Genomic DNA, 101361 nt, shown 5'->3' with positions numbered 1-101361 from the left:
TGTGGAGAAAAAAGGGAAAGGAATATAATGAAACTATTGGGGTACAACTTTCTCATTTAGGTAGCCTTATGTATTTTCCATACATAAGAGACAAAGAAACAAAACAGAAGGTGTTTGGGGTAAGGCACCTGCTGTGAGAAAGGTCTGTGGGTTCACCTCCCACAGAACTGAAGTGTGGCAGTGGGAGGCAGGAAGGAAGAAGGTCCAGAGGATCTTGAAGTATATTTGGGTGTTATCTGAAGTATCTTTTCAGCCAGTACGCAATCTCAGTCCTGAACACAGCATACTGTACAAGTGACAGTAAAGAAGTGACAAGCCAAGGACAGCATGTTACCTGGGAGTGGGAATTGCAGTCTTGTTGCTTAGATGGACTTTGAAAGCACTGGTTGCCTGCAGGGCATTAAAACATCTTTTCCTTCTAAAGCTCTGCGTCAGAAATTATCAGTGTTTGAGAAATGTGACGGAGGTGGCTTGCACATTCCTCCTTGCAACATGGCAAGCCCAGGGAGAGAGCACAGTTTTGTTTGTTTATTTTTCTGAGACATTTCCAGCATTGCTTGTACTCTGGGATAAGGAAAGACGAGAGTACACAGAAAGGGGAGATTGTGTCACCAGATCCTAAGACAGGAGTGAAAACTCCCAGATTTCTTTGGCTGTATCATAGTTGACTGCAGTTTCTTTGAAAGTGGTTGGCTTATGTTACAGAGACTCTAGTCCAGGCTGTGAGTTTCCACTGAATAGGCACCGATTAAATTCCAAAGGCTCTTGTAGATGTTTGAAAAGGTTATCTCTGCATGCAGAACCTCATACTGCTGGGGTCCCCCTCATAGCAGGGATTGCCAGCCCTTGATTTACCCATATGTAGCTAAGCCTTTACATGAGAGAACAAATGTTGTACTGGTTAAATGTTTCTTTAGAGTAACTGAGCTAACAATCTGGCTTAGGTTTTTTACCATGTATTAAGTTACTAAAAACTAATTTTGTAAGCAAACAACTCTTGTTTTGACTCAGTTTTACTTCAGAATAATCTGTCTGGGTGTATTCTTTGCTTATATTGATACTCAAATATTGAATTTCACCCATGTTTTACACCATAGGTGTAAAAGGAAATATAAGGAAATATATTTCCTTATATAAGGAAATGTAAGGCTATTGTAATTTAAAAAGCCAGAGGCTACTGATAAGCCTGGTATTAAAAGGAATAAAAATCCAGTGGCGATCAGTTATAATATATTTTATTTAATCTTGGTTGGAGTGTGGGAACCATCTCTGCTTGCTCATGTGTCATGGTGAGTGCCTTAATTGCTCCTCTTTTTATCCTTTGATGCCAAAGCTGAGGAAAATATCTTTGGTTTATTTTTGTCACGTATCTAGTAATTGGAAGTGAATCAAGTTTTGAAAGAAGCATTTCATTTTCTTGCGTATATTCAGGATGAGATGAAACAAAGTGAATTTTGTTGCGGCTTTCTAAGGCAGTGGGAAATCACAGAGTTGTTGTGTTCATTTCAGTATCAGTTGCGTGGCTTGCTTCAACACCAAAAACTCAGAATATGCTTTGAGGCACTGTGCTATTGCTTTAGTTGTGTTCTGCAAAGTACATGCCCTCATGCCTTTCACTATCCAGGGAAGAAGTTGTTTTTTGGGGGACGAGTGTGTATGAATATGCTGGGAAACAGCATCCATTCTGGTTAGTGTCTGGCCAAAGTGCTCTGTATTTTTAGGCAAGGTGTGCTTGGATTGCCCAGTCTCTGGGCTGGCAGATGCGTGCTACCCTCCCAGATGACTCTTCTCCCCTAGAGGGGTTAACAGGCGGCTCTGCTCTCAAGTGCCATGACAGAGGCTGCTCCTGCCTCTCCCTGCGTCAGCAGAGCAGGGCTGCAGTGTGTAGCTGCTCAAAGGCTGCTGCTGCTTACACGGTGCTCAAACACGCAGGAATGGCATGAGACTGTGTCAGGGGAGGTTTAGGTTGGATGTTAGAAAAAGGTTCTTCCCCCAGAGGGTGGCTCGGCACTGGAACAGGCTCCCCAGGGCTGTGGCTGCCGCACCAGCCTGACAGAGCTCAAGGAGCTTTTGGGCAATGCTGTCAGGCACATGGAGTGACTCCTGGGACGTCCTGTGCAGGGCCAGGAGTTGGACTCAGCGATCCTTGAGGGTCCCTTCCAGCTGAGCATATTCAGTGGTTATATATGTGCAAAGATATGCCTGCCTGTAGCTATAAAACCCTAAAATAGAATATGTAATGTCTTGCCTTTCTCAGTCACTCATTTCTGTGGGGTACTTACTGTTACAGTATCCACATACAATTGCCTTCATGGAACCAAGATGCATTGGGGTAAACTGCTGCTTTGGGGCTCCTTGTGTGAAAACCTCCATTTATTATTCCATAGCACTTCACACCTGCATGCACAAGTGTGCTTTCCATTTCTCCAGAGGCTGGTCCTGGGTGGTTTTGGCTGCAGCCCTGGCATGCCGTACTTTTATGTGTTTCCTCTCAGCATTTCCATGCAAACTGGGGGTTTCAACCTCCAGCCATGTAGGAAATACGACCAGTTATGGTAATTGTCTGATGGAAGTTGGTGTAAATGGCTTGCTTGCCATCCCACAGGTACTTTGTAGTGAAGCCTCCTGGCATACTAATGCAGCAAGCAATTACTTGAATCTTAAAATCATCTTTCTTTTCCCACTTCTGACTCATACAGAAGGCAGCTTCTGCAACAGAGTGGAAAGGGACAAGCAGACAGTAGAGTCTCCTTTGCCACCTGACTCTGCCTTCCTCCCCATGCAGACCTATCTCATATGCAGAATGAGGCAGAGCCCCCAGGGGAAAAACAGCATCTAATCACAGCACTGCAAGCAGAGCGCTTATGCACGCAGGTGCTGGTGCGAGGTCACACAGCCTCCAATTTGCGTTCTATTTCTGAAGCCTGGAGTACTCAAATGACATTTTTCCTTCCCTCGTTCCCTCCTGCTCCCAAGCCGTGTTTATTATATATCTAACTGCTCAAGGCCTGATGATTCTGTCATCTTTATTCATAAGTTGGTGAGAAGAAAAGATAGAAGCTAGACCTAAGCTACAGTCAGTATTTTATTAGCTTACAAACTCTGCTTACAAGGGAGGCTTGCGAGTGACCATTGCTAGAGGGTGAAAAGCCTTTTGGCCAAACACAAGCAAGTGCAAGTCCTGAGCTGCAGCTCTCCAGGTGATAACTTGCTGTTTGTCAGAACATAATACTTGTTAAGTCCCTTCTATCTTTCCTTATTATCCTGTTGAGATAAAGCTGAAGTTTTATGTAAATAAGTCTAAGAGGGAAAGGATTTAAAAGAAAAGTCTTAGTGTTTAAATCTGTAAGAATTTTACCACTGTGTGTGATGCATGTAATTAAAAAAACTATAACACTAAGCCATGTAGTGTAATAGATGGATATAAGAGTGGGGGTTGCTCCACAACCTAAGAAGGATGGGGCTTGTCTTACACAAACTAGAGTGTCCCCTGCACCATCACCTCCCCCGAGTTCTTCCATTTCTCACAACTTCAGGTTGAAAGTAATTAGAGGAGAGATAGAAGGAATGGTCCTAATCTTTGGGAACTATTTTCCATTCACTGAAGTGTGATAACAATTTTAGATCGGGTAGCTGAAGTCTGGCATTAGTCTCTGTCTGTTGTTCTGTGATAACATTTTCCTGGGTTTCTCCCAGACTCATTAAACACCATCAGTCCCAGGAAAATCTAACAGGGACATGTATTCAGATGAGAGCTCTGCTGGGCTGAAATATTAAACTATGAACATTCATAGCACTGATAGAAACTGTCAATTTTTTGTTGGATAGCTGCACTCATGTTTCACAGCTCAGGGATTACATGGGCTACTGATGCCAGCTGGGCTTTGGTAAGTTCTGGGCTCAGGCATCTAGGTCAAACCTGTTTTACTGCTGTCTAAAATAGTTGCTTTCCACTGTTGATGCATATGGCCAGCTTCCCTTTCATTCAGTAAAGTACTGTGTAGCAATTAAAAATACCACAATAGCTTTAGGCTTTTTCTTGGTCTCTGCATATTATTCTTCTATGCAAAGGTCTCTGTAACCTCTTTAGGGCTTTCTGGGGAAGGAGGTGAGATTTCTTTTATAGGTGTGCAGTCTAAACTGCCATATGAATATTTAGTGTATATATAAACACCACTATTTACCATAAAGAGCTCAACAACTAAAGTAGTAGTTGCTGCATGCCCTTTTGAGGTAATCTTTGCTGCTTGGCTCAGTTCTTTAGAGTACAAGCATTCTTCCTTCTTTGCAATGTTTTTGTGTCCATAAAGGGCAAGAAAGGATAAGAAAGGATGTGTTTATTTTTACCCATTTAGAAAGGGATAAAGCTTATATCAGATCTGGGACTTGAGTTCAGCACTTGAGTAGCAACACTTACAAAGGCTGATCAAGACAAGTGAAATTGGATTTTGTTATCTTGTGTTAAAGGCTCTGGCATGCTCATATCTTTAAAGCATTAAAAGCTAAATGTCCTCAGATTCAATATCCTTTAGGCAGGAGAAATGCTAATGTGAATGTTAGCTACAAGCCTATTTTGCTATGAAACTCCATGAACTCGTTGAAAATGTTTTTGCAACATCTTAAAACTATTAATACCTTGACTAAAAATTTTATTTGGAGATATTACTGCACCTTGATGATGCATTTTTAATAACCCTGCCTAGGAAAGAGAATATTGGCTGGTTTATACAGACTCAAGTGGGTCGATAAGTGTGTAACAGATGCATGTGACATGTTGGAAAACCACTTACAGAACAATAGCCAAGGTCACTCCTTGTCGTGTCTGCAGCGTGTGGCAGAACTGCAGAGCCAGAACTCCCTCTCCTGCCCTTCCAGACAGGAGAAATGTGAACTCCTCTTCACAGAGCCATGCATAAATGGATTGCCTTCAGAAGAGGAGGACTCGGTGGCAGGAGCTGGTTACTATGGCTATATGCATTGCTCACTCTAAATGGAGGAACCAAGCCAACAATCACTGTATACATTAGCTATATTTGTATATGAAGGAAGCTCATAGCCAGCAGCTGTGTGAAGGTGTCGTGATGAAAATCCAACTTGGCTCATGCCAGTCAAGGACTTGGTGACTTTCACGCCTTTAAAGCAGCGCAGACTGAAAGCAGCAAAATCTAAGCAACGTGGGATCAGGTCCTTTGTCCTCCTTAAGCCTTTGTTTTGCTCTACAGAAAAGTTTCTTCTTTTCTGTGCCCCTAGTGATCATAGAACAGCCCAGGTAGGAAGGGAGCTGGGAAGATCATCTAGTCCACCGTCATGGGAAAGGGAGCCCAGGTGGAATTGTACAGCACCTGGTCCAATCACATCCTACAGCTTTCCAGCAATGGGGACTCTCCTCTGTCTCTGGGGTGGAAATGGCAAGTCATGATTCTGGCTTGGAAATTATGGAGGTGCTAGCAAGCCTGGGCTCTGAGATACAGGATATGACAAAAACAACTCCTAACTGTGTTGGTTTCATAGTCCAGCCTGCAGCCAGCTACTTGTTGGGCTGTCATTGGAGCCATTTCCCCTTTGTCAAATGACATTAGAAATCATCAGTGAAGACAAAAGTAGCTGTGGGTAGTGAGACATCTGTAGCACAACCACTTATTTTTGTTGCTTACAAATTTAAAGTCCTTTGCCTTTCCTTTTTGAAACTACCCACTGAAGCTAGAGTTTCTGTGGGATACCTAGCAAATTTTGTTGCAGGGTGGCTGTCAGAGTGGGCCATTGGTTTTTCCCTTTATCCAGTGCTGCATAAAGAGGTAAGTATTTGATAAGTGAGGGGTTAAGCCAAGGCTGTTACCACCAAAGTCTTCCTGAAACTCTCGTTTCTGTCTCCAGCACACAGATTTTCATGCAAGTGGGAGCAGTGGACTTGGGAATGCTCAGGAGGTGATTTATAGCACACAGCCCACGCCAATGGAGCACTTCTATTACCTGCTGTCACTTGTAATTCCACTGTTAAGGCTGAAGAGGGTTTTGCACTTCAAACAGGGGCTGGATCTTTAATCCCAATGGAAAATAGAGCATATTTGCTGCAGATGTAAAAGCTTGCATTTTAAAAATGAATTAGGTTGTTGCAATCTACAAATATTTTAATTAGCCTGAGTTCAAATTAATTAAAAACTGTCATGTAAAGAATTAAGCGCTTGCAGGTTTTACAGAGTTTTGAACGATTTTAATGGAATAAAAAAGACACTTGGAACTTTCCATATAATTAAAAATAATTGAAATCTTCTGCCTGCATGTATATTAATAAATCAGCTAATAATTAAGCTAAGTTATTAGCAGTGGCTGTATTTAATGTTACATCCAGAGTATAGCCTAAAAAAATTTTAACTAGTTCCACCATGAAACTGGAAAAAATGCAATTTACCATCATTCTTCTGCAGTGCCTGGGATGTCACTCATGGGAGAGACAGAGAACACACAGACTTTCACTGGTGGATTAGCTGTGTCACTTAGCTTTAGTCTTGAAAGGTTAAATGGCTTAATGGTTGAATGGCTTGCATGTTTCTGCTTGAAATGTCCCCCATGCCACTGAGACCTTGTCTGCTGCTGGGAACAAGGGAGAACCCCAAAGAACGTTTGTTGCTGGTAGGATCCCTCCAGCATTTCTTTGTATGTGTTCTCCCTTTAGTGAAAAAAATGCCCTAACCGATATTAAAAGCCAAATCTGTGTGGGATGGGCTGCTTTGTGTGAGGCTTCAGTCAGGCAAACCAGGTGCCAGCCCCTTCAGAGTTTGGTGGCTGCTGGTTGTCTTATGCTTCTCCAGTGGCTCTGCCCTTAAAATAGCACTCTGCTCCTCCAGAAGGACAGAAATCTTGTACAGGAGCCCCAGCTGGTGCCTCTCATTCAGTCTCCACAAAGACATTTTGAAATAGGAACTTCCTGAAAGGGAGGAAAAAAAAGCCAGATAAAATGAATGAATGCTAGTGTTATTGATTAGTCATTCAATAAATCCAGAAAGGTGGAATCAGCTCTAAAAAGTCTCATAGGACTACAAACAGATCCCTTAGTCACGATCTGTCCTCATCTGTGCCACAACATGAAGACTTTTTGAAGACTGTAGCTGCATGTTTCTTATTTCAATTCAGTTGGGTTCCTTTTGATCTCATCTCTTAATTTCCTGGATTAGTGATGCTTGGTTGGAGGCCATTGGAGGCAACATCATTGTCATATTCCTAACTGTTATTCTGTCCTTAATATTTTACTTCAAGCTGAGTACATAAATGCTGGGTTGGATTTACTTAGACTGGCTGATCAGAAATACCATTGGTGGGGGAGGATGGTATATATCCTCTCTGTATTTGCATTTTTCATATTAATGATCTTCTTCTAGGGACTCTGATCCTTTATGGCTGGGAAGATATTCTCTTAGCAAGTACTGAATTCCTTTTTTTGATATTTGAGATCTCCAAAGAAACTGATAAACATGGCAAGTTCTGAATCTTGTTAATTATGTCAGTGTTTACTATCTTTTGTCAGGTTGCAGCAGCAACCAAGGTGAAGTGTCCACACTTGTTTCATTGAGGGGTTTCTGGGGGGAGGAATGGGATATCTTTGAAGACATTAATGAATAAAGGAGGAGTAAGATTGAAACAAATCTCTGCTAGCTGTTCTTTTTTGCCCATATCTGGTTGTCTTGGTTTGTAAAAGTGGAGCCACAAGCAATGAGGTCTGTTCTGCCATGTGCCTTCCCCCAAGTCCAAGAAGAGAAAGGTGTGAAGGGAGACCACACGGCACCTCCTAGAGCATCCTGTCCTTAGGTGAGGGCAGGGAGGGGAAGGAGGTGATGCTGAGGAAAACCCAATGCTCTGAATTTGCTCAGGTATGTCTGAGTGGCTGGTTGGGATTCCCTTGGAATGCCCCCACGCAGAGCAGCCGTGGGGCTGGCCCCCCGTGCCCCCCCCCCCCCCCCCACACACACACAGACGTGCTCCCCGTGCTGGGCTCCTTGCTGCTGGACGGGACAGTGGGACACAGACAGGAACCCCATCCAGCCAGGGAGCACAGGGCCAAAATTCCTTTCTATTGCTAATACCTCTGCACTTCTGATGCTGATAACAGCGGTAGGAGACACTTACAGGAGATAACAGGATTATGGCAGGCATTGCTGAGTCCCAGAGCTTGGCTGTTGTGAAGGCACTCAGGCTGCTCTTTTTTCCATGTCATGGCTTTATCAGTGATTCAGGGTCAGGGGTGTGGAGTTCATCTCAGCAGAGCCCCATGTGATGTGTCACACATTGTTACTGCCAACAAACAGGCTGAGGTATCAGGAATGGGGAGAGTGTGGAAGGTTCTGTTTCATTTGTCCTTTTGGACCTCCTCCCATAAGCTTCATACTTTTCTTTAAACTGTCATTAAAACACATCTTGAATCTGTAGTCTGAAAGACTGTGTCTCCTTTCTGGTTAGGGAAATATTTGGGTTTGAACTTTGAACTTCATGCATATGCTATGAAAAAAATCAGTAAGACCTGTCTGCATTGCCTGAGTATGGGACAGAATGGTGCCCACTACTTAAATGTCATTTGGTGTATTATTTCTGGGGAATGTGTCTATACATCTGCTTTCTGATTAGTTCTCTTGTTGAAATAAATTCTGCTCATTGGTGTCATACTTTAATGGGCATGCTTTTTACCTGACAAGGTACAGACATCCTGTGTGGCAGTAGAAAACTGTAAGCAGTTCAGGTGTATTCAGGATAGTTTTCTACTTGTTGCAAATAGTTAAAACCCAAGTCTGTGTGTCCAGTAAAGAGTGAGCCAAATCTTCCTTCAGTGTAACTGGAAGTATAAAGGGCATTGCTATTGCCTTTGAATGTATCTGCCTGCACTGTGAAAAGCAGTGCCAATTAGTGCATTGCTCCTTAAACGTGTGGGACCTAAAATCTGCTCCTCTCATTCTTCATTCAGAATAAACTGCTTGGGTGACAAACAACTTGCCATTCACTTTTACACAGGTAAAATTCCTACTTTTAAACCCAAGTAAGTGTGACAAAGATGACCCACGTGGTGAGAAGCCTGTCTGCCCATGGAGAAGGGTAGGGCTTGCTCCAAGGGCACTGTCAAATTCTTACAGCCCTATTGCCTGTGCTCTGCTCCTGGTCCAACAGCATGACCATGAACACACTGCCTAGTCCTTCTTTGAAGGCAATCTTCTTGTAACTCCACAGAGAGAAATAGTGGGAATTTAATGCCTCATTATTTACATGGATGTAGCCCTTCCTTTGCCTCAGTTTCCCTTTCCTAGAAAGATGACAGCAATTCCGGCATCACACCATTTATTTAATTTGATTTTTCTTCTCATCATGATGTCTTGCATATCTTGAATTATGAAGGTGTGTCAGTAATGGATAAAGGTAGGCCTCCAGGCCATGCTGGCAATCCAATGGAAATCGCCTGAACTTTAAATCTGCAGTTCCTTCTCTGTGGTTCTGGTGCACATTTGGGTGATGACAACAAGGGAGATTTTTCTGCTCTGGAAAATTCCTGTTCATCAACTGCAGTACAAGAAGAACCAGAGAGGCTACCAGGACCATATTGCTCGACAGGCAAGAGGCAGAATGATCCAACTCAAAAAATACAGCTTCCTTTTCTTTTCTCTTTTTTTTTCTTATTTTTATATAGCATATTTTCCTCCTGCTGTAAGTTTGGATCCTCAGAAAAACATCAGGTTGATTTTTAAAACATGATATAGGTTTTTCTATAGCTATATAAACAAAAATGTTATTTTGTTGCCCTTGTTGCAGGAGTTATTGTTTGGATCTCACTCTCTCCTCTAGCAGAAGCAAGGCACAGCCACCAGACCTGCAGAAGGGCATCTGGAAAGGTGAGATGGAATGACAGTGTACACCCACAGAGTGGTAAACAGACTTTAAACCAAGGTTGTTCCCAAATTCTCTGCTGGTGGAGAGATGTGAATAGATGAACCTGCTGGTGAGAAGCTGCTGTGGGACATGCTGCATAGATCCAAACCCAAGGTTTTCTGTTGGGTGAGTTTTGATGAAAATGAGTCACTCACCTGGGTTGGTGATCTTGCCAAATGAGTTCTTCAGTGCTTTCATGCTGCTGAGCTACTGGTATTTAAAGTGAAGCTTCAGAGGGGCCCAGTAAGGCAGGGAATGTATTCCATTCCTGTTCAGCACTTTTACAGCAATCTAGCTTTGCATCATCATACTGGATATGTTAATATTTTCTTTCCCTTTTCTTTTCTAGACCATTGGGTGAGACTGAAATGTGTATAACTACGTTCCTAGCAGATACTTTGGCTTTGTGCAAGAAGCCTCAAGTATATGATCTGATATTATTTTGTTCCACCTCCTTCATTATTTTTTTTCCTGTAAGGACAAAGTGCATATTTCAGTTACAAAAAAAAAAAAAAAAAAAAAAAAAAAAAGATAAAGAAAAATATATTTGAAATCAACTCAAGTCAATTCTGATCCAGTGTGACTCTGAAGAGAATTGTGCCTGTAGCCTCACTGGAGATCTCAGCTGCTGTTGTGCTTTTTATCACTGTTGTGACAAAATTGGTTGTCCTCTTCAAAGGCGATGCCGGGCTGCTCTTGTGATGGTGTCTCCATGCGTCTTGGTCTCGGTAGGTGGTGCAGCCTTTCTCCAGTGGCATCCATAGGTTCCTCTGGGTGGTCCAGCACAGCCTTTTCTCACCATCCCTCTCTCCTGTAACTCCTGTCATCTCATCACTCCTGGCTCTGCCCTTCTGGAACAGCTCCCCCCTTTCCCACCTCGCCCCGTTGTGCCTCTCCAGAAATTACCCTGGTGTCAGACACGATGTGCTCGTCACACCAATGGGAGCCCTGCCCTGTGCAGAGGAGAGGCTGAGCCCGGTGTGCTGGGGGGTTTGCTGGGGGCAGGATTTCAGCTCCAGCATCGGGGAGCACAGCAGGGGGATCTGCCCCGGCTCAGCTGTGGTACAGCAGCTCTGCAGGGTCAGTTCTGCAGGTCTCCAAGGAAGAGGCTGTTTCATCTGGTACTGAGCTCTAAGTGTGGAACATCACAGCTGGGAGGGGAGAGGTTTAGAAAATGAACTTGTTTTCACATTTATAAGTCTATATATATATATATGTATAGATATTTATAGACATACACACAGATGTATAAATATATATGCGTGTTTCTCCTATATATACACTCAAATGCTCACACTAGCCAGTCATATTGCTGATGGAGAGAAGGATGTCATGTCCATTTTTGGAGGTGTTTAAATTCAACTGACAAAAAGTGTCAAATCATTAGGCCATGTGAAAAGCACAGACTTGTGTTTTTTCAGGCAGAAGGTAATACTCCTGGAAATAGATTTTCTTTAAAAACTGGCCTTAATATTTCAAGAAGCTTTGCTGACTGAATTTTCAGCAAAGGAGACCAGCCCAGTGTATTTGGAAAGAAATAATGTTTTGTTGTTCCTTACAGAATGTAAATGCTGAAAAACTCACACAGTCTCCTTCCTGCAGTGTTCTTCTGCTAAATTAACATCATGCCAATCACATTGGGTTTATTCCATCAGCACTTGCAAAGTTAATAAAGTATCCCCATGACAATTGTTTCACCAATTAAACTGTCTCTGCGTATTTTAGTGTAGCTTGTAGTTGGCATAAGGTAAACAAAAGATGGCAAACAATCCTTGACTGAAAGTCGAGTTATGACTCATAGAGTTACAGCAGCGAAAAACTGAAAAATCACAAAACCTCCTGTGCATGAATATTTTACTTCTTTCCCCTTCAGCTCACCTAAAAAATAAGCTTCCACAGCAGCAAAACCAGAAAATCAGCAACTACCCCTATCCATACCTGAAGGGCAGGCTCTGAATCCTTGAAGCTGAAATATAAAAAATCCAAAAAACGGCAAGTTGTCTTGCAGGAGCTTGGCACCAGGAGCTAGAATATGTTGTGTCTGAAGACCTAGGAGTATTTTAGGACAGCGCTGCCTATTGAAATGGAAATGCGATTTTCAGGCTGCTTGAGCAGACAGAGTGCATCATAGTCAGAGGCTGAAGTAGGCTAATGAAGTGCCCTGTCTTTGAAGTCAGATTGCGTAATACAAACCCCAGAGAGACGCTTAGAAGATTTCTTTTTTGCCTTGCATTGATCAAGACTAAAATACTTCTGCTATTAGCTTCAGAAAGGTTTAATGGAATTGGTGGTGGGACTACAGAAATTCCAATGACATGCTATGCAAACAAAGGCTTCGTTAATGAATACTCAAAAGATTAACCTGAACTGCCTACATGCATTATTAGTGCTTTTAACCCCCTGCCTTCCCCTGGTGGTCATGGATAATGCAGAGTAGTTTAAGGTGAGATGGGGGAGGGCAACCCAAAACTCACTAATGGCAATTAGGCTATGTGATAGTTGGGAAAAGGAGGCACTGCAATTCTCAAAACATGCCATTAATCTCTGACCTGATGGGCAGGGTGAGATGCTCAAGATCATTGGAGTTGGAAAACTTCCAGCAGAGCGCATTGGTGGAGTGCGGGATGCGGTCAAATTTGGAGAAAGAAGAGTGACGAGGCACACGACAAAAGCCTTCTTTCCCTCCCCCGGTACATCCTCAGAGCCAAAGAACTGAGACCATTTATTGAACTAGGTTCCCTTTTCATCCTTTTATTTTTCTTATGGCTGTGAGTGAGTCTGAGATTGATTTATCAGTGCTGTTAATCTGCTCTCAAAAGGCTGTCAGCCTCACTCCCAGAAGCCAAGCTCTCCCATTAAAAACCTGACCTCTTTAAACGTCCTTAAGATACCGTAATGATTGAATGTCAGCAGGGGAGAGGCAGCAGTGACAGCTCTGAAATGTTTATTGTCCCAGGCCGGACTAGGAGGGGAGCATGCTGCTGCAGCCTGGAGCACTGAGCCTGGCATGGGATCAGGGGCTGAGAAATGACGCTGCCAAGCTGGGAAGATCAGAACACTCCTGTGGTTTAAAGGGTTAATGCTCTGAAGTCCCTGCTGACCCCATGCTGCTCAAAACAGGGAGAGGTGTCAGGGGTTTGCATGTTGATAGCAATAGATCACAGATTACAGTGGCTTAAATGCCACTTAAAACATTTTTGGTGGCTTAGGAATTATTTCACAAGTCATATTTGTATGAAAGCAGATGCTTTCCATAGAGAGACTTAAATTTCCGTTCTACTGTCACACCACACAGTAGCTGTCAGCAAAGAATTAATTGAGGAAAAATATTTAAAATTATGTTGCTTCCTTAAAAAGAAAGGAAGGTAAAGATATGTTCCTGATACCTCTTCAGGCTACTGGTACATGTGTCCATGGCCAAGCACAGGCACTGCAGCAGGGGGAGCACAAAGGCTGGCACAGACCTGAAAAATCTCCGGTCTAATAATGGGAATCTTAGCTGTCTTGAACATACTTTCAATGTACTGTTCAGTGCCAATTTTTTCATCCTTAAGAGATGTAGCATAGTGCAACTATTTTTAAATCTAAGTTTCTCTCCCCCTTCAATTTTGCTTTGTGCCATCAGTGGCTTGAGGAATTAAAACATAATTCTTCACAAGACAAAATAAATCACTTGTACAGAGTGGGCCTGGCTTTGCTCCGGAATAAGATGTTAGCACCTTTTGTCTCCTGAAACTATTCCCAGATGGATGAACTTCCTCATCCAACTAAGTCATTTTGGTTCTTTCCCATTTGTTTTTTAAATAGAAGCTGCAACAGCAGCATGGACCAGTGACCAAAAAAAGCCCCTGAGGAAAACAATAGGTTCTCACTCTTTTTAGCTGCATCTTGTAGAGTGATGGTCTTTCTGCTTTTTTTATAGAGCAACCCAGAGGATCCTGACTGCAAAGATGTTTTCTCCAAGCATCTGTCTCTTAAACTGGTGTCCTTCTCTCTCACTGATCTTGCTTTTCATGAGTGCCAGGTTATTACAGTAAACATTTCATTAAGAGTAGTCTAAAGGCCAGCTTTTGTCAAAACCCAGCTGGCTGGTTGATCTTTTTGTCTAAGAAAATAGAGAGGGTTCATAACTGAGCTTTTTACAGAACCAATATGTCAACTTTTCTATATTAGACCACAATATTGACACTATCTTCTGTCTAGAGCTGATAAATGTTATTGCATTCCTTTCCAATATGTAATGTTATTAAAAATAGTTTAGTCACAAGAGCTCCTTATCAAAGACCCTTGTTTCCCTAGAAACAGTGACCAGCATTAACCTTTCTAAAAGTAGCCCCTGCAAAAGACAAAGTCTTTGGTTGTCCCTGTTACAAATTTAATCTAGGGAAAATGTGTTGCAATGTCTGTTTCATATTAAGAGAAAGCAAATAAACTCCAGAAAGGCAGGATTAATGTGCAGCATCCATTCACATCAGGCTAGCAAAGAAAATAAATTGATTGTGTTTGAACCAGTTATCTGTGTCCCTTTCTAAGCAGCACAAGCATTGAAATTGCTTTAGAATTAGCTATGGAAAAAGTTGTTTGCAACCCCAAAAAAGAAAAGAGAGGCGTGGGAGCAAGATTGTAGTGTTCATGCAGGACTGATGAAAGCTGAATATTTGAAGAACAGAGAAGATGTAAGTGATAACAGCGTATTTGTAAGAAGATGGCTTCTTCTAAGCAATGTAGGTGGTAAATGAGAATATTGTGTTTGGAAGTAAAGCTCCTGGCTATGTAAGAGAGGAGCAAGAGGGAGAGAGTGTCAGCATTTTGTATCCTCATGGCTTGAAATAATCATATTCTCAGTCACCTCAGCAGATTAACAATGTCCATAAAGCTTGGTGATGCTTGTGATTTACCTTGTTTCCAATTATGTGATCAGAAGCATCTGCTTGAGTTTACACAACCACTCACTGTTCACCTCAGCAGCCAAAATCACCACCTCTCTATTCTTTTTTTGCCAGATATAAAGCAAAAAGATGGTGATTGAGGTCTGACACACATCTGTGCTGCAGGGCACCAAACACCTCTAAAGCAGCAGGCTAGGTGGCAGTTCTGGTGTGAGTGTGACAGCCAGTCAAGGTCTAGAATGTGACACAAGCTGCTTGTGTTCAGCTGGAGAGCAAGTTCCTTTCACAGACGAATCCAGCCAGACCAGGACGGAAAGCTCCATCCCTAGCTCTTATCCCTGTCTCTGCTCCCAGCAGAGCACTCTTTTCTCCAGTCTGTCTGGAGGTGAGCTTGTCTCTAGCACAGCAGTAGTGATTCTCTATCTCTTGGTTGCATTCCCCAAATGCTAAAAATACCAAGTTACCAAAGTGCTCAAATCCTCAGAGCTGCCACATCAGTCTCCTGTCTTTGAGCCTATCACTTCCAGAAATTCCTGTTTCTTACAAACCAACTTTGTCTGTACAACCTGTCCCTGTCCAGTCATCAGCATAACAGCTTTAAAAATAGCAGACTCACTATGCAGACATTTTCCTTCTTGCCTGGTCACAAACCAAGCCACTTGTTCCTGTGGGTATCTAGGAATTCAATGAAGTTGTGGATAAGCTCCCTCCTTGCTTCCTTGGAATTGAGTTTTGTAGAGCACAAATATATTGTCTTCCCTTGTGGCCAACAAGCATTATTCACAGTATTTATTTTCCTTTCTGCTTTTATATTCAGCTTATGCTAGAACCAAAGGAAACCTATATATCTACCTGTGCTGGTAAAAGCAAATCAGTCTGGCAGTGTCAGTTGTTTTGTTATTTATGGGTTGCAATGAAATGAGACCTGAGTTACTCGTGGTGCTTGTTTCACGGGAAAAATGAGTTTACAATAAAAAGGCCAGACATTGCCTAAATTGGGACTCATAAATTAGTTTCCTGAAGCAAAGGGCTCACTAAAATTGATGCTTACTTTGTTCTTTATCTGTGATTCACTTTCTGGGCAGACTCAATACATTCTTAGATTTCTTTCCTGTCTTGACTTGTTCATAAACTGGGGAACACCTGTGTATTCCAAACCTGAGCCTGTAGTCTTGGTTTTAAAATTCCTGGGGCCCAAAAAGGGGTTTTAAAGCCCTTGGCTGGGATGCGAGAGCCCACTTCCTATCCCTGTTGCTTGAAGGGAATTTGGCTCACATAACCAAATTCCCTTAATAATAACTTATTCCTGGTGCAAAAAGCTTTGATTTTCATATTCCAGAGGAGTCATGTCTGAATAGTCTTAATTTACACACACACCCACCCACACCCACACACCCACGAACCCACGGTAATTAAGTTCTGAAGCACTTGGAAAAGCAATTCTTGCCCTAGTGAAAACACAGAAGCAGGAAAGGCTTCTTCCATGAAGTCATGGAGCAAGAATGAAAGCATGGCGAGGCGTGGTGAGACCAAGAGTGCCATTCCTCACTGACATTCCTGCCCCCTTTGTCGGGGCACAGCCACACGTGTCCCCTCCCTGGGCATTCATTGTCTCCTCAGCTGGGATCCAGCAGACAAATATAGGCATGGGGGAAAACTGCAGATGCCTTTAAACAGTTATCAGCAGTGACCTTGAGATAGGGGCATATAAAGCCTGGACCAGGCAGAGCCGTGACACTTTCTGTGTGCTCTCCAGGGTGAGTACCAACCTCTCTCACTTTTAAGTGTGGGTGCCGTGCTCTAATACTGTACTGTGGGTTTGATATGATTAAGGTTTTCATGTGGCTTAAAGTTTTAGCAGTAGGATCAGTAAATATCTAGCCTGTGATTGTCACTGTAGGATGCTGATCGAATGGTAGAGTAGCAAATACATATTTTTTCTCTAACATCAGTGCATTCATTTATCCAGCCAGAATAACCACTTAGGGAAGTGTCAGGTCCCCTGTAATTATGCATCTGAGTGAAATGATTAGCCAGTGCCTGCAAGTCATCTTTTTGCCTTCTCTATCATCTGCGAGAGATGATGGTTTATTCGCAATTTGCAATTTTAAGCAGCTTGCTGGTCCGAGGCATTCTTTAATCCAGCCTGAGTTACAGCCCTTGGAGCATTACTGGGCTCCCTTTCCTGGCCAGGCAGTGCCACCGCAGTGGCAAAGACAAAGTCCCTTTTTTCCAAGCCTGGATGCACCATCAAATTGTTGGTCCTGGGCATGCCACTTCACTCTATGTAACAGTATAGGCTTTCCACAGGGAGCAGGCATTTTCAAGGATCTCTTACAGCTGATATACAAGGGCTGGCTCTTTCTGTTGTTGGCTACAACAGGTTGAAAGGGAACACCTTTAGCTTTAGCCTTCTCTTTCCCAACTATTCTGCATAATCTTGCATCCATAACAAAACAAAATTTTCCACTTCTTGTATTTGCTGATGGAATTGCCTCAATGAATTCTCTGCACCCCAGGGTGTGCACAGCCTGGGCTCCAGCCTCTGCTGTAACTCCAAACACCTGGGCTGCTGAAGGAAAAGGATTCTCTCCCAGCTGCCAGAATGCTGCTTTACACCATAACACACTCGCTGTAGGGTCCACCCTGAACATGAGGGGGGAAAAAGGAAGAGATAAGGAGGTGATAGCTGAGGAACTGTCCCTAGGAGGTCTGCAAATGGAGCCAGGTTGCACAAAAGTGATTCAGAGCACTTTAGTGTATTCTAGGACTTGTGGGGACCTGCCTTGGGTACTAGAGATTAACACTGGAGGGCCCCTCTGGCATTTGCACATTTAATGTGAAATTACACTTATGTGCTCTAATGATGTTCTGTTTAAATGTCTGAACTGATGTGATTTCATTGCTCCACTAGAGATGAGACACACTTAGGGAGAGAGAGTCTCTGCCATTAAGTTGGGTCTCCAGCTGGGAATTTTAGCCAGTTCAGATGGTGTTAAATAACTGATGATTCTTGTGCTTATGTATGTGATTAATCTTTGAAAAGATTAAGGTTTAACAAATTACTTAAAAATCTAGAAAAAAATAGGCTAGTTCTGAGAAAGAAAATTTTTGCTCTACAGCAACAAGGCAGAAGGTATCAAGCTTTTACTGCAGCATTGGGAGAGGGCTGGATGTAATGCTTTGGCAACTCTGCTGTCTAGGGCTTTATGTTCCCTTGGAGGAACATGTTGAAAAAAAATCTGCCTTGGTTGACAAGGAGTTTTTATCTCTACCAGAATTTTGTTAGAAATAAATTGAATTAAATTTTGAAAGACTACAGTGTCTGTCTTGATAGGGGTCTTGAAAATTTATCCAGCTGGCCTGGATATTGCACAGTAAATAAAATAAGGGAAGAAATAAACCTGAGGGTCACTTATGCAGCTTTAAGTAGTAGTCAAATGGCGTCCTGACTTTAAAAACCCAAACAAACAAAAATCCCTGAAATGCTAAAATTGTGTGTGTACACCTTGTAGCAGTGCAACTTCTTTTAGACAAGGGCTGGGAAACACGCTGAGTAATTTATGTGTGTGTAAGTATTTATGTCTAAGTCTGTAAAAAAATCTCAAAAAATAAACAAAAAAAGAAACCCATCATATCTGTGTGATGATTTTAGAGAGTACAAAACAAATTAATTACTTGGCTGTACAAACGCAGCAAATTAGTCTCACTGAGACCCATGTCCCCTGCCCTCTCTTTCATGAAAAAAGACTCCTAAACACTGTGCCCTTGTCATTTGAGATAACAAGGGTAGGTATTAAGCTGGACTGATAAGCTCAAAGCAATCTGAAAACATATGAAGCCCTTGCACCAATTCTTCAGATGCACTTGCCCTAAGCCATGCCCTACTGCAGGGAGATGCCCAGCCTGGTGAATTCAGAGGGAGCAGCACCAGCACAGGACCTCCCAGAGCCCTGTTAGTCCTGTTCTTATTGCCATGCTAATTCCTGAACCGGAGAATTGCAGGGAGCAGAGCTGTTTCCAGCTGCAGTGCTGACTTTCTGCAGTCAGAGCGTGGGCATGCATCCCTGCAGCTTGGCAGCAGTGAAGTCTTGCTCCTTGTTTCCCAGAAAACACTGCCTGAGATGGTGCTTTGATCGGCAGAGGGCACAGCCCCAGGGAGACCTGCGGGAGAATGTACCTTTGCTCCAGGCCATTTTGAAAGGGGCCAGAGGAGGCCCTGCTAAGTGGTTTTTAAAATCACAGCTTCAAGTGGTCCCTCCTGCTCTTAAGCACCATATGTGCCACAAAGAAGAGACAAAATCTTCCTGTGAAGATAACTGCTACCAGTGTTGAGGTTTAGAAGCCTTCAAGACCTGTCTGACTTTCAATAAACGGAGGCAAGGAAGGGTTTCACTAAAAGTGCAGTCTAGTCCCAAATCTGTGTTAGGCATTTGTGTTTAACATTAATCATCCCTTTGATCAGCCACCTGCCATGTTATGCTGAGCTTTTTATATTGCCTGACATTGTTCACGGAAGAGATGATTGTTTTGTTTGTTCACGGAATAGATGATTGTTTTGTTTTTTCCCCCTCTTTCTTTGGTAGACTGGGTACCTTTCTTTTTCCTCTGTGAGCTTGTGCCACCTTGACCCCTTGCCAAGATGATGGTCGATATGTCAGAGTTTGGGGAGGCTGCTCCCTACCTCCGAAAGAGTGAGAAGGAGCTGATGAAGGCTCAGACCGTGGCCTTCGATGGTGAGTTGCTGATTCACACCCTTTGTGCTGCCAGGGGCTAGTTCACAGGGGTAAGGGTTACATATGAATGGAGTCAAAGAAATGCAGAGCAAAGCAGGATGCAAAGCCTCCGTTGTCACTGCTGTGCTGCTCATGTTGGTTCAACCAAATTTGGGTTCCTTTATTCTGCAAAGCTATTAAAAACTCCCAGACAGTAAAAATTAAAAACAATCTATGACAAGTAAGTGTTTATCTGGATTTAGAAGCAAGGTGTATTGGTACTGCTCTGCTAAAAGGGGAATAACCTCTCTGTCAGGTTTAGAGAAAAACAACAGACATTGATGTTTCTGTGGCCTGACTAGATGTCTTATTTGCTTTGCAGCTTGTATAATAATGTGATGTTAGCTTTTAGTTCCCCATAATTTATTTTTCATTGAACAAGTTTCTATGAGCCCTGAGGTTCAGTAGTAAGTGTGAATTCATCAACTGCCTCCTTTCACTATTCACAACAGTTGCTGTAACTTAAGACCTAAAATCTTGTGCAGCTGCTCTGAACTCTGAAAAGGCACATACATTACTAAATGTGAGTTATTAATATTGCTGTTTTTCAACACAATACTCAGAAGAATGAGAAGGAATAAGGTTAAATCTGATAGATGGCAGTTGAATAATGTGGGTTGGATTCCTTGAACAGTTTGAAATTCTCTGTGTGACTTTTTAGCAAATGCCTTAATTTGGGCTTGAATCTCAGTTCCTCCATCTGCACACTAGTGATAATGATTATGGATTTTACATGGAGGCTGAGGCTTAGCCAGCATTTGTGAAATATTTTGACACCTTGTGCTAGAAGGATCTAGAGGAAGCTGAGCAGTAGTTTCAAAGGAGGACAAAATTTGGGAGCCCTATGCCTTCTGCCTCATCACACAGCTTCCCAGCACTGCCAATCTGCTGCAATGCCAGAGGTTTTGTGTCGCTTCTGCAGAAAAAGTAATCCAGCAATCTCACTTAGCTAGACATGGTGTTGCTGTTTGATGCCAGGCTGTGAACCCTCAGTCTTCTTAATTTCACAGGGAAGAAGAAATGTTGGGTTCCTGATGAAAAGAAAGCTTACGTTGAAGCTGAAATTACAGAAACCAGTGAAGGCAAAGTGACTGTGCAGACAACGGATGGAAGGGTACAAAACTGGTTTTGTCTGCGACTAAAAGGGCCAGAACTGCAAGCTACAGAATTGTTCTTGTTTCAGTTCAGTTGCTTGTTTCATGAGATGGGCTGTGAATGGGAAGGCTCAGTAGCTGATGCCAGGGTAGGATAACACATGAAAATCCACCAAGGGAAAACCAGCAATGCAGTCATGGGTGGGTGAGCATCAGCCGCCACCCAGCCGCGGGAGGGCTGTGACAGGAGGTTTGCAACCAGCCAGTTCTGGTTTGGTGCCCAGAGCTAAAAACCCAGGCTCTAGCCAAATTTCATGGATTACTTTGCAGCCATAGCATCCTGCTTCTTACTTTTATCATCTCAGCCTTCCCCTATTCTTCTGATACCTGTGGAAACACACAGTATTGCACACATAGGCAGAGATTGACCTGAAGAACTTCCCTCTGCTGAGGGAAAAATCTGTTTTCTTCCATAAGGTGCATGAAGCAACAGATAATCCCAGTGTCTTCCAGTGTTGCTGTATTTGTTTGTCTTTGCAGACCATGACTATAAAAGAAGATGACGTGCAGACCATGAACCCTCCCAAATTCGACATGATTGAGGACATGTCTATGCTGACCCACCTGAACGAGGCGTCTGTGCTGTACAACCTGAGGAAACGCTACAGCAACTGGATGATCTATGTAAGGGCCAGTGCAGGGGTGGATTTAGCAACCTGCATTTCAAGTGCTGACATCGTGTGTGAATATGTGTTCATGTTCATTTTACAACTCTGATAAGTCACAAAAGTGAGGGTCAACCGAGTACAAACACAAAACTGAATCAGTAAGATGGTGCCTGGCTCCTTAGTTTTGCTTGCTTGCCTAGGAAAGGGGTTGTGGGGAACATTTTTTTTTAAGTCAAGGTGGTGGGGAGACCAGTTTATTTTATTTTTCAGTTTATTTTTCATCTTTTAATATTAATCTATGTCAACGCCAGCCATGGGGATTTCTTTTGCTCCCAGTTAGCTGCATTCAATTATGTTTTAAATCAGCCAAAGGAATCCATTGATTTTTCCAGCCAACCCTAGGTCGGTATTTTGGTATTCATCAGAAGAGTAAATCCAACATTACCCATTTAAATTCTCCTTGTCAAACATTTTCTGTGTTTCTCTAATAACCTCTGTATGAACATGTAGGGCCCAAAGCATAGCTTTGTTTGCAGATCAGTATAGGCAGAAAATTAAACTGGCATCATGCCTTAATCTGTTTACTGGTAGGGGTGGATTATTTTTCTTTCTAGAAAACAGGACAGGGATTCATGCCAAGGCCCTTCAGGAGCATGTCCTAATGCTATTTTTAGGGGAAGGGACCTGGATTTCACCTGAAACTTTTAGAACTTAACTGAACTCAATAATCTATGTGCATATAGTTATTGTGCCCATATGATAACTGGGTTTCTTTGAAGATATTGCTCCAAGCTGGGCTAAGTAATTGAAAAGTTACCAGCTGACACCAATTGCCTGGAGTTACAACTCAAAGCTGATTCTTCCTTGGAGTGACCAGGCCCCAGAGAACTGAGGTATATCATCCAAAGAGCAACTATAAAGAGATTTTTACCAACCTGGCATCTCCAAAAGCTGAAAAAGGTTCCACAGCTTTGGGGCACAACACTATCATGTGGTTTTTCTCTTTGAACACCCACCAGAAATCTTCTAGAGGTTCTTGCATACAATTAATAATGGGAGGCTGTTTCTCCTCCAAAAAATGAAGTTCAAACAGGGAAGCTGTGACTTTCCATTGCAATGTCTGTTTTCAAGAGGAAACAACTCCCATGGAGCAGCAAGGGACAAAATCATACACAAGTCTATTTGCTACTCTTTTGCTTTACTGAAGGTGATGTTTTCATTTCAGATTGACACCTCAAAATCCCTTTTCCCGTTTTGAAAACTGTTTAATACCTGTGGTTTTGGTATGAATTGCAATTAGGAAGTCACTTAGCAGATCAGTAACTTCTGAAATTTAGGTAGTCTGAAATTCAATTCAGAATTCAAGCCTAAATCAGCAGCTGGCAATGCCACATCCTGCTTGGTTAACCAAGACTTTTTGCCTTATCACTTGAATTAATTTTTTCACTCTGGCTTTGTGTTACTCTCTAGACATACTCTGGTTTATTCTGTGTGACCATAAACCCCTACAAGTGGTTGCCTGTCTACAAATCGGAGGTGGTTGCTGCGTACAAAGGCAAGCGGCGCTCGGAGGCTCCTCCCCACATCTTCTCCATCGCTGACAACGCGTACCACGACATGCTGCGGAGTAAGTGCCACTGCCTGCCTCCGCTAGCCTGCTCCTGTCAGTCAGGCTGCTGTGATTGTGCTGCAGGGAAGGGGGTGAGAGCTTCTGCAGCATGGAACAAACACGAAAATAGTCCACAAGCAACAGGGGCTTGGCAGTCTGTGATGATTTTATATACATGTGTGTATCCGTACATTTATTTCATTTCTAAACTGCCCTGCCTGTTCCTGTGGCACTCCTGGTAACCATCTGTCAGGTGCACAAATTTAGCTGTCTGAGCTGAGTAAATCCAGAAATGGGGCCAGGTCCCAGAGGTCTGTTAGTGCTTTTCCAAGCTCAAAACCAGCCCTCCAGCCAGTTTGTGCTGCGTGTCACCATGCCGGTGAGATGTGTGCGTTCACAGGCCAGTGAAGGCCAGCCCTGTGGCTGTCACTCTGGCCCTGTCACACCGCTGCCGTGAAGGCCAGCCCTGTGGCTGTCACACCGCTGCCGTGAAGGCCAGCCCTGTGGCTGTCACACTGGCCCTGTCACACCGCTGCCGTGAAGGCCAGCCCTGTGGCTGTCACACTGCTGCCGTGAAGGCCAGCCCTGTGGCTGTCACACTGGCCCTGTCACACCGCTGCCGTGAAGGCCAGCCCTGTGGCTGTCACACTGCTGCCGTGAAGGCCAGCCCTGTGGCTGTCACACTGGCCCTGTCACACCGCTGCCGTGAAGGCCAGCCCTGTGGCTGTCACACTGGCCCTGTCACACCGCTGCTGTGAAGGCCAGCCCTGTGGCTGTCACACTGGCCCTGTCACACCGCTGCCGTGAAGGCCAGCCCTGTGGCTGTCACACTGGCCCTGTCACACCGCTGCCGTGAAGGCCAGCCCTGTGGCTGTCACACTGGCCCTGTCACACTGCTGCTGTGACCCTGACCTGTGCGAGTGTCGTGGTGGCTGCCATGGCTCCGGGCACTGATCCCGTGGACCAAACTCCAGATTTCCCTGGGAAATTTCCTCGCCCTCATCCTGGCGTTACTGGGGGAAAAGGAGTTTATCAGCAGAGGGCAGCAGCGATGTGCTCACACCAGGGCCTGCAAGGCAGCTGGATAAATCCAAATGAGACTTGACCAGAACACATAGTGCTGACACTTACTTTTAAAAAAATGAAAAAGCGCCTTTTTGTGAGGGGTCAAAAAGCACCGGGCAGAGGGAATGTGTGTCTGGCTGCAGAGATGCTCTTTTATCAGATAAGGCTCCTCAATATGTAGCCTGCCATGACGACTGGAATTATAAAAAGAAAAGAGGAATTTAGGCATAATGACTTGGGAAGCTGCCATGATTTAGTGTTTTCTGAACGTGATTAATAATATATTAGGGTTGCAGAGTGTTCTAATAAATGCTTGTTTCTGATCAGGCAATTAGGCGTGGACAATAGACTGCTTAGTTCCAGTAGCATGGCCAGCTGAAGAGGAATACACATGCATTTTAAGGAACAGCCTGTGAAAAAAAAAGAGCAAAATTACTTGGGTTGATCTAGTATTGCAGGAGCAGAAAGGTCAAACATGAGCGACATGAGCAAAGACGCACTCAGGAGTAAGAGAATAAATGTTTTCAGAACAGGAAATTACTTTCTTTATTATAGTTTCCCGGACACAGATGAATGTGTACAACTGACAGGTATTTAATACCAATTTGAGCAAAACACAAGAGAAGGATTCAGGGCAGGGCTGGAACCCACACTTCTGCAAATCATTCTAGCCAGTTTTTATCTTTCTGTCTTTGCTTCATGTGATTCTCTCCTGTCCTTGCATGACTGATTCTGGTACCCATTTGCAATTATAATAAGTGATTTGTACACCCTACTCAGTGTCTCTTTCTTTTTTCTTTTTTTCCTCTTCACAGATCGGGAGAATCAGTCTATGCTGATCACGTAAGTTCTTTTTTGACTGATTTGAGACTTTGTTGTTGTGAAAAACTTTGAAGAGAAAAACCCTGATAAAATACAAGTTGACTCTTAAAATCTCAGCTAAATCGCCTGGAACCAAGTAACTGTCAGTTTGGCCATCTGATGGTTAACTTGACCTCCTTGAGAAAGGAGTAGCTAAAGGTTTGATGGAGTCTGGTCCACTTCTGATCCCCATCTGGTGAACATTCTGTGTAGGCATGAAAACAACTCAGCAGGCAATTAAAACTGCTCCTTGCAGGATTAGCCTTTCTGTGGCTGTCATCTTTGGATGCAGAGGACTCCTTCTGTTCAGTGTGGTTACTCCTGCCGAAAGTTATGCTTCAGAGTGTTGTGTAGATACATCTAATGAGGGAGAGATGATCAAGGCACAGAAGAGCAGTTGTGATGTTTACTGGCAAGCATGAAAGGATGGAGACTTGGGTGTCTCTACAAAGTTACAAGTGCTCTTGGGTGATGCTGGCAAATAACAGCAGCTTTCCTCTGCTTTTTCTAGCTCATTAACTTAGATATGTGTGCCCCAGTGAGTTAGTCGGGATGTTTGTAATTAAACTTCATGTCCCTAAAAGAAGCTCGGTGTAGGGTGGGTTTGCACAGGACTTCTGAGCTCAGCTGTATGAAGAACGAGTTACTGCTCTCATAGGACTGCACCTCTTCATTCAGTCAGTTTGAGGTATTTCCACAGAAATGGCTGAGCAACAGGCTGCAGGCACCAGAGTCAGAGAGTCTGAGAACAGCCTTGATGGGAGGAGCTGGCTGGACAGGGTTGAAAGGATGAGTTGCAGCTGTTTGAGCAATGGTTTTGTTTTCTTCCTTTTCCTCTAGCGGAGAATCCGGCGCTGGCAAGACTGTCAACACAAAACGAGTCATCCAGTACTTTGCCACAGTGGCAGCCCTGGGTGAAACTGGTAAAAAGAATGTAAGTCTGCTGCTGGCTGCCTCATTTCAGACTCCCAAGGTTCCCCTCTTTCTTGTGTCCGACTAACCTCACGACACTGCAGTTCTGAGAGCATGCTGTTCTGAAAGGAGAAAGGCACACATGAACTTACCACGCTCCAGATGGAGTAGAAACACCACCCCTGGTTCTGGACAGATGCTTGTTGATGCCACTTTTGGGGTTTTTTTCCTCAGGAGTTTCAGTTTTTGTGTGTGCTAAATATCCTTCTGATTGTGTTAAAACTGGTCAAAAGATGGAGAGGCTGTAAAGAATAAGATTTTTTTCAAATGGAAAATAGTCTTCAAAAAGACTAGGATTATAACTTCTCATCAAAACATCTGTTTCATTGAAAGCCTTTTTGTCCACAAAAAAAGGATTGCTTTGACAAAAGATATTTTTTCAATCAGCTTTTCTGTATTTCTCTTTGGATAAGTGCTTTTCTGCTTATAAGTGCTCTCTAAGGTTACAATGAATACTGTATTCATGCTACTTTTTATCTTGTGTTGCCATGAGCTTATTTGCTATGAGCTTCATTGCTCTTTTGTGGTGAATTAACTGATTCCTGTGAACTGTATTTATAAGGCCAAAATTTCAGCCACACTTCAAGTCTGTGCGCAGAACTCACGTCATCAAACTCTAATATCCATTCTCCTGAGGCCTGCAAGGCTTTCTTAAGACACGGTTGAGTTGTCCAGAGCCAGCTTCCTGCATGCAATGAGGCTGGTGCTCATCGTGGTGTCTAAAACCTGCTGTGCTCATGCAACAATGGTGCTCCCATCCCAAGCTTACTGTTTGGAAATCTACCTGGTTTTGCTCCAGGGATGTCCTATGATAGACCAAAACATCAACTAAATGAACAGAGAAAAGAGACTGCTGCTAGGTAGCAAGAATAAAAGAGCATAAATGCAGACAGACAAGTTCTAGGCAATAAGATTGTGCCCCGCTTGAACTTTTAGATAATTTTGGGGTAAAAAAGGGTGATGAAAATGCAACCTGACCTGATAAACTACATGAAACATCTTCCAGCTGCAATATCTGGTTTTGCACCATTGTGATGTATGGCGAGTGCAAAGTAATAGCCACACATGCTTTTTGAAGGCTTCAAAAAGCACTGCTGGTGTGTTGGTGCCCACGAGACAGCTAACCTTGCTAATTGTTAAATTTTATATTGTTCTCTGTGTTAGTATTCACATTCTCTCTCTTTTTTCTCTCCATTTTGTTCCTATTTTGTCAACAGCCAGCTACGAAAACTGGGGTAAGTCATCAGCTTTGCTGTTTAATTTTTGCCTTGCAGAATTGGTGTTGGGCTCTGTCAGATGTGCCATGAGCCTCAGCATTTCCCTTTCTGTGGCTCCTGGGTGAATAGGGAATGATCCCAGGAGCCTTGTCAGGAAAAGTCATCCACTTCCCAAACTGAACTCTGTGCGAGCAACAGTTAAAGCTTTTCTCATCTCCAAGAATCCCAAATGTTACAGCTCTGAGTGCTTTTAAATCAAATGCATTCTAGTGCTTGTCACTGTGTTCAGTATCCCTCTCCTACACACATTCCTCATTCCTCGGATGTCCCCACATGCTCTGAAGTACACTAGGTGATTTCTTTCACATGCAGATGGCACAAGAGATAAATCTGCAAAGCCAAACAGTAGGGAGCAGCAGAATTTTTGAGGCCTTTTAAAGCACTCGTAATTGACTGATGGTCTCGCTGTTCTGCCATTCCCACTGTGTCACCCCTGGGGTGAAGCTAAACAAATCACTTTGCTACATAGGCTCAGCTCTGTAAGTGAATGCATGGCTGAGCTAGAGCTGACAGCTGAGTCTGTGGCCTGTAGGTTTCTCAATAGTATTTCAACCTTAATTTCTAGGGAACCTTGGAGGATCAAATCATTCAAGCAAACCCAGCCCTAGAAGCTTTTGGAAATGCCAAAACCCTGAGAAATGACAATTCCTCACGTTTCGTAAGTCTGCAGCATCATCCAGTGATGTCTTATTCAACAGTGGCCAGTTAATAATACCTATGTCATAATCCCTTCATAGATTGCATTTTTCCCATTAAAATTATTGGATTTCCAGAGTGGAAAAATAACATAGTAGGATCTAACAAAAACCTGAAGAGAAATAAATATCAAGCTAAAATAATTGTTTAAACTGTTTACATTGTCTAAAATGAACAGAAGAAAAGCAAAACCCAGTTTTAGGAAGCACTTTGAACAGCAGTGGTAGATCTTCCTCAGAACTGCCTCCGCATTTTTTTCCTACCTCTTTTTCCACTAGGCTGTCTTTCCCCCTTCCTATACTTCCTGTAGTAGCTGTACTTTGCCTCTAAGTGTCAGAAACACAGTACAGCCCCTGCTCCCTCCCACATCCTCCCCTGTGCCGACCCGCCCTGCAGCAGTGCTCCTACCCTTGAGCCATTAGGTTTCCCTTTTTGGCTCAGTAAGCTGTCCCTGCTTGTCCCTCCGTGCTGCCATCACCTTGGGGCTCTCCTCCTCTCCATTAGGCTGGCAGGAAAGCAATCCTCTTGGGAGCTCTGCCTCTGCCACATTTGGTTGACATTGTCTGAGAGGTCCGAAAGGAATGGCATAAGGATGACAAGCCTGAGTTTGGAGCCCATGCTTCCCTAACAAATCCTGTTTAAAATTAAATTGGAAGGGGTGGAGAGGACCAGGGGTTGTAAGCATCTGTAGAGCTACACAGTTGTATAAGGAGCTTGTCAGCTGGAAGGGAAATGAATTATTTTTGTGTGTTTGAATATGAGAAACTAAATGAAAACTACTAATTTTTTATGAATTGGGAGAAATGGATATGTAAATTTAATGGGCAAAGCTGTGTAAAATCACAGCACTCTTCTGACATAAGTAAGTGCATGTAAGTTGGGACTGCAAATGAGGAGAAGTCAAAAAAGGAGCCTGTGTGTCTTAAGCCCAGGCTTAATGCTCTGAGTCCTGCATTACAGTAAACCTGCATCATGCAACTGGAAGCTGTGTGCTTTGCCATATCTTAGCCTGGCAGAAAAGTACACTGTTATCCTTTCTCCACAAGCAGATTACATAGCTCTATGTACAGATTTAGGCTTGGAAGACAGTAATATTATTGTTTGATATTTTTCACTGAAAATATGCCTGTGCAAAGCCAAGGAGTTTGCATAAATTGATTCTTTGGGCCAAATGATTGCCTTCAAACTGCATTCTTTGTTTCCCTCTGTGTATACTATATGCACTAATTAGAATATTCTTCTGTGTGAATTAGGGTAAATTTATCCGAATCCATTTTGGAACTACAGGCAAGCTGTCATCTGCTGATATTGAGATTTGTAAGCAGCAAACTCTCCTTTTAAAAAATACAATTGCTCATCTGAAAGCTGCAAGACCCTTTCTCACTGAATTTTCCTTTGTGTGACTAGATTTATTGGAGAAATCTCGAGTGATTTTCCAGCAACCTGGTGAAAGAGACTATCACATCTTCTACCAGATCCTGTCAGGAAAGAAACCAGAGTTACTAGGTAAGCATTATGTGGATCCACATCTTTTAAGAGCCCAAAACTGAAGAGACAGTGGATAAGGGATTAGGAGGCAAACCCATGTGCAGAAAGGCCCTTATGCTTCTACTTGATGAATCTGAACTTCCACTGTCAAATACAATCTTTTAGAGATTTAGAGACGTTGTTCCAGTGGCAGCAGCAGAGACCATTTTTCTTTTATTACAGATTAATCTAATGGGAATAAGACTCAGGCAGAACTTTTAAAACATAGCACTATAAAGGGAAAAAGTGTCACACTGAATTTGTGTAATCCAAGGTCTCAAAACATCTGGAAAATGCTATGCCCCCAAAGCATTTGTGGTGATAAAACTTTAATTATCCAGATTTCCACGTATGAGAAGATTTGCTTATAGGTCCACAAAGAAAAGCTAGTTTCCTCTTTCTGTCCCAAGTGACAAAACTGACATTCCAGCATGTAGTGCAGCAGGAGAGAATGTTCAAAGCTGCCTGCTGCTGATTATGTGGTGATTACCCCTTTCAAGCTTCTCCTGGCTCAGCGTGGTCCCACAGACCCGCTGGAGAAGGGCAGAGAGGGGCCGAGATGCTTTGGATAAAACCTTCACTGGTTATTTAAGTGACGTTGTTTGCTGACTTCAATTTGTGCTCTGAAGGAACACATTCTGTAAAATATGTTGGAGGGTCACTTCATTGCACTTCTACACTCCCCCTAAGCCATAGCAATCATAATCTCTTTTGAAGTCTTACTATCCTAACAGTGCGTGGTCAAATCCCTAATACTCTAAGCTTTACGTGGCCTAATTAATGGCAATTATGGGAAAGATTTCAAGGAAGCTTTGCACTGAGATTCCTGTGAGAATCCCTGTGCTGGGAAAACGCTCTGTATCTCATAAACTCTCTGTGTGCTCCATAACAGCACACACCTTTCTGGCCAGCAGGAACATGTCTGCAGACTCTTGAAGAGGCTGAAACCAACAGGGGCGTGTGTTTTGTAGACAAGAAATGTATGTGCTTGTATATAAACACATCCATATCTAAATATGGATAAGTATCAATGTCAACTATGGATGAACATAAAGTCATTTATATCAGAGTGACTACATAGCAAAGTAAGACAAGCTTATAGAGAATAAGATTTCATATAAACGGATATTGATAGCCATTTATTTATGATATATGATAGCCACATATTTAGATTTGTAGAGATGTGTGCCTGCATAAAAAAGATTGAAATCTAGACCAGACCTTGGTTTGGGGAATGTGGGTGAAACTTTCAGTTGATTTAAGGAAGCAGAATTCTGCCTGTACTTTTAGAAGCAGCTAGCTTTGTGGACAACTCTGCATTTTTGTATTTTGATACCATGGAGCAAGACATATTCTGTCTTTTGTTTATCAAAAGCCAAATGTCTTCTGCAAAGGGTGCTGGAAGTCACTCTTCTCTGGGACTGTTGTAAAAAAGGAGAGCCATGCCCATACTCCCTGTCTTGGATCATACTAAAATCTTTTTCTCCCCTCTATTTAGATGGGATTTTTTACCCCTAAAAACATGTAGGCAAAGAGTAGGTCTATACAGGAAATTATGGACTCAATATGCTGCAATACATGCTTAATAGATGTGTATGCACAGTAGATGCTAATATGCAGTATTTCCATATCCTTTTTATTCACTTTCTCTACATCTTCAGACTAACATAGTAGAATAGGAGAGTTTCTGGTTTCTGCCCTGCAATTATTAAAATAAAAACAACAAAACAACGCAGTAGTGCAGAGACAAATGTAGGTTACATTTGATTTTTCCATCTCCATTTCTGAGGGTAACCTGAATGGATGGCAGTTTTGACCTTGGCAGTTCTTTTACAGACATGCTCCTGATCTCTACCAACCCATATGACTACCACTTCTGCTCACAAGGAGTGGTTACAGTGGACAACTTGGACGATGGAGAAGAACTGTTGGCAACAGATGTAAGTCTGTATGGATATGACTTTGGGTTTCCTAGATCAGGGGAGGAAGACTACTGGGAGGAGCCTGACTTCTGTCCCTGAAACTGCTGGACTAAAGCAAAAGCAGGATTGGGTCTTAACTACATTCAGACTGTGAAGCACAAGGTCTGGTAAACTGTTACACTTTTGAATCTGGCCTTGCTCCACGTAATGTCCACCTTTTATAATTTTTTTATATATAAAATGCTAGATGAGGAGAGCTCACCCCTGGGTCCCCTGCCACTGCTGGGTCTTCAGGGCGTTCCAGTGGCTGCTTTGGGTGATAACACCCCTTGGCAGGATAGTAATATCTGCCCTGCAGATTGTAGGGCTGCAACCTCCACTGCTTTTGAGCAGAAAAGTGACAACATGCCTGTGTTTTCTTTTCCCAGCAAGCCATGGACATCCTGGGATTTGTGCCTGATGAGAAGGCTGGTTCCTACAAGCTCACAGGGGCCATCATGCACTTTGGGAATATGAAATTCAAGCAAAGACCCCGAGAGGAGCAGGCAGAGGCTGATGGCACTGAAAGTAAGAATAACACCTAAAATTGCTCCTCAGCTTCAAAAGTCTGGCATGTACCAGGCACTGTGCTGAGGAAGCAGCTACCTGTTTGCTTTGTTCTTGCACACTCTGATCAGCCAAGAGTGCTGTACTTGTAAAGGCTTATTCAGTGGTGGATAACCTTACTCAGCAGGAGATGAACACAGCCAGACTAACAGGATCAAATGCCATGTTTGAGACCATTTGCACAAAATGGTTGTGAAATTCTGCTGCCTTAACTTTCTCTTTCATGATTACAGGTCCTGCTTCTTTATTTTGTCTTACACCTGAAACTGTCTATAACCTGTGTGGAGATATGTTCTTTTCCCTAAACCTGAAGAGCTTCTTAATTGAGATTCTGGCAACAATTGGGGTGTAAAGTAGTCAGATGATCTTCCATAAGGGAGAGTACAGGCATACCTAACACAAATCAGGCCTTTATCTAATTTGTCTTTTGAAATGAATGTACTTAACATGTTTTTTTAGCTGGGCATGTTTCCATGTAGAAGTTTCAAGCCAATTGAAACCTTATATCTCCTGACCAGGTGCTGACAAAGCTGCCTACCTGATGGGAATCAACTCCTCTGATTTGATTAAGGGTTTGTTGCACCCTAGAGTGAAAGTTGGCAATGAGTATGTGACCAAAGGTCAAAGTGTTGAACAGGTAAGGAGACACTTTCATGATATTTGTATACATGTCCTGCAAGCCTAGAGGATTTGCCTGTAACATCTCAGAGAGACAGACAGCTGCTAGAAATATTAACATGAGCCTCTAGTACCTTTTCTCATTTTATATGCCCAAACTTGGGGAAATACATGGTGAAATTGAGGGAAACCAGGGAAGAGACTGACAAAGGAATACTGTCCAGCACAACTTTTGATAGAATTGTTTGTCTGATGTGTTAGCAGCACTCCAGGAAACCAGGTGGAGTAATACCACATGGGGATTGATAGCTAATTCTGGATGAGGATAGTTACCTAGAAGATTTGAGCCGTGGATTATTTATTCACTCACTCATCGCTCATTCATTATTCATGTAATTTTTAATCTCTGTGTGACCTCAATCAGCTAAAGGCAATATCCACTTAAAGTTATCTCCTAATTTAAGGGAAAAGGAGTCCTTGGGTTGCTATGCTGCAGTTGTAGCAATATTATAGAAGATGCTGCAGTGTTTTGGTTACAATAAAAGTTGCTGTTTGAAGACTGCCTGTGGTACAGGTTTAGAAAGTAGAAAACCACTACAGAGAGGTGTATCCTGATGATGCAGACGTGCACAGGCTAAAGAAGATACTTTGGACAGAATTTTCCTATTGCCTGCTCATGCCATAGCATCCCTCAAAAATTAGAGGCAAATGTCAATCAACATGGGCATAAACCTCTACTCTTCTCTGGCAGTAGCTCTGGACATCATAGCTGGCTTCTGGCCTGTGAGTTTCTGCTACCTTACTTCCACAGAACTATAATGGATTAAAACATTTGGAACTTGCTGTCCAGTTGTTTCCCAAGATGTACTTCACAAGCACTTTATCATACGTGTTGGTAGACATCCATGTATTTAGCAGTGATTTGAACGAAATTCAGCAGAGATAATAAGAGAAACTGTGTTGTATTAACGATACTTTGGTGATTATACAAAGCATTGGGAAATTTCATTTAAACTGTACTTAGACATTGAAATAGTCTACTGCACCAAAATCTTTGTGTTCCCTAATGAATTTTATTTCACACTGCAGTGCTCTAAAATGTGTATTTTAGGTTCTGTATGCTGTTGGGGCCTTATCTAAGGCAGTGTACGATCGAATGTTCAAATGGCTGGTGGTCCGTATCAACAAGACCTTGGACACTAAGCTGCCAAGACAGTTCTTCATTGGAGTCCTGGATATTGCTGGGTTTGAAATCTTTGATGTGAGTATTAATATGTGAGGACTGGTTGGAAGGACATAAAAATGTCAAGAGATAGCTCTTGGTTGGGTGTTTCTCTTTCCAAATGAACAGAAGGCAAAGTGCTGAGAAAGCCATAAGGCAAATAATGTGTATGGTTTTACATGTTTGGGTTTTTTTTTTTCATTAATAGATATAAAAACCACTTGGCTGGACATGCCAATAGCTCCTGGGAGCAACATCTCATATGCTTTGGGCTGTAAACAGTTTCCTTCTTGCTGTTCCACCAAGTTAACAGCAATGAAAATTCTTATTTTTTTCTCTTTCTGCAGTTTAACAGCTTTGAGCAGCTGTGCATCAATTACACTAATGAGAAACTGCAACAGTTTTTCAATCATCACATGTTTGTCCTGGAGCAAGAAGAATATAAGAAGGAAGGCATTGAGTGGGTATTCATTGACTTTGGCATGGACCTGCAGGCCTGCATCGATCTAATCGAGAAGGTACGTACATGCCAAGGAGTATTCACTGAATACACTGATGGGTGTGTCTTCATGGCCCAGTGAACAGAGCAGGATAAACAGCATGACAAGTTTCTTGCCTTTCTACCTGCAATACAGAATCAAAGGAAAATCAATATTTGTGTTCATTCAGCTTTACCTTTGGAATTCTGCCTTATCGACCCAACAGCCAACAAGCTGTAACTGGTAATTTCTATGGCTGTATCATCTTCCCTGGTTTGCACTTTTCTCTTTCTCTGTCCCTGCTGTTCCTCAGTTTAGTCTGTACCACATGTGCTTAACATCAAACTCGTCACCTTTTCAGGGCAAATGCAATTTTTCAGTCTTGTGCCCCATGCATCTCCTGTGAGACTCCTCTTTCTCACAGGAGATGTACATGCTGATGTGCAAAGTCCTTTGTGCTCTTTCTACCCTGAAAAAGAAAGAAACCTCTCACCACTTCCTCAGCATGGGATATGCCTTTCCTTTTCCCTTTTTTGGGGAGTAAAATGTGGTCCTGGTAGCGACAGCTGTCCTCTGCTGTATAACCTGTCTTTGTATCTCTTTCTACCATGTTTTACGGCACAGTATCTAACCCTGCTGATCTGTGAGGAAACATGAAATTTTGCATCTTGCATTAGCAGGAAGATGCTAATGCAAGAAATGCTAATGCAGGAAATTTGTAGCAGCAGAAGTAGAAAGTCTGATTATTCAGTGGTCTTCTATTTGATCACTTTCTTGTCCAAGGGCAGGATATGTGTGCATGATCCTAATCCCTCAAAACCAATCTGCCCAGTGCTAGGAGGTTCGTTCATCTCTTCCTGAGACGTGAATGATAAAATGCTAGTTTGTCCAGCTGCCCTGAAAGATAAATCAAACTCTTTCTCTCATAAAGCCTCCTAAGGCAGAAGTGACATACTGAACAGTCAAAGGTGACATACTGAATAGTCAATGGGGTGGTTACTGTTTTTACACAATAGTCAAAAACTTCCTCCTCAGGTTAAGAAGAAATTTTGCAGGCTTAACATTTCATCAGATAAAACTTACAGGTTTCATAGCTACTGAAAGCAGAAAGCCTAAACGTTTCCCAACAAAGATGCTCTTAAATCCACAGCCACTGGGAATCCTGTCTATCCTTGAAGAGGAGTGCATGTTCCCAAAAGCCACAGATATGACATTCAAATCCAAACTCTACGACAACCATCTTGGCAAGTCACCCAATTTACAGAAGCCCAGGCCTGATAAGAAAAGGAAATATGAAGCCCACTTTGAACTCCTTCATTATGCTGGTGCAGTAAGTCCTCTGCTGGCAGGCAGACTTTGTATCAGAAGTCTTTCAGGTGGGGTTTGCCTGTAGCACACAACAAGGGAGGGTGGGAAGGATGAAGAGGGGAAGAAAATAAAGGTGAAGAGTAAAAACAAATATCTACTCACTCTGCACAAGTGTTGCAGCAGAGTAAGATGCCACCACACTCCAGGACATCTGCTCCTTAGATGTACCAATAGAATGAAATAAACTGAGGATGGCTAATAGTACTTTTCCTGGAAGTATGCCTTGCTTTGCCTTTATAACTTTTCCTCCAATCTGAGTAAGTCTAGTGATTAAACAGCAGCAGCATCTAACTTTTCACCTTGGTTTCTGGAAAAATGAACTAATTTCTGCTTTAACTCAAGGGACAATTAAAAAAAAAAAAGATATCATTTTTTACTCATTTTAGGACCAGTGTGTCAAAATAGCAAAAATAAGTGTGGTTAGCTTTGATGTGGTGGTTCAGTTTACAATTTCATTCTTGATGAGGTGAACAAGAACATAATCCAGTACTGTGATACCTGAGCCAAAACTTGTCCAGTTTTGAAGTTCTGTTTTCAGACCAGATAGGCAGAAATAATTTGAGAGGATCACAGGAATTTTTAAATCAAACTACAATTGATAAGAAGCCTGCATAGCAGTACAGGAATTTACCTGATGCTGTTAATTTCAAATTATAATTGAGCATTAAGCTAATTTTGTAATTATTAAAAGAAATTATGCTGATTTTGGTACTTATCTGCAGTTGTTAAATCATTCAGCAGAAAAAGTTCGAATTTCTATTCCCTTGTGGTACTGATAATGGAACATATTTTCCCGCTAAACAGAGCTGCAGCAAAGTCCTGGAGTTAGTTTGTAATCATTAAGATTCCATTAGAAAACCCTAATTATTCCAGTGTAGCATGCTATTTTGAAGTTAAATTATGACTCGTGTGATTTATACTTCAGCACTTTTTGATAGCGTTCCTGGGACACCAATACCACATGGTATCTTCACAGATAACCACATGAGTCTGTGAGAAGATGTAGGGACCAGATAGTTTGGAAGAAGTGTGTGGGATTCACTATTAGGAAGAGAGGTTTGGGAATTAGGAAGCAGAGAATTGGAGGGGAAGTGATGAAAACCAGGGCAGCTCGTACTGCTTTGAGAACAGCTCTTCACAAAAAGTCATTGGCTTCAAGCTGAACTGCAAAGAACTGCTGGCTGCTCTGAGGGGAACATTGGCAACCTTTGGTTTGTTTTCAATGCCTTGCTGTAGGTTCCCTACAACATCATTGGGTGGCTTGAGAAGAACAAGGACCCGCTTAATGAAACGGTAGTAGGCATTTTCCAGAAATCCTCCAACAAGCTCCTGGCAAGCTTGTTTGAAAGCTACATTGGCGCTGACAGCGGTAAGCAGCTCACATGGGCTTCCTTTGGGTTTGGGATGCGTGCTTGGGGATGAATTTCAGAACCTAAGCAAATCTCTCAACTGCAATTGCCTCAGTGTTAGATGGGGCAGTGACTAATTATTTAGATGTGCACAGAAGCTGTAGGAGTTTGCCAGTTATAGGAAGGAGACCATTTTCTCAGCTAGGTTGAATGTATAGTACCTCTGAGCAAGGAAAGCTGTGTTGCGAATAATCCAGCAGGAATTTGAGTATGCAAGTGTTCAGAAATGCAGCCAAGTGTTGCATCAAAGATTGTGTACATAAATGCCAACGAAAAAGAACAGCTCTTGTTTCACATGCTGTAGTACTCCTTGCTAGCCCCCGTGAAATAAATAAGAAATACCAAGTTTAAGAGGGAGTTTTGGAATATTTTATTGGATTAGTGGCAAGTACACACTGAAGGTAGCAGGACACCATCCCAAATTGGTCATAGTAGAAGGCTTTGCCAATTTGTCTTCCTTTTTGCTTGCTGCTGTTTTTCTTTTATTTGACAATGTACACTGTACTAATGTACAATGTAATAATGTATATCTGAGAACATATTTAATCTCTGTCCTTTACATAGAACTCTTTATTTGTGAGAAGACAAGTAGCAAACATTCAGAAAATTGATCTTAAGTAAATGACTGGTATTCATTACAAAGATGTAGCTCTTATGCCCTGAAGTTGCAATCACTTACAGCCTGTTTATCAGAATCTCATTTCAAGAGGTGCTCTTGTCATTTATCACATAACAATTTCCTAGGAAGCAAGCAGGCTGAAGACTTCGTAATGGGAATGACATGAAGCCGAATGTAAATAGCAAACATCCTCCCATGAACAAATCCTTGCAAGTTACTAACTGCTTATTTGCCTGTGGATATTCTGGTCTGTCTGAATACTACCTTGCTTTTCTTTGGTGTCAGGAGAAAGGAACAGCCTGTCCAGATTAGCCTTTTCCACTCCCAGCAGTATCACCTTCTGAAAGGGAAAAGCCTGTGGATAATTGCATCAAGCACATTTCACTCTTCACTTCTCCTTTTATGTTGACAGGTGACACAATGACAGATCTCCTGGGAATGATCTAATGGCCCACTGCTTAAGAAAGCTGCAGCAGCTGCTGTACATTTTTGGGTCCTGTCATGAACCTGTGAAACTTTGTAAAGGTCTTGTCAGAAACTAGCATTCCTTGGGAGAACATGAATGATTCTGACTCCAAAGCTTTGAGCAAAATTCAAGGGATGCAAAGTTACTATTATTTCCCTCTATTCTAGACAAATCTTGCACAAGTTCAGTGTCTGCATAGCAGAGAATCGGTTTCTATACAGTACAATGTGTAGTACAAATTTTCTGTAAGCATTATTTTCTCTAAATTTTTCTACATTATCTCACTCTATGAAGCTTTTAACAAACTACAAATTACTTTTGTTAAAAGTTTTTTTCTGCCATATTCATATTTATGGGCTTTTCTGCATAAGAAATGATGAAGCATAGATCTGAATTGCAAATGCAATCCAGAAAGTTTACAGTGGTCTTTGACAAAATTCCTAACTATGGACAGAGAGCTGCAAATGTGTGATGTATCACACATGATTTTCAGAATGTCTTGTATAAAATTTGAGCAATCAGAGTCTTTTAGTCAAATAGAGCAGCGCTATTAAAATGGTCTGTTTTCCACACTCTGCCTGCATCACTTACTGAGATATGGTTTGGTTTGTGCTTCTTTTTTTCTCCTTAGGTGATCAGGGTGGAGAAAAGAAACGCAAGAAGGGTGCTTCGTTCCAAACAGTGTCCTCATTGCACAAGGTTTGCAACCTCTCCTCACCTGGTGGTTTGAGTTAAGACAAGAATGTTAAGGGCTGTAATGGACAGGGAAAAACTGAAATCCAAGATTGAAATTTGACTTGTGGACAGTTATTGACCTTGGCTAAGGAAATACACTGCTATTAAAACTGCATGCCAGGGGCTGCTCCATTTCATCATCTTGGACCAGTCAGGACATTGTTTTTTATACTGAGTCTGAGAAAGATTCACAAAATGAAGCCAACGACCTATATCACTTATTTTGTTGCTTACAGCTTCATGCTTGTCTCTGGAACAGGAATTGATTACAAGTAATTTGCTAGTCCCTATCTGATTACTGCTTGTAATTGGATCCTAGGATTAGAGCATGGAAAACAAAAAGTTGTTGAATGAAGTGGCATAAAGCCTTTTGTTTCCTCAGTTATTCCCTTCTTCTGGCACTGGCATGTGATCCTGGTGGAAGCTGTCATTAGGAATCATGGCTGAGGGGAAAATGGGGCTATTTAACTTTTTATACCATTACTACCATTTCTATGGGTAACAATGAGGAAGCTGTAATGCAGGTAAACCCCAGGGTGGGAAGGATGTAGTTGCCCACTAATCATACCATTTTATCTTGTTTGGAGATACTTCCCATGAAGGGAAATCACAGGAAACAGAGATCTGTATCTTACCAGCTGATGAGGTATAAAGGGGGCTGAAGGGGCACTCAGACAATAATTAATAAGCCACACATAGAAGCCCACTTTCCAGCACATAGGCAGCTGTTAGTACCCAGCTCAGATTGTTGTCCTGACTGGCATATGAGGACTCTGCAGTTTGCACAGACGTGCTGATGGCATTGCATTCCACCTCCCATGGTCTCCATTTTCTACTTACTGAACAAAACACTTTCCCCAGAGCCTGGTGATCACTGAATGGTTGGCTTCTTCTGAGCTAGCTTGCTGTCTGCATAGGACATGTCTGATTAAGACCAATAAAGGGAAAATGTTTTGCCAGGAGACAAAACTCCAGCCTTTATGAGGAACAGGTGGAAAATGTGGTGCTTTCCACCTTTATGAGATGGAAAATGTGAGCTCTTCCCACTGAGTAGGGAAGTGACTAGGCAAAGATGCAGCTGGCTTTACTAAAATGCTCCAGCAAATGATGCTGAGTCTTGCTTGCTGTTCATCTGGGGTTTTGAATTTCTGAGGTTGTAAATAAAACACGTATCTTCTTTGCTAAAACTGATGTGGAGTCCTATAATAATGTTAAATTGTACTTTGGTTTATTTGAACATATTTCTCTCTAATAATTTTGGTAAGCTTATCATTTTGTCAGAGAATTTTTAGAAAAATGAGCTTCTTAAATTAGCCACCATCAAACCAAAGAAATAGTGGTTGGAATTCCACTAAATCGCTAAAGCTAATAATGTTTTTAATGTGTTTGTTCTAGGAAAATTTAAATAAGCTGATGACTAACCTAAAATCTACAGCCCCTCACTTTGTACGATGCATTATCCCAAATGAATCAAAAACTCCAGGTAGGAAAAAGGCAATGGTCTTAAAATTTTAGAATATTTCACTCTGTCATTTTATTACTCACTTCTGAGTCACCAGATTGTACTTAAATACTGTCTGCACTTTTTACCTAATCCAATCATGTTGCTCTCTCAGGATATGACATCTCACATTTTCCAGTTTCCTTGGGGAAATGAAGATGAAGCCCTGTGGAGAAACTCCTTTTAATTTAGCCTTGTTTTCCCCCTGCAGGGGAGATGGATGCGTTCCTTGTTTTGCATCAGCTCCGCTGTAATGGTGTCCTGGAAGGCATCCGCATTTGCCGGAAGGGTTTCCCGAACAGGGTGCTTTATGCTGACTTCAAACAAAGGTAATGCAGAGCTATGACTGTCTCCTGTTCCATCCAAGTTTACCTTCCATTCAGTTCGCCTGACTTGGATGGCAGAATTCTGCTCTTCCTTGTGTCTGTGTAGATACATGGCAGGAGATTACCCTGGGTGTTTTGGTTTGGGTTCTTTAAATTTTGGGGGAAGAGGAAAAAACCCCTAAAATGTAATCTAAGCCGATTTTACACATTTTTCATTTGTTATTAACAGGTACCGCATCCTGAATCCAGGAGCAATCCCAGAGGATAAGTTTGTGGATAGCAGAAAAGCTGCTGAAAAACTGATGGCATCTTTAGATGTTGACCATACCCAATATCGTTTTGGGCACACCAAGGTAACCAGGAAAGACTATCATTGCTTATGTAAAGAGAAAAGTGATAGATCTGGTATTTAATTTGCAGAACAGGACACTGCAATTTCTGGTGGTAGTGTTTAATGGGGATTTAATAATAGAAGAAATGAGCAAAATAGCAGCAAAGTGATAGTAAATTCTAAGCTGTGCTAGAGGAAATTCAACTCTCTGGCTCCCACAGAGCTTTTATTAGAGCAATTCTACAAGCAGACACAGCACCAGCTGATGCTCCATGCCCCCTAGTAAAACAATCGCTTATTTAGTATAATATAGGTACATTCAGACATAGATGGACCACAAGATCAGCTGCATCTTTTGAAATGAAGCCATGTGGAATTCTCACATGATCCCATTAGTAGGGATTTCTGGGAGTCAGGAGTTGTGGTTCAGCTGACCTACTTAGAACCTCTGCCACAGCTGAAAGGTATTGTGGCAATAAAATTGTTTGGCCTATTCAAAACTGGGGAGATAAAACCCAGTTTTAAAACTACTCTGGAACTGTACAGCAAAGTGCCTTATGCAAGCAGTATTTGGCCCTCTATACTCGCCTAGGTTATAATGTGTCAATAAGAATAGAGAGTGAATCATTTCAGCAAGGTAGCTGACATGTAGCTCTGATATAAATCCTTCTTTGTGGTGAACTGACATCTATGCATGCACCAGGTGTTCTTCAAGGCTGGTCTCTTGGGCCATCTAGAAGAAATGAGGGATGAGAGACTTGCGAAAATCTTAACGATGATCCAGGCCAGAGCACGCGGCAGATTGATGCGGATTGAGTTTCAGAAGATAGTGGAGCGCAGGTATGAAGGCACCCCCTTGAATCTTAGCAGATAATAGTAATTACCATTTAATTATAAGTTGAGTAAAGCTATTAATTACAGTCCCTAAGGCTATAGATAACCCTAAATTAAAAGCTTCACATCTATGTGTGATAAAAATAATAGCAACTGTATATTAATTGCCCGCAGCTTTGGTGAAAATGAGATTTGGAAATTTTTTGTGTCTCTGAAAATGAAGAGATCTGGAGGAAGTTTCTCTTATCTCTCGGAAATTAGTAAAGGTTCCTAATATTGCTCAGAAAAAAACAATGAAACTGACTGAGAATGAAAACAAAACCCTTCACTTTTTCAATTCCGGCTAAGATTTAGGGAGTTTTTTTGTTTTCTCTTAAACCAGGGACGCCCTTCTTGTAATTCAGTGGAACATCCGTGCTTTTATGGCTGTCAAGAACTGGCCTTGGATGAAGCTTTTCTTTAAGATCAAGCCTCTCCTGAAGACTGCAGAAACTGAAAAGGAGATGGCCAATATGAAGGAAGAATTCTTGAAACTGAAGGAGGCCCTGGAAAAATCTGAAGCCCGGAGGAAGGAACTCGAGGAAAAGCAAGTCTCCTTAGTTCAGGAAAAAAATGATTTGCTTCTCCAGCTCCAAGCTGTGAGTGCTCATATAGATTTATATACTTATTAGACATTGTTTGAAACTCGAAGGTTTACAGACTAGAGTGTTAGTGGAATTTAATAAAAATAAGCTGTTGATACTGCCAGAGCCTTTCCAAAACTCAGAGTGGATAGAAGTTCTTATGTTTTAGCATATAACCAGGTGGGCTAACAATGCAAATCTCAACAGATTCTGTTCAAGGTACTGTCCACAGCAGTAACACATGCAAGTAGTCTGGTATGTGACTGGTCATGCTCACGACTATCTCATCCTTCTCTGTTAATTACTTGTCTTCTGAAATCAAGAATAGAAAATTTTCCTTGCACTACTTTGTTGCTTTCTATCAGGCTCCCTGACCAGTTACAGGCTAGGGGACAAGTGAGGGAGAAAAAAAGTCAGTCATTGCTGTTCTCTTCCTTGTGCCACACCAGGAGCAAGACACTCTGGCAGATGCTGAGGAACGCTGTGACTTGTTGATTAAATCCAAGATTCAGCTGGAAGCCAAAGTCAAAGAACTGACAGAGAGGGTTGAGGACGAGGAAGAGATGAATTCTGAGCTGACTTCTAAGAAGAGAAAACTGGAAGATGAGTGCTCTGAGCTCAAGAAAGATATTGATGATCTCGAAATAACACTTGCAAAAGTAGAGAAAGAGAAACATGCTACTGAAAACAAGGTACATTCAGAACTTCACCATGTATTCAAAAGAGGCTGGGCATGGATTACCTTTGCGAGAAGTGCTACGGGTCTTCTGATGGTTTTACACTGTTTGTTACACAGGCCACACTGAAGGATCAGTAGATACAGTAATTTGACTTTATGAGGTAAAAATTGTTACCTCTGAGCCTAAGTTTCCTTTTTTTTGAAGTGAGTCTTACTGCACTTCAGCTAAAGAATTATACCTATTTGTGGCATTTTAAAAGTAAACAATCTTCTGCTGTAGAAGATTGTTTCTGCTTCTAGGAACTCCTCCAGATGTCCTCCTTATAGAGTGTCAATGGAAAAAGTCATCTCCTGCTCTTCCCAGAGAGAATCAGAAGCTGGAGTCTAACAACAGGAGTGACTCTGATAGGAATTTAGTATGTTTGAAATAATGTACTACCCCCACACCAAAAACTGGCAGACATTAACTCCCTTGATGGCAATTTAACTCAAAAAGCCATGAGGTGCTGGGAGGGGAGAGATCCCTTTCTTTCTCTTGTTTTCCTGCTTACAGGTTCAGATCAGATAGTCATTTGAGACTATTCAGACCAGATAGACATTTAATCCCTTCCTTCAAAGTCTTACAAACACATCTTCCTTTCTCATCCAGGTCAAAAATCTGACAGAAGAAATGGCAACACTTGATGAGAATATCAGCAAACTTACCAAGGAGAAAAAGTCCTTGCAGGAATCTCATCAGCAAGTTCTAGATGATCTGCAAGCAGAAGAGGACAAAGTCAACACACTGAGCAAAGCTAAAGTGAAACTGGAACAGCAAGTGGATGATGTAAGCTGGCTCTTCCTTTATGTTTCACGAGGCTTGTTTGACCATCACTTACAGCAGACCTTTCATGAGCCTGAAAGGTTGCAAACCTTTGAAATATATTCCCCTTTTAGAAATGTACTCCTTGTACTGTCTGTAAAAGTTATAATTACAGAAACACCACCAAAATTGATCTGTGTTCAGCCTTTCAAAGGATTGCAATAACAAGGGAAAATCCTCCCAACTTGCACTTGCAATGTAACTGGCATGAAGTCAAACAGAACTTCACTGTTAAGAGAACTCTAATGCTTGCACAAATCTAAAGCATGGACTATTTTGTTCTATTTGTTTAGCACCATATGCCCACTGGCTGCTAGAAAACAAAACTTGTAAACTAGTATGCTTGTGCTTAAGTGCTTCTGCTTCACAGCTCACTAGAACTCAGCACTAGCTCACTAGAACGGGGCACAGCCTACATCTGACTGTTGTAAACCATCTGTGTTCAATATATTTATTAAGTGACTTTGCTCCTAAAGCTTGAGGGATCACTGGAACAAGAGAAGAAAGTGAGGATGGATCTAGAAAGGGCAAAACGCAAACTGGAAGGGGATTTGAAGCTGACCCAAGAGAGTGTCATGGACTTGGAAAATGATAAACTGCAGATGGAAGAAAAGCTGAAAAAGTAAGAAGTTGATTATGTTGTACCAAATAAAGCAGCACAGTTACAGTGTCATTTAAGAGCCTTCAGGTGTGTCATCCTGTTCTGATGGTAGCTGAAAGAAAATTCCATTATGAAAATGTGTAGCCAAGGAGGGAGGCAAAAAACCTCTTGTGTACATGAAACCTGGAACACTAGACTTCATTAAACTTTCCTACATTAAAAAAAGCAATCCAGAAACTTATTAATGTTTTTCATTGCTTAGAGGAGAAAGCTGAAGAAATTCTATAAAGTTGTTAATCCTAACTAACTGTGGCAGTATTGTTAGGAGACCTGACTGTTAAATATGTTTTTCCATTGAGTCTGAAAATAGCGTTGCTTTTGTATGACACAAAGAACCAGAAATATAATTGCACAAATGCATGCAGAGGCTTGGCTTGGAAACTGCTGCTCAGAGAAAAATGTGTTTTCATGCAAATTGCAATACATGAGAATTGTTTTAATTTTTAGATACGTTAGAAGTTTTATTGAACAACTCTTTAAAAATTTAAAAATCCTAACTTGATGCTTCAAGGCAAATTGTCGCAGTAGGATTTTCCTTTCTGTGCCAGGAAAGAATTTGAAATGAGCCAGCTGAATTCCAAGATAGAAGATGAACAAGCTATAGTGATGCAGCTGCAGAAGAAGATCAAGGAGCTTCAGGTCAGCTTGCTTTTTTATTGGATATCTTAGGACAAGTTTCTCTTTGTGCCTCACTGAAAGACCTTGCAGAAACTTTTCACAGCTAGCTGCAGCTCCTCTTTGGTACATCTCCATAACTTCCTAGACAGATCCCTTTTTTCCTCAGGATGGTTGCTCTATAATGTCTCCTCCCAGTAGCAGGACAGATGACCACAGAATGGTAGTGATTTCAGGCAAGGCAGAAAGGCTCTGGTGGCTTTTTTTAAGCAAATAATATTGTTCCAAACCATGGAGGCAAGGGTAGTTACTGGAGAGGAACTCAGCAGTGATAAGCATGGATTTGAAATTTAGAGAAAAAGTTAAAACACACAGAAAATTTTCTGCAGAAATTAAAAGGCCAAGGAAATTCAGCACAGTCCAAACACAATGTCTGGACCCAAAAACAACAGCTCCACCTATTTTGTTAATAAAGAATATTTGTATAACTTGAATGTAAAGTGCAGATTGGTGAAAACAATCTTATAATAAAAAAGACTGCTTCCAATAAATATCCATAATTCCAATGTTATTAGTTATATGGTTCTACACACTGCTGTATTGAAACCCTGTCTTAACACTCCTAGAGAGAAATTACTCCAGTCATGTAAGTTTTAAAATGAGAATTTGTTGCTGTTACTCCTACTAGCATGTGACTCCTCACATGTAGTTCAGCTGAATGTCAAACCTGTGAACATCAGGTCAATGCATCTTGAATTAGAACTTGCAGCAAGATATGAGTCACCATCATTACTGTAGCTCAGGATCTGATTTACTGGCACAAATGGGCAAGTCCATTAACTGCTGAGATTCTGCAGTGAGAGGAAATGTGGGCTGGCAGAGGGTTTAACAGTTTGTAAGGTGCCTCATGGTCTTCTGATGGGAATAGCACTGACCCAAAGGTGTTCATGTTTCTCTGGCAGGCTCGTATAGAAGAATTAGAAGAGGAGCTGGAAGCAGAAAGAGCTGCTCGAGCCAAGGTGGAAAAGCAGAGATCAGATCTGGCCCGAGAGCTGGAGGAACTGAGTGAGCGGCTGGAGGAGGCTGGGGGAGCCACGGCTGCCCAGCTGGAGATGAACAAGAAGCGCGAGGCGGAGTTCCTGAAGCTGCGGCGGGACCTGGAGGAGGCCACGCTGCACTACGAGGCCACGGCCGCCACGCTGAGGAAAAAGCACGCGGACAGTGTGGCCGAGATGGGGGAGCAGCTGGACAACCTGCAGAGGGTCAAGCAGAAACTGGAGAAGGAGAAAAGCGAGCTGAAGATGGAAGTGGATGATCTCTCATCCAACATGGAGCAGATGGTCAAGGGAAAAGTAAGGGTCCTGAGGCTTCCCAAAGCCCCCCAGGTCATGGGTAGCTAAGGCTGGTCTGAAGGTTTCCCAGGACACCTGCTATGGCTGAAGTGCTTTAGAAGGTGGTGTCTTGCATCATGTCTTCCTTACCCAGCTGGTGGTAGAACCTTTCTTCCCTAGACATGGGACAGCAATTAAGATGGCCTGTCTGAAGCACACAGTGTTTCAGTCCCAGGCATATTATTTATCCATGCATCTCAGGGCACAAAAACATGCCAAATTAGGCACCTCCAGGCTGGTGACAACCAGAGTGATGACATCCAAGTCAGGATATCTCTCACCCTAAGCAGAGTCCTTTCAGATCCTGCCCTTGGTTCACAGTTTTGATCTATGTTAGCATGGAGTGCAAGAAAAGGCTTGCATGATCACACAATGTATTTTCACTTCCTACAGCAGAATTGTGGATTTTGTTTCCTGAGTAGATAATCTCAGTAGCTTTCAGAGCACTCGAAATAGATTTCTTTCAGTGCAAGTGAGGAAAAGAAATGTCAGTATTTTCAGAGTTAGAAAGCTGTCATCAAACCCAATTTATGATGAATGGCAATTAAAGCAGAATCAGTAGAGCAATTATCATTGGAGGTGATTTTCCCATCTAGCAATTATGAAGTGGCTATGCCTGAACTTCATAGCATATGACTGCTGCTGAAGTTCTTGCAGAGCCTTTTTACACTGTTGCTTACATCCAGAACACAGTTCAGGGAAAACAAATGGGGAAGGGGATCTAATGGGGAGTCCCATGTCCTGAGATCGTAGACATGGGGCTGCTCCTCCCTGCTCTACTACTGTGATATTTGTGTCTTTGCTATCTGCCATTCCTCTGAAAGACAAACACACAGAAAAAATTATACATTTTGAAGACTAGAGCTTCCAAATGATTGCCAGAAGGCTACAACTTTCTTTGTCTTTTCTCCTGATTCCCATTAGGCCAATGCAGAAAAGCTTTGTCGCACTTATGAAGACCATCTGAACGAGACAAAAACAAAACTGGAGGAAATGACTCGCCTCATGAATGACCTCACCACTCAGAAGACTAAACTCCAGAGTGAGAATGGTATGTCCATATTCTGCCCAGATAGAGTGTTTCCCAGGAATTTATCAGGCACCTCTGTACTGCATCAGTGAGATGTGTTCTGCCATGGCATCTGCTCTGAAGGTGGCAGGATTGGGATTGCTGAGTAGAGCAGTAGCTTTGTGTCTTTTGACATTTCTATCCTCAGTATTCTTATAACCTTGGTGGGGACACCTTGCCTTGGACTGGCTTTTAAAACAAACCTACACCCACATTTATCAGCATACAGTGATACCATCTCATGAGCCAAAATGGATGTGCCAGCTCAGAACGCAGGATATGCCAGGCTGCCTAGGTACCTATTGTTTCAGGAACAAGGATATGTGCATCTAGAAATACTGGAGAGAAAAAGGAGTTGGGCCTGTGTGAATCCCATGTTCCTCAGCCTGACCTTGAGCACTGCACCCTAGAAGATGTTCACATATCCTCTAACTTCTTGCTACCTTTCTGGCCAGAGCAGTATTATTTAATTTCTGCATTCTTATCAGATACCATAGTTCTGTGTATTTTCAAAGACACGTTTTTCATTTACTGTTAGTTGTAACTTCTGTGTTTCCTGTAAGACGGCGGTTTTCGCCCTGCAGTGACACACTTCCTGTGCCCAGTGAAGTTTTCCTTATGTTTCATCTGTTCTGTATACTGGTCTTTGTGAGGTTCTCAAGGGTTCTTTGCAGTCCTCTGAAAAGAAGTCTGTAGAAAAGCAATATAAAACAGTGAAAAAAAGTAAAACCAGCTACAACCACCCTTGAAAGTAAGGATCAGTCTAGTCTAATCCACAAACTGAAGTAAAATTAATGAATCAAGCTGTTAACAGTACAAAAACCCCCAAATGACCAAACAAGAAAACTCAAGTCATTAAACCCACCCAAAAAAAGGGGAAAAAAAAAGAAAATCTGAGAAAAACTATCCTGGTGAAGTATCTGATGGTTACAACTTTGGAAGAAGCTTCACAACAGGTCAATCACAATCACTGTGAGTTCTTTTCCTCAGCAGAATTGGATGGGTGGAACTACTATTTTTGACTGCAACTTTGTCATTTCATCATCTTGCTCTTTTTTTGTTTGTTTGTTTATTTGTTTGTCAAATCTTGTGGCAGGTGAGTTTACTAGACAACTCGAAGAGAAGGAGTCACTGATAAGTCAGCTGTCCCGGGGAAAAACATCCTTTACACAACAGATTGAAGAACTTAAGAGACAGCTAGAAGAGGAAACCAAGGTAATGCTTTATCTGTGTCCCATTCCTTGAAATGGAATGGCAAAAAGTGTTCATATTCATGTAGCCTTGATAAAAGCTGAAATGAGGCATAGGTGTGACAGTGATTGCTACTAATTGTGCTGATCTAAGTTCCTGCCCCTGACTGAGGCATGTCACTAGAGAAAAGTTTGGGAAAATCATTGGCATACATAAATGCTAAACGAAACTTACCCAGGAAGACAGCCAAAATCTCAGATCTTACATGTTAAAAGTTTGGGTTGTTTCTCCAAAGTTGTTAAATTATCCTCAGTCTTGATGTCTTTCTCCTCATGTCACCACTTAGGGATAACTTCAAACAATTTTCACCTCACTTGACCTGGACTGTCAAAGACAGAGGCAAAAAGGAAAAAAGAAGCTTAAGCTTCCATTTGAATTTCTAGGGGCTGTTTGTTTTGGTTTTGCTGTAGGTAACATTGGAATGTTATGGCCTTTCTATCCCTGCAGTCCAAAAATGCCCTGGCTCATGCCCTGCAAGCAGCCAGGCATGACTGTGATCTCTTGCGGGAGCAGTATGAGGAGGAGCAGGAAGCCAAGGCAGAGCTGCAGCGGGCTCTCTCCAAGGGAAATGCAGAAGTGGCACAGTGGAGAACAAAGTATGAGACTGATGCCATTCAGAGAACTGAGGAGCTGGAAGATGCCAAGTGAGTTACGAGGGCTTCAGCGTGCCCTTGACTGGTGGAACCGGGTCTTATTGTGTGCTAAGGAAATAGGGTTGGAAAATTTCCTGGTTGGAAAGTCCCTCTGACTCAATGCTGTAATTTGGGGCTGTCCTTCTCTTCTTCTTATTGCTGGGCAGGTCAATGTTTCTGCTGAGTGCTTGTCTCTGGAGCAGTGGCTGTGGATACAGGGGTTAATTTGAGAGCCAACAAAATTAGATAGTCCTACTTAGTTATGCCACACTCTCTTACATTGCCCCAGCCCAGGACTATGTTTCCTTGGTCTTGATTTCCCCTTCCCACTGGGAGATGACAGCTGCCCTGGGAAAGTAGGGCAGAAAGTCATGTTGGTTCACACTGTACAGCTGCTCCCAGTTACCAGGCTCAGGTTGCTGGGCAAGGTCTCTGAATTTCTCCAACTTCTACCTCTGCACATCTCCGATCTGCAGGATCTTACCACACTTTCAGCATATTTTCCTAACGTAGTATCTCCACAATCCTCTTTCTAGGCCATCCTTTCTTTCCAGCACCTCTTCTTGCCAGGACTCCCTATTTTCTCAATCTAAATAGTCTATGAACAAAAGCCCAGGGCATGACCAGCCTCCTAACTGGTGGTTGTCTCATATCTCTTAATTGGAGGAAAATGACACTGTCATTTAGAGCAGGTCTTATAAAAAATTTACAACCAGCCTGTACTGGTTACAGCTAGTAAGTAGCTAGCTGGTGCCTGAGAGTTCAGAAGTTCAATTTCAAATATGCACAGACACACACAACATAATGTTTTGCCACATACCAGTATTTGTAATTTAACCTGTTTTTTCCCATCATAGCCCCTTCTCTCTAGAGGCTCAACTTCCCTCTCTGTTCCTCTTCCCCTTGCCCCTTCCTCATCCTCACCCCCTCCCTGTTTTCCCTTTAAGAACTGATTAATTATTGCTTGAATTATTGCTTTGGTGTCAGTTTTTCTGAATAACAGGCCACAGTGACACTTGGTCATCTCACTGTGTCTTCCCACCTGGTAGGAAGAAGCTCGCTGCTCGCCTGCAAGAGGCTGAGGAAGCAATTGAGGCAGCCAATGCCAAGTGCTCCTCTCTGGAAAAGACAAAGCACAGGCTGCAGAATGAGCTGGAAGACATGATGATTGACCTGGAGAAGGCCAACTCAGCAGCTGCCTCGCTGGACAAGAAGCAGCGTGGTTTTGACAAGATCATCAGTGACTGGAAGCAGAAGTACGAGGAGTCACAGGCAGAGCTGGAGGCTTCGCAGAAGGAGGCCCGTGGCCTCAGCACTGAGCTCTTCAAGCTGAAGAATGCCTATGAGGAGACATTGGACCACCTGGAGACTTTGAAAAGGGAAAACAAGAACCTCCAAGGTAGGCTTCATTCAGGTCCCACAGCCAGTGCAAGAGCCACATCACAGCAGATGGCTGGAGAGATGCAGGTGCCCTGCAGCATCTGTGAGGAAAGACATTTGTCTCATCCTGAGAGGAGCTTTCTGATGTCATTTGAGACACTGGTGCTGCCAGTGAATGTTTTTGCACATGGAGACTGGTATGGCCAGAGCAGAGAAGGCCTCCCTTTGCCCCCCTGTCAATGAAACTCACTGGCAGAGGAGGCAGTCTCAAGGGAGGAACAAGAAAGATGATAGAGGTGCAGTGGATGAAGCCTAAACAGCAGAGCATGGTGTTCCTAACCTGCAGATCATAGATAAAAACTAAATCACTATAGCCACTTAAAAAAGCATTCACAACAAAAGCTGAGCCTTCAAGTTGTTCAGGAAAAAAATCTTGCTGTAAGTGAAAGTAAGGCAGGGCTCTTGTACAGAGGAGCCCCTGAGGTAGCAGTTTGAGGCATAGGTCCTCTATTCACACTCCATGAATTGCAGGATGTTCCAAACTCTCTGTTTGCTAAATCCATCCATTCCTCTTCTGTTTCAGAGGAGATTTCTGATCTGACCAATCAGATTAGTGAAGGAAACAAGAGCCTCCATGAAATAGAAAAAATCAAGAAGCAGGTTGAACAAGAGAAGTCAGAAGTTCAGCTGGCTCTGGAAGAAGCAGAGGTAAGGAAAGAAAGCTCAAGGGAAAAGGGTGTCTTTATCAGGATTTTCCATCATTTCTATCTGCCCTACTTTCCCAGAGCATGTCTTCCTTCCACAGGTCTGAGATGTGGAGAATGATTATATACTCTGTCAAAAAGCTTCCCTTGCTGGGAAGAATATATCAGTTTTTGAGGGATCTAAGGGGCACAGTTTACTTTCCTGGACTGTGTGGAATGGCTTTCTAAAAGTCAGTGGTACTAGGAACTAACAAAAGTGATGATGTATCTTACTCTTAATGTGAAAGAAATGGATGAATGCAGATTTTCTCCCTTTCTTGTGAATTTAGGCCTCTGGCAGTCACTGCTGATGAGAAAGAATTTCCATGTGCCTTTTTCACTAATATGTTGTGGCTCCTGGTCATGATGTGTGTATTTGACTGACCTGCTGCATGTTGGCTGGAGATCAGCAGGGATTTTGTACAGCTTTGTTTTCACAATCCTCATTCTGTTTCCCTATACTCTTGATGGAAGACTAGCTAAGCTTGTGCTAAGCTTGTGCAGTTCCACCCTTCAGAGAACACCTCCCAGAATATGATGTTCAGTTCTGTGCTTCCATTCCTGTTCAGCGAGAGCAGCAGGGAGACAGAATGACACTGAGCCTGGCTTATGTGAGACCTGAAAGCCAGAGGCCTTGTTATTTCTTTATGGGCTGTTAACTACTGCTTAGTAGTTCTATACACTTCTATATGTGAGAGAAATGCGGGAATAAAGACAGGAACAAATCACTCCTGTTTCACAGACTTGTCTTCATGTTAATTGGAAAGAACGAACAGAAAGTTTTTGCATTTTGTCATATAGAGCTGATGTCTGTTATTTCTTTCCTTGAAGTCATCTTGCCTAATAAGATTATGTAACTGGGAAGTTTCCAACACTTTGTGATTTGCAGAGATTTTTGTGAGCGGGAGGGGATGGATGTGTGGATGCCTTCACTCTCCCAACAACAATCTTGTTTTAGCTTATCCCTGTCCCTTACAAGCCTGTGAATTTCCAGAGTATCTGTACAGAGGTGTGGAGCAGGGAACATCTGTTGATGTCAAAACCATGCAGACAGAGCTGAAGTGTTGGGGTGTTGTTTGGGTGGTTTTTTGTGAGCTGTGGACTGTTTAACAATTTGTTCTCTGAGGATCTTGCTGCTCAGTTTTCCAGCTGTCATGTTGCATTAGAAGGCAAATAAATGCGTTGTTTTGCCATGTAAGCTACTTGTGCCCTTGCCTAGAGAGAGGAGGAGGAAATAGGAAGAGAAGTGTGAAGGGATCATGTTTGTGCTGCTGTTTGTAGTTTGGGGGGAAAAAAATCAATTCCTGGTTTGCAAGCTCTTGGTGTTTTCTATTTCAGGGAGCTTTGGAACATGAAGAAAGTAAGACCCTTCGTTTTCAGCTTGAATTGTCTCAGGTGAAAGCAGAGTTTGAAAGGAAACTGACAGAAAAGGAGGAAGAAATGGAAAATATAAGGTACTGTGCAGGAAGCAGCATGTTTAAGGGAAAAGTCTGAAAAGACTGGAACTATTCTCAGGACCCAAGGCAGTTAAGCACACCACAGGTAGTTATGCCAGCATAGGCAGATACTGTCCATAGCAGAAACCTCTGACTATCTGCCAAAGGCTAGCCCTGCCACATTTCCCTTGCTCACTTCAAATATTCCCGTCAGATCAGTCTCTGACAGTGTACCATTAAACCCATCATGCATAACACACTGCAGCTGTAAAAAACTGGATGGCATAATCAATTTACAGCAGACCAGGGCCACTAACTCTGTATGTTGACAGTATGGAGGTAAGTAGGTCTACAGATCCACACAGGATCTCCTAATCCTGTGTGGGATGGCTGCCTCCCAAGGGGACCCCCAGGCAAAATCAGCAGTACTTGCTGCAGTGGTGCTCAAACCCATGTCATCTGAGGGCATTTAGTTAATTTATGCAATTACAGCTACACTGAGTGAGGAGCTTGTATTATGTGTACACCATTTGGGTAAGCAGTGAGAATTGCAGACATGTAGAAAGTGTGAATGAAACAGGAGAGGAACTTGCAGGTAAGATGGATAAATAGGAAAAAATGGAAAGCAATTAGGTGAGAGAAGGATGGGTCTTTTGTCTCTCCCCTCCCACCCAGCAGAAAAGCAAGTCTAAAGAGTTATACCCTTAAGAGGAGGCTGTGCTAGCCTATGTGTTTGTGCAGTTACTCAGCAAACTTTGGCCTTGAATTAGTCAGTGTTGTAATGTCATTAATTCAAGAATCATGTTATTGGTTATTGATAGGCTAAAGGGTAGGGAAGGGGAAGTCCAAGGCCCACCATGGCCAGCATACCCAGAGGGATTGATATGTTAGTTGCTTCAAAACCAAGAATATTTTGGCCCTTTTACCTTCTGGTGTCCTGCAGATGTCTGGATTGCAGAGATCTCAGGACAAGCTGTGCTACTCAGTGCATTTTGCTTCAGCTTCCCAATGAGTGTTCAGCAGACGTTCTGTGTTGATTTCTGGGAATCTTGGGCACAGTTCAATATCTTGCTGAAGCAACAAAGCTCTCAAGTTTTATCTTGTTGACTTGGTGATTTCCCAGAATTCCTACACTTTCAGCAGAACTTGGCCAGCAGTGAAATAAATGTTTCCATGTGTGTAATATTCTGTGCTTTGAGTAACTTTCTGGTTGTAAGAGAGCAAAACTTTCATTGTAGGATTTCTCTGTTACAGAACCAAGAAAATCAGGCTGTTTGTATCTGCTTTGTCTTTAAATTGACATTAAGCTGCCTTTCCCAGGGGGACCAGGCTGGTGGGTTTAATCACTTCTAAATTTAGATGTCCGTAACATAGATTTGTATGAATGAATCATTCCCCTTAAAATTAGCACAAGAAAAGTTTTTTCGACATCTATTTTAAGATACAATAAATTGTAGCTTTTACTACAATTATCTACATGCCATTTACTATAAAGAGCACCTAGAGCTTAGAACATAGCAACCTAACTTCAGATGGATAAATCCCCTTCACTAATGCCTTCAGCAAAAGGCTGAGATGTAAATCATTCCAGGAAATTATTCAGTAAACATTTTACGAAGTGACTGTTGGGCTGGAAGTGTCTCTTGTCCAGTTCAAATCCATACTTGCTTGTGTTTGCAAGAGCTGTGAGATCACTCATTGCTCCAGTACTGCCAAAGGAAACACAGAGAAGGATGTTAGAGGTGCTTACAGATCAGGAGTCAGCTGAGGGTGTGAAGCACACCAGCCAGTTACACAGCAGTGAGGCACTGCAAACTATGCATGCTATGTAAGTGTGCTACCTATGTCACAAGTCAGAAATACACTATTTCTGGAGGGCAGATACTTCAGAAAGTAAAGTACTGCTGCAAGTACTTCTGTGTCCCTGAACAGAGAGGAAAATCATTCCATTCACCCTTCGTGTCCTTTTCAGGAGAAACCAGCAACGTGCCATAGACTCACTGCAGTCCACCCTGGACTCTGAAGCCCGCAGCAGAAATGAGGCCATCCGGCTTAAGAAGAAGATGGAAGGGGACCTCAATGAGATGGAAATCCAGCTCAGCCATGCTAACAGGCATGCTGCAGAGGCATCCAAGTCAGCAAGAGTCTTGCAGACACAAATTAAGGTACTGGTACCCCCCAAGCATCCAGCAGTTCTGATAGGCTGGGTTCCCTTGGTACAGACCAAACCACCAGTGGTGATGGTAATTAGGAGAGAAGCTGCTCCCAACAATGCAAAGGGAAAGCCTTGGTGATCATGTCTAGCATAAGAGAATACTAAAATGTGGATTTCCTCTCAGACATGCATACAAGCTAGACAAGATCCAGTCATAAAACCCTTGCTGGTTGCAGCCTCTTGCAGGGGCAGAAAGCTACAGCATGAGGAATTGAAAACCTGTGATTTTCTTGTGAGCTTGCAAGGCTTTTAAAAGAAGCAGAGAGCAAGTGGGTTCTTTGGAGTACAGGGACTGTGTGTATATTTAGCTTTGTTGTTTGTGTAAACATTTGTAATAGCTTAAAAAAAAAAAAAGTGTTTCTTGCCAAGGCACCTCTTCTGTTGTCTCCTCTTCCAGAACCACCAGCTCTTAGAGATTTGAGAACACAGATATTTTTTCCTTCGTTGCACCACGTACCACAAAAGCTATTCAGCTTATGGTTTGGAAATAAAATAAAAATATAATAAATTTAAAAAGCACTGAAATTCTTGAGGTTGATCCCAGGTAGCTGCTGCAATCTGCTTCTCTGATACAAGGACACAGGCTTGAAATGGGGTTGTGTTGCTTTATTTTAGGATCTTCAGGTGCAGCTGGATGACTCAGGACATGTGAATGAAGATCTGAAGGAGCAGCTGGCAGTCTCTGATAGGAGAAACAACCTTCTCCAGTCAGAGCTGGATGAGCTGAGGGCTTTGCTGGACCAGACTGAACGGGCAAGGAAGCTGGCAGAACATGAACTGCTGGAAGCCACTGAACGTGTGAACCTGCTTCACAGTCAGGTTGGCTTTTTATGTGCCCTCTCCCTCACTGGTTAACCTGAGCCTTCTCTGCTCCTCACTGACACTGTTTGTCCATGGCCACCACAAGTCAGACACACCCTGGCATCCCTCCAGAGGCAGAGGAGTTAAGTCACTCTGGGGATGTGCCACCTGACTCCAAGTTAGCTGGAACAGATGATTCATCCGACTGCTTTAAACAGCTTCCAGAAAAAACACTGATGGAAAATAAAAAGAGTAAATTTGACTTTTTTATTCTTCCCTGCAGTAAAACCAGTTTCCTGCTTTAGTTAAGCTGTATCCTGGACAGTGAGGCGTTTCTCTGGAGAACAATGCAGGCACTGCTTTTGTGATGTTACTCAGCAGTGAAAAACCAGGGCTGGACTCTCACGATAGGGAGATAATGCAGGGCAGGAAACCACAGGAGCCCACCTGCAGCAAAGTGCCCTCTGTGCCTGCAGGTCTCCACTGAGATCAGCCTTTGGATGTTGTCCAGGTGGATACTGCCATTTCTAGGGTGCCATGGAGGGGCATGTCCTGACTTGACAGTATTTTTACTAAAAACCAAAGCTTCTCTTCATCAAATAATGGTCACAAAGAAATGAAAATGTGCTACAGGCTGGCAATGTTTTGCAGTGTTTTCTCCAGTGTTGTCTCCATTGGTGATGTTGTTTTATTCACCTCACTGGCTGATTAAGGATCATTAATTTACCAAAATGAACAGCCTTATTAATTCTTCTATCTCAGCCTATTGTTCATTATTTTATCTGAATCAAAATCTGAATATTTACAGCTTTGAGAGTATTTTTAATATTTCTTCAGTTTGAAGCTACCTATGCTGGTCAAGGCAGCCCTTACCTCATACCTGTGTCTCCATTCCCAAATATTGCTCTGAGTAATCCAGAAGTGGCAAAAATCAGGAAGCCTTGGTGTGCTATGGTATTTAGAGGAATTGTCTCTAATCATCACTTTTCCTCCTTTTCCACTATTCATTTGGGGAAAACTTAATGAAAGAACACAAGCCTGATCAATCAAAAGAAGAAGCTGGAGGGTGACATTTCCCAGATGCAGAATGAAGTGGAAGAATCACTCCAGGAGTGCCGGAATGCAGAAGAAAAAGCCAAGAAAGCAATCACAGATGTAAGTAGGCTGGTTCCCTGCTCACTTCTTTTCATACCACAGCATCTAAGGACACTGTAGTATAGTGAATGTCACAGGCTTACTTGTAGGCATTGTAAACAAGAACCCCAGTGGTAAAGCACAGGGATAAAGAAAACAAGAAAGAGGGAGAGGTGGAATCTTAAATAAAGCATTAGAACAGGGAGGGGGAAAAAGGACTCCAAGGTTTTTCTATCCTTCCATTTTCTCTGTCCAGGCAAGGTATGCACACAGAAAGTATTCTGTGGAGCTTTGGCTAGAGTGAATAATCCAAATAAGGGATAGCTCAGGACTGATCTTCCACCATTTATTCTAAATCATAATGCAACAGCATACAGGATTTCCTGTTAAATGTGGTTGTTTTCCAGGCAGCAATGATGGCTGAGGAGCTCAAAAAAGAGCAGGACACTAGTGCTCATTTAGAGAGAATGAAGAAGAACATGGAGCAAACCATTAAAGACCTCCAGAAGCGACTGGATGAAGCAGAACAAATAGCTCTGAAAGGTGGCAAGAAGCAGATCCAAAAACTGGAATCCAGAGTAAGTTTGTGCTCCAACTTCAGACCACTGCCTTCTGCTTATAGAATTGGCACCACAGCTGTAGCCTAGTGCTGCCTGATAAGTTCACAGAGGCCAAGAAAGGGTAGTATGGACACTTTCCTCTGTTTCACAAAATGCAGGTGAGCAGTTCTTGGAGACATGCTTCCCCTTCATTATCCAGCTATGAGCTGCTGACCAGCAGATAAACAAAGCCCTTGATTAAAAAATAATTAAAAGCCCCAGCACTTAAAAACAGCAAAAGTGTCTCTCAACGCTTGCTTTGGTTAAACATTTTTGGCCTTTGCACATGTCTGCACCTCTGACTGATGGTGCAGCTGGAATACTTTTATGAAAAAACAGAGTGCAAAGGTGACATTTTGATCACTTCCTGAAATTTGACCCTATGGAGATACCTAGCATTTCTTGAACTGTGAACCAAATTATGTACTGCTTTACATATATGTAGCATAATGGCAAGGGGTTTTCCTTTTTTGCAGGTTCGTGAGCTGGAGAATGAACTTGAGGCTGAACTCCGTCGCAATTCAGATGCCCAAAAAGGAGCCCGCAAGTTCGAGAGACGCATAAAGGAACTGACTTACCAGGTATGCAGTAACCACCAGGCAACTGGCAAAACACATCACTAATAGCCTCAAGGTTACAGTGAAGGAGGATGGATGGCCTTAGTCAGAGCTTTCTGATTGCTGGAAGCTTTAGACACAGGAGGAACGTCTCCCTACAGCTTCCATCACAGAATGCTTTGGGTTGGAAGGGTCTTTGGAGATCATATCATTCCAATGCCCCTGCCATGTGCAGGGACACCTTCCACTACACCAGGCTGCTCAGAGCCCCACCCAACCTGGCCTTGAACACTTCCAGGCATGGAGCATCCACAGCTTCTCTGGGCATCCTGCGCCAGTGATCATCATCCTCTTGCCTGATTTGCAGTAACTAATGTTAGAAAGCCTCTGTTGCTGGGATTTGGACATTTTTAGCACAGTATTAATATGGAACAGGCTTCAGTGTAGACTGTTTACAATGCAAGGGAAGAAAGAGCCCAGCTCCCTCTCAGCTGTCCTGCTGTTGCTAAAAGGAGCCAGAAGGACTCAGTGGCTCTAATGCCCTGCTCAGCGTAGGGTTGCTGAGTCCTAGGCCTCTATTACTGAGCAGCAGGGTCTAGTCTTGAGCCTCCTGCAGGCTTGCTAACAGCTGCTCATGCTGCTTGGCCTTCAAAAAAGGCCTGCAGCACAGAGCACTTACTTACCCTTTTTCTTTGAACAGTGTTAAGAAGATAAACCCATCCATCTGCCTTAGGAGATTATTTAGCCTCCTACCTGTTGTTTTACTTTGACTTTTGTATCAGCTGAAGGTTGTTTTCTTTAATGCAGTGTGCAGGCAGAATTAGCTGGTCCCTCTGCTTGTGGAGCATGACAGCTTTTTTAACCAGAAATGCCTGCGAATCAAACTTCAAATTATGCAAATTACACAGTTCTAGGCTCTCCCATATCTGCTTCAATATATAATGACATGCTTTATAATGACAAGCATGCTCCTCACCCCCGAGCAAGGAACTCTGCCTGTGTGTATCTGCACACCTCTAAAAGTGTGTGCACATATATATCTTTCTATACATTTATATAAAATGTATATACATCTATACATGGGAAGGGTAGTCTCAGCTTTCACCCCTACACACACTTCTTCAATGACGATGTAGAAATTTGGACATGGCTAGTTTGTGCTTTGAGCTATAAGTTTCTAAAATATGGCATCCGTAATTATTGTATTGTGGTAGATGCTTTAAGCCTTTTTACTCTATCAACACAATTAATGGTGTTTTGATACAGTCAGAAGAAGATAAGAAGAATCTTGCCAGGATGCAGGATCTGATTGACAAGCTACAATTAAAAGTGAAGAGTTACAAGCACCAAGCAGAGGAAGCTGTAAGTAACTATCTGGACCTTTTTACCTCTGAGATATGTATTGTTCTAAACCTACAATGTTTTATCCATAGAAATTTCTAGTACAAAGACACATTTTGTGCCCATAAATAATTATTTTCATATCTATATAAGCCCTGCATATAAAACTGTATTTGTATTATACATAAAGTAAAATATACAGCATATGCGTTGATTATATTTAAGAAAAAGTATTCCATTTTATCCTAAGATTGCAGTATAATTTGCAAGAGAAGGGGAGGAAGGGAACAAACAGCCCTCAGCCCCTCCTAGCCCCTCAGAAGACACATTAAGAGCCTCTTAGTTCACTTAACATGGAAAATGCCACTAGAAATACCAACTCTGTAAAACAACAATCTCAGTTCTGCAGGAGGCAAGTGGTGCCCATACAGCTGTTACCTACTCATGCTGAGCACTTTCCATCCCACTTGAAATTAAAAGCTTTGTTTCATGTGGACAGGAGGAAATCAGCTGCACTCTTTTTTCTCAACAGGAAGCTCAAGCCAATCTGTACCTCTCTAAGTACAGAAAACAGCAACATGATCTGGATGATGCTGAAGAAAGGGCTGAAATAGCTGAATCTCAAGTTAATAAGCTGAGGAGCAAGTCAAGAGACATTGGCATGAAAAAGGTATGGTCATATGTATGGGGTAGATGTGAGTGTTTAACAGACAATAGTGGGTCCTCTGTATCTGTTACATCTCTGAAAGTCGTGTAGACAAGGATAAATTCTTGGGTTTCTACGTTTGTTTTGTTTCGCTCTGCCCTTTATTTTAATATTAACTTAACCCTGTAGGACAGCAATCTGACCCTTACACAAAATATATTTTCTGTATTTTTGTTGTCATTTAACCTCTGTTCTCAGCAGCAGAAGCAGAATTGGTGGTTTGGTGGGTTTGTTTTGGGTTTTGGGGTTTCTTTTTGCAAGGGATATTAAAAGACTCCACCTTCTTCTTTCCCTGATGATGGAGATTTCTATGTATGTAATAGAGCCTGGGTATCACCACATTAGATATTTTAACACTGCTCTTTCAATGAACTTTTATTGATTGGAAGAGCTGGATGAAAAGAAAAGAAAATATTGGTGATTAGACACTTAGGTGCTGGGAAGTAATTTGTGATTAGAAATATATTTGTGGTGTTTTGCACTTGAACTGAATGGTAGCAGAATGTTAATGAAACTAGGAGGCACTTAAGAACTTAGTCTGGAACTGAAAGCAAACTTATCTATGGTTGCCTTGTGGCAAACAGGGCAAAGAAGAGTGAGGTTGTCACTTTTAGGAATGATAGAAAGAGGAGCTGGGTCATTGCTAAATCTATTTCATTTGCAAGTTTAACAAACTTCCATGCTTAACATCACATATGTTTTATGGAGATGATAGCTCCCAAGCTAAGAAAGGGAAAAATGCCTTTACACTCTTAATTTCTGCTTTTGTATTGGCCTAATGAAATTACCTTTGACATATATAAATTACTGCTGCTCCACCATCCAGGGAAAAGACACATTAAAACTACCTGAATATCTGGTTCATCACACATTTATGTACAATGGAAGCAGTACTGCAATGGAACCTCTAAAGATTTGCAGCTTTTAAGGATAAAAAATTTCCACAGATTTTTCTAAATTATTCTACCCCTACAGAAAAAAAAAAGAAATCAAAACCACTATAAACTCATTTAAAGATTCACAAAGCCATGGCATCAAATAAACACTGTACACCATGAGAATAATTTCTCTTTTAAAATACTGTTAAGGTTGCTGTTTATTTCCTGGACCTTACTGGTAACCTCTTTCTGCTTCAAAAATGCAGAAGTCACAGAAAAGTGGATGCCTGTTTTTACTAGTCAGATGCTGTTTGCCAACACCAACTGCAGCTCTGGCAATGGAGCAGAGTGTTGCCAAAAGATGAGCTCAGTGGTGCACGCAGCGGTGGCAGCTCCACAAGAAGGGTCTTGTGGCAGCAACTGTAGGAGCTGCCAGGAAACACATTCAGGTGGAGACTGTTGTCCCAAAAATCACAACATCTCCTCTGGGGAGAGAAGGGCACTGCAGAGACTACTTTAATCCTACAGCATTAGAAATACTTTGTCTACTGCTATGAGTACCCATTTCCTGGATACTCTGGGGAGTGTGTGTCATTCAGAGCATTATCATCAATTAAAAAGGGTTGTAGAAGTCCTTTGCCATCAAAAGGATCTATACAATCTAGAACAAGGACAGGATGCCTGCACTGTTAGCTGGAATAAGATGGTAAATGTTGGCCAGACTGCTGCTAGTCTATTTCAGATACAAACTGGTAATACCAGGGAACAGAAGCATTAGTGCAGCTTTTGTCACTTACTTGTGAACTTACACTAAAACCTCTTGACATTTCTATTTTTAACAGTTGCATACTATCTCAATTGCCTTTCAGGTTCATGAAGAGGAATAAAAAAGTCCAAGCTGACAAATATGAGAGAAAATACTTGACATAATCAGGCATAACTGAAAGCAGATGTAGAAAAAATAAGCACTTACAGAAATAAACATCAAGTGAAAATCCAAATAGACTGCATAGCATATTTCATTCATTTATTTGTGTTTTTATTTTGCCAAGCCTTAGGGATCAATAGAAGATTGCATCTCGCCAACAGCCGACTTCATTATGTTGGAACAAATCCTAATTGGCAGATCTCTGACAAAATCAAAACTAAGGGCAAATCCAGTCATGCTGCACAGCCTCATGTATTTCATATGCAGATTGTTAAAGCAGCTGTCCTGCTTTATGAACAGTTCTTCTCCCTTCATTCTCCCAAACCACACTGCCACTCTTGCTCCCCCTCCCCTTCCTACTCCTGGAATGGAGTTGGGAGTTGAAAGCACAAAAGGTGAAAAACCACGGGCCAAGAACAATTTCCTGGAAACAGCAATGAGATAAGAAAATTAATAGTAACAGCAACAATATTAATTTTTAAAAAGTGTAAAAAAGAGAGGGCGATGCACATGCAGAAATGCTCACCCTAGACCTCTCCTTGAAGGAACCTGCACAGACAGTCCCTCTCCCCACCCCCACCCCCAATGAAGTGGGGTGGCATCAAATAACATTAGAGTTCTGGTCATGTCCCCTCATGGCTATTGCAAAAAAATAGCCCTGTCCTGGCTGGAACCAGGACAGCAGCACAGATTAAACCTGTGGAAGGGAGAGCCCTTAAAGATGGGAAAACCCAGCTTCCATTTGTCCTGCGTGTAGGACCCTGAGTTTTATAGAAGAGAAAGTAAAGATTTCCATATGAACAGTCAATTTGTAAGTTTCTACTACCACCAGTCAAGAGACTTCTCTTTGCCAGCTGCATGACAGGCACAGGAGATGGTGTCAAGGGACACCTCCCTGTGGCTCAGAAATAAAGAACTCTTTTCAATCTTGCCTTTAAACAGGGAACTGGTCCATGGCAGTTTAACACCAGCCAGAAAATTAAACTCCAAATAAGCCACTCCCCTTCCCCCCACCCCTTTCTGGCAAGAGAGAGACAAAGCAAGGACTGTGGGTTGAGATAATTTACTGAAAGTAAAGAGGAACAATGTTAATAACAAAAGTATACAAGAAGAGATGCTTTACCCATACAAAGGTGTTCACCACCTCAACTTAGTTCCATATGGCTACTGGGACAAAGACAAGATGGCGGACACTTCCCACAGGTCATGTCCATGCGGTCCCCTGGGACAGGAACAAGATGGCAGCCATTCCAGTGCCGCCGGCTCAACGTGTTTTTCCAGACTAGGACAAGGTGGCAACCATTCCCACACAACATGTGGCCCCCAGGACAAAAGCAGGTGGGGGAGGCTCCCACGTTTCCTATCCCTGAGCCCAAGACAATGGAGAACAATGACAGATAAACCCCCAGAAGCTGGATCGTCCATGTCACACGGTTCATTTTCCAGACCACTGTGCTAGGCTGTGTTTGGCAGCATTCAGCTTCTCACACCTCAGTCTGCCACTGTTTGGTTCCCCACAGCTGCTCCCACTCGGACACTTCTCTGCTCTCCCCACCACTGCCAGCCCAGCATGCTCTGCTGGGCTCGGACTTGCCACTGTCGACAGCAGACACGGTCTTTACTTTAAAATAAAATACTAGATGAAATAAAAACCAGTAAGCTCTCTTTTCCTCACCCTAAAAAAAACCCCACCAAAACTCAAAATTTAGGGATTTCTTCTTCTCTGGAAACTTCTTTGTCCCTTTAGGACATCCAATTTTGCATGCTGACTTGTCACAGAACAAGTGGGAGCTTCACAGAAGCCCTGCCTTAGCCTCAGATTTTTGGCAACAGCTTAAATTTAAGAAATCATTCTAGCCCACAGCTTCTAAGAATGGCAGATCAGTTCTATTTATAAAATGAGTTATTTATTGAAAAGATAGGAGGTAACACATAAAAGGTCTTAACCTGAGTTAATTCTGACACAGTATAAAACAAAAGAACTACCAGTAGATTACATAAAACAGTACATGATATCAAGCTACCTATATTAAAACTACCAAAAGAAATAGTCAGCCTCCAGAGGAATAACAGCAAAGCAGGTGTCCCTGCTCTGAGGAGAAAATCCATGATTCTAGGAAAATGTGCAGAATATTTCTGCTTTGTGACAGTTTGATATAAATTATATAGTTTGTAAAGGCAGGTGTCTGACAAGTCAGAATTCCAGTTTGTCTTTCCAGGTGGTAATCCCATGGTGCCAAAATAACTCACTACAAGACAGCTCTGTCTGGTTTGAGTTAACTCACCAGTTAAAAAGCAACAGATAAGCTAATGTGGGGAATGAGATGCCTTGCTCCATGACTCTTCACATACAAGTGTCCATTGACTTTTTTTCCTCCCCATTTGTCTGCTATTGTTGCTCAGAAAATCACATTTCCATGTGGCTCTTACAGTAACTCAAAGGGGAAGGTGGAGGAACTTTGTTCTTTTCGTCACCAGTCTCAGTAGTATCTGTGTGCAGAGAGATATTTTCTTCCTGTATGTCAAGGTCTCTATATGATTCCTCTCTTCTTTTTTTTCTAGACAAAATAAAAATACTTATATGAACTACTGATGTGTAAAATTAATCCTCTAGTGGGGGAACAAGAAAAAGACACACTCACCATAAAGATAAGTCAGCATTTTCAATTTTAGTTTTATCTGAGTAAAATAAGCATGCACACAACAGTGCAGAAACATTCCTGGTTTTTCCATCTAGCCCTCCATCAATGTAACCAGAGCCGAATTAACCTGTCAACTGTTCCACTTCCTCTGATTATGATATGTTTGACAGCCCAATAGGTCCCAAGATAACTTAATCTTGCTTAAATTGTTTAGACAACTGCATCTCAAAGTATATTATCATCTCTAAAGCATGTTACAACTGTTTAATAAGCAGTATGCAAGTGAATCTCTGTGTAGAGAGAAAAATGAAAAAAGACTGAGGCATAATAATTTCAGTTTTCTTTCTAATGTGTTTTTGCTGTACCTCAAGGTACCCATAAAATGCCTCCTGAAGCTTACCAAATTCAGATTGTGACAAAATCTTCAGAAAAACATTCAAGGTCTGGATTTAGGTACTTCCCTTCAATTTGAGTTGGGGGTCCATTTTGAGGAGGTGGTCAATGGATTTCAATCTCCCACTGCCAGAATTACCTTTCTTTGGACTCTACTCCTGGTGCCCCTTGTCCAGACAGCCCGTTCACATTGGGATTGTCTTCCCTTTTCTTAAAACAAGATCAGCATAAAAAACAATGCTAACAGTGCAGTTGTTTAATCACAACTGTCTAGCTACGGCTACTAATTATCAATATTTTTAAAGTTCCAAAGTTTGGCTCAACTCTTATTCAAATCTTGAGGGGCTTGGTATCAACAGTATCTTAAAAAATAAGTACTCTAATGATTGTACATACCTTGAGATAGCAAAGTACCGCTGCTATTGTCACTACTGCCACCACAGCACAAAGCACTCCTAGCACAATTTTCCAAGTGTTACCTGAAATTTCTTTAAAAATACAAGTACAAAAAAGAAGGGCTTATTATTCAATAAATATATCAAAGCTATGATTTTTTTTCTTATTTATAATCTAAAAGGTATGATTTAGGGAGAAAGAAACATTACAAGGAAACACAGACAAGGACAACAATGTTAAATTTACTTGACTCATAGTGAAAGACTTTGAAGTGATACTTTACTGACTTAAGTGTGACTAGCTGAAAGCTGATTATTTTACTTAATTGTGCTGATAGCAAATTCCATGTGTGCTCATGGGATAGGATTTGACAACTTCCCATTTAAAACCAATCAACTGCCCAGGGTGCTGGGCACTATCTCCAGGTACAGTGCTCAGTGCCATTAGCACTACTGATTTACAGTAGAGGAGCTCTGTAAATGTTATCCAGCCTGGATCTTAAATTTCAAGACTCCTGCTGCAAAATCTTTGCAACTTTAATCTGAAACATTGCCCTGCTCCATAGTGCAACCATGCAATCCAGGTGGACACAAGAAATTCTGAGATGAGTGAGTGATAACCATGGATTCCACAGGAGATCAAAGCCCACCTAGAAGAAACTTCTGCACAGCACCAAACTGTCAAAAGAACTGCATGGCCCTTCTATCTCAGGTTGTCTTTCCCCTGCTGTGTCTTGTCCAAAGAATTTGAAAAATTGTGTACTCCTCTGGAAACTTCCTATGGATGTCTGGAAAACAGCTAAAAAATAAGAACTGCTAAAACAGCATTTAATCTAGTCATTGCCTTTAGCTTGACTCTGTAACCACATGCAGACCTATGTTTACATCTTGTAAATTCCTTCAGAAGAGCAGCTTTAAGCTGCAACCCTTCCATATGCAGGAGAGATGATTGTAAATCTCTTTTTTCCCCTCAAAAGCCTTCTTTCCAGTGGTCCTTGGAAACCCTTCTGATTGTTCAGCAGCTGCTGTGCTATAGCTGCTATCCAACGTGGATAGCCCATTCCCTACTGTCTCCAGCCACTTATCTGCTTTCAGGCTGTGCTGAAAGCCACAAAGGTACTCATCTGTAGTTATTATCACTTATTCTACCCCCTTTTCTGTCATCTCTATTTTTCATGTCTTATTTGCTTGGCTTGCTTCAAGTTGTCTTCTTTGTTTAGAAGAGGTGTCCTCTATTAGTTCTCAATCTTTTTGGTGATTGTATGTAATTGTGTGAAATGTCTGTGTGCTGCTGTTGTATGTGCTACTGACAATGAAATAACTGTAAGTAAGATTTCACAGCTGGGAATTTACTATAGCTCATAAAAACACAGGCATGCATTTAAACATATATATCCCCAGGCCTAAAAAAGGCCTGCTGTGTAGAATTAAAGCTTTGAAAATAACAACTGTGTGTTCTCAACAAGCTTTCTTCTGCAGCCAAACTTATACCACAAGCTTTGGGCTTCCCATCATCTCTCTGCTACATTTAAAACTATGTTTGCTGTCAGCAGAGCGTTTAGGACAGAACTCTGAGAGCCCTGCTGTGCTCCCAGCGATGAGAGCAGTTGGTGGCAACTGAAGGCACTGAAGGCAGACTTCGATTTTGTAACCTTTGCCACAATAAGCTGCTGACTGAAAAAAACAAACTTCTAGTCTTTAAATAAACACATCGTTGGTAACTTTCTTTTTTCTGAGCCAACAAAAATAAAACATCTCTCTTCCACCCAACTGTACCAATCACACCAAATGACACAAAAATAAGTGCATGTTGCATCAGCATAGCGAGAGCTGGCAAACAACTGTCACTGCTGTCCCACTACATTCTCACCCAATTCATGTAATGAAGGCTGAATCCATTCACAAAGAAAAGCACCTTCCAGTGGAGCCAATGTCCCTCCTCAAGGGGTATATTCTGAACTCTAGAGCTGTTTCCATGACTATTTTTAATTCATTGTTGTAGTATTGATTCTCTTTATGTAATGATTATTTTTGAGATTGGTCCTCATCCTGGTCCTCATCCTCTGAAATGGAAGGAGTGGCAACTTACCGACATGCAAAGTTGTCACAGCAAGTTTTGTGTAGAGAGGTGTTGAAATATTACACAGATATTCTCCACTGTCGCCTGCAGTAAGATGATCCAGCCTCAGTGAAAAGTCACTTTCGTTAAGCTGGACTCGAGGCTGGTGAGAGTGAGATGTGCCATTGAAGGAGGCCAGGACTGAGGTCACTGCATTTCTGTGCAATGTCCAGGCAACACTGAAACCATCAGTGCTTGCAGTGTCAAGGCCGTGTTCACAAGCAATTACGGTGCTCTCTCCTTCCACCTTGGGCAGGTGGTCTGAAACAGATAAAGAGCTCTCTGCACTTTTTTGGAAAATACTGTGAAGGTTATTTAGACATACTGTGATTTTTTTCTTAGGTTTGATACTACCATGAGCAAATACAAAAATATATTTCACTACTTTGATATTGCATTCAAATATCACAGTACGCTTCTAGAAGCAGAAGCATCTGAAGATTTTAAAAACACACGTATCTTACACAAAAATCTAATTGGTATTGGCAATATTTATGAATATCCTTTTTTTAAAAACTGACTATTTTTCCTCTAATTGAGGGGCTCATTAATAGAAGTGATTCAGTCTAGTCTGTGTAAAACAGCAGGAAATTCCACACGCTGGGAGCAGAGAGAAAATGGAACTGATCAGATAACTGCACACCTGAAGCAAATGGATAAAACACAACATAATTTAACTAAAAGAATAAAAAGATTGTATGTAGTTAGAAATAACTTTCAGTTATGGTGAACTTAAGTACTTTACTTGTCCATGTTGAACATTTAACAAGTAGTAAATAGCTTTAAAAAAAAGGAAAGGGAAGGAGAAGGCAGGTAAATGGAATTAACACCTAATATATAAAATACTAATACAAGACAAATTAACATCATAGCACAATTATGGATTTGACAGCAGGGATCTGACACCAGTGGTGGCTGGCAGTCAGCTGGAGAGGAAGGTAATAGATTATTTTGACATGGTATAACTACACTTGATTTCTGGGGGGAATGGTTAATGAACAAAGGTGTGGGGCTGAAAAATCATGAAGACAAAAAAAACCCAGAATTGTACCCCACACTGCTACTACAGAAACAAAAGGAGAACAGTTTGTTTTTAAAATGTTCTACTGAGGGGTTATATGGATGCAGGGAAATGCAAGTATGTGTGTGACACAGTGCACTTGGTAGCTACTAAGATGCCATACTTGCAACCTTCCATATTGTAAGCAATTCCATGTAAATTAAAAACTGCACTCTTGTTCTGGAGCTTATGCAGTGGGTTAGGCACTGAGAGTGTCTGGATACACTTTAGGGGTAATCAGGATAGTGGAAGCATCCATGCACATCTCACAAGAGAACTGCTCTTGCATTGCTCTTCCTTCAACTAAAAATATTCCCTAAGAAACAGGAAAGGTTGAAAACTACCAGTTATCGACTCAAAGTGAATTTCCAATGAAATTCAGGAGGAAGACAAAGCAGAGTTGAAATTTCATAGTCCTGCTTTTCCTTAACTAAAACAAACAGGCTGCTGTTCACTAAAATGCAAACTGTTTGCTGCTCCCCACGCACCCAGCACTCAGAATGGTACTTAAGGATGCATGTGAAGAGAAGTACAATGAAAGGATCAAACAAACCATATGCAGCTAGAGCAGCAGGCAAACTTTCACCTCCCTCACAGAACCCACATATTCTCCAAGGTTTCCATGTATTTTGTCCAATGGGCAGAATTATTTTGTTGATAGAGGGTGAAGTTTGTTTATTAGGCACCTCTTAAAATGTGAAACTGATATAGATGTTAAGAGTAAAAGTAACTTACAGAAGGGTGAGCTAGCCCCTCTCATTCCTACTTCTTGGAAGCAACTGGTAATGCTGCCTTGAAATCCTAACACATGCATTTCCAAGAGAAAGGTATATCCATTTGCACTGTCCCATATCCATGTTGCCCCACTGCAGAAAGACTGTCTTTAGTTTGACTCTGAAGCCAGCTGTGAAATTCAGTAACAATGCCGAAAGATATTTCATTCCTACCTTGCATCTTCCATTCAGCAGCCCACACTTCATGATCCAAATGAATATGACATTGGTAAGTATCTGTCACATTTATAATGTCCTTGTCACTTCTAAGAGAATAGAGAACTCCATTCCTAGTTTCCTCCCGATCTGTCTCCTGGATGTATGTACTGCCCTGTACCCAAGATATAGTTGGTGCTGGATAAGTGAGAAAAGCATAGCACTTCAGTCTTCTTTCTCTGTTTGTCTTTTGGTATTCCAGTGCATAAGAAGAAGGAGCTGTAGATGAAAAAACAATTTTAAAAGTAAATCTTACTACTTACAAAATGGTTTTTAACTTGAAGCAATTACTCTTTTGAAATACCATTGGAGAGAATGAATATAGCTGAGAAGTGTTTGATTTCAGAAGAAAGCACAGCTACTTACAAAGCCAAGATATGTACAGTTCTGAGAAGCCACATTATGTGTACCACATAATTAGCCCTTAGAAATCAACGTGCTGTAGGTTATGAAAACAAGTGCTGCACTAAAATTTTCCAATCCATGTTGCAATATTTCACCAGAGGTGAAAAAACTGCTGCATAACACCATCAGGCCCAAAAGGTGCTCTGCTGTGTTGGAAGATTTTGATTCCATGGGAGAAACTCAAGGAAATCTGCTGGTGCCATTCCATTTGCAGTGGTGTGATCCAAGGGTTTTTGATGCCTTACTGACCTTTAACTCGTAGTTGCACTTCCACTTCTGTTTGATGTTGCGCTGTTCCCACGTAGCAGGTATAAGAGCCCTCGTCAGTCATGGTCAGGTTACTAAGTTTCAAGGAGGCATTTCCACTAGGGATGTTCTCATGGAAAAGTTGTGTTCTGAGTCTGTAATGTGGATCTTGTTCTCCCAGCTGATCCTTCTGCTGGTAGTAACTGTGCACATTTTTGTTCTCTTTGCTCCAGTGAATTACTTCATCATGCCCAGGTGGGAAACGACAAGGGAGGATGCAATCCTTGGAAAACAGTCCTGTTACTTCTTCCTGTTCTGTAAAACCTAAAGCCCATAAGTATAAATGACTAAGGTTAATCCAGTCTACAAGTATATTTCTGCACCTATTTATCCCTGACAAAAAAATGCTCTTGCAGGTGTGCCAACGTCTCTTTAATGACTTTTTTGTCACATGAGTCTCTTGGGACAGCAAGGGTGTCCATTCAGTTTAATCAGGATGACAACACAGAGCTCTGCTCGCTGAACTTCTAATCAGTTTATGTAGGAATCCCAAGTGAGCACCTACATACTCAAATCAGCACACTGCCACCTCACCACCTGAGCTTCAAATGCGTTCCCACACTTTGAACCACATCTTTTCCATCTTAGACTTTAAAAGCCTTTTGAGCTGCAGCTTCCTACATGTTCAAACATTCACAGTGCCATGCTGCAATGCCCCGTGTTACCAACCACCCTCACACAGTGCCAAGCAGTTGTACCATCACAGGGAAAAAGGACATGGCTCTGCAACTGATGGGAAGGACAGAACTTCCTGAAACAGCTTTGCCACCACAGACAGGATGAGGAAGCTCTGTCTCAGCCCCTTGAGATAATTAAGGTGTGCATTCCAAAAATTGACACGAGTGGTAGCATCTCATTTCTGTCAACATTTAAGTTAGGCCTTGCTAGCATACAAGAGAAATTTAAAATTAATCTTTCAAAAAACTGACTGCATTGACTTAGCATCATCACATTGACTTCTTGGCCAAGGTCAGACAAGCTGTTAGGCTGGTAGTGAGTGCCCAGGGGCAGCTGCCATCTCAGACATTCTGGTCCCATCTCTAGCTCATCTGGCAGAACAATCCAAATGACTTTTCCTTAGTCTTCTCAATGCAAAGTCAGTCAATTTGATGCAAAACATTTTCAGTCTGAACTGAAAAGCACTGCCTGCTGAACCAGTGGGGCAGAAACATTGGCAGGTAACAGTCTGGGGGCTCAATGGCCACAGCCATCCATGCAGCCACCTGACAAGCAGTCCTTGGCTTCAGAAGTGTTTTACATTACCCAAAATCGATTCTTTACCTTAATAAACAGTGTTTGAATTCACTAGCTCTTCTTAATAAAAATTTAAAATAATGGTATTTTTTATTATTTTTCAGCTACAACCTACCCCAAAGTGTAGCACTGATGTGAAATACACAGATCATGACAGCTGGTATGTTCTGTCCTTTCATTTTTCTTCATTGGTTCGTAGATTCAGGTCAAACTGGCAAAATATAAGCAGGGGATAAAACCTATTTAAATGCAGATAAAAGACATGTCCATATGTAATTTCCTTTCTACAGCTTGCAAAGGACTATAGGCCTTTGTATCGTGTTTTTGTTTGCAACAGACTTGGTACAGATTTTTGACATTTAAGTCATTCATTATGTGATCCTACACATTACATAGTAGTGGAGGCTCAATCATTACCTTGTAGCCCCTTGCAGATTGATGCTGTATTTTTAATAAATAGAAAGTGTTTACTATCAGTGTTATTGCAGGGCTAGGGAATATTAATCTTCCTCATTCCTGAACAGGATACCAAGGAAAACTGGTCAAGTCAAATTTGCAAAAGTATGTAAGATATCCCTTGTCAAGCCTGATTTTCTTTGCTTTTTAAAATATTTTTCTGATTACTGCAATATTTGACTTTCTGGGGTGGAAAATTTGATTGCATTTGCAAATACTGCAGATATTGAGAACTTTTCACACTTTTTACACTTTCAGAAACATGTGCATGGAAATTTAGGGTAGGAATGCAAAGGAGGAGACTCTCTCATCATATTTTCTGTTTTGTCAGACAGCAATGAACTGGAACCTCTCATGCGTAATAGAAAAAGAATAACCTTACTGTAACTATTACCTGAGTGGAGGAAAATGCAGTCTTATCCTAAAATACAGCATACCCCAGTGGAGAAATTACCTCATGAATCAAGTAACTTGAAAAGTCTTCAACAGATTTTCCTAGTCCTTTTTTTTTCTCCCCAAAAGGCAGCTATAGGTACCACTTCTAACTGGTTTATCCAGGCTTGCTAGCCTGGCCTTTTAGTATTCTGAATCATTTTGACTGGTCTAAGACTATATTTGTGGTGGACGTGAATCCTAAATCCTAAAGATTTTTGAGTAGTATTTCTTTTGAAAAGGTAGTGTGCTTGCTTTACGTATTCTCACTATTCTTTTAGGAGAAAAAAACAGAACAAAAAAACAGAGGCACCAAAACATTAAATCTGAGGCAGAAATAGATGCAATGGAAAAATAAACATCTGATGTATAATTTTATAATTTTGTTCCATGTCAGCAACAATTGCCAGTATCCACTTTCTTTACCCCTTGCACTGGCAAGTGGGGCACATCATGTTTTATTGGATTTTTTTGCTTATTTACCTACACTTCCAACTTGATCAACAAGATATACTGTGCTTGATGTTTGAATTTCAGAAACTGCAATCAATGCTGTATTTCCCTTAGTGAGGGATCTGCCATGTTTAATTGACATGCCACCCTTCACTGGCAGTGATGCTCTGAGAGTAACATGGTTCCAGTGGTACCTCTGTGATGCCTTTGGGGGCTGCATGGACAGTGCACACTGACTCCCACCTTCTAGCTGTGCCCCATAACCTGCTCCAAAATACAACAGCTACAACTACATAGCTGAAAAGTTTCATGTTCAGCACAAACTGTAGCTTTGGATCTTCCCATTAGAGAAAAATATATGCTGGTCTGTGGAAAAATATGAGTGTAGGTTCTGGCCAGTCTTTTCAGCAAGTTCTGGAGACTTACAGGGATAAAGTGTCTGTATGCTGACTGAACAAACATGCAACAAACAATGCCTGTTTGTCACAGACGTAAGTGGCACAACCAAGAAGTCATGCCCTAAGGCTTTGTAGTGAAATATCAATATGAAATAATGTATACAGACAGTGCACAAGTAGAATTAAGTTCACTGTAGTCATGTTAGTTACTAATGGTCTAGTTTTCAGGAGAATTATTTCATACAGAATCACCACAGGCTCAACTGGAAAACAGCTCAGCCAGGGTTCCTGAGAGCAAGGCAAGGTGCTAAAATGCTTTTCCAAAGACATACTGAACAGCTCAAATAATGGTAGGGGGAATGCTGCATTTGCTTTGGCCACTACAGGAAACAAACACATGCTTTCTCTTTCTTGGGTTAATCAGTGACCAAACCGTATCCAAGTATTTCCCCATTTCTGAACTCTGCAGTCAAGCTCAAACCTGATCAGGGCACTCCTGCAGCAAACAGCCACTGGGATTGGTGGCTGCCCAGTGTACTTTGTGACCTCTTTGAGAGCTGGTGAGCAAATTGAAATATTCTCCTTTCACATAAAATTTATTTATTTCAGAGTACAAAGGATTCTATTTATTCCTTTTCAATGCAACTTAACAAAAACACATTTCAAGCATATACACACACTTACAAGGACTGGGAAATACTAGAAGATTTTCATTTTTACCAACAAGCAAACAAGAAAAACAAGCATGTAAAATTCTCAAAAAGACATGTTAATCACATGCTGCTAAAATCTCCTGCCACAATGATACCAGCTTTCTAGAATTTCCTCACTGAATCTTCAGATGTCCCACAGTAAAACAGAGAAGTCGTTCTCTGCCTCCCCACAATGAAACCCTTACAACTTAAATGCTAACTCCATACTTCAGTTGTTGAGAAATACTCCGAATGGAAGAAAATTTCCACAGTCTCACTCCCTGTTGATCTTTGCCGCTCTCCAGCTGCACTCTGACCCACCCGCATGGCTCAGGGCTCGAGCAGCTAACACAGAAATTCGTGCGGTCCCCTTGAGAGAAGCAGCTGTTTTTACAGTGAGATCTACGATTCGACACACGCAAAGATTTCACACCCTCTATGTTCTCTTCTTTGGGCTTAAAAAACATTTTCTCTTAACCATTTATTTTGCCTGGCAAACCCAAAGTTCTTGCAAGCTCTAACAGGCTTACAGCAGCCACGACGCTGCTCCCGAGGCGCTCGGGGAGGCAGCGGCAGCGCCAATTCCCTCAGAGGCAGAGCGCAGGAACCCGGCACCGGGAGCCAGGTCACATCCCCCGGGCTCAGGAGAAAAAGAACGTAAGGTAAAAGTAATCATGACACCCTTCTCAAGAAGCTGGTCATCTGAAACAACAGGTAGGTGCCTAGGGCTGCCTAGGCTGCAGGGTTAGGCAATTATTTTCTAACAGTAATTTTCTAACAGTGACTTATTCTCTCTGGAAAATTCAAGACTTGTCTGTGCCATCTGGTTTCCAGCAGAACAAAACGACTCAAGTATTTTCGGGAAGAGGGCTTACAAAAAACTCCAAACAAAATAAAGGGAGAAGTGGCAAGAAAGGGTGTGTCCCCGCAGACTTTGGTAGTGTTAGGAGTAGACAGGCGAGGTGTGTCTTGCATTCACTGAGTCATTTGGGTTGGAAAAGACCTCTGGGATCATCGAGTCCAACCTTTGACTGATGAAATTCTCAACTAGATCATGGCATTAAGTGACACGTCCAGTCGTTTCTTGTACACTTTCAGAGATGGTGAGGTACCTGGGCAGCTCATTGCAATGCCTGAAAACTCCTTCAGGGGGGAAATTCCTCCCAATATCCAATCTAAATGTCCGCTGGCACAGCTTGAGAGTGCGTCCTCTTGTCCTGTTACTAGACAGCTGGGACAACAGACCGATCCCCACCTGGCTACAACTCCTTTCAGGAAGTTGTAAAGACTGCTAAGGTCTTTCCAGAGCAACTCCTGATGGGACCTGCACTTCACACCCTTCACCAGCTCCCTCTCCCTTCGCTGGACGTTCCAGCGCCTCAAAGTCTGTCCGTAGTGAGGTGTCCAGAGCTGGACACAGCATGCGAGGTGCTCCACCAGGGCCAAGCACATTCCCGGGAGACAGAGCTTTCCAACCCGCTGTCCTCCCCGCCCCGCCCCAGGGCACGTCCAGCCGGGACCCGCAGCTAATGCCACAGCTCCTGGCTGCCCACACTCACTTTTCCGCACCTCCGGCAGAACACCGCACCTCAGCCCGTGAGCTACCGCCGCTGCCCGCTCTGCACCTTCCCAGAGGGAGGCGTTCCGAAGTTTGTCTTCGGGAAGGGATAAAAGTTTAAAAGTTCACCAGCTCCGTCAAGTGCCCCAAGAGCTGAAAGGCTGCCCAGCTCCGCGCGGGTTGGTGGTGTGGCCTCGCTGGGCCCGCCCCTGTCGCTGTGGTTACGAGTCAAGATGGCGGAAGAGGGCGCTCCGGGCCGGCGCGGCGAGCGGGGCGAGGAGCCGTCGGCGGAGCGCGGGCCCGGCGCGGCTTTTCACATGTTCGTGCTCATGGAGGACCTGCTGGACAAGCTGAAACTGCTGAGCTACGAGGAGGAGGCGCTGCGGCGTCACAACATGCGGCCTCTATCCAGGTGCCTCTGACCCGCGCCTCCTCTTCGGCCCGAGGGCGCTGGCGTGGCCGTGGGCGGGGGACGGCGGGAAGGAGGAATTCCGTCGGAGCATAGCGAAGGGCCTGCATGGCAGAATGCCTGGGAAAATAGCCTGTAGCAAAGCTTCCCGTGTGAGCTGGAAGCTTTCAGAACGCGAGGCCCCGCGAAAGGCTGAGATGCGATAAGTAAAGAGTCCTTTGACCTTTCCTGCCCCCGGCAAGTGCCGGGTATCTGCATGCCGGGGTACCCGTGCAAAAAGTAATTCTGCCTAAATTCTACCTCTTCCGCAGAAAATAGCTCTGCCGAAATTCCAAGTTGTTCAGAACAACTCTAAATATCTTGAATTCAGGATAGCTATTCACGGTGTGTGTATATTTTATACCCTTTAACCCTTTACAAAAAGGGTCTTGGACCCATTTTTTGGTAAGGCTGGGCTTTCGTATCCAGTACATACTTGTTTCATATGTAATGTTTTTTTATGTCTTTCTTTTAAATTTTGGTGGAGACAGGAAGTCTGGGAAACAGGGCCAGGGTGCTGCCAAAATCCACCTGCCCAAATAACTCTTAAACCCATCCATCACTTCCAGCCAGGCTCCACTGCAGGGTGTCACAGAATTAAGCTTCTAATAAGCAACATTTTGCTAAGGGAGTACAAGTTACCCCCTTTTTGGGAAGGAGGCTCAAGTATGAGCACAGTGGCTGTAAATTAGTTCTAGCCTGCTGTTGAAGTATTGGAATGTTTGGAGCAGGACAGCAGACCTTTGTGTAAGCTACTTGAGTGAGTAGCTGTGTTGGTAAAGGGAAGCATTTCCAGAAGTTCCCAGTCTCCAGGGTGCATGTGAGTTATACTCTGGGGCGTGGTCTGGTTTTATGGACTGAATTCTTGTTAGGGTCACATATTTGAATTTGGTGTGATCCAAGTCAGATCCAGTTTTCATTGCTCTCCAAAGCAACCCAAAGCACAGTAGGTAAGGACAGGTGGAAAGATCACTGCAAAACATGCTCTTGATCTGAGCTGAATTCACAGATGTAGGAACACCATCCTCCTGCTTTTCTTGAGGAAAGTGTGAAGGGGAGGTGATTTGGGGAACTTGGCAGCCAAGTGAGTGTTGACTAATAACTTACTCAAAGGTGGAAATTAGCAAGCTGGGTGTAGAAAACTTGGTCCGCTGTGGTTTTGTGTGAAACTAGGCATCCTGATTTTTGGTCAGATGGGTTGCTCATTGAGAAAACTAGGTAAAGAAACTGCTCTGTAGCCTGTGCTTACCTATAACGTAAGAGCTCCAGAAACTCACGCTACGTGCCGTTTGCCCCCTTTTGAAACAGGCACTACTTTGCGCTGCCCACCAATCCTGGTGAGCAGTTCTTCATGTTCTGCACGCTTGCAGCTTGGCTGATCAGCAAGGCAGGACATCCCTTCGAGCAGCCGCAGGAGTGCGACGACCCCAATGCTGTGATTTCAAACGTGCTCTCCGAGCTGCGGTCCTTCGTGAGTGTCACACGGGCTCTTTTCCCAATGTTGCAAGCTCCTGCATTCCCCTCAGAAATAACAGCAGTCACACACTGTTCTCCTGCTGGGTCTGGTCCCAAGGACTGGACAGACTTTTCCTAGCTGTAAGTTTGTACTGTGTTACTTAGTTAATTGGAAGTTTACATAGGCTGTACCTACTTGCTTTTTATTTTAGCAGTACGGAAATGGTCTTATAAATAATTCCAGTTGGTTTTGTTCTGCAGTCTGTAAAATGAATTTAACCAGGCTTACCTTTTTTAGTACCACATATGTTGCTCATTTGTAGTAGCATAATTTTCAGAGATTTCATCTGGAAGGTTTACACAGTTTGTGATCCTGCTCCAGCCAAAGTCAATGACTTAATTTGTAGTGTAGGAAGTGGTTTGGAAGAATGTTTGTGGGGTTTTTTGATTTCTTTTTTCGTTGTTTTGTTTTTGGGGTTTTTTTTGTTCTTGGTTTTTTGTTTGTTTTTTTTTTCTTTTGTTTGTTTTTGGTTTTGTATTTTTTTTTTTGTTGTTGTTGTTAAGGAGTAAAAGGTTTTACAAACTGCTAGGAACTACCGAGATTTTATTTTTTTAATTAAAAAAAAAAAAAAAAGAAAGGAAAACCACTGAACTCCAAAGATCAGGAGACTATATCAACTGACAAGAAATATGATTTTATGGAAGATTATGCTCTGGTGCAGCTGTGAATGATGTTAAGGACACTGTTCTCTAAAGGAGTTAAACTATATCAAACTACCATGTTTATCCTGCATGAGAGCAATAAATTAAAATATTTTATAAGTAGAATCTGGAGCAAACAGGACACTGTTGAAAAGTTGGTAGTTAAGTCTCAATACTTTAGTTTCTCTGTAGCTCTTATTACTTTGCCTTGTCACTTGTGTGCTTGACCATCCAGATCCCTTGTGGCTTCTGCCTCTTCTGCTACCTGGGAGTATGCTCTTACCATATGCTTAAAGATTTCTACACTGCATCTTTTCCTTGCCTTCGTCTGGTTTTCCTTCTGTTGCTTCACTGGAGCTGCATAGGAGAAGAATGTAAATTGTCATTAATAAAATCTCATACACAAAGGACACTTTTCTTTTAGTGTACAGAACTTATCTCCCTTGGAGGAAATATGGGCTGTAGGCCATTAGTAAACAGCCTGTCTCTTTTTATTTTAGGGAAGGCCTGTGGATTTTCCTCCCTCAAAATTAAAGACAGGCTGCGGAGAGCAAGTGTGCTACGTTCTTGATTGTTTAGCTGAAGAAGCCTTGAAGCACACTGGGTTTAGCTGGAAAAGGTACAGTAGACTTCTAAGCATCCTCCCTTATGCTTTATTTTCCAGCAAACAGATGTAAGTTGTAGTGGTAAGATAAAACATAGGAATGACTAAAACCGTTTTACTTGACATTTCATGAGATGGTAAATTCAACTAGGCTTGAAGCAGGGTGGCCAGTTAATTCCTAATGCATTTTCACACAACTGGCCTTTTGCCAGCAAGGCTGAGTTTGGACCATTATAGACTTAGCTAATTAAGGTTTAACTGATGACTTTTTTTTTGTTATTTCCCTACACATAACTCCTTGTTAATCTGGTATTTGAGTTGAAACATGTAATGTCCTTTTAGGTTCTATCAATCAGTAGTAAATTCCTGGAGTTATGCACAGTATGTCATGTTGCAAGTAGACTAGAGTAATTTTATTTAATCTGAAGGAAATCCTAGACAAATTAGTTGACAGATAATCTCAAATATATGAAAATGTCTTTAAAAGTGTTCTTTTTTTATTCTTTTTCTCCAATGGGTTTTGAAATGGATATAGCAAAGTAATTTCTACCTTGGAAATATTTTACTGTTACTTCTCTTTAGTACACAAATTCCACTGTAGGCTGCAAATAAGCCTGTGGTGACTTGCAGTTGAATTTTAAGAGTTAGACCAATAGAGAAGAACCCCAAAATTTACTTCCTAGATGGCTTTGTAGTGTGAATGTACTGTACTGCCTTTACTTTTAAGACAGTCCAAGATGAACAAGACTTTCAAGGCAGAGTATGTATTTTTTTAAGTTGTGAAACCCTAATCACTGTCTAGGTATGTTCCATATCATCCATTTTTCGCATCAAATATTTTGTTTGCAGAGGTATTTACAATTTGAATTAATTGAATTAATTTCAGGCCAGCATACCCAACAGAAGAGCCAGAAGAAGAAGAAATAACAGAAGATGATGCAGAATTAACACTTAGTAGATTGGAAGAGGATATTGCAGTAGGTTTATTTGGTTGGTTTTGATTATATTAGTATTGGTCAACTATGAGGAAATTTTTATTCACTGCTCATTTTGTTTGGCTTTTTTTAAGAAGCATTTTTAATTAGCTGTTCAAGTTTTTTTCCTGCAGCTCTATTCCTGCATTGTCAGATTTTATGTAGGGGTTTTTGTGGCTTTTCAGATAATATTAACTCTTCAAGACAGAGTGTATATTCTTATGTGCAGTAGAATCTAACTATCTGCATTAAAAACACAGAGATTCAGAATTGTTTCTTTTCTCCTGATAAATCTACTCTTGATGTTAAACTAAAGAGTTGAAATAGGAAAACAGTCAGCTGTCTCCTCTTTTCTTGTATCTTGTTGAGGTCTAAGCTGCTTAAATTGGGAAGTAGGGATGAAAAAGTTAACGAAAGCATAGTTGAAATCCTTCAAAGAACCTCTGGATTTGTTCTTGGGTATTGTCCTAGGCCATGATTTTCATAACTAATGTGTTCTTTTAGCTCTTTGGAATATATGTGTGTTAATAAAACCACTGAGGTGTTATTCCTTTACTAGGTATTACATTACCAGGCAGTTTATACCAAAAGGATACTCACTTTTTAAAGCCCCTAGTAGTTCTACAGGGATTAATTACGTGCCAATGTAATTTTTCCCCTGGTCCATTGCTGCTGCCAGTATATTGATATTAGCTGTATCCATAATTGAATTTAGCAGTATTTCCAGAAATTAAATGTTAATGATGAGCTTAATGAGATTGTTCTTTGGTTTTAATTCTTCTGAATAAAAATGATGAGGCTGACAGAGACAAGCCTAGTTCTGTAAATAAGGGATAGCCTGTATTAGGTGGCCAGCAGTAGGCAGTGAGGCTGGGTGTGCAAGAAAATCTGCACAGTTTGGTTTCTCAGTTCTGATAACCAGTCTTCTTGTTCTGGTGGTGTGTTCTTCTAAATGCTGCACAAATATCTATTGTCCATTTAGCAAAAGATAGTCTTAATTTAGTCTTAATTTCTCACAGGTATTTAGGGGACTCGGGGTCAGACATGCCAGAAGAAAATAGTGGTCCCTGTTAGTTAAAAATGGGTAAAGTAGAGAAAGGAGAAATAAGCACCAAGGTTTTTAGTGAGTCTTGAAGGATTTTACTCTAAGACCTGTGTTATTGCAGCTTTTGTGATTTGTGTTCATCATCCACCCCCTTTCTACACAAATCTGCATATTCTAGCAGATTTGTGTAGAAAGGAGGTGGATGATGAAATTTCACTTTGGTGGAAAAGACAGTCAGGAGAGGGACAAGGTGTGTAGGGGTGAAGTGTCTGGGTGATAAAATGGCAGATGAAATACAGTATAGATAAATGAAGATTAATGCACAGAAAAAGCATCATTACTTACGGGTGATGGGCTCTCAGCTGATCATAATCCCCTCACAGAAGAAGGGGATTTTGAGACTATAACAGATTTATAGAGTATGTTAACAGAGTGTGTGTTCTCATGGACAAGAAAAAAGCAATTGCCTCAATTTCAGTTGTGTTATTCTGCACATTTAAGACGTGGCATCATTCTGTAACTTCAAATACATAGTACAAACAATATCTTGAAAACTGTGTTGAGGTCTGCTTGTGGTTTGGCTTTTGTTTTGATGGGACTTTATTTTTAAGGTAGAGCTTTAAGAAATACATTAAAAAATACATTTACCATACAACTATTGACAGTGGGCCATTTGATATCAGAGGCTTTAGGGTTTGGGTTTTGTTGGTTTATTTTTGTAATACTGTGGTGCTCTGAAGGAAATGTGGGGTAGCTTTGACCTTCCAGCTTGTACTAGGTATTATGCCTCTTCATAAGCTCCATTTCATAAATTCTCCATGTATTGTTTTGTTCAGAAATATGGAACTTAATACTCCTTGGTTTGTTCTCCTGCAAAATAAAATTATGGAGAAAAATTGTGCAATAATTACTGAAGTCTTGCTTTGAAACTTCTCTTAAGGAAGAAGAGTCGGACAATGAAGAAAATTATATTGACCTGAATGTTTTAAAGGCGCAAACGTACAGATCAGTAAGTTATTACCCATTAGTCCTCTCATGAGAGATTTTTACATCTGTAGCAGCAATTTGTGTCTGTTGGATTTAAATGTAAAAATCCTTGCATAGTCTTTACTTGAAAAAAACCATCTGAAATGAATCAGATATTATATATTAATATTATTTTGTAAGAACAATGTGCAGCCAGTTTCTAAACTGATATCACTGAAGGGCTGCTGGGAACATTTGCAAGAAAGTTTTTGCAGAGACTTCTAGAGAAACATGGTATTAGTTTCATGAATACATTTAATCCCACATAAATATACCATTTCTGAGATGTATTATAATTTCTTAATATATACATTTAATTGTCTTCAGTCTTAAGTATGATGAGAAGATATACTTTAATTCTAAAGAATTAAAGCCATTAAAGAAATCTGTTTCATCTGTAGTCTAGATCATTCTGGATATAAATATTTTTCTAATATTAACACTGCAAGCCATTATAGTGATTTCATTACATAACAATGATATTTTGTGTATAAACTTCGGGATTTTTACACAGAACATGAATGACACTGCAAAGCAAGAAGAGATTTTACAGTCCACAACAGATGCAGCAGAGTGGAATCTGGAAGTGGAACGTGTGCTTCCACAGCTGAAAGTCACAGTCAGGACTGACAATAAGGTATGGAAGAATGGATTTGCTTGTGTACACGTTGTGATTAAAATGTGATTTCAGTCGATGCTGTTTACTTTCTGTTTGCAGTTGTTGTCTTCTGTCATGCAAAGACCTGTGAGTAATGGGCTCTCCAGTGCTGCCTTGTCTGAACCTTTGTCACTTGCTTTGACCCTAGAAGCAATAATTTTCAGTAAGGTGTTTTTTCAGTATTATATTTTTTTTCTGCCGCTTACAAGGCACCTTATTTCTACATAATTATTCAGTGGGGATTTTTTCAGTCCTCTGACATTTCCAATGTATCCACACTTCTAAAATATTATATCCTCAGTTTAACAACTATTAAAACATCTTCTTGGGGGACAGCTGATGATCTTCCCTTTCAACTCTTCTATTTTTTAACCACGTGAAAGGCTGATTGTATGGAATCCCTCTTGGTAAACTTTACATGACAATCAAGTAGGTCTGTACCCTGGTCTAGTCATCCTGAACTCTCCTAATGTTTAGTGAAAATAAGTGATCACTTTTTCAACTGCTTTTGCTCACCATATCCTGGTAGCTGTCTCAGGGTGAAAATCATCATGTCTTAGAACTGTGTATTTCTCTCCATAGTCTATTTCAAGGAGTCTAGAATGAGCTTAAAAGTAGGTATCCATCTTTGGCAGGTCCAAACCTAGGGCCTGCTCCTGGCATTGCCATAAGCGTTCTTTCCAGGAGCTTGTGTAGCACACACAGATCAGTGCAGTATGGAAATTGTTCATTTGCAGTGACCCAGGTAGTTGGAGTTTTGGAGCAATCTGCAGCACTGATAAGCAATACAATACATATACCTGAACACAATGAAAGACAATTACCTTGCCAAAAATAAGGGAAACCTTCAGCTGTCTGCTGAGCTGCTTGCCTCTCTTACACCATACTGCATTTTTCTGTGTGAAAAATTGCCTGGCTTGAACCACTCTGCTGTGATCCTCAGCAAGCCCATCTGTTGCAGAGAACATGATGCTTGAGTCTCACAGTGAGGAATTAAAACTTAATAAAGGCATAGATGAAAAATTAAAGCCACTGTAGGATCTGAGGTTTACTAGCTTTCCGCTTAATGCATCATCTCTTTGCCTTAAGGAATATGTCAAAATGAACATAAAAAGAGGATTCTTCTTCTAGCTTCTTTCAGAAATAACTGGAGAGAAGTGTTTGGCCTTTTTGCATTGTGCCAGTAAACATATTCTGTTTCCTAAGCTGTGCATGTAGACATAGTACCAGGAAAGTATTAATGGTTTAATCAATGGCACTAGAAACTAGAACTTACTGTAAAGTTGTGGACAGAGGTGGGAGTGGGTTGTCTGCGTGATGTTTTTATTTAAACTCCAGAGTTTGGCAAATTGTGAGCAACTTCAGACCAAGAAGAGATCATGAGTCTCCTGCAAATGTGAAACACAACATAAGCACATTATGTCTATTGAATCACTACCTGGTGTGCAGGGCCAATTCACAGCACCTTTTCTCAGCCCCACCCTGGAGTCCATGTATGTTTCCTATCATCTTGAAGCTGGAATTAATTTTCCCCCTTTTAATTGTATCCTGTTACCAAAACCAAGTTTTGTTATTTCTGCCTCTTTTTCTTTCCGTTCTTCTTCTGGTAACGGTAATGACTGAAATAGAAGATAAAGAACAGATAGTCCAGATTTGGTAGGTGTTGGGCATCAAAAGCAGTCATTTTGTCTAAGAATAAGCTGAACTAGGGCAGCTACAATCAATATTTTTAGTATTTGTGCCCAGAGTGGTTTCTAGCAGAAATGGTTCCATGAAGATCAGACTCTAAAAAGCATAGCTACTATGGTGTCAGTGAGGATGTCAGTGTTTGTTTATGGATCTGAGTGTCACATATGACATTTAGGAGATTTATAAATTGTGTCACATTGAGCCAGTGCCCCTGGCTATGAACATGGCACTGGCAGGATGATACATGGCAAGAGTATAAAAGAGAACTGACCCTGCTTTGCATATGTGCCGCTGTTTAGTAACCAGAGAAGGATAAAAATTGTACTTACCTGTGTTTTAATTTGTGATGCCTTTTTTAGGATTGGAGGATTCATGTAGATCAAATGCATCAGCATAAGAATGGAATTGATTCTTCTTTGAAAGAAACTAGGGTATGTCTTGTATGTACAGAATATTTTACTAATCTGTCAGCATTTTTATTTTCTATTTGATATGCATTAAGGGCTAAATTGATCATTTTTTCTTCATTGTTTTTGTGCTATTGCTGTAAAATTAAAAAGGGAAAGATATGACAAGGATCATTAAGGACAGTGCTGGTGACAAAATACCTTCTGGGGAAGAGTTGTATGTGTGAGGATTAACAGGGCTATCAGGGTCCAGTAATGAATGCATTACCGTAAGTGCGTCCTGACTACAGAGGACAAAATAGAATAATACAATCTGAAGGTGCTGTTAAAACCCCCAAATACTCTCAAATACTGTTGCTAGAGTAACTTACTGACATTGACACTTGTAATTAACTGAGGAGGGGAAAGTGATGAAGCAGTAAAGACTGAAATATATATTTTGGAGGTGGGCAAACCAGAACACATTGGGAATAATTTTTTGTTGGCTAAACACAGTATTTCTGTACTATTCTCCTCTCTGTCTGTAGGTTTCCATAGCCTTTCTTAACTACAGCATCATTTTGATACTCTTTGCATATTCTCTGTCAACTGTCAACCCACAGAATGTGATTTTCTAGGGTTACCTTGACAAACTCCATAATGAAATCAGCAGAACACTGGAAAAGATCAATAGCAGGGAAAAGTACATCAACAATCAGTTGGAGCACTTGGTGCAAGAATACCGTTCAGCACAGGCCTTGCTGAGTGAGGTATTGCTGATCTTTTGTTGTTGCCTTGTCCTGTATTAACTTGCTGTTAAGTGAGGGTAGAGGCAAAGACAACATGGAGTGAGCTATATATGAATTCTGCTGTTGGATATAAAGCAGGGGAAATGTTGATTTGCTGTCAAATTATATTCCTCCTAAGCTAAACTAGCAATTTTTATTCAACTGTTCTGCAGGGGAAAATACATGGTTTTGCCTGAGTATTATGTATAGTTGTTGCCAGTCTTGAGCAGCTAGTAAATTGCTAGTTCTGCTTTCCCTGTGAAGTTCACACATCTGTCAGGAGTGGAATAACTACAGTCTCAGTCCAACATTCATCCCTTGGATTGGGTACTAGTGCTAATGTGCACAAAGCACTCTGATGACTTCTTTGCTTTATTTAGTTTTTATGCCAATAGATTGCTGTCTGAGAAGATTTTTGATCCCCTATTTAGGAGGCATTATAGTCTGCCTTTTGGCAAGCCCTCCTGGTTGTGGCCATGGTGACTGTAATGGTAACAGAATTTGACCTCTGCACCTTCTGTTTGCTTTGTTGTTAAGGTATCTTCGAGACAGTAATTTACTGTTGATGGGGTATTATTCTGGATTTCAGTATTCAATCCTTTCTGCATTATGGCAGATTTTTTCCATGTTTATTTCCTCATGTAAATGATTAGAAAGCATAGTTCTTATCAAGTGTGTATTTGTACTATTTACTGCTTTACATTTTTGAATGATAGTCATTGCAAGGGCTGATGTGTCAACCCTGTCCTCATTTGTAAACCTCACTGGGGCTTTGTGGGAGAGTTTCTGGAATTGAAACATATGAGAGCAAGTATTGAAGTTTTCTCTGAACTATCTGCATACATCTCTCCAACTCTGTCATTACAGCCAAGACATGTTTTTTTCCAGGCTAAAGAGAAGTACCAGGAGGGAAGTGGAGGAGTAACTGAAAGGATTAGAGTGCTTTCTGAGGTAAAACACATCTTACTTTAAAATAGTCTTCAGAGAGTTAGCATTTAGTAGTTGCAGTTTAATGAAACCAGTTCTCTCTGATTTGTTCTCATGTTAAAGATTATTCTTTATTTGGAGGAGGTGATCTAGTCCAGTCAATAAATTTTAAATCCAGGCTGTCATTGATTTTTAACTCATGAAGTGTAAGCTCAGTTTGTAAATGAAGGTATATGTTCTGTATTTTATAACCTGTGTCATAGAATTTTTGGGGATTAATAAATCATGCCCATAAATTCTTTGGAAGAAGAAAAGCTCAATTCTTATTTTTAGTTAAAATTAACAGTTTGAAATTTTTATCTTCCAGGCACTTAAAAGCAATATTTGACTAAATAGTACTTTTTTCCATACATCAGATTTTTCCATACATCAAATTATCTTATTGCCTAAATTTGGTTTTCTGTTTTTTCCTTGTCTGTTGGTGCTCTGACAAATTTAAATAAACATCTGTCTCCTAACTGCCTCCCCGTTGAGTGTTTCATGGCATTTCATTTAGAATGACAGCCTGATTTCCACATACTTCAACTCTTTATCCAATTCACAAATTTTTTAAATGGCTCTGTTTGGATTTTAGATACCAGCTTTACTTACTTGACAATGAAGCCTCAGGAATAGGTGCATAAAATAGGTCATCCAATAAGAATGTGTTAGAAATTGTACAACAAATTTGAGATGTTTTAGAAGAGATAGAACAGTTGAGTTGGAAGGGACCTACAATGATACCAAGTGCAGCTGCAGTAGGTAATGCAGCAGTTTAATGTGAGTTTTCTAGCAAAGATTTTTGAGTGTATAATTCTGCAGAATTAGATCTGCTTTCTATTTCACTCTCAAGGAAGTAAGTTTGAAAAAGTATTTTGTGATGGCTTCAGATTTACAGTGTGTGCTTTGGGAGCTAATTAACTGATAAGTAATGGTGAATATGTTATTAGCTGGCATCCCTCAAACTACATAGGTGCAGTGGCACATGTCTGAGGTAAACCAGACACACTGGATGTTAGTACTGATATGTTTACAGGCATGCAATCAAGACCTCAGCCTACCTGGCAATACCATTTCCTGCATGCAGGCAGTAGCAATGTAGCAATGATTCCTTTTCATTGCTGAAAAGGCTTATTGAAGCCTTAATGAAGGGCTCTTTCACATTATCAGCAAGAATACTGAATTATTACCTTGGCTATACTTTAGAATGATATATTTGCTTTTTTTCATTGTCTGTAGGTGCTAGACAGTGCTGAAATGCACTTTTGTTCTTCAGATGTGGACTTTACATACCTGTAGCTGTGCCAGTGCCAGCAGGCTGGACTGCTGCACCTTCTTATGCTGCAGTGCTGTTTCTCAGGTTTCCAGTGTAACATGTCAAAATCCTGATGCTTCCAGAAGGGCAGTGAGCATGGTTATTTGATGAATCTTGATCTGTAGGGATATTGGTTCCTTTGTTCATCCATCCAGCATCACACTGAAACACTTGTATTGTTTTTACTGGGGATGTGCAGATTTTCAGTAACATCATGGTGTTTGGTCAAATTGTTACACTTTTTCTTTAATTTTTTAACAACATTAGTTTAGTTAAATTAATTTCTGAATGTTTGAAAAATCATTTCTCTTTATGTAACAAGTAAGATGGATTAGTTAAATTTTTTTTAAAAAAGCAGTTATTCAGCAGAGACTTTTTTAAAATTCGATATTCATCTGGTTTAATTATGAAAAAAATCTCTTAAGATTACAGAAGCATTAGAGAAAGTAAAGCAGGAAACAGAAGAGAAAGGAAGCAGTATGACTGATGGTGGTAAGTACATTTTTGCTTCAGACAACACATCCTTTTTCTTGGTGACAGTTTTATGATATGTACTTCATTAAAAGAAGAATAAGAGCAATTGCAAGGAGCAAGATGATTAATATGAGCAGCATCATATTAATGGGAAGGGAGGGTTTAGAAACAAAACACAAGACATTTTAATAGCTTTTCACAGGTAAGATTTTCACACCCTGCTGAAGGTGTCTTCAGTTCTCTACTAAACCTCAAGTCAGCTATGGGGATAAGGCTTTCAGCTGAGCAAAACACATCATTGAAAAACCTGTCTTAATGTTGATGCACATTTTTATGAAGCCCTTAGATGTCAAGAAGACAGCAAAATTGTCATTGCCTATTTCTGTCTTTAAAGTGGTTTGCATATTAAAAATGATGTATCAGTACAATCCTGTCTTTAGAGTAGAACACCCTTTTGTTCATTCAACTCTTCCATTTTAAGGAGTAAATTACAGCAAACAATGCTTTTGTGTTACATGGCTGACAGAGTTGTACTGTTTATCTTTTTTTGGACAGCTCCTCTAGTGAAGATTAAACAGGCCTTAACAAAATTGAGGCAAGAAACCATTCAGATGGACATACAGATTGGTGTGATGGAACACACATTGCTGCAGTCAAAGCTGAAAGAGAAATCCAATATGACTAGAGATATGCATGCAACAGTGATTCCAGAAGCCACAGTAGGTGCCTATTAAAATTTGTTGGACCTGACTTGGTTTGCCCAAAATGCAGTTTTCTACCATTTGCTTTTTGTGAGTTCAGGGGTTTTGTTTATGTTGCAATAGGAGGATGTTCTTTTTTCCTGTTCCTTTTGAACAAGATACTTGTTAAAAGATGCACTTTTTAAAGAAGTAACATGCACACTTTAGACTCAAGAGGGAGCCATGTTTAGTTTTGTGCTGTAAAGATTTACTGCATATCTCTTCCAAATATACTAATAAATTGTTGTTAGTGAAGATGTGTCTATTTCCTTGGAGAATGTTATGTAGTGTGAAAGTCTGTACAATGATGCTGACAGCCTATAATCTTGATACTCTGCAGTGCTGAAAGGAAATTGCTTGCAAAGGACTTGAAGGTGAAATGTCTGTCATTGCCACTTACATACATTTAGAGAGAGTATTTAATTAATTATTTAATTATTTCAGTGATACTGAAATAATACAGCATTACCCCTTCTAACAGCCTAGGTCAAAACTGATACCAGCTGCAAGACTTCCCTAACATCAGCATTAATATCAAAATCTTATTATAAAAGACCAAAGAAGGTGAAAAGTATTGTTTGGAAATTACTCTTGGCTTTCTGATTTTTTTTCCATGTGCCATCTCTTTTTCAGCATCACTTTATATTAGCATTGGGTCAAATACTGCTTTCATTTATAGTATTTAGAAGATCTCTGTGGACCAGATTTGGATTATTCTTGTTTTCTGTTCTTGTGTCAGAACACCCACTTTTGATTTCTGTGAAGGAAAAATGTTACCAAATCTAGTTGAGTAATACAGAACAAGAAGAAAAATGTAGGAGGAAGGGGCTGGGAATGTAATGGCAACAGGGAGCTTGCTTTGTCTTAGTAAATGTGTAGGTAAAAAGTGATTCCAGATGTTAGTGGTAATGAAGGAGTATGGAGCAAAGAAATAACCTTATTGATGTACTAGTACATCCTTTTGGTTCTGGTTATGCATGAGCCATGAGTGATATTAGTACAATTCCAGTGGTGTTAAAATCCTCACCGAACTTCTGCAGGCTATTCCATTCATCTGACAAATCATTTCTCTCACTTAAATGTGAGCAGTATTTTGCAGAATCAGTGGACCAGTTCTGTGTCTGAAAGTCAAGATACTTGACACAGTCAGTACTATGAGCCAGTATAAGTTTGTTGTGCTTCAGTATTTCATTATCCAAAAAAGAAAAAGCCCTAAACCTATGGAATTTTAATAAGTGAAAATATATCTGTAAATGTCGACTATTACAATTTACCTGTGCAAACTACTGCTGAAAATCTCTATGAATCACACTGGAAATTGGTTTCCAGCTCCTTTTGCTGCCTACCTATATCCTCCCACATTCAGCTGAAATTAGAAAAGTTATTATTCATGTTCCCTTTGTTAGGTGCTGTTGCTACTGCATATTTACTTTAACAGTGGCTTTACTTCAACTTAAGATTCAGCAACTCCCTTCTGCATTGCCTGCAAAGCAGCTCACTAACGCTTTTGGATTGCAATGTTGTGTTGTATAAATGTTGTTTATGTAAATGCTTTCCTCAAAAAAACTCCTCCTTCATGCTAATACAACAAACATGATTAATCAAAAACCTTTCCTTATGAACTGAGCCTCTTATTCTATTAGAAATGAATCTGTTAAGACAAGCATGGCAAAAAACCCTCTAATGTGACAAAAATCTCTGGAAGAAAAGCCTCCTTTGTGCCAAAGTAATTCTAAAATACCGTGCTAATTATCTGGAATTGATCTACATTATTTTTAATGGTACTGTCTGAAACTGCTGTCATTTAAGTAGAACAATTCTGTTGTTATCGCTGGTATCAGTGATACATGGCCTTTAATTGTCATCTGGCAGAGTGGAATTTGCCCCTTGAGATAGTAAAAGCACTTGACCCTGCTTTGAAAGCGGCCTTACTGATCCAGCAAGTGGCCACACCATCTTCCTTAAAAGCAGAGGGGAGCTGCTTGTCACAAGCTGCTTGTGAGGCCTGTCACAAGCAGCCTGAAAGGCCCTTCTAGAGAAGCAAAGATCTGTGTAATTAGTCCGTGGCTGAATCAGTGCAAGAAGCAGAAGCCACATTAAAATTAACTCACTTGGTTCACATTACATCCTGCACTGCTCATTATCTAATGCAGTGTCAGAACGGAAGTCCAATGAAACAAAGATGTCCCTAAGTTAGTAGGATGCACACAAAGCTGTTCCATAAAAAGAGTCTCTCTTCATCTGGAGAGGATTTTGGAAAGGACTATTCACAAGAGTTAACTTTTGTCCTCTTCCAAGGTCTATTAAAATTTTCAGTTCTCTGGAGCATCAGGACAGAGGTATTTTCAGATTTTACCTAGAAGCCAGGTAGAAGCTGGCTGTAGACAGACCCAGAAATCGTGCAGAGAGAGAAAGAAGGAAATTCATTTGCTCACTTTTGTTAGAGAAGCCATGGGTTTTGTTCTTGCCAGGAGGATTGCAATAGTTCAGTCTTGTATGTGGCCCTGGTATGAGCTGACTACTTGGGTTTTGGAAACATGTTATTGAGGAGGCTCATCAGTGAAATAAATAGGGCCAGGAGACTTCTTCTTTTTACTATCTTTATTAAAAATGATCAGCTCAGGATTGGGCGGCTCGGCGGGTTTGCAGCGTCCGTCATCTCTCCCAGGGCGACTCAGAGGAGGAGGAGGAGGATATGCTCAGCTCTGTCCACCAGGGGCAGGACTGGGGATCAGATCCTCGTGGGAGCCTCTAGGGCGTGGTGTCCCCGTCAGATGTTGGTGTGGGCCGCGTCTCGCTCCCCCCCAGACCTGGCCCGGGGGATCTCCAGGACAGGGTGAGGAACGATGAAAGTTTCCAGCATTTCTTGCAGGCCCAGCATTCCGCTCCTCACATCCAGACATCACTCCAGTCTCTCAACTCTTATTTGGCTCGTTGTTTTTGGGGTCTTTTCAGTACAGCGGGGGACCCACACAGCATTCTGGTCTTGGGAGTCACTTTGCATAACCCCCCCCCCACCTTCTCAGGTGTCTTCCCTATTCTGAGAAAGGTACAACTTAGCCTCGGGCAGGGCTCTGCTGATACAAAAGGAGCAATTAACCACAACGACCCGTGATTACAATAACAAAACACGCAGAACTTGGGCAGGGCCAGTGATCTGGCTGCCTCTTTGTAACTTTTTCTCACAAAAAAAAATATTAACCGAATTTTTGTTCATAACAATCAGTAGCCAGCTCACTGTCTTGCATGTACTCCTTAAAGTTCCAGGAACTATTGCAGCATATTACTTTTTAGAGTTTCTTTAGCTCTGAAGTACCTCTGAACCTCATAACATGACCCAATGTCTTATTTCGCTGTCTTTTATCTAGGCTAGGATGTAAGTGCCCTGCTGGGAACTAGAAATAGTTCCCAGTGCTTAGTGCCAGGTACTCTATTAGAGGTGCTGTTTATAGGCCATTTAGGATACCTGAGAGTGATTACATGCATTACCTTTTTACTTTAATAAATAGAATACCTCACTCCCCATTCTCTTCTAATGTCAGCAGATAGCATGAATTGCTGTGCTGATAAAAAGCGCAAAGGGCTATTTTTTTACCTTTTAATCTATTTCTCTCCCAGAGAACCTTCTACAGAGCTGGCAGCTGAAATCACAGGAGTTTAAAAGTGGCTTTCAAGCATATGCCAAGAATTCATTGTTTCAGCACTGAGTCAGCTTAATCATTTGAACTTGCATTGCTGAGTGCTGTGCAGGAAGCTGGATGAGTTCACGTGAGTTTGAGAAAACACTGTTATAAACAACTCCTAGATCTGGTCAAAATATTCTCACTCCTGTCTGCTGATGGCGTTAAAGGCCTTCCCCTTTTTACCTACCCAAAAGGGGAACTAAAGGAAGAATTTTTTCTTGGAAGGGAAAACCTTTATGTCCACTTACTGTTAAACTTTGCTCCTTTTTTTGGAGTACAGCTCTACTCTTCACTGTGACATACAAAAAAATGATTAGTATTGCCTATTGTAAGTTACAGTAAGTGCATGACCTATAAAAAAACCTAAGCATAAATGAAGAGCTTGTGTGTGAACATTTCCAGCTTCTGTGCTCTTTGAATTTTGCATCCAAATTTTGCATGCTGGGCTCCTCTCCAAGTTTGACAAATGTTAATTAGAAAAAGAAGGAGTTGGTTGATGCTGTGCTGCCGCGCTGGCCGCGTGCCCGTGCGGGGATGTCAATGCTGCAGTGTACCCACAAGGCAGCTGCACGTGCATGCGCACAGGCCCGGGCGCACGCTGGCCTCTCCCGGGGCCAGCACCAGCAGCACAGCAACATGCCTGTGAAAACCCTGGCCTACTTCCTGCAGCCTCACTGCTTTCCCCTTGCTTCTGGATGGATTCATGTTGCAGGAAATGGTTGGGTGATACCTGGAAAAGGTGGGAAACAAAGCCCAGGAAAAGTTAATCAGTATCCGTGAGAGTAAAGTAAACAGAGGATATGAGCCCTGGCTTTTCTGCATGAATACTGCTCATAAGGGATGTAGGGACTTTCCACAGAAGGCTTGGAGATAGCAAAGGTTATTTTCATCTGCCATTTCCTCCTTTTGATGTATTTTTATATTGAGCAAATGCCATTACCAGGGCTTTCTCATGCATAGGCTCATACTTAGCTATTGCTCCGGGGCTTGGTGTTGCTGGAAATGTCTGTCTTTCAGCTTCCTAGTAACAGCCCTACCATTTCACAATTATTCCCACGCAACACTGGAATGTGCAGGGTTGAGAGCAAGTAATGATTTCAATAATGCTAGTCTTTCACTAACTGCTTAGTTTTACTCTGTTCTTTTTCATTCCTGGTCTTAGCAGTTAGGATTGAATATATTTCATTACTCCATCCCAGAAGTAGCTGAGATACTCACATGCATCCTGTTGTAAAAATCAACAGAGGTGAATATTTTAAGGTCAGAAGAACAGAATAATTATTTCTAATAATATTCCTCTTGATCATGCACTAATTGCAATTGTTAATTCAAAAATATTTTCTTGTTTTTGTGTTTTTCAAAGGATGACAATACTTCAAATGACACCTTAGTGTTATTCAGTAGTAACACAAAGAAGTGTGTTACTTAAACTGTGAAGTGTAGGCATCCCCTGGACAAAAAGTTTCCCATCCCTCCTCTAGTTTTAGGGCAGAATTTTCTTGTTGTATCTTGGTAGGAGGGCTCTTGTAAGGTTTTAGAGAGTTCTCCCTGTCCTCCTTCAGCATGGCTTGTCCATGAGCATTTTGCCTCTCTTCAAAGAATCCATTTGGGAAAGAATACAAGGCATTAGTCAGACCAAAAGGGACAGGCTGTTTGTGAAATTTTCCTGGAAATTAGTGCCAAAAATGGTGCAGAAGGTTTCAAAAGGTCTGACAGCATCTGTTGAACATAATTTCCTTTGTTACAGGAGGTGTTCAAGTTCCTGATATGATGGCAGGAAGGATTTCTGCTGAGTTTAACAACAGTAAAAACAATGAAAACTGTGATCTTAAAAGGGTCACTCATTAATTTTGTAGTAATTTGTCCAGCAGCCATTTCACCACAGCCTTCTGTAGAGTGCCTGTAAATTCAAGTAAAACATTCTTGAAGATTTTCATCATCTTCAGCTATATAATATTGACAACGAAGAATAAAAAATACTGTTCTGAGAACACTTTTCCTGGGACAGATGATTATACTCTGGCAAGGCATGGCAGATTTGGAGGGTTTTTTCTATAAGTAGTCCAGTCTGCTGATTTTTGTTTGAATAAGGACATACCTATTAATATGTTTGGGTTTGTGAGAACTCTTACCGAGAAAAGGAATTGCAGGTAACTGTGTTAGAGAAGATAAACAACTGAAAGCCGGTTCAGTTTTCTCTCAGTTGTGAACAGGATTGATAAACAGGTAACAAATTAATGTGGATAGAATGAAAGAGCTTCTTTTAAAAAGCTCTTCCATACTATCTCGGCTTAAATGGACAAAACATGCCTTCGCTTAGTTTTATTCCATTTGTTGCTACTGGTTAATGCTCGTCTCTGAAGTGCACAGTGTATGCCTCTCTGATTTGACAACATGATCTGAAAATAACGGATGTGGTCAGTCCCTCTGAGCATCTGCTAAGCTGGGTGGAGCTAGCTTGGTGTGTCTCTGTAGAGTGCCACCTGTGAGCAGCTACGGCTGACACTGATCCAGTGTGGGTGTCACAAGATAAAAAACAGGAAGCTGGTCCCACTTCCTGTCAGAGAAACCACAGCCTCTAGGATGCTTGTCTCCTATGAGAAACTGCAGAAGGCTGGGCAGACTGGATTTGCTAGTACAGCTACATACAGAGGGAAGGGGAACACCATGGGGCTTGTCACCCTTCTGCTAAAAGCCGCTAACCAAAACTCAGTGTTCCACTGATTGCTCTAATCTAGGGGAGAAGGAGGTGGTGAAGAAGCCAAGTGATAACTTTTGTGCCTAGAATGAATCAAACAAACAGCAGAAAATAAGACACAGATACTGCTCACAAATACAAGTATTCTTCTTATATTGATGTCTTGACTAGTTTTTGGGGTCAGGCTAAACATTCTGAGTAAGGATAGGCTTTCCTATCTCACCTGTGTTTTTTCAGATCTTCACCACCTCTCTCTTTTATATATGCAATAACTTTTATGCCTGAAGCCTCAGAATTTAGGCCGGATCATTTATCTCTGTCTGGTGGACAGACATTTTTATGTTGCACCTTTCAAAACCATCTGCATCTGGAAAAAAAAAATCTTCCTTTTTATCTGCACCACAAAGAGTTGTGTTGATACCCAGAGTTTCAAAGCAGCTTAACTTGACCTTTACCAGCATAAGGTAGGAGGAGCAAAGCTTTTGAGAAAAAGTTGTTCTGTTCAGTGGTGGAAGAAAAGAAGAAATGGAAAAGGATATGGCCAGACAATGTATCTTCTAGAAAGCTGTAATATTTCTTGCATCACCCAGATTTTCATGCTTTGTCTCTAAACACCTGAATTTGCCATCCCTGATTTTAGCAGAGGGATCCCAACATAAAGCTTGAAGAATATAGCAATGAGCAAGACCCGTAGCATACAGAAGATCTTTCAGTGCTCAACAGTAACTAAGTCTGCATTTGAGATGAAGCATGTAATTTATTTTTTAGAGACTCTGAATACAAAATACCAGTTTGTAAGTGTGAGGGACCTTCTGACAAGCAGCAGATAAAGCTTTACTGTGATGAAGAAAATGCAATAATAGTAAAGAGTTATTAAGTCTTTTTATGACAATCCATCCTATATTTCATCCCAGAAAATGCTGATAGCTCCTTTTCACCGTGTCTTAAGTGTGCCAGCTCTATTATACAGATCCCAATCTTTAAACCATGCTTTGGCAAATGTATCCTTTGTGGCACTTGTGTGATCAATTATGCTTTACTCAGTGCTGTGATTGTTTACAACACACCACAGTCTTCCACTGCATGTGAAGACACATTTATTACAGACAATGGTACCAGTGCTGATCTGTTCTTATTGGCCATTTCAAAATAAAAGCCAGACAAAAAGGCATCTGTTTTCAGTGGCTGGTCAGGTTAGTACTAAAAGTCTCTTCTCCTCTTGGTGCTTTTCGCCCTATGTTGGAATACAGCTGTCAGTGCTCAGGGGCCCCTTTCACTGAGGGCCTAGAAGAGCTGCTGTGGACTCAGACTAATTCTAGCACTGACCTGCCTTTCACAAGCTGTTCAGGCAAATCTTCACACTGAGTCATTAGAGCCCTACAAATGGTATACAGTTAAAACATACAAGAGTGTCAAAATGAGTCATATTTTTCAAGTGACAGTTGCTATTCTGAGTGACTGTTTTGCATTACACTTACCAGGACATGCAGGAAACAACAGCATTTAAGCTTTCCTGCTGCTTGTGGTTCCTAGCACGTGACCAGCCAGGGCAGTTACATGAGGGAGCCACACCTTGCTTTACCCAGAAATCATATTCCCAGGCTTACATACCACCTTATCAGAAGGAAGTGACTCTGGACTTCTACAAAAAGTTGCTTCAGGCTAAGAAGGGGCTTGCTTTCAGTGGCCAGCCTAACTTGCAGACAGTACACCCTCTGCCTTGGAGACAGGTGAAAATGGAACTGAGACTCTACAGGTATCCGCAACACTACCAGCATGTAGAGGGAAGAAAGGCAGAGTTAAGGACATGGTAGAAGTGACCATTCCCATGAATTACAGACTTGGAAGACAAAAGCTGGGGAACACGAAGAAACAGTTGGACATGCCCATGGACAAAAAACAACCCCAAAAAGGAAATGGCAATGCTGCAACATGGGAGGAGTCATCAGTAGGTGGAAGAGTATGTCTCTGTCATGAAGAAGGGCAGAAAGGATTTCTGATTTGCAGAGAAAAGCCAGCAAGGAAGAAGATAGGACTGGAATGAGCATATTTGCTGTGAGAGTGAAAAGTGAGAGAAAAGCACACAGTAAGAAAAAGGTACAGATCATTGAAGGAGGTAAAAAGAGGTATAGAGGGTGAGGAGGACAGACTGATAAGAAATGGAAGTTGTCTACAGCCTTAATGTAAACTAACAGAATTCATGGGACATTCCCACCAGCCTGTGCACACACACAAACACCACAAACAAACAAACCTGTTTACAGCTACCTTGGGTGTCCAAAAGCCACAAGAAGAAATGAAATAAGGAGAGGAGAAAAAACAGAAGAGTTAAAAGGTTAGGTGAGGACAAGAGTCTAAGCCAATTCAGAAACAGATACACAAGCAAAGGAAATTCTAAACGGAAGAAGAGGAAAGGGGGAGGAGGAGGAAGACAGAAACCAGTGAGCTGAGTATGTGGGAATAGTGCTGGTTTCCACATAAACCTCCTTTGTTAGCAGCTCTTCCAGTTCTGGTCTCTGAATAGCTGGAGCAGTTCCCACTGTTCTGCAGGGAGATACTGCATTTTTTGCTGCAGCCACAATGAAACAGTTAAATCTTGTGCAAACTCTTGCAGTAGTACAAGCAAGGCCCTACCCATAACGGCTACAAGCCTGTTTTGTTACAGCCTTGAGGAGGAGAGGGAAAAATTCTTTAAGTAACCCTTTCCAGGGCGCTGTTTTCCCTCTTGCTTTTGTTTTTCTTTCTTTATGGAGATGAGCTGCATTGAACTCCTGCTAACTGGTAGATAAACAGGAATTTAATGTTGCATGTTTGGTATAATTTTCACAAGTCATAGGGAAATTTCAAACAAAACTAAAGCTGTTTTGCAGATTTTTTCAGTTGACCCGTGGTACCTCCAGTGAAGTTCCTGTTGGAACACTTCCCTTTTTATTCTTGTTTGCAAGTTCAAATTTGGTGTCAAAGGGAGAACCCACAATTATCACTTCAGGCAGGTTTAAAGACAGTTATAGTTAAACAAAACTTAGTTGAAAAAAGCATCTGTTGGAGACCTGCTCTTTGAGGAGAGCCATAAGCTAAATTTAAAGTTGCTTCCTGTAACTCAGAAAATTAATTTCATCCTTGTTTCTTCTTTGTCCCTACTCCAAACTGAAGACTTCTGATGACAAGTTGGTTGAAAATACTCATGGATAACTCAACTCAGGTGGAAAAATGTCCACGAGGAGGCCAAAATACTGTACAAACCAATAGCAGATTCCAGCTAGGGTTCAGCTGGAGCGCTGCCTGTCCCTGGCATCCTGCCCCAGAGCCACAGACCAACCATATGTCTGTGTGCCCTGGCCTGGGCCAGTCTGCCTGGGAAGACTGCTGGCCCCACAGGGATCACCAGGCTGGAGATGGCAGTGCCTTGTGCACTGGCTTGGAAAGCCTCGGCAGCCCCAGCTCTTTAGAGCCGCTCAGGCAGGTGTTAATGGAGCCTGTCCAGAGATGGGGCACTCTGCTGGACAGTTACAGTGGGGAAACGCAAACATGGCCTGGGACTCAAGTTTTCTTGCTGGGATAAGCTGAGCTAACAAGAAGCTGCTGTGGGTGTGTTCAGCTGCCCATTTTGTTTCCTCATCTGCCCGTTTCTATCACTTCTCTGCACGAGTTGCCAATGCACAGCAGTGTGATGAGCCTGAAGAGCTCACAGATCAGGCTGGAAACTAATCTGGTATGAGCCCTGTCTGCCCCTCACCCTATGCAGTCAGCTCAGCAGCCCCTGGAGAAGATAAAGAATGGGAAACAGAGGCAAGGAAGGCATCAGGGAATTTTCTGTTGGGAATGCACAACCAGCTGCACAACCAGCTTGCACTGGTGGTCTAGCTGCCACCTGTAATGCCAGTCTGGGATTGTCCATTAGCCATTATTGGGTCCTACCAGTACTGAAAAGTTTCACCATACAGACAGGCAAACAGTACATAATAACTAAAACTAAAATACTCTGCTAATTATCCCAGTAATTCTTTTTTCTTTTATTTGAATTTATTCTTGAGAGGTTTTGTCAGAGAAACGATTAAATGATCTTACCTCCACCTCACAAAAGCTTTTACTTTCAAGACAGAATAGATTCCTTGTTGGTCACTCCTCTCTGGATTCTCATGAATATAATTTTGAAAGACCTTCATGTCTAAATTAAATATTAGGGAAAAGAATGGCAGAATGCCAGCCCCTTTATCTCATACTATTATAATAATAAAGATCATATGTAATATTATTACCCTTTTATACTTATTTTGGCCTTTTCCCTGTTGCCTTGGAACATCTCCTTTGTCATTCATTGATTGTATTCTTAATAATATCATTGCATTGAAACACAGGGTAGGCTGAGGCTCATGCACATAACCATACAAGAAGTCAGAACAATCACATTCATCCTCTATGCTTTTCAGTGTAGTATCTGTTGTCTTCAGTTGCATCTCCTCTCTCTCCACTGTGGGCTCTAATACATGCAGAAAACAAGAGCTCAGGGAGTCTGAGCTAAAATAGACTGGATGTTGGGGACCCAAGAAAGTCAGGACTGTTGCATGTTTGCCCTTGTCCCCAGGCACCCACATCTGGGCACTGTCATTACAGAACATGGGGCCAAACTGCTTTTAGGGCAGACCCAGCACAGACACTTCATATATTCTACAGCACCTGAATTTGGCCCAGATCTCACAGAGTTCTTGCCATCAACTGAAGCTTTGTGGCTAGCAAACTACACATCATCACAAACATGTTGCACAGTCACTGGGGAGACATTCCTCAATCAGTTTCCCTGTTCAAACATCTTCATGTGTTACTCATAATGCTCCATAGAAGTAGCATACATGACATTACATGTACATAAAAAGTTTCTAAAAAAATTAAACACTTGCTAATCTTGTGGGGACATTGTGCTGAAAGGGGTGTATCCATCAAAAGAAAACCAATTCCATTTCATGCAAGCTTATCAGGAAAACATACACAATATGCAACCATTTCACAGCTGCCAAAAGAGATCAGTCTAATTTCTTTTTTTAGCTAGAAGGGGAAATTTAACCAGGCAAAGCTGTTGGAAGCCAAGAAGACTATTTTAAAATAAAAGTAGAAACCATCCACAATGTCATCCAAAGGCAGAAGAGTTAGTCTGTGAAATCAAACACTTGGCCAAGTGACATAGTTGTGACATTAATGTGCTCCACGTGAGGTATGTCAATTAGTGAATTTATTGGTAGACTGACTGTAATCCTGAGAACTAAACCTAGAGAAAGCATTTTGCACAGTTCTGTTTCTGATATTTCTCCACCCTGATCTCTCCCATCCTCCCTCCTCTCTATTCCCTTCTCATCCCTCTCCCATACAACAACTGCTTGCATGCTAACAATATTTTCCTTTGTGTCTCTGCAAATACCAAGAGATCCAAGCATGTCTCATGGAATTTGAGGCTATCATCTGTTCATATGTACTGGGTAGTCAGCAACTTCCACAAGACAACCATTTTCCTCACCCAGATTTCATTTGCTTAAAAACATCTCAGGAATTCTTAGGAATTGTTTAACTGTTTCAAATTAGCACCGAAAGAAGCCCTCCCACTTACCTCCACAATTGCACCCAACCTGAATTTGGATGCATTAAGAATAAAATCAATGAATGCCAACCCGCATGCCATTAGAAACCATTCAGGCCAAGGAGATGCCAGATGTTAAAATTTGCAAAAAATAACTACTGAAAAAATAAGACTGTGTAGGGTGGCTGGATTAGCCTGCCCAGTTGGAGACTGAGAGCTGCTGAACCAAGATAGAGGGAGGATAAGGCTGAGAGTGTTGGGGTTGTCCAGCCTAGAGAAAAGAAGGCTCCAGGGAGCTGTTAGAGCAGCAGCCCAG

The 101361-nt window shown here is 41.6% G+C and overlaps 3 protein-coding genes across 5 annotated transcripts; 2 read left to right on the top strand and 1 right to left on the bottom strand.

The window, feature by feature from the left end:
- The first annotated feature begins 16531 nt into the window (after nucleotides 1–16531).
- Nucleotides 16532–62346, top strand: MYH15 (myosin heavy chain 15). Its single transcript, XM_059466931.1, has 43 exons — nucleotides 16532–16549; nucleotides 19379–19528; nucleotides 20578–20681; nucleotides 21202–21345; nucleotides 22800–22956; nucleotides 24819–24846; nucleotides 25705–25798; nucleotides 27054–27071; nucleotides 27679–27771; nucleotides 29063–29126; nucleotides 29217–29315; nucleotides 31173–31276; nucleotides 31687–31825; nucleotides 32383–32501; nucleotides 33594–33743; nucleotides 34052–34222; nucleotides 35334–35513; nucleotides 36788–36920; nucleotides 38677–38744; nucleotides 40176–40263; nucleotides 40493–40610; nucleotides 40837–40960; nucleotides 41642–41778; nucleotides 42155–42410; nucleotides 42845–43087; nucleotides 43724–43900; nucleotides 44413–44558; nucleotides 45146–45236; nucleotides 46175–46564; nucleotides 47528–47654; nucleotides 48769–48887; nucleotides 49371–49567; nucleotides 50605–50954; nucleotides 51519–51643; nucleotides 53017–53132; nucleotides 55087–55279; nucleotides 55945–56148; nucleotides 57160–57285; nucleotides 57672–57842; nucleotides 58340–58444; nucleotides 59687–59782; nucleotides 60294–60431; nucleotides 62215–62346. Exons 2-43 carry the CDS (start codon nucleotides 19435–19437, stop codon nucleotides 62230–62232), a joined length of 5814 nt encoding a protein of 1937 aa, XP_059322914.1. The 5' UTR covers nucleotides 16532–16549; nucleotides 19379–19434; the 3' UTR covers nucleotides 62233–62346.
- Nucleotides 62347–62376: 30 nt separating this feature from the next.
- On the bottom strand, nucleotides 62377–76005 carry HHLA2 (HHLA2 member of B7 family). Of its 3 annotated transcripts, none has more exons than XM_059466933.1 (7): nucleotides 75827–76005; nucleotides 71952–72047; nucleotides 70526–70846; nucleotides 69830–70090; nucleotides 67793–68083; nucleotides 65705–65796; nucleotides 62377–64831 (listed from the first exon to the last, which is right to left on the bottom strand). In XM_059466933.1, the coding sequence occupies exons 2-7, from the start codon at nucleotides 72013–72015 to the stop codon at nucleotides 64805–64807; spliced, it is 1056 nt and encodes a 351-aa protein (XP_059322916.1). In that variant the 5' UTR covers nucleotides 72016–72047; nucleotides 75827–76005; the 3' UTR covers nucleotides 62377–64804. The 3 variants fall into 3 exon arrangements, with proteins under 3 accessions (XP_059322916.1, XP_059322917.1, XP_059322918.1); XM_059466934.1 differs by having other exon boundaries at nucleotides 75837–75967; XM_059466935.1 differs by having other exon boundaries at nucleotides 75856–75894.
- Nucleotides 75877–89350, top strand: IFT57 (intraflagellar transport 57). Its single transcript, XM_059466932.1, has 11 exons — nucleotides 75877–76237; nucleotides 77582–77744; nucleotides 78931–79049; nucleotides 79921–80011; nucleotides 81994–82062; nucleotides 82594–82716; nucleotides 84786–84857; nucleotides 85451–85582; nucleotides 86489–86551; nucleotides 88307–88373; nucleotides 88911–89350. Exons 1-11 carry the CDS (start codon nucleotides 76059–76061, stop codon nucleotides 89087–89089), a joined length of 1257 nt encoding a protein of 418 aa, XP_059322915.1. The 5' UTR covers nucleotides 75877–76058; the 3' UTR covers nucleotides 89090–89350.
- Nucleotides 89351–101361: the final 12011 nt, after the last annotated feature.

The sequence above is a fragment of the Ammospiza nelsoni genome, chromosome 2 (assembly GCF_027579445.1).
Source record: "Ammospiza nelsoni isolate bAmmNel1 chromosome 2, bAmmNel1.pri, whole genome shotgun sequence".
In the NCBI taxonomy this organism is placed as follows: domain Eukaryota; kingdom Metazoa; phylum Chordata; class Aves; order Passeriformes; family Passerellidae; genus Ammospiza; species Ammospiza nelsoni.
Note: the sequence above shows the minus strand (reverse complement) of the source record. Positions and strands in the feature narration are given on the sequence as shown.

Bases quoted from the DNA above. Each gene is read 5' to 3' on its own strand.
- IFT57 (XM_059466932.1), top strand. From the start codon at position 76,059: ATGGCGGAAGAGGGCGCTCCGGGCCGGCGCGGCGAGCGGGGCGAGGAG. The intron at 82,717-84,785 runs GTATGGAAGAAT...TGCCTTTTTTAG, and splicing joins CAGTCAGGACTGACAATAAG to GATTGGAGGATTCATGTAGA. The intron at 85,583-86,488 runs GTATTGCTGATC...GTTTTTTTCCAG, and splicing joins CACAGGCCTTGCTGAGTGAG to GCTAAAGAGAAGTACCAGGA.
- MYH15 (XM_059466931.1), top strand. From the start codon at position 19,435: ATGATGGTCGATATGTCAGAGTTTGGGGAGGCTGCTCCCTACCTCCGA. The intron at 22,957-24,818 runs GTAAGTGCCACT...TCCTCTTCACAG, and splicing joins GTACCACGACATGCTGCGGA to ATCGGGAGAATCAGTCTATG. The intron at 41,779-42,154 runs GTATGAAGGCAC...CTCTTAAACCAG, and splicing joins CAGAAGATAGTGGAGCGCAG to GGACGCCCTTCTTGTAATTC.
- HHLA2 (XM_059466933.1), bottom strand. From the start codon at position 72,015: ATGAAAGGACAGAACATACCAGCTGTCATGATCTGTGTATTTCACATC. The intron at 65,797-67,792 runs GTAAGTTGCCAC...GTATTTTTAAAG, and splicing joins TGTGACAACTTTGCATGTCG to AAATTTCAGGTAACACTTGG. The intron at 64,832-65,704 runs GTATGTACAATC...TATTTTGTCTAG, and splicing joins CGGTACTTTGCTATCTCAAG to AAAAAAAAGAAGAGAGGAAT.